This window comes from Miniopterus schreibersii, assembly GCF_964146895.1.
Source record: "Miniopterus schreibersii genome assembly, chromosome: 11".
Classification (NCBI taxonomy): domain Eukaryota; kingdom Metazoa; phylum Chordata; class Mammalia; order Chiroptera; family Miniopteridae; genus Miniopterus; species Miniopterus schreibersii.
In genome coordinates, this window is record NC_138111.1 from 29,515,466 (window position 1) to 29,659,644 (window position 144,179).

At 42.2% G+C, this 144,179-nt stretch overlaps 1 long non-coding RNA gene across 1 annotated transcript; it reads right to left on the reverse strand.

Moving 5' to 3' along the window:
* Window positions 1–27,446: 27,446 nt before the first annotated feature.
* LOC308563619 lies at window positions 27,447–119,413 on the reverse strand. The gene is made up of 4 exons (XR_013999799.1): window positions 119,285–119,413; window positions 77,281–77,383; window positions 63,520–63,675; window positions 27,447–27,943 (listed from the first exon to the last, which is right to left on the reverse strand). It is a non-coding gene; the product is annotated as an uncharacterized lncRNA (long non-coding RNA).
* Between the last annotated feature and the right edge of the window lie 24,766 nt (window positions 119,414–144,179).

Here is a 144,179-nt window from a genome sequence, read left to right on the forward strand (position 1 = left end):
AAGTGCTCGGGCCAGAAGCCACCATTAGGATGATTATGCCCCAAGTCCTCATTTGTATGTGATTATAATTTGATAAGACTCTATTAACTTAATGAGATGTAAAAGTTACCACGCAGTTTTTTAAAAATATGCTAGAAAAATTGTTTTCAGATATCACCTCACAATATCTATACTGGCAACTGTATGTTACTATCTCCATTTAATAGACAGGGAGGCTGGGGCTCGGGAAGGCAAATGACCTTCCCAAGGACACAGGGAGAAAGGGCAAAGGCAGAACTCCTAGCCAGCCAGGTCCGGAGGCCTGCAACCCCACACTTGCCATCTGCCTGGTGCCAACTGTCAAATCAACCAGTCATCAGTGGTCAGGGTGGCATGGCCCTAGACAGCCTCTGGCCAGAGATAACACTCTGAGTTCTCAGTTCTCGTCTTCTAGTAGGAATGAATTAAAACAAGAGACAACTAACAGCAGCAAAAGCAGGTGAGAATTTATTTGTAGAAAAGGAATACACTCAGATAGAGCCTGTGCAGGCAACTCGGCCAGCTGAAACCAAACCAAGTGCCCCACTTAGTTGGGGTTTGGGGTATTTATACCCTTAAGCTGGAGTGAGTCTCCCACTCCCTTATTTCTAAAAAAAAAAAAAAAATTTAAAAAATCTTGAAGCTATAAGTCTCCCTCATCCAGGGGTTATGCCACTGATCAGACCACATCCTGGAGGAGCTCTAGATCCTCTCTCCTCCCATAGGGGTCTGATACTTCCATCGTCTAGTTTTGGTTTGTCACCTCTCACATGTATCCTTTCCAATCCCCAACTGCCTTTCCCAGCTCATATCTTTCTATCTGCCTACTCTAACAAATTTACAATGACTCTGGGCTCACTTAGAGAGTTGTTGCATGCTGATGACTGTAAGACAGGGATTCCAAAGAAATATAGCTGTAATTACCTCAAATTTAGAGCATATTGCTCTGTGGCCACGTGTCATAGAATTGCCAAGCTTCCCTGGCTAAACCACCTTAATGCTTTTTTGGAGGATGTTAGCAGCACTTCATTTTGCTTTTTCTTAATTTCATGAAATTAAGAAATTCACGTGCTTCCATCAAGCATTAGTTATATGGGCCTGGTGATTAAAAGGGGGTAGTGTCACATACAAGAATAAAAAATTAATATGATGGTAGTAAGGATCTATAGCTTTAAAAAATATAGTACTGATACAGTGATAAATATCTTCTATGCCATTCTTTTCATTCACTTGGTCACTGGCACTCTAACACCTTTTCCATCCCTTGATAATCTGAAGATCATTCCTGCGCCAAAGGTCTTTACATTTATCCCTTCCTTTGCCTTCAAACCTAGTCTACCAGTTTTTGCTTGGCTTCTCTTTGCCTTTGGGTCTTGAGTCAAATATTAGCATCTCAGAAAAGCCTGCTCTCATCCTCTCACAAGGCTCCACAGTTATTCTCTATCATATCCCTCGCTTCTTTCTTTCATATTTGTTTCAATCAGAAATTACTCTATTATTCATTACTGAATCTCCAACACCCAGAATAGAGTCTAGACAATGGTGATAGCTCAGTAAAAGTTGATTAGGTGACTAATGAGTGAACTAGCGATCTTGTGATAGAAACAGTAACAATGGTGAGAAAGCCCTCTTTAGCTACAGTTCCATCGAGAGATTTAGCAGTGAAAATGGGGAGCCAGTCATACTTTTACTCAGTTCCAAAGCCCTGGTCAGTCAATTCTGACTTCAGAGGCAAAAGGGACCTGAGACTTAGCCTCTGGGTTTTGCATCCCAGCTCAGAAAACCACCTATTGTCAGCATAACTGGGGCTATCCGGGCCCTCCTCCCTCAGCTCCTTTGACGTGTGTTCTGGGCCCTGCAAAGGTTGCTATTTACTGGGTTTTGTCGAGCCAACACAAAGTAAATATTTTCAGTTCCCGAATGCTGGTGAGAGCAGGGGAGAGATCAAATGACAGTGCCTGGGAATCAGCTCAGCCTCGCGGAGCAGCAGGCTGGGTTCTGTGCACACCGGGAGCCCATGGATTAGGAACACACGCAAGGGCGGAGTTCCTGCAGCAGCTCTGCGACCCGCCGGAACAGTTCATGCAGCTCTAGGAAGAAATCAACAGCAGCAAAGCAAGCGCCAGGTGCTGTCAGGGCCACGCATTCTCCAAGGCTCATCAGTGTCCCCATCCACACAGAGATGTGGTGCATTACAAAAGTGCAGAACAGGAGGAGGGGTGGGGAGAGACGCCCGGCAGATCAGCAAGAGGAGCAGAAAAGATCTGCTGGATGATCATTAAAGAAAGCAAAGCCTTGGTAGTCCTGAGCTCAAATGTGTGAAAACCATGCTTATCTGTAAATAAAAATCACTGAAAACGGTTCCTGTTGTTTGTTTTCTCCTGCAAAAGAATAAGATCCTGGCAGCTGATCAAATGCTTGAAGAGTGATCTGAAATAAAGCCACACTGAGGCCCAGAGTCACATTGCTGTTCTTGTGCAGGGTGGGTGCCAGCTAAGCCCTCCTAGATGCTCTTTTCCTCCTGGCCAGTGGAGGAGAGTATTGGGGCTTGCCCAAACAGATCCCAACAAGGCACTTTTATTTCGTTTTTAGTGTGATTAATCTAATTTGTTTTAGGTTCTGGGAAACTGGCTATACTATGAGGTAGCTTCCTGGAAACTTATGAAAACTTACATCCAAAAATTCTTGAGCAAATTAGACATTAAGGGGCCAATTGTATATGTTTCAAATCAACAAGCTGCTGCATAGGTGAAGTGGATCTATCTAAAAAAGGTTTATAGTTTTAGGGAAAATTAGGTTTTGAGAAAGTAGCATATGTTCTTTTCAATCTTTCTTCCTCAGGCTCACTTTTAAAGGATCATTGAAATCCCCCATTAAGAAAGGTACTAAATCTATCATCAGGAAGGGATCTCAGAGCACACCCATCTGCTGCTGTTTCAGCGTTTTAAAAGGATTCACTAAGGGTGGAGATGCTTTTCTCTTCGAAGCTGGAAGACTGCTCTCTGTGTAAAGTGCTGGTAGATGGGATTGTCCTGGGGGTAGGGAATAGCCCCAGGAACATCTCAACCTGCCTGTGTGGAAGAGAACAGCTGAAAACAGAGCTTAGGCTCTCATTTTTCCAAATGAGAAAACTGACTTGTAGGTCAATTAAGTAATTTTCCTAAAGAAACATAGCCAATGGACTAATGAGAAAGCCAGCTTGAGAAGTTTCATCTCCTGGTTTCCGGCCCACAGCCGTCTCCGTCCTGTTGTGCCTGCAGAGTCTATTTAGACGTTCCCAAGAGGCGCAACTCTAGGAGCTACCTCACGAGGCCTCTTTCCATATGGACACAGGCCCATCAGGGTAGTTTTAGAGCATGGGTTTTTCAATCCAGGATTTCATGTCCAATCCCTGCCCTCCCAAATCTAGAAATTGGTTTTTAAAAATATTTATTTCTGTCTTCTAAGGGTGCATTATAAACCAAAACTAAACCTTTAAAACAAGCCAGAGTCAAGCCCGGCCCGGCGTGGCTCAGCGATTGAGCGTCGACCTAGGATCCTGGTCGGGGCACATGGTTTATAGCTACAATAAGGTTTATAGCTAAATCAACTCCATGCCATAATTCTCTAGGATAATATCATCAGCAGGATCTCCTTGAAATAGGTGTGCAGGAGGCAACCTATCGATAACGACTCTCTCATCATCGATGTTTCTCTCTCTCTCTCTCCCTCTCCCTGAAATCAGTAAAGATATATTAAAACAAGTCACAGCCCAAAGCCCTCTACATGCCCTAGACCTCTAATAACATTGACTAGAGGTGGAAATCACCTGGGCTTTTCAGAGGCTTAAAAACTATGGCAGGTGGGGAAGAGACGTCCCAGGAGAAGATTATTCAGCAGGTGCCTATTAGGTTCAACTTCATAGCTGTTCTCCCCAAATGATTTTATTTTTTAAAGAGTTAAATTTTATGTCATAGTCTTACTAGGAATATCATAGATATAGCTGTTCTTTCTCAAAAGAGCTTCTTTTATTTTATAAATAAACAAAAGTTTAACCTTTCTTTTCTGTCTTTGAAATAAGCCAAAATAGAATTCTCTTGAAAATTGAGCTTTGTTTTAAAGTAAGAAAAAATCCTATCACCTGTCCATACTACAAATGGAAGAAATGATTAAAAATTACTTGACAGTATTGAATGTGAAATGTAGTGCATATGCCAAGAGACAGCATTTGTCATAAACAAAGCATTGTGGTAGCTTTTCCTTAGGGGACCTGGCATTAAATACAGTCACATATCCTCAAAATCCATTAGTGTATTCATATAAATTAATGTCACTTTCTACGGACTCCAGTTTCTGGTCAACCTTTTAGAAAGCTACTAAAATATTTGGAAAAATTATTTGAATGGAAAATTGGATATTATTGGTCAATTTGTAATATCTGAGTTAAAGACATGGGAACCTTAAAATAAAGAAAAACACACCTACCACGAGAAATTTGTGCTTAGCGCGACCATGAGATTCAAGTTTGAAGAACACGTCTTCCTTGAGACTGTTATATCCATTAAGAAACTATTAATGAATATTATATCCATTAAGGTTCAAAGCCATCCAGTTCTGTGGCCCTCAGGTGGTATATGCTCAATCCAGCCATAGACCAGCTGGCAGAACTTGATTCCAAAAAGCAGTTCATTTCAACCACCTTCAAGATTAAGTGAGGAGATCAGATCAGGTCTAATTTACCTGAAACATCTGTTCTAGAATTCTACCATGCACTTGAGTTGCTAAATTCATCAACTTGTCAACATTAGCTCATTCAGTTAAGCAAGCAGGTGAGTTTTAACCTCTCCCATAAGGGCCTTGACTGAAACAAGATCCACATTGTGCTCGCATGCATACTAACTTCAGTTTAGACAATGTTTAATTGACCAGTTCTTACTCATAATATGCATGTTCTGACTTTCTGGAAAACAAAAGCATTAGTCAAGATACCATCATTTAGAATTTTAGGGAAAACTCTAATCTCTAATCTGAGAGTTGTTAGAAATGAGGAAATGATAATAATTGCATTCTAAAGAGTTTATTTGCAAGAAAATACTTATGAGTGTATGTGTTGATGGAGTTTCACTTTACCTCACTAGAATATAAGCTTCATGAGGGCAAAAATGTTTGTCCCTCCCCACCCCCCCAGCTCTTTTCTCAGAACCTAGATCTGTGCCCGATGAATGGATGAATGAGTACTCAAGAGTAAAGTTTCCAATCCAGGTGGTTGACTAGGGAATTTTAATCCCACTGTTGGTACAACCTGCTGGGGAATTCAGCAAAGCTGAAAGATTTTCTTCTGAAAATCTTGGTGGGTAGAGTACAGAGCAAGGCGTGCATCCCTTTGGCTGCCATTTTTATTTCCAAGACATGTTTCTAGCAGCTTTGCTTTCTTTTTCTTACTCCTAAACAGTGGGAATAGAGCAAGTTTATGGCACGTACTTTCCAGGGAAGAAGAATGTGTCATGTGTCCTTGAATCTTTCAGGGCCACCTACATCAGACAGAGTAGCCGGGCAACTGACATATCTTGGTTCATTTGATTTAGAAACCTGTTCCCAGCAAATATTGTCTGTGGCTGGAGAGTCCACACATTTTTTAGAACTTGTTTCCTTTGCTCAGTCCCCAAATAGGAAGAAGCAAGGGTAAAATGTCACATGATGGGTTTCACTGGGTCTGATGTGATTGGCCAGGACAGACTCACTCTTGCGCGTTCCATCTGCAGCCCCAGGAGGAGTACCCAGTGAATGGGCTCCCCTAGCCAACGCTGGCCTCTGCTGGTGTAGGAACAGGAAACCAGGAGGCCATCGGCAGATGCTCCCCTCAATCCAACCAAGGTGGCAGGGCAGAAAGGGGTCCCATCATATGCTCGCCTGAGAGTGCCTTGGCTCACAGCGCCCCATAAGTGAAGGTGCACCCTTTATCATCTCTTGTGATAGTATGAGCACACTCAGGTAGAGCGCCATAACTGATTTACTGCATTTTCCCACTAAATAACTGAGGGAGAGGAACAGACCAAGGACTATTTGACTGTGGACCCCACTGCCTTAGTACAGAGCCTGGCATATTAACAGATGCTGACCAATGCTTTTGAATGCCAGAGGGACCAGAGTCTCGCTTTTCTTGGAATTTTCTCAGTTTTGGCAGTGAAATTTCATTGTCTCAGGAAAGCCCTCTATCCAGGGCAAACTGGGATGGTTGGTCACTCTGTTCGGAATGCTCACCAACTTGCCGAATTCTGGATTCAGTTCAGTTCACCTCTTACAAATCTGTGTAGGATCAGTCTCATCAAACTGGGGGCACAGGGTTTGCAAAGAGCAAACAAACAAAAAGTTTTCTGCTAAAAAATCAATATATTTTTCAGACTATTTGAAAAATTCTTTGTTTCTTTTTTCAAATACCTGTCAGAATAATCGGTTAGCATGAAAAACTAAAAGGTTGTGAGTAGAAAAGAACAGAACCGAGTAAGAAGCATGACAAATCATTTCAGTTACAGGGCGCACATATTGCTTCTTCCCCTCAAATTATTTGCCAAGTGACTTACTACAGGCATGCCGGTCAATACAAAGGGATTGGGGTGTTAGGCTGGAATTTTTCGATATAAAAAAATAATTAGAAAGGAAATAAATGCCAGGAAAAAAAGGATTATCCAAAATGTTCTCATACGTCCTTTAAAAGACAAGAATAAAAGAGATGTGGCAAAAGAAATATCTCCCCATTTTGTAATTCGGTTTCAAATACATTTTGCACTTTCAGAATTTCCCCAAATGAAACGTCACAGAGAAGAATGCACATTTTACAGTCCTAAACATATTTAATATACTGTTTTTACAACAGCTGTTGCTTTCACAGAACTTTAACCCTGCTGTGTAAATGCATCACCAGGAAAATACCCAGGTTGTCATGGAGACAACCTTATTAGCACCGGGCCCTTTGCTCCGCTGAACTGGTGTCAGCTTTCAGCCTCCCTGCATTCCAGTCTGGCATCAACCCCAGGCTGCAGATCAGGCTTCATTAGAGCCCCTGATGAAGAACAGCACAGGAATCCGGGGCAATTACTAGAACTGTATGACCACTTTCCATCAACACACCTGATGGGAAAACTGTAAATTAATTCCAGAGGGAATGAGGTATTAATCAACATTTTCTGGCATCTTCCTTGAAGAACCCCTGATAGACCCAGCTGTCTTTTTCTAGCTAATTTTAGGCCCATCCATTGTCTTAGCGTGGAAAGATAACATTACAACTGACATTTGGAAGATTATTTAAAGTATCATGTGACAAGTGTCACATGTAAGGCTAAATTTTCGTGTTGCTAAAGGAGTTGGTGAAATTTCTCTCTCCCCTTGAAGAAAATATAGAATCATGGTTGCAATGAGTCAGGCATGCTGATAATTAATAATAGCATTTCCTAAAAATTTTTTTAACATTTGACTTTAAACAAAATTGAGTTCAAAGGGGTCACACACAAAAATATTAAATCAAAAAAATTGATGGTCGTATGTTTCTTTTTGTAAAGCATTGCGAAAGAGAAAAAAAATGAAGTCCTAGCCTTGGCTAACCACTTCAGAGAGCAAATTAAAACAAAATTTTTCTAAAACAGCTAGGTTTTATAATCTTGCAGGCTTGCATGTGCATGTACACACACACACACACACACACACACACACTTTATCCCTGAAAAGTTCTTAAATTTCATTACAAGAAAATTTTCAAATGGTTTATATTATAAAACTTTTGCATATTTGTGATTTAGCCAAACAAAGCACCTCATTGACCATAAAGAAAACTTACCAAAATTGTTCTCAGTGAACTGACCCAAGATTTAAAGACACAAAATTAATTCAGTACTTTAAACAAGCCATCATCAGGTGGCCTGTGCGATGGCACCCTGACATCAGGGACAGAGTTGGCATAGGCAAAGCTAAGCTCATGAGGAATCATCCTTTGAGCTCTGACTAAATGGGGCTTGTATTTGTTTAGGCCACAAACACGTATGCATAAATAAACCAGAGATGTCTGACAATTGCCGTGTTTAATAAACTGATTAAAGACTAAGGAAACAATGGAGTCAACTTTTCTTTCTTTGCCTTTCCTCCAAAGATCAGCTGGAGTCCACGTTCTTGTAGGAAACCTTCACTCAGGAGTCCATTTGGAAGTGTTCTCTCCCTTCTGCTTACTTCCTAGAGTCCTTATTTTTTTGTTCACTCAACAACAGTTTTCTGAGCACATACTATGTCCTGGTCACTGTGCATGGAGTATAGTGGTGAACCAATACATGTGATATTGCCCTTGTGGAGTTCATGTGTTTCTGAGCTGTTCATTCAACACCATAATATTTTCTCATCTTGTAATATATTTGCTTCTCTATTTCTGTATTTATAAACACCTCAAGGGCAGAAGTTGTCCAACAAAAGTTGTTTTTAACAAATATTTTTTTTAGAGAGAGAGAGGAAGGGAGAGAGACATCAGTTTGTTGTTCCACTTATTTATGCATTTATTGGTTGATTCTTATATGTGCTCTAACCAGGGATTGAACCTGCAATCTTGGCATATTGGGATGATCCTCTAACCAACTGAGCTACCTGGCCAAGGCCTAATAATGTTTTTGTTTTTTTAAATGAAATTGTCATCAGAATTTACAGGGCATTCAAGAAATTGACATTCCATTTTGATCCATTTTTTCAGACTTATTAAGAAAAACTGAATGTCAAAGAAGAAAAGTGTGACAAATAAGGTACTTTAAATAGTAGGTCATAGGTGTTACCCCACATAAGAAGCTTTAAAAATCAGTGGCAGTGTAATAATTGTGAAATATTAAGCAATGTGTTCTTTTTCCTCTGTTCAAATAGCTAAGTTATGGCACCCTGTCCATTGCCTCCAGGGAGAGATGTGACAGGGCTAAAGCAGAGAAAAACTGTTTTCCTGGTATTAGCTTTCAAAATCTTTATCCCTTGGGGAAAAATAGAGGGCTTCCACAAAGAGAAAATGTTTGGGGAAAACATGACTGTGAGCAGAGCTTCCTGCCTCACCCGGGACTTCTAAGATTTCCCTGGGCTTAAGGTGGAGGAGGTGATGAGAGCAGAGAGGAAGGCAGAGCTGGGAGAGAACAAGCTGAATTTAATAGGGCCTGAGTGGAGAGGAACAGGACAACCTCAACAAAAGGCCACAATGAGAGGTTGGCTTTAAGTGTCTAGGGGCTGGGTGGCATTCAGAGACCAAGTATCTGAACTCTGACCCAGGGACCACTTAGCAGAAGTAGCACCCACTGGGCCCCCACATTTTCTTTTTCTCTGTCCAACATACTAATTGGAATAGGCTTAGTTTTGCTGCAATAACAAGCAGCTCCAAACTCGTTGGAGCTTTATGTTTTACTTAAACTGCTTCTCTGCTGTGCCCTGTGGACCATATGCCCCATCGTCACCCTGATCCTCTCTATGAGAACACAGGGGGATACACCCATCAACACCTGGGCCCAGAGCAAAGGGAAATGGATTGTGGCAAAGCCTGAAATGACTTGTAAAGCTTCTGTCCACATGTGACACATATAACTTTTGCTCACATTTCATTGGGCAACACAAATAAATCACATAGTAAGCCTGATTTTAATGCAGTGCCCAGGGGAGGGAAATGTATGTCAGTAACCACAATACAACCTACCACACCCACTTTGTGTAGCAAGCAAGCCCTCTCCAGTATAACGAGAGGCTGTGGGCCCCGGACACCCAGTGGGTGTGCCTGTGTGGGTGAGTTTGTGTGAAGGAGGTGGGATGGTGGTATGTGCACCTGTGTCTGCAGGTGAACAGAACCAGCCTGAGATACAGCCAGAGCCAGATCAAGACCTACTTGCTCCTGATACCAACGTGCAATGGCAACCTCATTGGGAACAAGCAGATGTGTTTCATGTAGTGAAAATAAATTGTTTTCATTTTCCTATTCACTCGATTTAATTGGTTGAAATAAACCAGAAAAAAATATTAGTGTTTTTATCTGAAAAGTGACAGCAGTCAAAATTACCTAAAATGATCAAAACTGACACATTGCCTGGAATTAATGATTAATTTTCACAATGCCTGGTAAATGAATGCATTTACTAGGACCAAAAGTTGGAGAAACATCTAAACAGGCTTATTATTTTGTCATAAAGAGTTTTCTTCTGGTGTTAGTGTTTTATCTTTGTTTTTCGACTTACCTCAGCAAGATTGAGAAATACAAACTTGTGACTTTTGGTGTAGAGGCTCACGTTGCTAACTCTCAACAATACTTTTGGCCATTGTTTTCCAGGTTTGTATATTTAGGATAGAATAATAATAGACAGAGGTAATTACCCTTCAGCTGGATAAACTTTGGGGTCGACCAGTTGAATCTAGGAAGTCACCTTCAGTAGCTGACCTAGCATAGCCTTCCTTATTTGTTACCCAGCCCTGTTGATTATTTCTGTAAAACATCCATCATCCCGATCCTTTTGTATTTTTCTTATTGATTTCTAGGAGCTCTTATTATATTAAAAATATTGATCTCATCATTCCCAAGGCAGGTTACAAGAGCAGCATAGTGGATTTCTGTTGTACACAGTGACTGTTAAATAAAACCTTATGCTTAAATCTTAAGGTGGTTGTTCTGAGAGCTGACTGCATCAGGCTGCCCTGTTTTGAGCATCTCCAGGTATCTGCTTGAAATGCATTCCTCTCCTGAAACCTTGCTCTACAAAGCACTCGTGCTTTTCAACCAAGCTGTCTCTCTTCCTCTAGAAAGTGTTTTTCAACAACCTTCTCCACACTGCCCTGTTTCTGCAGCACAGTCAGGTTGCAGCCCTCCACTGTGGCACTTGGTCACAGACCCCCTTGCATTATTCAGGTGCTATATGTATTTATGTCTCCACTCCAGGGCCTGGGTCTCAGGCTCCCTCCTTGTCCTCTGCAAAACCCAGCACACTTGGTAGCTACAGATGTGTGTTTCCAAAGAGACAATAAAGTCCTTGAGGACCAAGTCATAGGTTTGCTTTCCCTCCTCCATATTTGCCGCACACAGTGCCGGGGCCAATGCTCAGTACTTGTCAATGGATTGGGCAGAGGTTGTGAGAAATGGCAAGGGACAGACCAATGCACAGTGTCATCCATTTGTCCCTCAAGGAAAGGAATGAGAACATTCTCCGTCTTGCTCATGTTCTGCACAGTAGACCAGCATTGAGAGGCCTTATTAGGATACCTCAGAAAAGTTAAGTGTCACAATGATAGCAAAGAGCTGCAGCAATCTTTATTGAAGTTCTGTTACTTGCAACCAAGGGTTTTGAGTAATACTGGGATGATTATTTAGTAATGACCTAATAAGGGCAGAGTACAAGTGACACATAATTTAAAAAAATCAGGATAGACCATGCTGTACCTATTATTCTGTTGACTTCTTTCTTCTCTTAATAAAATATGATGAAAAGATTCTCATGCCTTTAGGATTTTTCTATATTTTATTACTTGTGTCATTAATTTTATTGGATTATGATTATTGAACATTCAAGTTGTTTCCAAATTTTCAATATTTTAAACAATACTATAATGAGCAGTCTTATTTACATACCTTTGAGCAACAGTCATGATAATCTGATAGGTACAAATTCTCAAAAGTAGAGCTGGGGATCAAAAGGTATGCTCAGTGTCAGATATTGATAAATTGTCTTCCAGAGAGGTATATCAGTTTACAATCCCCTTCCACACCTCAGTAATGCACTGGGGCTCTTTTTTCCACACCCTAATCAGCACAACTTCCTTACCAAGGTCTCCAAAGCTAGACTGCCATGTTTCAGTCTTGGATCCTCTCTCCACTGGCCAGGAATGTGACCCAGCCGTACGACCTCAGGGACATCACTCAGCCTCACCAGCCCCCCGTTCCCTTATCTGTGAAGTGGGGATGAAATACTCATCTCTTCCTCTTCACCGAGTCCCATAATTGAATAATTCTTATCTTAAAGTAGTGAGTGAACTTCCTGGCAGTCAGATGAATCTGATAATTTAAAAGGAGATCAGCAAATTACTTGGATTAGAGGCCCAGCTACCCAGGATGCTGAGGAAGAAAGCCTTACATATATGCCTCACAGGGATGGGGGTGTAGATGAGCACTAACATCTGTTGAGCACCTACTATGTGCCTATTATGGACATTATTCGTCTGTTGGCCACCTGAATCCCTTCTCTGACCTTGGGGAATCTCCTACCTTGTGCATCTTAATGTCTGAGACGTCTCCCACTCTACAATTTGAATGCCAGATAATCATTTTTTCAGCTGCATTGCCAGCAATGCAAGCTCCAGCACCTAGGGCTTGGTGACAATGACAGTAGTGTCCCTACCCAACCTGCTGTCCTTTGCGGTGTTGAGTCTCCTTTGCCGAGACAAGTCTGAGCTGTGTTCTCCATGACTTCTATCCCAGGAGATTTTTTAATGTAAACCTCAGACATTGTGTTATTTCACCTGTAAATACCTCAGTGTATTAGCCTCTGCTACAGCTACTTTAAGAATCATAACTTCCATAACAACATCACACCTAGCAAAATCCACAGTAATTCCTTACTGTCATCTGATACCCAGCCAGCCATATTATATTTTTTCCGATTGTCTTTTTACAGTGGGATTTCTTGACTTGGGATCCAAATAAAACCCACCAGTTGCCTTTGGCTCTGTGTCTCTTACGTCTGTCTCTTTTATTCAACAGCATCCTTTCATTTGTTTTCCATACCATTGATTTGTTGGCAAAACAGTTATTTTTTCCTATAGAATCCAATATCCTTATAATAACTTCCTTTTCTTTTTCAATCAGCCCAAATGGACTTCAGTTGATTGTAACTAAAAATTAAGATGGAAACACAAGCTTTGCAGGGTGTTCCGGTTTTACTGATGAGGAAACTGAAGTTCACGGGGGTTAAACTCAGCTTCTATATGTAATCAGCAATCTTTCTCCCAGTTCCTCTCCAGCTCTAGCATTCCAATACCTCATGCTTCTTTCCTCGACCCCAAGTCCATTTCAGCCGGCAGGGCACCCCGGGAACCCAGACACAGTGGCTCTCACCGCCAGCGGTGATCTCTGCTCCGCTCCACAAGTGTTGGCTTTATTAAAGTGCATTACATTTCCTGCCGAATGCAGGTGTGGATGTGAGTCAACATAAATGTCTTTTACGTATGTATCTTTCTCCTAAATGCACTGGGCTGCTGCTTATCAAAGTGCAGCCCGGGCCCAGCATCATCCGCGTCAGCATCACCCAGGAATTTATTACAAGCTCCATCCCAGACTTTCTGAATCAGAAACACTGGAGCTGGGGCCCTGCCATCTGTGGTTTTAATAAGGCTTCTAGGGGATTCTGACACCTGCTCAAGTGTGAGAAGCGCCGCACCCAGCCTTCCCACCTGTGTATCCCCTTGACATCACATTAACATTAAAAAGTCTGAAATGGTGGCTCTTGTCCCGACCTGCTCACATAGCACATCTAATACTGCATGTAGAATGCCCTTTCTTCACTGACTGCACATTTTTTAATCTACCAGTAAGTTCTGCAGTGGACTCTTTGGTATTTAGGGAAATGTTATTATTTTTTAAAATTCATCATTTAATCTCTCATTCTTTATGTTAACACCACAGTATTGAATGTTACCTTGTCAGAGTAGTGTTTGTTAGAGCCAAAACTGGACAGTGTGCTTCCAGGCAAATGGCTTCGAATCTAGAGAAGCTTCCAGAAGCCGAGGGGCTTCTAAAGGGCCTGGTTGGGCCACTGGGCTCCCTGTCCCTGGCATGCTCTCTGGTTCCATTTTTCTCCCAGGCCAATGGGAGGACTGAAGACGGTCCAGAAGCTTGAAGAGACATTAAGGGTAGGATGGGATATGTTTGCTGAGCAGGAAGAAAGCTTAAAACTTTGCAAAACCTTTAAAACTCATTCGTGAAAATGTTTGTGTTCTGTTTTCATGCTCTGCGGTAAGCCCCTCTTGCCCTGTCTTGTTCTATCTCTATTTCCTTATCCTGAGCCATCTGGCTAAAATTCCTGTCACTGGATTAGTGCCACGTCCCTAGCAATGGATAAGAGCAGGCCCTGGCCCCCCATCCCCATGGGCCTCCCATGCACGTTCCTGGCGGAGCAGCATCTGCCCCTCAGCCGTCCCCCAGGTGCCATCGCTGCCCACAGGCCTCCCGGCTTCTGACGCACCTGGGTCACAGGCTGTCGCTGGCCTGTCCTCAGTGCCGTGCTTGCTCCCTGCTCAGCCTGAATCCTGCATTCACGTTTTAAGCCCCATTGGGAGACAAAGAAGATCTGTAGGACTGTTCTTTGCAAGGCACCATCTGTTTTTCCTCTCCTGTCCCAACTTTTTTCTCTCTCCTAATTTTCTAGGACAGAGTAATACTTCAAGAATTATTTAACGCTTTCCTTCTCAAACTTAGTCATAGATTCTCCCTTCTCCTCTGCAAATTTCTGGGCCATACTGACTTTCCCACCAGTGAGAAACAGGCTGGTCTTACCAGAGTATGTGAAATCACAGCTGTGCTGTATAGGAGCACACACACACACACACACACGCACGCACGCACGCACGCACACATGCACACCCACTCGCAGAAGGTCTTTAGGTTTGTTTCTCCATTCCGCAATGTTTTCCCTTCAGAAAGTTAATGAAATATCCCCACGGCAACTAAAACCACCAACACTGATTTTTACATAGTTACAAATTGGAAATTTCTGGAAAGAGTTTGCCCTACAATGTTTGGGCTTAATATTTATAGTTTGTGTCAGATCATGTCTTATCCAAGACATCACTCCCCTTCATTAAGTGAAAAGTAAATACATCTCTAGTGTTACAAAAACAAGCTATTTACCCAAGCCAGTTATCTGAACCCAAACCCTCTTTTTTGGAGCCTGAAGGGGGAGGCTGGCCTGAGACCACAGTCTTTTCAAAGCGAACAGGCAGCGATTCGTGTGCCAAGGTGCCGGGCCTGAGACAACAATAGAGGAAAACTCTTTTATGCCCCACCTTTGCTGGCCTCTCCACTTCTTTTAAGACTGCTATGGGCTCTGAACATGATACGAGAAGGCGTCCCTGGATCGCTTACTTCTCTTGGCATGGGAACATTTCAGGGGTCATTCTCCGCCTTCCATCTCCTTCCCCTTGGCTCTTTCTCACCAGGCTCCAGAATGAAAAAGGAAAACACTCCAATCTCGCATATTAAAGCATAACTAATTATTATTAGATCAGTTTTCGCTCTTTCCCAGCCCAACTGTCAAAGGCAAAGGTCTTAATTTGCCAGCTCCAGTGGGCCTGCAGCTCGGGGAGAAAGGAGGAGAGATTCCAGGGATGGACTGACTTCAACTGGCTCAAAAGCTCAGTAAGTGAAACACCTTTTAGGACCTTGAAAGGCTCGGACTGCAGTCTTCTCGCTGGAATTGCCCCTCAAAGGCTATAAATGTTGTTGATGTTCTCTGAATCAAGGAGAAATGCCTGGGGGAAAGCTGGAGTCGCTCTGATTCATCGATGGGGCTACATAAAAGCCAGGCACTGAGAGTGTAGAGCCACCAAATTTCAAGTCTGGAAGAGACAGACCGCTGTGACCTGTGCCACAACTCAAATCATGAGTGAGAAGACCGGGTTTGCAATGACGCAAGGCCACACCCCTCCCAGCGGCCTTCTCTTCCCTTGGCATCTGGTGACTGGGTCCACATGTCACCATCACAGGGCAACGAACAGGCCATGGCCCAATGGAAAGTGCAAGAATAAAATCAAGAGGTCCCGCATTCTACTCCTGTGCTTTGGTGCTAAGAAAAAACTCAAGATTACCCAAATCATGTATACATTCTTCCAAGAGGCGTGTGAAATCTCAGGACCAGAGCAGATGCACAGACACGGGTTCAGATCCTGTGATCTGTGATGGGATGGCCTAGGGCTGAGTCCCATTCTGCCTTTCACAAATCTTAACCTTGGGCAGCCTCATTACCGCTAAAAGCTGCTTCCTTCTAGTAAAATGGAGATGATAGCACCTCACTCATGGAATTTCTATGAGAATTTGAAGTGTTTTAAGTCGTTGTTAGCACATAATAGGCCCTCATAAATCTTAGATGACGTTATTATTACATGGCAGTTAATAGTAGTTGTGGTATTGGAGACATCATTCAGGGTGCTGCAATTTCTAGAGAACTGTTAGGTACTTAAAGCATACAATTAAAAAGGAAATTAGTAATTCTATATCATCACGGGGCCCTCACTGTTGAGCCTCACCTCATCAAACTCTATTTACTACTGCAAGTGGTTTTCGTTTTCTACCCTATTTCTTCATAAAAGCTCGTGAGTGACAATCATACCCCGAGTCAACCCTGCTCCCTTTAGCCTGGACACCTTGGGGGGCGGTGTCAGCACCCCGACACAGGACGCAGAGAGGGCTCCCTCCACACAGGGAACCCGCTGTGCCAAGCTCGGGCTTTTCTGCCCCCCTGTGAAGCGGGGTTACCTGCGTTTCAGCGCCTGTCTGTCCGCTTGTTACAGGCGGGATTCCCGTGCCTGCCTGGAGCATGGCTCCAGGACGGGAATGTTCTGTAGAGGGACAGTGGGGGCTTCTTTGCAAGGATCAAAGGCTTAGGAGCAGAGGGGAAGGTAGAGAGGAAATGGGCAGGGGTTAAAAATGACAAGGAGAAATGAAAAAGAAAATAGAATTTTCCTCCTTGCCAAATCAGAGAGGCATTTTGCCTGTGACCCTATGCGTTTTGAAGGGTTTTGTTGATTCATATATTTTTTGCAGGGGAGCAGAGAAGGCAGCTATTCACGCATGGACTGTGGGTTCTGGAAAGGCAAGGACCAAGGCCGGTTAAGGTAGGGGCATCAGAAAAGTGTCAGGGTGAGAAATGTCAAGAGTAAAAGGCCCCCTGATTCTTAATGACGCCAGGGGAAGTGGTAGGTCTCGCAGGGCAAAGACATGAGGCATGGGGGGGGGGGGGATTTACTAGCTTCAGAAGGAAGCCACTAAATTAATGTTATATTTTGTATTTTTACTGATAAATTCTCTGCCGCTGGTGCTTGTAAGGTAACGGGGTGAACTAAGAACAGAGCTCTGTTTTGAGAAGTAGCTACTTTCTAAAGCTAACAGGTCTTAGAGAAGTTAGGATAGAAGCTTGTACATCTGTTCACATCAAATGCATATAGTTATATTATAGAAGCACGTACATGTATGTATTTTTATAATCCTTGAAAAATAATCAGATTATGGCTTTAGGGAATGGAATATTTTTGGTTATATAACTTCACTCTCCTCATTCTTATCCCAAAACTGTGAGTGCAAAGTTTTCTTCAGTGGGGGCTCGGGCAGGGTTCATGTGAGGAAAGAGAGATTTGAGATCTCTGAAATTCATATCTAATGTCCTGACTGCTAGTTCTCAAGTTCAGGACTCACACAAAATGGACCACCAGGGCTGCTATCTGCAGCATGAAGAAGGGCCGAAGCTATGCTGCAAACAACCTAAACCTTTAATCAATAAAACTGTGAGTATTTTTGACCCATGGGTGGGAATCCACGTATGTGGAGGGCTGACCTAAATTAAACCTGGGCTTTCTATTGCATGGCTGGAGGTGCCCAAAGCCCCTAGATGTTTAACATTCAACTGTATCTCTTGCTCATGCTGGTCCACGATGCAACTCGGGCAGCTGTTTTCCATGTGAGACTTAGTGTTGCTCCTCTCTGCCCCCCAAGTCAGGGAAAGACACACAGAGAGTTCATTGCTTTATCTGGATGTGAAAATGCCCCTCTGCTCACATGGCATTGGCTTGAGCCAGTCACATGGCCATGCCTAATTTCAAGGGAGGAATTAAAGTTTCCAGAAGGAGAGAACAGCAGTAATGCTAGCACAATGTCCCCCAGTCATTCTGAAAATGAAAAAACAAATAGCACCACTGTCCTATCTAAATAATGTCATAATTTGCAGACATTAGGCATTCTTTGTGGATGGTCCACCTGACTCTTCAGCTTCTGTAAGAACCTTATATTTCATTACACATCATATGTTAACTACCCTGACAACAAATGGCTCCTTCCTTAGACAGTCAAATAAGACACCTCAATTAAACTCACATTTTACCCACTTTTGCTAGACTTTGCCATAGCTTAATTAGAAACTTAGAGTTTTATAAACATATAAATTAGCCACTTGGCCTCAGAATTCTGATGCTATGTCTTCACACACATCCTCACTGCCATCAGGTACAGGAGGGTGGCCATAGCTCCATTGACTTAAGTTTGTGAGAATAATGGTTCTGAGGTTATTCGTTTTCTTCTAAGAATTTCACCAAAATTTTATGATGCTGCAACATAAGAAGTGAACCCAAGGATGTGAAAAACAGCCACCTGGAAGTCTCATCCCATCTGCCTCCGTGCCTTTAAAGGGCAATGCAACACAATAAGAATACAGTTCACAATGAAGCTCTCAAACAACACTTAAGTTCCACAATTATTTAAAACGTAAGCACATATAACAGCAGCGAAATAGTATTAGGCACCTAGGAGATAATAAAAGAAGTGCATGACTTAAAAGGAAAATTATAAAACTAAGCTGAAAAGCATCAAAGCGTCTAAATAAATTCAGTGTTTTTAACAGCAAAACCCTGGAAATAACCCAAATATCTAATGAAAAGAGAATGAATGAGATATACCATAGACATGGGTAAGAAGGCTCAATATCATAAATACCAGTTCTCAAATACACTATCAGGCCAGAACAAAGGCCTCTTGGGACATGAAAAGTTGATTCTAATAAGTATATAGAAACGCAAAGGACTAAGAATAGCCAAGACTCAGATGGAGGAAACAGTGAGGGGAGACTGCGCCACCAGAATCCAGGCTCACTGAAAAGGTATAATTAATAAATCAACATGGCACTGGTGCAGATCTAGGCTAATGTGCCAGTGAAAGCAGAAGAGAGATCCTGGGAGCAGACGGAGGCGTAAGTGGGAACTTACATACGGCAGGCAGCACCGCAGATTCCCGGAAAGGAGGAATAAAGGAGCGCCTGGTGCAGAGTTCATCGGTTATCCGTGTGGAAAACAAAATGAAATTAGATCCCTACCTCACGTAATATAGAAAACCAGCGTCAGGTGGACTAAAAGGTTCAATGTGAAAAGCAGAACTTGAAAACTTTTAGAAGAAAACATTTTTTAAAAACTGTTGTTTTTTAAAATTTCATTGTGGGAAAGAATTTCTTAAGCAAGATGAAGACAGCCAATGCATAAAGAGGAAATCCAAATGGCTAATGAACATGTAAAAGGATATTCAATTCCATCAGCAATAAAGGAAATACCAAGTGAAACTAAAATGTGCCACTTTCTACTCACCAAATGGACAAAACCACCAAAGGAAGGGGGTTACAGAGTGAGGTGGTACAATCGCTTTAGCAAACAACGTGCTGTTATCTGGTAAACATGAAGGTGCACATGCCTGATGACCCAGCGGTTCCACACCCGCGCCAGGAGACACGACTAAGAAGTGCACAGACTTACTGTTTTTAATAACAGAAATGTAGAAATGGTCACAGGGAAATGAATGAATGATTAAATAAATAAATAAATAGATGGATATCTATCTATGTATCTATAAAGAACACATACTGCCCTAGCCGGTTTGGCTCGGTGCTTAGAGTGTCCGCCCTCAGACTGAAGGTCCGGGGTTTGATTCCAGCCAAGGGCAGGCACCTCGGTTGCAGGCTCGAACCCCAGCCCTGGTCGGGGCCCGTGCAGGAGGCAACCAGACGATGTGTGTCCCTCTCCCCCACCCCTCTTCTCCTTCCACTCTCTCTGAAAAACAATGGAACAAGTCTCCTCAGGTGAGGATAAAAAGAACACACACAATATCACTCAATCTATATAAATTCAGAATAAACAAAACTAATGATCTTGTTCAGGGATATGTGCACACACAGTAAAACCTACAAAGCAAGCCAAGAGAATGATTCACATCTAATTTAGGAGAATGACCAGCTCCTGGGGGACAGATGGGGGTCCAGCCCGGGAAGGGCACACAGGGGGCTTCAGGGAAATCGATATTATTCTATTTCTTAAGCCTAGTGGTTAATATATGGGTTTGGTTTTGCTATTTTATATCTTTCATGCTGTATGAATATTATTTTTGTAACGCCTGCATGAAATATTTCATAGTATCACTGTCAATTTCCAGCTATTGTTTTGTATAGGATCGTAGTAAGTTGGTTGAATAATAATAACTTTTAGAGCTTGTAAGAGACTTTTAGAACTAGAGAGACAGTAAGATTTGTTGTTACCATCAGGGAATCTCCCAAATAAATGGATTATTCACATAGAGGACTGGGTTGAGGACACCACTTCTGAGATTACAAAACTGTTCTTCATCTCTTTTTAAAAATATGTATTTGTTCTATTATTTTTTTAAAGATGCATACTCCCTAGCATGACACTCAGGAGTCACTCAATAAATATTTGTTGAATAAATGAGCAAATAGATGAAAATAAGCAAATTCTTCCATGTTTTATAGTTATTTTTGTTCATAGTGTCAGTTACTACCCACCCCCGGCCCACACATAGGTCTGCTATAAAATCCTGCTACCTGTGTGCTGAATGTTGCCTAGATCCTGAGTCCAGGGAAGCCTGGATGGTTGGGTGGAATGGAAAATTTTCTGTCCCCTGATGACTCAAGGTCTAGTCAGTGTCTGCTGTCTTGACGTGGTGTCCAGTGTACCTGAAGTGAACTTAGCCTCAGGACACAGCACCAGACACGCCCAGCATTTTTCCACCTGCTGAGCACATTACCTTTGTGCAGACCAAAGGCTGCCCAGAGACATGGAAGATGTAGCCTTATGGACCAGAAGACACCATCTCTTACAGGGATGCTGAGGTCAGAGCGGTAAGCCTCGTCACACTGGGCAAGGAGACCCAGTCTGTGAAGTGCTGGCCTAGCGGAGGATGTGGGCTGGGGGCTGGGCTTCCGTTTTAAGGTAGCCATACCGGTCATGTGCATAATAAAATGAAATAAGCCTCCACAGAGAGAAGAGCAGATGAGCAGAAAGAAAACAAGTTGAAAAAATATGAAAGAGAAGTTTTTAAGTGACCTCTTGTCTTTCGTAAAACTAGAAGAAACCCTGAAACGATAACATAAATAAATGATAACAATAGAAAATTAATTCTAGAAGCAATATTTACATAGCATTTACTCTGTGCCAGCACTTTGAACATAATCCACTGCATTCTTGCCTACAAGATAGATACTCCCATTTTACAGCTGAAAAAACTGGGGCATAGATATTTTAGCTAATTTGCTCAAGCCAAGCATGGTACAATGACCTGAATCCTGGCAGTATGGCTCCAGAGGCCGCGATCTTGATCTTCATATTCTCTTGCCTCTCAAAAGGGTCTTCAGGGTGGGCTTGGTTACCTGCAGACAGACATTCCCTGGCTAAGTGAATGAAACAAGCCCTTTTGGAAAAGCTAGTCTGGTGCCCCGCTCTGCAAGCCAACCCACTGTGAGGAGCTGGATAGGCTGTCTGCTTGGGCCCAGGTTCTGGAACCCTCCCGATTGTCTGAGGACTTGAACTTTCATGACCAATAGCCCAGTCCCCTAGAGACGACCGCTTTGCCTAGTCCCAGTTCACTCCCATCTTTACTACTTCACTGTCCACTCTTTTGAAGAAATGGCTCAGAAAGTCAAGCTCTGAAGTTTTCCCAAACTCAAGTTCTTTAAAATACTATTTTTGAATGATGTTAAGTGTTCTGAAGAACAAACAAATAAACAAACAAAAACCTTTTAAAAAACTGAGCAAAAATGTCATGCCAAGAGGCTTGTCTACCTATGCCCAGCATCTAGACCAGGGACTGGCAAATTACAGCCCTTGGCCCAAATACAGCCTGCCACCTGTTTTTGTAAATAAAATTTTATTGGCGCACTGCCATGCCCATTCATTTACATATGGCTGCTTTTGTGCAAGGACAGCAGAGTTGAATATTTACAACAGTGTCTATATGATCTGTGAAGTCTAAACTATTTACTCTCTACCCCTTTAAAGAAAAATTTTGCCGACTCCTGACCTAGATGAATGGAAAAACAGTCAGTCACAGTATGTTTCTCAAGAAATGCTTAAAAGTTGGGCAGCTCCAAAACCTCCCCTATCTTGATACAATGGCTGGCATTCTCTCCTGACGATAGCAGGTTAATACGTAATTTTGGGCCCAGAATGATTGCTCATGAGTTTCCCTACCGTAGATGCATTGTTCCCTTTACGAAAAGCAATCCACTAAAAAAAAATATGTGCTGTGCCATGCTCTTAGCAGGCGTGCCTTATTATCAAAATGATTTTTTTCTGCAAAAGTTATTCAGATTTCCTTCTGATCGTTAGCATTTACTTAATTTGATAGAAATTAAGTGACTCTAGTCAAAAACAGAAAGAGAAAAATAATAGCATTTTGTTATTGTTATTTGTGCTTTTCAGAGGAGGAAACTAAGGCTCTGAGAGGCTAAATAAAATGCCTTAAAATTATAGAGGTATTAAAGGCTGTGAGAAGTCCTTGAATAAAGAAATCTAACTAAGCTTTTTTAACCCATTATTCCCTCAACAGATCTTTCTTTCTTTCTTTCTTTCTTTCTTTCTTTCTTTCTTTCTTTCTTTCTTTCTTTCTTTCTTTTCTTTCTTCCTTCCTTCCTTCCTTCCTTCCTTCCTTCCTTCCTTCCTTCCTTCCTTCCTTCCTTCCTTCCTCTTTCTTTCTCTCTCTCTCTCTCTCTCTGTGTCTTTCTTTCTTTCTTTCTTTCTTTCTTTCTTTCTTTCTTTCTTTCTTTCTTTCTTTCTTTCTTTCTTTCTTTCTCTCTCTCTCTCTCTCTCTGTCTCTCTCTCTCTCTTTCCCTCTCTCTCTCTCTTCCTCCCCCCCCCCTTTCTTTCAGTTCCTTCTAAGGTCCCAGGAGTCAGTTCTCTGAGGAATGCGCTGGGAGAATGTGTCCCTATAGTGGGGACATCATGAGTTTCACAGAGCGAGACGTGTCCGTGATGGGAGACACACTCAACCTTGCGGAGCTCCGGAGGTTTGGTGGGGAAGCCTCAATGTGGGCATTGCAGAGCTCAGATAACCAGCTCACCACAGGGAAGAATTTTAAACAACCCGGCTTTCAGTTCCCTCTTCTGTTACAGGATTCGAGGGTTATGGAGACAGTTCCATGAGACCATCTATTACAATCTAAATTGAATGACATATTATAGGCACTCCAAAAGGGGAGGATAATGTTATATTTTGTGGGTGCAGGTAGAAAAAGTACGGAGCAAAAATAAATCAGAAGCTCTGCTAAAAAGCAGAGGAAGGCTTCTGTGCCTGATTTTTCCATCCTGTCTGCCCTGCCCCACTCGAGCTAAGCCCACCGTTGCACCTACAGCAGACGAGCTCCAAGTGGAAACGGGGTACAAGAAAGCAGGACATAGCATCAAATAACTGCATTAAAGCACAAACAAGTGCTAGAGCGCTTCATTGTTCGCTCCCAGTCATCTCAGTCCCAGCTTTCGCCCTCCTAACTCTAAGGACGAACCATCAGTTGCTGAACTGCTTCTTGTTGGGGTTGAGAAGGTGGAGTTGGGGAAGGGGGAAGATCATCCTTCCATTTTGGAGAAAGTCCTAGGAGGACACACACCTGGGGGAGGAAGCTGCCCGCCAACCTAGAGGCTGGGACCCCACCCTCCAGTCCACCAGTGGGAAGGCCTGAGACACTCAGGGTGGAAAGGACTAGCCTCTCACTGCAGGCCAATCTCTAAGCCTCTTCTACTGGGCTTATAAACCGGATCCCTGCGGGTTTTGCCCCTGACCCCGAGTCTGCTAGGATTCTGGAAAGACAGCTCTTGTGCGATGGAATAATAAGCCCATGATGTGAGACAGGGGTCCGCAAGCTTTCTCTGTGAAGGGCTGGAGAGGAAACAGCCCCAGCCTTGTGGCTGTATGGTCTCTGTCCCAGCTGCTCAGCTCTGCCCCAGCTGCTCAGCTCTGCCCTTACAGCGAGAAAGCAGCGACAGACAGCATGTAAACGTGGTTGAGCTCCAAGAAAACTTCATTTATGGATGCCAAAATTTGAATTTTATGTAATTTTCCTGTGTTACAAAACATTTTCTTCTTCCCCCCACCCCTCACCCCCAACCATTTAAAACTGTAAAGCCCGTGTCCATGGGTTATGCAATAGTATGGTGAAGGCCTTGGGTGGAGGGTGGGGGGGCGTCAATGGGGAAAAAGGGGGACATCTGTAATACTTTCAATAATAAAGATTTAAAACAAACAAACAAACTATAAAGGACATTCATAGCTCATGCACCATACAAAAACACATGGTGGGTAGGATTTGGTCCATGGCTATCATTTGTTGAGCTCTGATCTAGAAGATCCTGGAGGGTTCTGAATGAGGGACTTTGGACAAGCCTCTTAGCTTCTGAGAACACAAGTAGGAGCACTACCAACCAGCAATGGGAAAAATAAGATAATGTCTGTGAAATTGCTCTAATAACTGTAAGGTGTTGTTTTATAAATTAACGTTAATATTACCAAGGTAAGTCTTTAAGCAAAAATGTTGATTCCAACATTAAAAGACGTGTAAATTGTCCAGGGATCATTCAAAGGAGGAGAATTTCAACCTCTGTGGGGAAAACACAGCTCAAATGATCTTTTCCAAGTGTTTTGTATTTTGAACAAAAAAACCACAACCAAAATGTGACTTGTGGTTTTGGATGTTGGAGGGTTTTTTGCCACCAGTTATATTATTTTAAAAGTCATAAAAATCAACCACAAAATATCTAATTTCTCAAATTATTATTTATTACCATTTAATTAACTGCACGGTTGGTTGAAGATTTTCTTCCAGTTTCTCCCTTTTCTGTGGTTTTTCCCTTTGCTGACAACACCTGAAATGGGCAATAGCCACCGATGTCAATGAAAACAGAAGCAAATGCAGGGCTTTCAGGACCTGAATTATCTCCCAGCCTCAGGATGACAAATGTTCTGGGGCCTGCAGGTAGGAGAAAAGCTGAAAGAGGGTTCTCCAGCTGGAACATTCTGAGACTTGTGTTCCCCTAGCTTTCTTCCAGAGGGTGGGGAGAGCCTGTGGTGTGCTCCAAAGAATGGAGCTTTCCAAGTGTCCACTGAGGAGAGGCCTCTGGCCCAGACACAGGAGCCTTGTTTCCAAAGGTAGGTTCCCAGGGAGCACTCAGGGACCATGGCTTCACAAGGACAGTGACAACCCTGATGAAAGGAGAAAGCCAGGGAGGAAGGGGAGGCTAAGGAAATGTGGTATGTTTCATTTTTATTTTATAAAAATAAGAAATGTAGAAGTTGACATCATGGATGTGGCAGTCAGCAAGGTAGGCATATTCTGCTGTAAGAAACAACCCCCAAATCACAGTGATTTCATGGACAGTGTTCATTTCTCACCCAGGCAAAGTGCACTGTAGGTCTGCCGGCTCTCCGGGATAACGCACCTTGATGCGGAGACACAGTGATCCAGGCTTCTTCAGTTCCATGTCTCCTGACTCATCTCCTGGCTCTCTGACCCCTCAGAAGGGGAAGAGGTAGCTAGGAAGTCACACAGGGCCTCACTGGCCTCACCTTGGCACTCGTACTTACGGTCCAGTGGCCAGGACAGATCATATGGCCCCACCTATCTGCAAACAGGCTGAATAATGAGCATTCCTGAACCATAGATGTAAAGTCACCCTTTTATATAGAAATCAAATTCTTTTTTAAAATTTAATTAATTTTTTAATATATTTTTATTAATATCAGAGAGAGGAAGGGAGAGGGAGAGATAGAAACATCAGTGATGAGACAGTCGTCATTAATCAGCTGCCTCCTGCACGCCCCCGACTGGGGACCGAGCCCGCAACCTGGGCATGTGCCCTGACTGAGACTCGAACTGCAATCTCCTGGATCCTAGGTCGATGCCCAACCTCTGAGCCACGCTGGCCAGGCTCAAATTCTCCTTTGTGTGATCTCATTCTGTGCCTGGCACAAAGGTTTCACAAACTCCTCCAATTTCCCCCCAGCAGAGAGCTCAGTAAGCCAAATGTTGCTCCATCCCAATGGCCTTTAACTCCACTTTATGTTGCTTTTTCTCCCACGTTGTTATGATGATCATGGCCAGCATGACTATTGCTAAGGGCTTAACCCTACTTGATTAAATGCCCACTGTGTTCTTGGCTCACCTCACTTTTTTAGTTGCAAAAATACAAAATATTCTACAGTATTTTTTTCTTCCTATGTTTGCCTCCCAACAAAGCACATCAAGGTACCCTTTTCCCTAATCTGCATACTTAACTCCTTTTTTTCCTACTCACTAAACTTGATATTTTCCCTCCCCCTATTAACTCCTTCACCACCCCTTCCTGAAATTCCCCGCTGCCCACTCAGCATGGGACCACCTAGCTTGTCTTCACCTCAGCAGTCCGGACCTCAGTTTCTTCATCTGTAAAATGGAAGGTTAGAATGAGCTATGTCCTTCCAATTCTGATGGCCTCACAATGCACAGAATGCTGATGTCTCTCATGGCATCCTCCTCACCAAGATTTTACCCTTTTAAATCATAGATATGCTAATAACGCTATTATAACCTGAAGTGTTAAACAGAAAAAAATAAACTCTATGGATTGAACTTTAAATAGGAAATTTCTCCTTCAATTTAGAAATTCTCCTTTCTTAAATTTTCTCAAACAGATTTTCATGAACCAAGTGATTTGGAATCATTTTTAATTTACTTAACTCATTGTACAGTTTACTCTTGAATTTATTCAGTGTTGTAAATCATAAATAGTGAAATTATCAAGTTCTCCTAAAAAAAATAATAAAGCTGATTCCTATGTATTTTCCTTTCATGATGTTTCCAAGGACACAGTTGCTTGGAACCAGAACTTAATAGAATGATTGAGTTCACCTTGAAGTTAATGGCCATCAACATTGATGAGATGCTCAGATAGAAACTTAATCATTCGCCTGTAAATAGGTGAGTTTCTTGTTTGTTTTCACTGCATATAATAAAAGGAATATAAGTAGAATGTTCTATTATCATTAATAATATCATATAAAGATATTTTTTCTGGAAATGGGACCAATCATAACTCTATACCCTTAACAGAATGTTTTGTGTTAGTCATTCCTTTTCAAGATTAAACATTAAAGGGAAAAAATGGATTCTTCCTCAGCTGCTATGGTTATTTACTAAGCACCATCAATTTTATGCCATTTAGCCAAATATAATGTTTAGACTAACAGCAATAAATGCAATGGCTTTCCTCCCTCAAGTAAGGATGCATCCATGGTCCAACTGTCCCTTTACCAGGAGCTCACAAAATTTCTTTGTGAGCTTTAGTTATAATGAAGACCATTATTAATGATATAGTAATGATATAAAATGATATAATGATGTGTTATTTTGAGGTGTTATAAATGAATTATATCACCTCTATTTCAGTATTTTGTGTAACCCACAGTTAGGCATTCAATTAATGGTGGGTGTCAATAGCATATTTTGTCAATTTGAAATGCACGTCTCTTTGCATCTTAGTTATCTTTGAAATCAGGATGTGCGCTGCAGCTGATGACATCTCACAGTCACTGTAGGCAAGGAGACTGCTGGTCATCGCTGCCTTTGCCTGCCCACGTATTTTTCCTGGAAACTTGATGGATAGTCTTGATAGTGCAACTATATCATGAGCCCAATGTTTCGGTAAAGCAATGCTTGGGAAAGGAATCTGAGTTCAGGTTGTAGTCCACATGTCTTCCATTGACACGCATAGGGCAGCTGAGGAATTCAAGCACCAAATCTTGCTGAGGGACTATCAAAGAGTTGAAAGAAAGTCCTGAAGACAGCAGTGGAGTCTCTTTATGAAGTACTGCATCACCTATGCTCTCTTGATGGCCCAGAGGATGATCCTGTGTAGAAAAACATGGACATTGGCAGCCTGAGGTAAAAAAAATTTATTCAGATGAGCACATTCTGTATGTTAAGAGAATTTCAGAAGTAAACAAATCTGTTTCTATTTTTCTTATGTAAGCAGAAGAATGATAAGATTATTTCTATCTAAATGCTTCATAAAAAGCTCAATAAGCATTAAATAAATCCTAGTGATCTGAAAATGTTGTGTTATATCCGAATAAGTAGCATATTTTCCTTCTAAGGATATCCTTGCATGGCCTTGTTAGGACAATGAAGTCCCTTTGCTGCATCAGATTCTGCAGATGGTCAGAAAAAGAAACTCAGGGTTTCCCTTTGCTGATGACACTCTTCCTGCTCCTGTTTAAGCAATAATAAATCTCCTTAAGACATTCCCAAACCCAGCTGGGCGTGGCTCAATGGTTGAGCATCAACATAGGATCCAGGAGATTACAGTGTGATCCCAGGTTCGGGGCATGCAGGAGGCAGTTGTTCAATGACGACTCTCTCACCATTGATGTTTCAGTCTCTCGCCCCCCCTTTCCTCTGTCTCAAATCAATAAAGATAATATATACGCACACACATATACATATATATATGTATATATATTATCTTTTTAAAAAAAGACATTCCCAAGCATCTATTTTGAATTTTTGGGTGGTGCCCAGTTTCAGTTGGAGATAAAATTCATGCAAGTTCTGGGCTCCTGTATTCAAATCGCTGTTCTTTGTCAAGACAAGGTGCTGTGAATGAGGGAGAGGTGATGTCAATAGAAATGGCTTGGGCAAGATGTCAGAAAATGTCAATCACAAGTAGGAAATGATCATAATAATAGTAATAAAAATAGGTTAACATTCACTCAACATTGACTAGATGCTAACTGGTATTCTAAGTATTTTATACGAATTAACTCATCTGTTCTCCAAACCATATTGTGTTAGATACTAATTTTTATGATCATTTTTCAGAGGAGGAAACTGAGATGCAAGAAGGTGAAGTAACTTGCCCAAGTTCACAAAACTAGAAAGAGACAGGTCCGAGATTTACATTCATTTGGGCTGGATCCACCAAGCACGTACATGCTGGGATATTCTGGAATGATTATGGCTTGAAACTATAATTATTTAATTTGGGGGAAGAGCCTTAGCTATTCCCGGAGGGACCATCCAAACATAACCAGCATACTGGTTATTGAAACGATGACGCACAGTAGGGCAGGCAGAGAACCGGCCTGCGACAGGCGCTTCGCCGCGGGCTGAGCCCCCACAGCACCAAGGTCAGGGGTCTGGGCGGCGGCTCGGGAGCGCAGGTGTTCCTGAACCTCCAAACCCGGTGCAGACTGCGGGAGTCTGACTCAGATCGTGTCCCCATAAAGCTCACCCCAGACTGAAATTCCTGCCGGGTCCACATGGAGAGCGGTGCCTCTCCCCCTCCGGGCCAGCCCAGAACGCCTAACCGAGGTCTGGGGCAGGGCCAATCGCAGTCCTTTGGGGGGCGGGGGGGGGGGGGGCACAGAATTAGGAATTCAGGCGGGCAAAGAGACCGTGCACCCCCTGCAAAATCCCCGGGGTGCGATGATGTCCCTGCGCCCCCTCCGGAATGGACAGAGTTTCAGCAACAGCCCCACGAACGCTTGTAAATCTTCGCATCTTTTTGAGGGTCAAGTTTTAAAATATCATTTCCAAGGGTCGCTGTCCCGCGGCTCTGACCACTGAAGGCTCCAGCAGAGAGAATGCAGGCGACGCCGGCCCGGGGCCACCGAGGGCTGGGCTGCGGCTTCACAACCTGCCCTGCGAAGCCATGACGTCACCGGTGCCCCAGACCCCAGACCACCCACGCGGGCCGCCTATTCTCTCCCACGTCCTCCGAGGGACCTGCCTTTGCAAAGGACTCGAGGTCCAAACGCAGGACGGAGCTTGAATTGTTACACAGAAGTGCTGCCTGCGCCAGTGGGGAGCATTTGGACGTGTGGCCCTGGTGATTTTTCTCCCCATTTGAAGGCTGAAATTCTCCTTAACTAGGGTGGAAGGGCTGAAAGACGGAGGGGGGCGAGGCAGGTTCCCAAAATGGGCCAGAAAATCTGTAATAGCACATTAGCAAGACAGAAAATATACATATAAAAAAAATGGGAACGCTGAAAATATTGGGGTGAGAAGTAATTAGATCATCAACGATGTTAGATTGACATGTAGGTGACTTTTTTCCTCCTAGACTCTTAGTTATTAGAAGGAAATTGAAGGGAGGGAGGAAATGTCCACATTGCTGAGACCTAAAGAAGTGTATTTTTTAAAACAATTTGAAGGAAACTGAGGCATTTGGGGCTGTTGAATATTTTTGACTAATCTTGAGTTGCGAGGGGGAAAGCTCATTTGGGGCCACAGAGAGTGGTGGGCCCTGAAGGCCTCCGGCTGCTGAACGGATCTGCCTGCATAGCAAGGAGCTCTGATGTTGAGACCCTGATAATGTGGGAAGTGACCGGGGTGCAGGGGCCCTGCCGGCTATTTTCCTTTGGGATAACAAGAGGGCAAAGTATAGGGGCAGGCAGGGAGGCAATAGATCCTAAATTGATAGCACTCCAGACATTAAGATACTGCTACAGGGAAAGGAAAATGAGCGTGTAAACTAAAACCCCAGCTTTGTGACATCTTCAGAGAAACAAGTCATGTTAAGGCTGAGGGTCTTAATCTTTGCTGAGTCACCAACCCTTTCCACAGTCTGGTGAAGCCTATAGAAAAATCTCAGAATGATGTTTTGAAATGAATTAAGAAAAATACAGAGGATTACCAAGGCCGTCAATTATATAAAAATGCATTTATAAAACATGTCTGAAATGTTAATTTACATAATAATATGTGTGTGTTTTTATTGAGTCTTTCAATAGCAAGATTCAATGGTTGGTTTAGTAACTGCTGTGATTTTGGAGTGACGGTAGGTACACACAAGAGTACCATCTACCACAATTATAGGTGATGTGCAGGCATCTGAAACTTCCCTGGGTGACAACAAAGTCCTTACAGTTGTGGTTGGTTGTGTACATTCATCACTGAGGAAGCTGCTAAGTTTCAGCTAGGTGTTGAAAACAGAGATTTTTTTTCACCCAAGTTCATGGGTGCCCTTGTTAAGAGCCCCTATCCTAAGGAAGACGTCACCAGGCACCCAAGGGGGGCTGCGTGACAGACTCAGGCATTGGAAACGAGTCATTTCTGACTAGTGAGGTGTCTGACCTCAGATTTGTTCCTCAAATCTTTTCATAAAGAAAAAAATTGGCAAAACCATTTCTCTAAGAGTTCCTTCAGACACTGGGGCACAAGGAACCATTTCGAGACCTCACTGAAGACCGTAAAACAAATTCATAGATACCCCAAGGTATCTTTGATGGACTGATTAGATTGGTTGTGAACCCATCCGAGTGTTCTTCCAGGGAGGCTCAGAAATCCGTGGGGTGAGGAAGGCTTCATTGGTTGGGTCTTGTATTAGTAAGAATAGGTGACAGGGAAAACTGTGAGCAGGCTTATTGGTTGCCTTCCCAGCATCCATCTCTACCGTTTCCTTTCCTAACAGTACCCAGAGCCTCATGTTGCATCCTCCCCTCCTCCCTCAACCCATATGATTTCTGTTTTGAGGGGAAGCTTCAGGAGTAGGGCATGACCAGCTTAAGCCAAACCTTGTGTTCTCCTCTTTTGGCCACAGTCACTGATTCAGGACTGGGCATGCCACCCAAGCTGATGCAATCCAGGTGACTTTCAGGACTCTTGTGGTGAAGGATGGGACAGAAGGAGTCTCTTTCCCCAGGAATTGGTAGGGTGGAGATCTGGTCCTTTTTCTACCAAAAGGAAGGCCAACCTGGGATGAAGCCAACACACAGAGTAGGGCATAGCCAAGGGAGTCCCAGAGAAATGAGCCAGAGACCCTGGATGAAGCAAATCCAGAAGCCTGGCCCATATTAGGAGACTCAGTGAAGTCCCCTCTTGTTTAAACCAGTGTGAGTTAGGCTTTCTGTTACACGTAGCCCAAAACATCCTAAATGATAAAGCAGACTTCCTAATTATACAGTCACAAAGCACCATGTTCTCCAAGGAATCCCTAGAGTTTCCCAAAGTTTCACTGAAATATCTACTCTTCCATGTTGCATCTTTATGGGGCTGAAATAGGATGTGTGTCTCAGAGTTCAAACTCCCAGAGTGAATTCTCAGCTCAATCACTAACTTATCCTGAGACAAAGAGCAGGACATGTTATTCCTCTGAGCTTTAATGTCCTCATCTGTAAAATGAGGCCACAGATGTAAATGGTTAGAGTAATTGATCCCAAAAGCCTTTTCTACCTAACACAGATATATGAATTTTACGAAGAGGAAGACGTTCTAATAGTCCCCACAGTTTGACTAATGGCTTGGCAAAGTGGTTGCCCTCTCGGATGCATTCATAGTTGTGTTACTATTACAGAACTGAGGATTTTATGTAGCCATGAATGTTAGTAGCCCAGAGAATATGTTATATTTTGAGATTTTTTAGTCATTCACTTAGTAATTTCTGTATACCAGGAATTGCAGCAGGCAGCAAGATATAGAAATAAAAGACACAGTCTTTGTCTTTAAGAGGCTCCCAATTTAGCAAGGAAGACAGCTGGACCTCTGAGTAGTTACACAGATTGTACACTGAACAACTCCAAGGGTTCCCCTTCATGCCAGTATTTAATAACATTAAGGCTTAAAGTATGGATCCACTGCAGGATTTCAAGTAGGGGAGTTACAGGATTATATCTGGATCCTAGATCATTCTCAGAATAATGAGAAGACTAAAACAGAAAACACACAGGTGTCATCTACGCACACACATATGCATATGCACATACATACACGCAAATATAAAACTCATATCAGAAATGTTATGAAAATTTTATCTATGTTTCCCTAATATTTTTCTTCTGCTTTACTTACTTTTTAATATACACATCTGCAGTCTACCTAGGATTTATGCTTGTTTATGGTATTAAGTAGCTTGGCTTTGCTTCCAAATGTTTACCAATTGTCACAATACCATTAATTGAATAGTTTATTCTTTCACTTCTCTGAAATGTCATCTTTGTCATATTAAATTCCCATGGCCATCAGGGATGGCGTCTGAACACTATCTTTGCAAGCGGTCTATTTTGTGCCACACTTCTCAAAACACTATAACCTTATAATATTTATTCATATCTGATAACTGAAATGTTCTGATATTTTCTTTTCCAAAATTGTTTTAACTAGTTTCATAAATGTATCCTCCCAGATTAACTTTACAATCAATTTGCCAAGTTAAAAAAGCAAGATATCTCTGGAAATGTTTTTTTCAATCACATTCACTAGATAAGCTAATTTGGGCAGAATTTAGCACTTTTATTATTATAAATTCTTCATTAAATCTGAGATAATGAATGCTATCCCTCACTTTTTAAAAGAAAATAGTAATTTTTAAAAGTATGTTTAGGAAAAGGACAGAAGTAACTTAAGTATTTGGTTCCTCCACCCACAAATGTTTAAAATGATCCTTTATCATGAAGATTCAGTGTGAAAAGTCCCAGTACCTGGTGAAATAACAAGCACAGAGCAATGATAATTCCATTACCACCATGACACATTTCCTCACAGAGCCTGCCAGGAGTCAGCAAGACATCGAAAATAGTCTCATTCACTTTTTAAAAATTTTTATTAAATGTATTGGGGTGACACTGGCTAATAAGACTATATACATTTCAAGTATATAATTCTACAATACATCATCTGTATATATTGCATTGTGTGCTCACCACCCAAAGTCAAGTCTCCTTCCAGCACCATCTATCTGACCCCCTTTTCCCTCTTCTACCTGCGCTGCCTCCTTCCCCTCTGGAACTACCATACTCTTACCTATGTCTATGAGTTTTGCTTGGTTGATTGTTTTGTTGTTGATGTTTGTTTGTTGCTTTCTGTTTCACATCCCACATATGAGTGAAATCATATGGTTGCCTACTACTCAGCCATAAGAAAAGATGAAACACTACCATTTGTGACATGCACGAATCTTGAGAATATCATTCACTTTTTTAAAAATATATCTTTATTGATTTCAGAGAGAGGAAGGGAGAGGGGGAGAGAGGCAGAAACATCAGCGACGAGAGAGTCATTGATCGGCTGCCTCCTGCACACCTCCGACAGGGGATGGAACCCGCAACCCGGGAATGAGCCCTGACAGGGAATCGATCCGTGATCTCCTGGATCCTAGGTCAGTGCTCAACTGCTGAGCCACGTTTTGAAGTTAACAGCTCTCCGGCAAAACAAAGCCGCCTTACTAAACTTTTATGTGGAAGTTATTATTTTTTCTTTTTTTCTTTTCAAGGGCAGCTTCTCCTAGAACACCCAAAAACATAGTGTCCTCTATGAATTGGAAAATATTAGTAGCCTGGGGACAGACTCACCCCAGGCTGTTTTAAGGAATCTCATTGAAGTTTTAATGCTAATGCCTCTCTATTAGATGCCATTCCCTGTCTAACAAGTCACAGGGAGAGCAACAGCTCTCTTTAGGACTTCCAAGTGTACTGCTGGATGTAACGGTATCTGCTGGACGGACGTTAGGAGAAGCGCACTGCAGCCCATGGCCGAATTCCATGGCAACAGCTGGTGAATCGCAGGTGTTGTCAGGAAATCCTCCAGCCCCGCTTAAATGTTCCGGAGAGTTCTTTATTATTTTAAGCACAGCGTTTGGAGAGTGTTTAATTTGCTTGAATTCAAAACATTCCTCATGGGCAAAGTGCAATGTAAACAAAGTTCCAGGAGAAAGTCATGTCAACCTAATTTTTTATTTGCAAACAGGGTGGTTAAAAACAAAGTACTTAACTGTTTTTCTGACAGCGATGTTGCCACGTAGGCATTTAGGAAGGTAATGAGGGGAAAATGCTCTCTTATTTAGGCCAACCGTGATGTGAGTTATTTGACATTAGCTGGGGGAGGTGGAGACTTCCAGATAAATTTAGTGCATCTGCCTTTGCAGGGGTAGTGTGAGGAGGGTCGAGATATACAAGAGACTTTAATATCTAACAGTGGAATCGGTTGCAACCTTCAGGGGGCAGTGTTTTGAAGGTACTCACATCTACCTTGTTAGCTTCAGTCCCACTCTCTTATGTGGCCCATGGTTTAGAAACATAAAAACAACAACAAAAAATACCCCATCACTCAGAAGCTCAGAACCCCTGGGTCTATAATTCCACCTCACCTAAGAACACACCTGAGATCCTGTTCGTTGTAGTTGTGCCTTAGCAGGGCTTTCCCATTCAGATACCTGATATAATCTGGGTCCCACTGTCCCACATGAGTTCTTTCATTGGTTCTTTTATTTTTCGTCTATTTTAGTGAACTCTTGCCGAATTCCAGGGCCTGCGCTAAAACGAAGACACACAGTGGGAATAGGACACTGGCTTTATCCTTGAGGGACTGTGGGTAGGTGAAGAGCAGACGAGTTATAGCAGTTACAGCACAGGGAATGAGTGCTCCCAGAAGACATGGCTGGGAAGGGTGGTTCAGGTGACAGGCTTCTCCATTAGCCATGTCTCTGGCCCCCACTGCACCTCCAGGAGGAGCTCCAGCCCCACAGCCTCAGGGATCAAGCTATGTCATCTGTCTGACCAACGCAATTGGTCAGGAGAGAAACCTGTTATCCCAGCTGGCAAAACTGAAGCTGGTAGGGAAGACTGTCCTTCCCGCTCTGCTCACCATTTAGGCCATCAATGCCATCATGGCAGAAGAGAATGTTGCCAGCTCCCAGAGATGACCCAGGTGAGGCAGCGACACAGCTTCCTGACAGCATCTCAGCCGGGGCCAGCCCAGCCCGAGGCCAGCTCCACTCCTTTCTATAGTATAAATAGTTGATTCAATAAACCCCTCCTCTTTTTATTTCATTTGGCTTGAGCTAATTTGAATTGGGACTCTGTCCCTTGTCACCAAAAGAATGCTGTTTACTTCATGTACCAAAATAGGGATGTGTACAGGGGCTCTGAGAGCACATGGGTAGGTGGATATGCCAAGCCCAGGCTAGTGATACCCTAATAGGAGATGTAACTAATGACAACAGGAGCCCTGAGCTAGTCAGCTCAATTATTTCATTCCCCTTTATCAAACAAACAACTCCCTTTCTTTTCCTTTCTTCTACAAACGTGGGTTTCAGATAAAAAAGTTGACGGAACCCTGTGGAGGGTGGAAGGCCAGGGTCGTGGGATGGGTACCCAATATTGTTCTCTTTGGTGATGGCAGTGAGCTAAGGAGCAGAAGTTTAAAAAGAGGATGCCTCAGATCTCAAGGCGATGTAGGTTTTGTATAGCTGGGATCCATTGGGACCTCCATGGACAGCAGGGGCAACTACAGGCCTGAGCTTGTGCTACCTTAAGCAGATTGGGGCAGTGGAGCAGGGCGAGGCGATCTCCCCGGTCCTGCTGGGGTCTCCTGCTCAGCCAAGGCCTTCCCTCCCAAGGACCATGCGGCCTCTACTTGCCCCAACTTCCTTCACATACGACTTTATTGTTCTTCTAGGGAAGACGGGAGGCTCTTTCTGAATGTTACAGAGCCCAGCAGCTGGACCATGCAAGGAGGACATTTCACCAGAGGGAACCAGAGATGTAAAGACATAGGATTTCGATACAGCACCTTGTGCCCAGAGAACTCCAAGTGTTGCAGCCACAGGGCTGAACTGTATAAATCACCAGCAACACTTGTGTACATGACCTGAAAGGATGTATCAGGGGAAAGTGTTTTGCAGTTGTAAAGTGCTCCACAGATGCTATTTTCTATTATGATGTATATCACAGGGTTGTTGTGAGACCCAAATGAGATCACACACCCATAAAGTGGCCTGGAAAAGCATTGTGCTCGGGCTAATTAACAGAGTTTGGGTACAGCCGGGTTATGTTTCAGACCACGAAGGAACAGTAAAAATTGACTAATGGCAAATTTCTCCCGAATCCACAGTTTTAAATATCTTTATAAACTGAGTGTTTTAATTAAAATACTTCCTATCACCTCTTTACAGATAAATGAATGATTTCATTGTCTATTAAAAATAATTTCCTGCTAACAATCAATTAGACCATCAGGCTTCAGGCTTCAAGCCCAAGAGTCATTTTTGTTGATTTACCACATCACCAAAAACACTGTGGCATCTAAAATACATACATATGTATGTATATGTGTATGTGTGCGCACATATTTTTTTTATTTTCAAATCTGTGTCCCTTATCTCCTAAAGTACTGCAACGTTGCCTTAGCTGCTCCCTCTGGCTCAAGCCTCTCACCTCTGATCTCAAATCCATCATTCCTATAGATGCTCAGAAACTCAATAGCGTTTTGTGTCATTCCATCTGGTTTGGCTGTCATGTGGCTTCTTTCATTGTGAAAAGGCATAAAATAGAAATAAAATTATAGTTACAAGAAAGGAAAACTCTCGTTTATTCCAGGTGGTTTGACTGTTGACCTAGACACCCAAGAGAACTGGGTAAAACATCCCTAGTTCTAAAAGGAAAATTTGGTAACATTGCTCACTATTCAAAAAATACCAAAAGGATAGTTGTTTTACTACCTACCTGCAGAAACCAATCGAAACATATCATGGAAACAAAAGTCATCCATTTGCGGGGGGAGGTGTAGAGATGCTGAGTATTGTTGCTTGGGGCGTCAGAGAATTATGACCGTGCCCACAGCCTCACAAAGTCTCCCACAAAAACAGTTCCACAGCTTCGCTAACCACAAAGACCCCTGACCAAGCTCCAAGGTCAAGGTGGGATAAAGACACCTTGCTCATAGTGATATTTCTCCAAAAGCAAACTAAAAATAAAAATAGTGCGCAGGGATGCTTCCTTGCCTCCTTCAAAGAAATACCATTTTCCTTCTCACTCAAAAGAGAATGTTTGCTTCTTAGAACATCTTTGTTACACGCATAGACCCTGGTTCTGTACACATCTATCCCTCAGGGTGGTTTTCCCTGGACCAAAGGACAGTGTGCCCTCAAGAAGTAGCTAAGTCTCTAGCTCCTGTCAGGTAACAATGCTTGCAGTTTTTAATAAAAGATTATTTCCTATTTCTACCCACCAGGTTCACAAAATTCTTAAGTACCTGCATCCCTTAATATTGCTGGAGGGGCTTCTTTGAAGTACAAGGCCCCAGCTGTCTGCACTTACTTGGTGCGAAGTTTGTTTAAGCTGAGGCCTGAAGAGAAAGCAAAAGTTCACCCAGGAGCAGGGTAAGAGGGGATGGATGGTGGTCCTGGCAGAGAAAATAGCCCAGTGGGATGAGGCAGTGTTAGGAGAGAGAGCTCACTAACAGGCCAGTATAGCTGGAGCATGGAGACTGGGACAGAGAGGCAGGAGGTTGGCTGTTGATTGAAAGTGACAAGAGAATAGATTTAAAATATAAGTAGTAGGTCCAGATGACAAACTTCAAGAAAACACTAGATTGTCACTTCCCTTCATTAGACTCGTTTCCTGTATTGTAAGTTATTGATGCACAGGAAGAAGTCAACGGGGAAAATGCTCTTTTTCTGTCCAGTTTCTAATCCGAATTAGGCCTTCTTTGTCAAAAAGGAACACGGGTAATAATGGTGACAGCTATTGAGAGATCAAGAAAAATCCCATCTACCACAAACCCTATTCTTCAAATCCTAGAATTCATAGCCTCTGCCTTTATCACAAATCTAGAAAAGCAGCCATGGCCAGTAAGATTGGCATAGGTTAGTGACTGCTTAGCCCTTCTGGGGGGATGTGGTGGGGCTCAGGGGCTTCCCCCTGAAGAATGCAAACTTTTCACTCCAAGCTCTTGTCCTCACCGAAGCTCACCAACTACAGCCATTGCGAGAGTCAGAATGCCTAGGTTCCAGGTAGGCGTATGCACTAAGGCCTTTGATACAGTCATCAATTATGTTAAATAAAAATTTTAATTTAAGGAGATTAATCACAGCCACATATAAACATTTAAAAAAAACACACACAACAATCTAAATGCCAGACAGCAGACAGGTTTTAAAAAAAAATATCTCTAGTGCAGCCAAAAAACTAAAAAGCTAAAAATCTCATTTTCGAATAATAATTAACAATATGGAGCAATTCTCAAAGTACTGTATCAAGAGAAAACCTGATTATCAAACAGAATACTAATGACAATTTTCATTTTATGATATCTGTGCTGTGAAGATATAAATCTTGGAAGATAATACTTTAAAATATTAACATGCATTTTCTCTGAAAGGTATGGCTTTGGGTTTGCTTTTCTTGCCATTCTTTCTCTGTTTTTCCAAGTGTTTTAAAAAATATATAATATTGTTACAGTCAGAAAAAAAGACAGAAATATTCAGAAGAGCCTGTGTTTTCCATGGCAAGCCTGTCCCTAACTGGGTGAGCCTCTGAGTCACATGGCCATCTTTGTGCAAATAAACAAGGTCTGATTTTTCTGAGTGTTCCAGAAAAATTAAAATGTTTCTGTGAGATTTATCTGTCCATGTCCTCGCCTGAGCAAGGAAACACAGACACAAATACCCATGTTTTTCCTGTTGTGCTGCCCTAGGATGTTTGGGAGCTTGGCTGCAAGTCCAGAATTCCAGTGGCCGCCTCCAAAACTGGGAGCCTCTTGCGTCTGTGAAACGCAAGCTGCCGCTCCCGCGAGAGAGGACACCCCTGGGCTCCCCGCCCCATCGTGGAGAAAATGGCCCTGTGTGCACAGGCCTCACCGCTGGGCCAAAAGGAGAACCGCCTGGAAAAACAGCAAGATGCTTGCAATAGTCTGCTCGGTGTCTCAGAAAATAAAATCCATCTTTCTTTACCAGATGAGAGCCGATGTTCCTTGCGCTGAGACTGGAAAGCTGGCTAGATTTCCAGAACTATTTTTCATGGACATGATGGAGAATTTGATGAGAAAAAGAGAAATATGAGTGGAGGAGATTAGATTTCTGCAGGATTTTTACTTCCTGTGGCTTCTTCCAGATGTTCGTGAGACCTATTGAATCAGAATCCCCGGGGAAGGGGTCCTGGCATCTCTATGTTAATAAGGGTTCCAGATGATTCCAATGGGTAGCCAAGGTTGAGAAGGATGGCTGTAGCGACTTGCGTACAAAAATGTAGGGGGACTGGCATAGAAAAACAGCAGTTAAAACACCCACTGCATTCACAGTAGAGATATTTAAATGCAGCCTTGAAAATTATTTTTTTTAAAAGGCTGTCTTCTTTGCTAGAAAAGGTTCCATGCCATTACTTCACTTGAGTCACAGATTCCTCTCGCAGTCTGAGTGGAAACAACAGGGCAACCCAAGGGCACACTCAGGCAGGGCCATAGGATGCCACATAAATCAGCTCGGGGCAAGCTGGACCAAGCCGGGGTGAGCACTGCAGAGGCAAAGCCACCGGGTGGGGACCAAACGCTTGCTGCCTATTAAGTGCACGTGTTGACTTTGTGTGGGGAGCTGGAGAGTCCGGTCACCACAAACCCAAGGGTCAACAGCCACTTGGCAGCTCCTTTGCACCGAGCAAGTGCTGAATTAAATAAAATCAGTGTTTAAACAGCTCGGCATCCTTCTCGAAGTTACTCTTCAACGTATGTCCTGATTTGTAAAGGGGGCTTAAGCCCACTACTCAGGCGTAATGTTAGTCGCTCCCTTTTTACTGAGATTTCTTCCGGTTTGTGGGTGAATCATATGGTCACCTAACATCGAGGTGAAGGTTGTGGTACGTAGGTGAGGGAGCAGGGGGAGGGAGAATGGTTAGTAACCCCCTAAATGATCATGAAAAATTAACTTGTGCTCGACACAGCCAGCAACCCTCACTCTTAGCAAGCAGCAAAAATCACCACTTAGGAGACTTCCCTCCCTCCTTTCTCCCTCCCTCCTCCATTCACTGTATACATGTTTAACTCTTTCAGTTTCTTTAATATCCATCGTTGACTGAGCTGCACAGGGCAGTAAGTGTATGTCAATTTTCACTTTGCAGCATGCACACTTTATTCCCAAATTACCCCAGTAACCCAAATAAGAAAGGAGAAAATGCACAAAGAATTACTGTGGCCATCTGGAATGCATAATGTGGAAAGATCTGCAATACATTACATGGTCTGGAAAGTGGCTGGTCGAATTCCAGAGCTAAGACAGACTTCAAAGTCTGGCTGTACATCAGTGAAACTGCTGATCGGCTCCGATATTTAAAGTGGGTGTAGATGAATGAATTTATTACCGTTTTTATCTTCTGGGCTCAGATGAGGAAATGGGATCATAGTCAGGTTCTCCTTTAATTTCATGCTGAATTTTTTTCTTAGATTTTATTTTTCACCTCTTGGATGCTGTATTAGGTCTTGATTTTTCTGTTTGGATTGCAACATCCCTTCCTTATCTGTGCTATGGTCCTGAGAACAGACTCGTTTGTATGAATAACTTCACTTTGCAGAGACTGGTGGCCTGATCATGAGATGTTATGCATGCACAAAGGATCTCAACTTATATATATATATGACTTCATAGTCTTTTTTCTGTCTCTCTCTCCAATGGAGCAAGTCAATAGTTAAGATCTGAACTCAACTATATGGAATTTATTTCTGAAATTGAATTTGGGTGATATCTAGTTGTATTTCCTGATCAGAAATATTTTATGAGTAAAACCTGGACTTAATAAATATTTGGAAACACTTGGTTTGAGGACTGCTGTCAGAAACTCCCCTTAGGAAGGATGAAAGAGCATCTCTTTCATCAATGGCCTTGAAATCCCTTTGAGAAACAAGCATCTTCTCATCTCTGCCAACTGGGTTGCTTTTATCTTCATACAAATGTATCATGACCCTTCAAAGAACCTCAACAAATAGAATCCTAAGCCAACTCCATAGCAAATGCCTGCACTCCTCCACCTTCAAGAGCTCATAGGGTTCCATTTCTAAACTCTAAACACAATCTCATTAGCAATGAAAAAGTATTGCTTTGGATCTCTTTTGGGAATGGGAAGGAAATAATTATTTTTCACACACACATAAAGGAAAGAAGCACACCAGGAACTCAAGGTTAATCATCTCTTGATAATCTACAATGACTTCTTTTCTTCTTTACTATGGCAAATATGCATTTGAACTTTCTTGGATTTCTACAGTAATTAGATTATTAAAACATAGCTGAAGTTCCCACTAAAATATTCAAAACTAGCCTGGGATAAGATGGTAGAGAAAGGTAGAGTTTCACTTTCAGGTTCCCTCTTAATTTCCTGGCCCACTTTTCATTTTCAGTATTCTTTCTCCACCTCCTTCCCCAGCAACCAAAGAACAAGATATTAATTCTTTAATGAGTTATCCCCCTCAAGAATCTTTCTCACTTTAAAAGAGGGTTTGAGATACAGACTCTGTTTAACTCAAAGAAATGACTCTCACAGTAGGCCATGAAAAAAGAAAACTGTGGGGGTATAGCGGCCTCTGACACCCCTCCAGTTATATCATGACAGTGCTCACCAATACTCAAAGGATGGTGTTTAAACTAGAGTAATTTCTGCAGGTCAGTGAGTTTTGTTTTGTTGTGGTTTGTTTAGGTTTGGGGGTGTGTTTTTTTTGTTTTTTAAAAATATATCCTTATTGATTTCAGAGAGAGGAAGTGAGAGGGAGAGAGATAGAAACACTAACGATGAGAGTCATCAATTGGCTGCCTCTTGTATGTCCCCTCCTGGGGGTCGAGCCCACAGCCCAGGCATGTGCCCTGACCAGGAATCCAACCATGATCTCCTGGATCCTAGGTTGATGCTCAACCACTGAGCCATGGTGGCCAGGCTCAGTGAGTTATTGGATAGATGGTGATGGAAGGAAACTTGACTTGGAGTGGTGAACACACAATACAATATACAGATGATGTATTATATAGTTGTATCCCTGAACTATTTAATTTTATTAACCCCAATAGATTCGATTAATTAATTAATTAATTAATTAATTAATTAATTAATACAAACCACATCCATTCTGTTTCTGGTAATTAAATCCTACTATTTAGTGTCTGCCCCTCTGGGTACCCATCAAATCTGCTGAAATCAGGGAACCAAAATAAATAAAATAAAAGGAGAAAATAATTCAGTATTTTTTCCACCCATATGTTATATTCTAAAATCAGTTCTAAGATAAGACATTTTTCCATAATAGCTAGCAGTTGCTCTTTATTGATTTCCTAAGACTACCATAACAAAGTACTTAGAATTGGGTAGCTTAAAACAACAGAACTTAGTTTTATCACTGTTCTGGAAGCTTGAAGTCTGAATTCATTGTGTGATCAGGGCCATGTTCCCTCCAAAGCTTCCAGGGGAGGAAACTTCCTTGCCTCTTCCACCCCTGGGCTTTCCTTGGCTTATGGTAGTGTAATTCTAATCTGCCTCTGTCATCACACACCTGCCTTCCTTCATGCTCAGGCCTCTGTATCTATAGATATTAAGTCACTTGCCAAAGAAGTACAATTGGGAATTTGAATTCAGGTCTGCATCCAGACTCAGAAGTCTTCCCACCACACCGGAGGTCCCCCAGGAGAAGCTCCTGGAGGGCCCGTGAAAACACAGTCCAGAGCTTCTGAATCAGGAGGACTTGGGTGTGGCTGATTATTTCCATTTCTAACAAGGTTCCAGGTGATGCCGATGCTGTTGGTGGAGGACCACACTTGGACAACCACTACACACTGGCTATATATTAGAAGTCACCTGAGGAGCTTTCAGAAGCCACTGGTCTGGAATGGGGGTTGGCCCCTGGCAGTTCTAGAAGCTCATTGGATGACTCTAAAGTGCAGCCAGATTTGGAGACTGCTTCTGCTGCTCAGCTACCTGACAGCTGGACTCTGGTGAACACTGACCTCTAGCTCTACTTGGACAGAAGAAAGAGAAAATAACTGTTTAATATCCTAGCATAATCACTGTGTCCCAACTGCAACTATTTAGCTTTTCCACACAAGTGCCGCCTCAGTCATATCCACATTGTCTTTCAACTGTTCTCTTAAGAGAAAGAGGCCTCTAAAAATAGGTATTTGGACTCTTTGGGGGTGATAAGGGATCTAGAAAGAAAGAATATCTGTTTTTCCTGGAACCCATGCAGACATGTTGATCCCTCATCTAATTAGACACTTTTTCCCATCTAAATTCACAAAGTACCTTCATCTGTTCTCTGTAATTGACACCTCTCTTCATCATATCTTGATGTTTGATCCCCTTTTCATAGGTCCTAGGACTTATTTAGCAGAACAGATACCTAACATAATGTGCTTTTAGGGCTCCATCCTGAAATATGCACCCAGTTTTCACCCCCCAAAAATCCTCCCTAATTTACTGACTCTGAGGCCTAAAATTCTTCTGGAAAAGCATCCATCCCTCCCAGCTCAAATAGTCATTGCAACCCCCTGTAACACACGGAACAAAGCTTTAGCTTGATAGGCAGACCCTCAATTACATAATCCCTACCTGGCCTTCCCACCACTTTCTTTTCTCTTTCTCATATCCTCTACAGGGCGCTACTGGGGATTGCTCCTCTCTCCTATTCCACACCTACTTGTCCCCTTCTTTTACTAAACGGTATTCAAGTTGTTCCCCTTGCCTGGAATAGCTTTAACCCAGTATGCATTTTTAAATTTTGCATATTTAAGCCCTCATTATCTTTCAGTTATACTCAGATTACCCTCCCCAGACTCTCAATTAAAATTAACTTTTCTCACCAATCAATTACTCACAGCATTTAGTTCTAACCTAACTTCTTCTATCTTGCTGGAGTAATTTATGCTTACCTACCATCGCCATTTTTTACCACTCTGTGAAATCCTAGGAAATGGGACCTCAATTTATCCATTTTAGCATCATCCCATAAATTCTAGCTCAAAGCTTGCACATAATAAATACTCATAATAACTCTAGTACAATACTGAATAAAAGTCAGCCTAGGCTTTGATCTCTCTTCCTAATATGAACTATGCTAAGGAATTGACATTTTATTAGCCATTTACACATTATTATAAATGTGTTTCCAACTCTTTCATGAAATGTATTGTAAATATCACAAAACATGAGGATATGATGACAAGGGTGGGAGGGCAGAATTGAGGTGATAAAGGGTTCCATTGATCAAATTTCTCGTGCACTTTCTTAGGAGACATGAACTTTGCTGAGGTGTATGGCAATTCTGCTGCATGTGCATTTGTGACCAAGGTGGATTCAGAACTAAAAGCTTGCATAAGAAATACTTTTTTAAAAAATAACTACATTTTGGTGTCCCTCATTAGCCCCCTGAATCTTCCTCCTTCTCTTTGGCAAATTCTTAACCAGCTCACTCTCCACTAGCAAGTAGCTCCTTCCCACTTGAGGAGTTCTTCGTTTCACTCTCAATGGTTCTTGATTTCTGCACATTTTTTGTCTTGTGGCTAAAGCACTGTTGATAGGAAGGGAGCCTTCCTGTGGATGTGCAGCCAATCTTTAAGACAAGTTTCACATGACGTCATGCCCTGCAGTAACTTAAAAATTCAAAATGTTCCCTATGGTCCTAATTATCTGGTGGCATAATTCACACGCATCTATTTTCAAAGCCACCATGTTCTGAGGCTATGGAGAGTCACATTACCACGCTGAGTGGTCTGGTGGAAGCACCAGGGGCTTCCAGAATGACAATGCCACATGATGACAAAAGACACAATCTGCTTTCCATCCAGGCAGCTCTGAGAGAAGTGCTATAAAAAGGGCCTGCCAGCTGATGACCCTTTCAAAGGCTTAAATCCCTGTGTTTTATCTCATTCCAAGTGAATTACTTTCAGAGCTGAGCACATTCAAGTTTAGACATGGAAGGGAGTTACGGAGATCATCTGCACCAGACCCATGTCATCAGATGATCTTCTAGAATTCATAGCTCAGTGGGAAAGGGATAGTGCTTGTAGCCAGTCATAGCTTTAGGACCTGGGAGCCTCAGTGGTCTTATGTGTGGGGTGGGGGTTGACTGGGACCCCACAGAGCTGTGATAAACGTAACCAGGTGAGTAGCGTACCTAGCACAGGCCAAGCTTAAGGTAAGTGCTCAAATTATTCTTCCTAGTTCATCTTACTGCGACTCTTCTACTGGCCATGTAGGAATTCCACAGCTTTATTCAGTTGTACACCAAACAACTTTACTCTCCTGGTAAGAGAGGTTTTCCTTTTGTCCAGCCCTAATCTCCCTGCTTTATGTATTTAAGTTCACATAGGCAAATAGGGTAGCTCATCTTTTCCTTTTCTTCTACTCCTAAAACAAATGACCGCCTCAACATACTTGGTTGGCCTTTGAAAAATAGGGAAAGTCATTTCTGTCCTGCCCCATAGCTTTGTGGTGAGATAAAATTATAGAAAGTATATGCAAATACTTTGGAACTTTGGAAAAGTCAAGCCAACATAATATCCCCCAGCATCCCTACCTTAGTTGAATCCTTTATGGCCTCGTATCTGGATATAGCAAATACACCTCATTGGCCCCTCACACATACTGTGTTTCCTTTCAACCCATGAGCCCACCACACAAATATCAAGTCCCACTGTTATTAATTATCTCCCCTATTTCTCAGGCTTCTTGTCATAGCTTAGAAGGGAAAAACAAAACAAAATAAAAGAAAGGAAAAAGGAGAGGAGAGGAGAGGAGAGGAGAGGAGAGGAGAGGAGAGGAGAGGAGAGGAGAGGAGAGGAGAGGAGAGGAGAGGAGAGGAGAGGAGAGGAGAGGAGAGGAGAGGAGAGGAGAGGAGAGGAGAGGAGAGGAGAGGAGAGGAGAGGAGAGGAGAGGAGAGGAGGAAAAAAAGAAAAGAAAAGAAAAAAAGAAAAGAAAAGAAAAGAAAAGAAAAGAAAAGAAAAGAAAAGAAAAGAAAAGAAAAGAGAAAATTCCAATGTAATATACCAGCAGGAGATTTTTTTTAACAGCTGCCAGTACTATAGATGCAATCTGCTTTCCATCCGGGCAGCTCTGAGATCATAGAATCATGGTAATTTTCTATATCCGCACTGTCCAATGATGTGGCCACTAGCCTTATGTGACTCAGATGGCTGAAGAACTGCATTCTAAATTTAATTTTTAAATTATTATTTTTAATTAATTTGATTTTAATTAATTTTAAAAAGCTAGTGGCTACCATTCTGGGCAGCACAGATATAGACCAATGTTTCTCAGGCTTTAATGTACATTTGACTCATGAGGATGTTGTCAAAATGCAGGTACTGATTTAGTAAGTCTGGGGTGGGATGTGAGATTCTGCATGTCTGACACATGATTTTGATACCACTGGACCAGGCACTACTCTTTGAGTAACAAGGATCTATCTTAGATGACACAAGAGTTTGTTTTTGTTGTTGTTGCTGTCTTCAGAAAAAGTAAAGATAGCAACCTAAAAAACAATAGAAAATGAATATGAATAAGTAATTTTTAAAAGAGGAACCCCCAAAACTGTTAAGCATATGAAGAAGTTCAAATTCATTACTGATCAGTAAAGGCCAAATAAAACAGCAATGTTATATTGTGTGACAACTCTAAGACTGGCAACTGTTAGAAGGCTAGGTGTCACCAAGTGTTGGTGGGGATTGTGTCCTGCTGAAGGATTGATAGGTCTTCTAGCACTTTCCATTGCTCTGTTTGGTTTGATCTTAAGTGCATTATCTTAAGAAGTTGCTCATGATATAATCTGATGTGATTGAATCAATAATTTATAGGCACAGAGTCCTGCCTGCCTCCTAAAGCTGCAGTGCCCGGGATCTCTCCACCAGTATGTTCGCCTCTGTTGGATGGCATCAAAGGGTCTTACACTTTAACGTTTGTTTGAAAAAGAAAAACAAAAGCCTTTGATATTGAAATCTAGTTTGTTCGTTGTTAGTTATTAATTTTCATTTTATCAAACACAGACTGGTGTACGACTAAGGTAGACTGTCTCAGAGCCTTTCAACCTCTAAGAACTAAGCAAATATTTTGACCCCATCGAGAAGTTGCTTCATTCCCAGAAAAGAGAGTTTCTGTATTTCATCTTCCAGAAGGAAAGCTCTGGCCTGGAAACATTCCCTTATATGCCCAACCAAGCTTCTCATTTTAAATCTCTTCCTACTCAATTGTTAAAAAGCCAGACTTTGAATCTGGTGTATAGATCTCCTGAGGTCTTTGTACTTTGTAAAAAACATGGTGTAAGACCTTTATTTATTTATCCAATCAATTATAGTCAAGTGACCACTGGAGCCAGGCACAGACCTAGATGCTAGGAGGGATGCAGTGATGGAAAAGGCCCTCAAATTACCTTCAATGAGCTCAGAATTTATTGTAGGGAAGGATACCCAACCCATCATGATATCCCATAACATTCACTCAAAGACAGAAATGTGCTAAGAGCTACAAGGACATTAGGGTAGGGAGAAACTATTCTGGAGAGGAAAGAAATGAAGTAGCATTAGGAGTGGCATTTGAAGTGAGCATTAAAGGAAAATGGGAGCTTGTAGAGCAGAGAATGAGAGGAAGGGCATCACAAGCAGAAGGAATGGCATGATCGAAGGCTCAGAAGCACACTGCCTTGAAAGGCCAGTAACTGGATGAGGCTCAGACATGGCACTCAGGGAGGAGGGCAGGGAAAGATTTTGTTAGTGGAAGCAGTGGGAAGTCTTTGCAGTTTGCTGCTGCTGATATTATTTTCTTGTTGCTCTTGTTTTTGATGTTTTGTCTGAAGAATAGGTAGGAATAAAAAGTTTCTGAAGCTAGGAAGACCAATGAGTGAACTGCTACAACAGTCCCGCCAAGGAAACAATGAAGGGCCGAAAGAGATCTGTGGGGCCTGGGAGGAAAAAGATATACGAGATGTTTCAGAGGTAGAATTGAGAGGACTTGGTGTCTCTGAGAGATGGGGGGAAGGAAGCAGCAAGCACTGCATGCCTCCCATGTCTGGGACAAGGGCCCTGGAAATGTGGCAGCTCCCTGAACCAACAGAGCCCATCCTAGCATGGCAGGGCAGGAAGGGCAACGAGATCAGGGAAGACAGGATTGGGGAGGGAGAGTGTGCCTCCTTGGGGAGAGGAAACAGCTACCCCGAGTTTCTGGGTGGTGACCCATGGACTAGAACTTTATTGCAACAGACAGGTGAATACTGATTGTGCCCTTTGATGATGACTTAGTGATGATTTAGCACTTGGCTGCAAGGCTAGGATCTGAGGACTTGCCTTAGCTCTCACCTGCCATAGCTGTGCAACTTCAGGAGACTCACCACTTAATTCCTGTATTTCAGAATATTCATCTTTGAACTAAAGCTGTTGTAATAGATAACCTCCAAGACATGGTTCTCAAATACTGCTCTGAGGAGGTGCTGGTTTATAATGAAAGGCCCACAGCAAAATGAGAAGGATTAGTATAGTATTGTATAGATAAATATTAAGTAGACATACGATAACTAGATAACTAGATAAGGAGGAAAGATGAATAGATAAATGGAAGGAAGGAAGAAAGGAAGGAAGGAAGGAAGGAAGGAAGGAAGGAAGGAAGGAAGGAAGGAAGGAAGGAAGGAAGGAAGGAAGGAATAATGGATGGATGGATGGGTGGATGAATGGATGGATGGATGGAAAGAGAAAAAGACCTGTAAAGTGGAAACTGCAATGTTCATTTCCCGAAAAGGATTTTCCTTCAATCTAAGAATATATCCTTACTTCATTTTTGGTGTTAAGATGTTCATTCTTTTGTAAAACAGTGGTGAGAATAGATAGTAGTTGTTTTAAATTTTCATAAAATACTTTAAACTTTCCAGAATCCTTTAGTTCACAAAATTTTTTTTCATTTTAAAAATGTTCTTAACCTGTGAAGTTGAACACCCTGGGAGCCAATTTCCTAGCATTTCTCCCAATTATAGGGCATTACTTTCCTTTTTGCAGACCCTGATCCTGTACCTCATGTTCACTCTACCCCTGCAAGCAGTTGTCTCATGAGCACCACTGGCCACTGATGAGTGAAATGTGATCCCATCCCAGCCCCAAAATTAGGGGATTTGCTTCTGGAGAACCTTCAAAGGGAATTCACATTTCTTTTTCTGTCTCTTCTCCTTTATTCTTTCTCACACACCAAAAACAAAAAAGAAAAGGAAAGGAAAAGAAAGGCAAGAAAATCAGTGGGCGGACAGAAATTTGTTCTCTAGATGATAGTTCTGTTCATCCTGGGATCCTTTAAACCCCACTTCCCCAGCGACCCCCCCCCCAGCCTCTCACTGGAGCCAACTGAGGTCTCCTATTACATGTCCAAAGAACTGTCAACAAGGGCACATATTTTCTTCCAAAGAACAGTTTGCAGTGGATGGTATAGAGATTGGTTATGCTAAAGCTTCAGCAGATGATCAGATAATACAGATTCAGTTGATATATGACAGGGTCTCAGCTTTGGGGCAATTATGGGATTCCTCAACTAAAACCTGTGAAGAAACAGCCATTCGCCCCCCACAAGATTATATATTGGCCCTAACCTGATTGTGTACCTACTAGTCATAATAGACATAAAAGTTAATAATAGCTATTATTTTTCAGGCATTTACTATAGACCAAACACCCTTACACCAAACTCTAATGTACGAATTACTCCTCTCTCAATTTACAGATGACAAAGCTGAGATTTGGGGAAATTAGTTCCTTGCCCAGATTATACAGTTTGGAGGTGGGATCTGAATCCAGATGTCTAATCACAAGCTTTAATTATTGGGTAATTTGGAGTAAGTCCCCTCTCCCCCATCATCTTGATGATGATCCCAAGGTCTGAAACCAGGGCCAATGCATGAAGAGACAATGGTGTAAAGAGATGGTCCCACTCACAATCTGACAGAGGAGTTAGACTTGTAAACAATTAATTAGACCACAGTTGCCATACATGTTGCATGTCACCTCAGAGAAGTCTTCTATCAGGGGTTATATTTGAGGACCAGTTGGTACGGGCTCAGGACAGAATCAATGTTCCTTAAAACAATTGTGCTAATATCATTTCACAAGGAAGATGGTTAACACCATGTTCAAAGGCAAAATTCAGGCTTTCTTTTTATGATACAGGCCATTAGTCTTCAATAGAAAATTAAGTCATCTTTTTCCATGCGAGCTTGTTTCTGAGGTAGTTAGTGAGGAAACCACCCCAAGCTCTCAGTGTTGGTGATTGAACTGCCTCTGGGTACCATCATCAACCTCAATAATTAAATCAGGACCCACCTTGCACCTTCAAAGATGACACAGCATGGTTAAGGATGGAGTCTCCTTTGGAAGGAGCTAAGGGGACTGAAAAAGGGCAGGGTGAGAAGAATTGGTGACAGAAAGGGTTCTGGGCTGAAAGCCCATGGTTTCTGACCAGTGCAAGCAGCAGGACAGAGGAGCACAGATTAAGACAAAGCTGGACAAGACAAACTGGGAAGAGAACCCACTGTGGTACAAAAAGTCTGGCTGTGAAGGTAAAGATTCTTCTAGACGGAGGTGAATGAAGTTGAAGGAGGATCCCTTGGCAAAGATGAAAGAGCTGAGTGTGTTTAAATGCTGCTGGGAGCAGCAAGGGAAATGTTGGAGACTCAGGGGAGGGGAGAGAGAGCTGGTAGCATAGGGAGGTGGGAAGGACTAATCAGGAGCACAGTAGAGTGTTGGCCATGGCAGAAGGGGAGGTGGACAACATGCAGACGGGTTGTAATGTGCCTCTGGAAAACTGAGGGGTGCTCGGCTGGTGCCTGTTCTTCTCTCTGTGAAGGAGTTGAGGGCATCTGTAAGGGGTAAGATTTTAGGGGTATCAAAAGTTTGAATAACCACTACAGAGAATGGGAGAGTTGGGGCACACACAGAGCAGTATTGAGCCCCAACTAAGTGTAGTGGAAACAATATGGCCTAAAGCTTTGCAGCCTGATGTCCTGTGTCACAGCCCCCAGCCGCACCACCGCCCACCCCCAGTGGGGCCAGTGGCACAAGAAAGAGAGGTCGGGGTACGACCAGATCAACCCTAGGGGTTAAAAACTTAGGGAGGGAAGTAAAGTCATAGGGCATCTTATGTTATAAGAATATAGTCCTGCAACCTCTTGGGCTTCTGCAAACTTCTGAAATTCTGTAAGAACATTGGATTCAATCATGGGGACCCAATGCCTTCATGTGGCCTCGGGGACACTAATTGACCCTAAACCAGTGTTTCCTCCAGTATCCCCCTGTGCTCTGGTTGATCTGTCCCTGATTGGACTCACAGTCTTTTTAACCTTCCCCATCGCTAGGAATTACCTAGTGACACAATGTTACCTTGGCCTTTATTTGAGGGTCTTGGGAGTGAGAAATACAGGTCTCCATGACCTGGAGAGGACTGGGTTTGAGTTAAATTCCTGGAATTCTCCAGAGAGACTTGGGTCTGGGAACTGTGGAACATCAAGCATTGCTGCTGCTGTTCTTTGTTTTCATAGAAGGAAGAGGAATTTGCGTTTTAATTTTTAAATTATAGAGTAATACATAAACGTGATTTATTTGATAAAATTAGAGTAAAAAAAATTTTAAAGTAGCCCTTTACCAACATCCCTCACCCAATTCCTCTTGGTGATTCGTCATTGAGATCGTATTCTGTGTAGATACATATATAGAGTGTCCCAAAAAAATGTATACATGCACTTTGAATAATTATAATAACAGTGTTTATTAAAATACATTTCATTTTCAAAATTGAGCTATCAGTTTTTAAAGTGTATATACATGTTTTGGGACACTTCTATATTCATGTTTTTTATAAATGTATCCAACAATACGTATTTTTCTGTGATCAATTTTTCCATGTTAGGGAATATAAATTTCTTTTCTAAAAATTTTGTTATGAAAAAATTTTGAAAACACAGAAAATAGAGGGTCAACTATAAAGACAACCTATATCTTGCCACCTGGATTTATATAACTATTAATATTCTCTACATTTCAGCAGATCTTTTTAAGAAATAAAACTTTGTAGGTAGAGTTGAATCGCCATTTCTAGCCCATCCCTATCCTATACCCTTTCTTAGTTTCCCAGAGAAGCCACAATCCTGAGAAATTGTTGGATACTTTTTTACAAGTTTTTTTAAACCATATGTATGGATTTCCATAAACTAATTATAGTATTATTCTGAGAGTTTTGAAAATGCAGAAATGGTCCCATGCTGTATATGCCTTGCTGTGACTTACTTTTCTTGCTCAGCATTAATTTTCTAAACATTTCTGGATGTATCCATATTGCTACATGACAGCTGACTAACTTATTTTCATTGCTGGCTTTCTTATTCTGAATATATGACAACTGCTTTATGCATTCTCCTTTTGGTGGATATATAAGTTGCTTACAGTTTTTGTTGTAACAAACTCTGTTGCAATGAGCACAGTACCAGTTCTCTTGAGCAGAGGTGTGAGAGTTTCCCTAGGTGTTTCTTTGGACACATGTCTGTCACTTGTAGGGCTCATCAGAACTTGTACAAAGATTGAATATTAGTTCATTGTTGATTTTAATTTAGAAGTAATGTGAGGATATGTGCAGTTAAAGAGCATAAAATATCTGTCTGGAATTGGTAATGTCAGTGTCTTTGCAAGAAACTGGAAGTGAGGATATAATATCATCCCTTGAGATTAGGGACACGCACTGGATCACAGCAGGGATGTTCACAGACCCTTGAGCAAATGACTTTCAAGCAAGGCAAAACTGCTCTGCACCTGAATGAAACATTAATGTCCTGAAGAAAGAATATGGCAGTCAAGAAGGGAACTGCCTTCTGGGGAAATAGAAAATCAGGAGCCCCAGAGAAAACTTCACAATGCTAGCCCAATCATTGCACCAAGGAAGGGAAGACTGGACTACAGATATTTCTAAAACGATGCTGCAGAGATAATTAGGTACAGTAAACCTAATTCACCCTTGATATTTCACCCTTGATATTTCTTTTTCCTCCCTTGATTATGAACCAAGGATTGGCTGGTAGGACTTTGAGTTGAATGCCATCCTTTCTTCAACGTAAGTAATAAACCGGCTTTTTGATATTATGACTCATTCTCAGGCATATTGTTCTCATGAGTCCACCACTTTGACTGGGTCCCTCCTCAGAATGCTGATAGCAGCAGGTACAGAAGTGAGACCCTGAGCTCCAGACCTGACCCAGGGTAAACATCGAGAATGAATGCCACCTGGGTGGGTTCCCGTCACCACACCTTGGCTCAAGAGAAGTAACTTCAATTGAGACTATATGCACATGGTTTCTACAATTTGCATGTTCTAGGCTCTGGGAACCCTGAAGAACATCAATATCATGGGGTTGTTGTTTTTTCAAATAGAAGTCATGGTAAATTCAACCCCAACATTTCTAAGAGCCCACGTGTCAGCTAAGTGGGTAAATCTAAGCCCATGTGCCTTCGCCTAGAAGAAGTGGATGCACCTAAGGGAAATCAAAGTGGCTTCACCCTTTCATTGAGGGAGAGAGTGTGGCCAATTAGAAAACTCTAAAATGTGTATTATATTTGTCCATGATACCTTTATGCAGTTTTTCATGTGCCACACATTTGTATCACCTTAACGCCAAGCTGTGATTATGAGAAATAGCATAAGCTTGATGTTTCAGGTGATTCGTCTGTGGTGTAAGTGGTGTGCAAACATCGGAGAGGAGAGCGCTTCCCTGAATGTAAGGAAAAGCCTCATCGTTGGTTTCTGAAGTGAAGCTATTCAATGGCCCATCTTGCGGAATGTGCAGTAGGGTGGTGATTAGAGCAAAGAGAGAGGAACTGTGGTTATTTTCTACCCTCTATGTTCCCAAAAAATAATAATAGTTGTGATAATTACCGGTTTGTTCCAGTAAGAATTAAATATATGAAAGTCACCGGCAATTTCGGCTGTTGTTTCTGACATTTTGGCATCACATGAAAAAAGTTCCAGATTTTTAATGAAGGTCAGATTCCTTCATAACAGGAAAACATCTGTCATAAACACTGAACAAATATTTATAGGGCTAAGCTGGCAGCCCGTGGCCTCCTCTCTCCCCCTTCCTAATTGGATCTGAAAGAACAAGGACAGACAAACGCAACAAGGAAACAGCAAACAAGGTGTCACCGAAGGCTGACAGGAGCACAATGCGTCGTCAACTCCGACTCCTGGAGTCAGGCACTGAACGCGCGCTGTGGCAGGGCCCGGTTGTTGGAGGTTCTCTACTGACTCTTGGGTATATGCTATCCAGTGGCAGCCTCTTTTCTCTTTTTCTTTTCATTGCAGATGCTCCCTTTTATCCAAAAAGGATACCCGAGAGCCAGATGTGTCATGTTATCCTGATAAACTCCTCCGCACCTCTATTCTGTCCCAGTTCATTCACTATAGCATTTTAATTTTACCCCAGATTGAAATAACATTTATACCCGAACAGGAATATCTAGATCAGAATGCCAAAAAAGGAGACTAGAAAGATTTGATATATTTCTTTTTTTAAAAAAAGACGGTAGGAATCTCAGAGCCTGAATGAAAGGAAGTACAGTCTGTCTTCCAGCCTCTGCTCCTCAGCCCCACCATCAGCACCATCGCACAAAATGCAGCTCCGGGTGTGGGTCACTGTTTTCCACTCGCTCTCAGTTCTCTGCACGTCAGTGGATAGGAGCTGGGGCTTTGCCATATTCTGCCACAGTAACTTACAGGAACTCTAAATAAATTATAAGTTCTACCTGCTTTGGCTTTGAGCTTTGTGAATCCATAAAAAGGGCAGAGTGTAGGCATCACCATGCTTGACTTAGGATTCCTGTCAAAGCTCACGCTCAGAAAAACTGTCAGGTGAGAATGCTTGATGTGCATGCCCTCCCAACCTTCTGATTTGGCATCTCTTACCCCAAATGTGGGAAGAATATGAGATAGTGTGAGTTTTGGAGACTGGCAGACATAGGGTCCAATTCCAGATCTGACACTTATTGTGTAACCTGTGCTCATTTAATAAACCTCACTAGTGCAGGTTTTCCATATCTTTGCAATGGAGTTTCTGTGGTAGTTGGGTCAATGTTGTAAAAGCACTTACCACTGTGTTTTAAGCCCAACAAGGACCCAATAAGAATAATATTTCCTTTTCTGCAATTCCATTCCCTTTTTTCCCTTTTGCCTTTACATTTTAATCCAAATTTGTAAATAACTCAGAGGTCAAAGCCAAAATTAAAAAGGAAATAAGAAAATAGTTTGAACTGAATGAAAATGAAAATATATGTCAAATTTGTAGGATGCAACTAACTTGGTATGTACATACCGAGTTTGACAGGAATCCTAAGTGTGTTTGTTAGAGGATGAAAGAAGATAAAGAGATTAGCCAAAGACCATGTATGCATAACCAATAGAAGCAGATAACAGTGAGGTGATGGCCAGAGGGAAGGGGGGTAAATGGGAACTGGGTGGAAGTGGGCAAAGATTTGGGGTGGGGGAATAGGGACATCTGTAATAGTGTCAACAGTAAAAATAAAGTTAAAAAATAAAATAAAATGTGTTTGTTAGAAAAGAAGAACATTCTCAAATAACCCGAGTTTCCACTTTAAGTCTCTAGAGAAAGAAAAACAAATTAAACCCAAAATAAACAGGAGAAAAGAAATAATGAAAGTCAAAGTACAAATGAATGAAATAGAAAAGAGAAAAACAATTGAGAAAAATCAATGAAACTAAATCCTGGTTCTTTGAAATCAATAAAATTGAAAAACTCCTAGCCAACCTGATCAGGAAAAACGTGAGAAAAAACAAATTACCAATATTAAGAATAAGGGAGTTGATATCATTACAAATTCTATAGATACTGAAATAATTTTATGCTAATAAATTTATTGATTTATATGAAATGGACAAATTCCTTGAAGGACACAATTACCCAAGTTCATTTAAGATGAAACAGATAACCTGAAGGCCATATATCTACTAAAGAAATTTAATTTGTAGTTAACAACCTTCTAACAAATAAAATTCCAGGCTCAGATAGCTTCACTAGCAAATTCTACCAAACATTTAAGAAAGAAATAATACCAAGTCAAGACAAATTATTCCAGAAAATTAAAAAGAATACTTCACAACTCATTCAATGAAGTCAACATTATAATTATACTAAAACCCAACAAAGACAAGAAAACTATAGATCAATGTCCCTCATGACTACAGATGCAAATATTCTTAGCAAATTTTAGCAAACTGAATCCAACAATATATAAAAAATGATAATAAATTATGACAGAAATGCAAGATTGGTTTAACACTATAAAATCAATCTATTAACCATACAATTATCTCAATTCAGAAAAAGTATTTGACAAAATTTAACATCAAATTTGGATAAAAGTCTCAACAAACTAGAAATGTAAAGGAAAATCCTTAATCTGGGAAAACAAATCTACAAAAACCTACAGCTAATGTAATACTTAATGATGAAAGATAGCATACTTTCCCATGAAAAAAGCAAAACTGCTCACTCTTACCACTTCTATTTAACATTGTCCTGTAAGTTCTAGCCAGTGCAACAAGGTCAGAAAATGAAAAAAGACATCCCAACTGGAAGGAAAGAAGTAAAACTGTCCTTACGCAAAGATGACATAAATATCCATATAGACAATTTTATGGAATCTACTAAAAAAAACTACTAAAATTAATAAATGAGTTTACCAAGATTATAGCATATAAGATCAATGTATATAAATCAGTTGTATTTTTAAACACTAAATAATAATAACAATAAATATTTATTTAACAATAAATAATCAGAAATTGAATTTTTAAAAACACTCCATTTATAATATCAAAAAATATGAAATACTTAGAGATAAATCTGACAAAAGACATGAAAGACTTGTAGACTGAAAACTATAAAATATTGCTGAGAAAAATTAAAGACCTAAATAAATGGAGAGATATATCTGGTTCACACGTTGGAAGATTCAATATTTTTAAAATGTCAATTCTGAAACTGATTTATAGATTTAGTGCAATCCCAATCAATATCCTAGCAGGCTTTTTACAGACATTGGCAGGCTGAGTCTAAAATTCATGCAGAGATGCAAAGGACCTTAAAGAATCAAAATAATTTTAAGAAAAAAGTTGGAATAATCATACTGCCTGACTTGAAGACTTATTATAAAGCTATAATAATAAGATAATGGGGTATTGGTGTCAGAACACAAACATATTAATGGAACAAAACAGAGAGTTCAGAAGTAGACCCAAACATATATGATCAACTGACTTTTGACACAAGTACAAAGGCAATTCAGTTGAGAAAGAATAGTCTTTTTTTAAACAAATGATGCTAGGAGAATTAGATAGTCAGATGCAAACAAACAAACAAAAAATGAACTCAAAACAGATTATGGACCTAGATGAAAAACTTAAAACTATAAAACTTCCGTAAGAAAACATGGAAGAAAACCTTTTTGACTTTGTATTTAGGCAAAGATTACTTAAATACCACACCAAAAGTACAATCCATAAAAAAAAAATTGATATATGGAGCTTCATCAAAGCGAAGAACTTTTACTCTTTGAAAGACATTATTAAGAAAATAAAGAGAAAAACAAGATGGCGGCGTAGGTAACAGCTGCGCCCGCCGCCTCCCCAACCACATCAAAATCACAACTAAAATACAGAACCACCGTCACTCAGAGCCTCCTGAGATCTGGCTGCACAGGAGCCCCACAACCAGGGACCTGAAGGAGCACCGAGACCCATAGGAGGGGCCGAGACGCGGGCGGGTCGGGGCTGAATCAAAGAGACGTGGCCTCAGGCCCACACCCGGTGCCGCGGGGTAAACCCGGGAGGGAATCTCGGCGGTGGGGGTTTCCCAGAGGAGGGCGGGGTGCCAGCCCCACAGCAGGCCCCCAGCCCAGGGCTCCAGGGCCGGGAAGAGACGTCCCCACAACTCAGGGCTGTGAAACCAGCGGGGACTGTCCCTGAGGGTCGCGGAGGCTGCGGGAGCCCCAGCAGCTCCTCTTAAAGGGCCCGGCACGGACTCACTCGGACGCTCCCTCTGAGCCCAGCGCCGGGCAGCAGCCTGAAAGGACCCGGGACACTCGGGGAGGAACTAACCTGCCTGAGATCCGGGCGAGAGGTGGAGGGGCGGCTTCCTCCCAGGCAGAAGGGCTGGCGGGGGCCATGGCTCCTGTGTCGAGTCCTCCCCGCTCACAGCCGGCAGGCAGGCGCCATGTTTGAATCCCCAGCACCTGACCCACACCTCTGGCCCCGCCCCGTGATTCCCGGAGGCCCCGCCCCTCCCCACCTGCAGCTCATCCGGGCCATTTCCAGGGGCTTTTCTATGCAAGTGGCCTCTCGAGCCTCATGCTTAGGACTTTCCTAAAATCTCTCAGACAAGCAGCAGCGGGCCCCATACAGCTTGATAAGTGGCCCCAGGCCTGGCACTAGCGGCAGCTGCATTGGCTCATAGCTTGGCCTCTCCTGGGCACCTCCAAGCCCAGCACAAGTAGCAGCCAACTACGGTTTGCTGAGTAGCTCATGCTGGGTGGCCCAGGGCAAGGCACTGGCAGAGGCTGACTTTGCACCTCCCAGGAGGCCCCAGACAGTGCACCTGGTGGTCATACTCGACCACGCTGGATTACAACCCTACCACACCCACGAGTGACACACTCAAGGGGTGCACTTGGTGAACACCAAAGCTCCACTGAAGTAAATCCTGCTCCATAGGGGTGTCTCCAGCACAGCAGTTCTTTGGCTGTAGTTGCTGCTGGTCTTCACAGCTGATTGGCCTGGGGGTCAATTCTTCCCAGTGACACCAACAGCAACCAAGGCTCAACTACAACAGGACAGTGCACACAGCCCACACAGGGGAGCACCTAGAAGGCCCAGCTCAGGTGACTGGGGAGGCTGAGCCACTGGACATTACAGGACATCTACTACACAAAGCCACTCTACCAATTCCAGGAGACATAGCAGTTCTACCTAATACATAGAGACAAACACCAGGAAGCAGCCAGAATGTGGAGGCAAAGAAACATGTCACAAAGGAAAGAACAGAAGAAATCTCTAGAAGAGGAACTAAATGAAATAGATCCAAGCAAGCTAACAGATACAGAGTTCAGAATAATGGTTATAAGGATGCTCAAGGATATTAGTAAGGGCATGACGAAAATAATTGAGAAAATCGATGACATAATAAAGGACCAATTTGAAATAAAGGCTACATGAATCAACAGTAGAGTAGAGGACGCTGAGAATAAAATCAGCAATTTGCAACATGAAGAAGCAAAAAACACCCAACCAGAAGAGCAAAAAGAAAAAAGAATCCAGAAATGTGAAGATAGTATAAGGAGTCTCTGGGACAACTTCAAATGGCCCAACATTTATATTATTGGGGTGCCAGAGGAGAGGAAAGAGAGCAAGAAATTGAAAACCTATTTGAAAAAATAATAACAGAAAATGTCCCCTACCTGGGGAAAGAAATAGACTTACAAGTCCAGGAAGCACAGAGGGTCCCAAACAAGAGGAACCCAAAGAGGCCCACAGCAAGACACATCATCATTAAAATGCCAAAGGTTAAAGACAAAGAGAGAATCTTAAAAGCAGCAAGAGAAAACCAGTTAGTTACCTACAAGGGAGCACCCATTCGACTGTCAGCTGATTTCTCAACAGAAACCTTTCAGGCCAGAAGGGAGTGGCAAGAAATATTCAAAGTGACAGAAAACATGGAACTACAACCAAGATTGCTCTACCCAGCAAAGCTATCATTTAGAACTGAAGGTCAGATAAAGAGCTTCTCAGACAAGGAAAAGCTAAAGGAGTTCATCACCCCCAGACCAGCACTACAGGAAAAGTTGAAGGGTCTTTTTTAACAAGAAGCTAATGAACAAAAGAATCTGATGAAAACTAAATAGATCCAGAGACATTGACGCATGTAACAGATGATCATATTTCAGAGGAAAGAGCGAAGGGGGGTGGAGGGTGGGAAGAGATTAACCAAAGAAGTTATATGCATATAAGCTAACCCATGGACACAGACAATGACGGGGTGAAGGCCTGGGGAGGGGGTGGGAGCAAGGTGGAGGGGGTCATTTGTGGGGAAAGTATTGTTGTAATACTTTCAACAATAAAGATAAATTTAAAAAAAAAGAAAGAAAAGAAAAAGACAAGCTGTAGACTGAAAGGAACTATTTGCATATCATACATCTGATTAAGGAATTATACACAGAATATAAGAAGACTACTGAAAACCTAATAATAAGATAACAAAGAACCCAAGTTTTTAAAAAAAGAGCACGTTTTGAGCACATACTTCACCAAAGACATAGGAATTGTAAGTAAACACAAAAAGATGGCCAGCCTCATTAGTCACTAGGAAAACTCAAGGGGTATAACACAATGAGATACCCCAACACACCTATTAAAGTGCACAAAATTAATAAGACTGACCTAGCAAATGTGGGCAAGGATGGGTAGCAACTAGAATTGTAATACGCTGCCACTGAGAATCCAAAAATAGTTCAGAAAATAGTTTGGCAGTTTAAAAGTTAAAAATATACCTAACAAAATATCCAGCCATTCCACTCTTTGGTGCTTATCGTGAGAAAACACAAAGATTTATACACAAATGTTCATAGGGGACTCATTTGTAATAGTAAAGAAACAAACAAGTAAAGAAACAAACAAAACATCTGGGAACAATCCCAATGGCCATCAACAGCAAATGGATAAACAGGTTGTGGTATATCTATATAATGAATGCTATTCAGAAATAAAAATTAATAAGCTAGCGATACACACAATGACAGGATGAATCTAAAAATATAATGCTGAGTGAAAGAAACTAGAGAAAAAAAGAATAAATATTTTATGATTCCATTAATACAAAATTGACAAAAAGCACTGACAGAAAGTGACAGAAAGCACTTCAGTGGTTGCCTGGGGACATGGAGTGAAGGGGAGAGGTGAAGAGAACCATAAAGGGTCAGGAGAAAACTTTTAGAAGCGATGGATATGTTCATTATGTTGATTTTGGTGCTGGCGTCACAGCTTTATATGTAAAACCTTATCGATTTGTACACTTTAAATATATGAAGTTTTTTGTAGGTCAACCCTAACTCAATAAAGCAATTAAAAATGTATTGGTTAAAAAATGTAATCCAGATATTATCAGTAAAATGAATATCCTTCCATTTAAAAGCCATTTAGAAGTGTGCCGTGAGGAATAAGTGCCTTGGTGAGTTAACCAACGGACACTGATTTTATTCTGACCCCCGAGGCTTATTCTTGTTTCTTTCTGTTTAGCAGCATTTGGTAGTTACCCTATCCTCCCACCAGTTATTTCTCTGGTTTGGGGAGAGGAGTAAAGGACCTCATGTGATCCCACGGATTCTTCATTGATCCCAGAATCCCTTATCTATCCTTTCATCACCACTGGTCAAGTAAACAATAATCATTTTAAAAGCTGCCTCTCATTAAGCTGCATCTACTATGTGCTAGATAGTCGACATGTAATAGCACAAATGCTCACAGCAATCCTATGAGGTATATTGTTTCCCCATTTTTCAGGTGCATTGACTTACCTAAAATTAATGTTACTAGTAAACAATAGGGACAGGATCAGGACCCAGACCTGTCCACCTAGCCAGATAAATTTCTTGTGGTGACAGATAAATCAGTGCTCTGGTGGAAACACAAATGTCATCCCAAACAAGGAAGGGGTGGAGTTGCCTGGATTTGTCTCCTTCAGGCTTTAGGAATGGTCTTTAAAAAACATTTAGCCCCGTTCTCAATGTGTTTTACCCAACACTTTTCCCCTTGATTTTCAAATCCATGTGTTATTTCAGGAATAATAGAAACCGTATGTCTCTGACATATTTACACTTAAATCATCAAGATGTTGTTTTGTCAGAACTTTTTGATGTCTTCTGAGATATTTTTTTAAATGGGACCCTTCTAGAAGCAGAAGTCCCCATCACAAATAAACAAATTAAAACAAGAAAAAAGACTGAATTGGGACTCAGTTTCAGCCTGGCCCTGTGGGATGGATTTGAGACTTGGCAAACTGCATCATTCTTTCCTTGCCACAGAAGGGACTGAGAATAGAATTTGGTGACTGATGGTCATTTTGGAATTGCTTAATTCTGTTTCTAGCTTTAGATAAACCATGAAAACTTGAGCTCAGTGAGAAGCCCTTTACTGATCAGGTGACACTGAAAAATCTGTTGGAATCTTGGAAAGCCAGATGCAAAGAGAGAAGCCAAATCAGTGTACCAGTCTATAAAATTTAACGAAGCTTAAACCTTAAAGTGAAAGACCCCTGAGAAAAGGATGTCTTTGGGGAAGACATCATCACAGGTATTCAGACAAGCTGCCCATGTTTTCTCTAACAGTTGTCTCCAAGCCCCCACAAGCTAGAACCTTCCTTGTTGTTGGAAATAAGCTTACCCTTGATTCATAAAGCCTGGCTCCCTGGAGTTCTCCTAAAGACAAAGATAGCTCCTCAATCATGCCTTGGTGTTTCCCAAAGTCCATTCTACAGTGTTAAGTCCATTGGAGAGAAGCCAAGTATTTTTGAGAGTAAAAGCACTGTTTTCAAGAGCATCTCACTCAGCATCACCAGGACGGTGCTGATGATAAACGGACAGAAACAGGCCCTGGTTGCAGATCGCAGCCCTGCTACTTACCAGCTGCGTGACTTTGGGCAAGGTCTCTAACCTCTCCACAGCTCAACTTCTTCATCAGTAGAAGAGACAGGAGAGTGACACTCCCATGGGTTGGTGTGTGAATTAGTGATACAAGAGGTTGAGGTTCACAATAAATCGGAGTTGTTATTCTGACACCTGAAAGAATGGGGAGAACAATCTTCAACTGTTGATTCAAGAGAACAGCACGTTCTGCTTCAAGGTATTGCTAATACATTTCATAAAACATTTCATAAAAATATACAATCATTGAATGTGAGAGATGACATCATCAACCCTGCGCAGTCAGTCGCCTTATGTGGACTATTGAGTTTTCAGCCCACTAACAAGTATCTGTTTTCACCTAAAGCACTGTGTTTCTTATCAAAAGTGTATGAGGATATCCATATTTGTGTATTTTGAAAAGTTATGTGCTCTTAAGAATTTTAGAGCTGGAATATGGTCCAATTTGATAGATGAGGAGGAAAATGAAGTCAGCAATGTCAAGGGACTTGTCCAAGGTCACAATGCTATTTATTAGCATTTCGAGATGAGCTCCCAAGCCAGTGTTCTTGCCACATCATCCCAGTTTCCACTCTGCAGTATCTTTTCTGTTCTTCTCTGTCTTTCTTATAACCACATTACTGTATTTAAAACATAATCCAGAATCAATTTGCTCTTTTTGAAAAAAACAAAAACACCTTGTCAACTCGACAGTTGTACCTGGCCCTCCCAGTCTAGGCTCGTGGCCAGAACGTGACGGAAAGCCCGTCCTCGGGGAGCACTCAAGCTTGCGGTGCCGGCGGAATGTTAGGGAACACCGCAGTCGGCCAACACGTGGGGAGGCCTGCTTGTGATTACCAGAAAACTCGGGGGACCGGATGGGTTTGGGAAACATTTTTGTAGGGTTTTGCTAACAGAAAAATGAAAGGGAATCTGGTATATGTTAATTGACAGATTATTCCAGAAGAGTGTTCAAAAATATAAAATATAAATTGGCAAATTCAAGCATGTCTGAAACAGGGAACTTTGCTGAGACGCTCATGTGTGTTGAGTGAGATGATGACATTTGCATTCAAGCCAAGCTCCAGAGAGTTTCAAGTCACAGTTTCCACTTTCCACCCCATTCCCGCCCCGTTCTCATGCACTCTCCTAGTGTGGGTTTCCTAGGCTGGGTCTGGGCTGCGGGGGTGGTGTGGTCCTGTTCACCTTCGTTAAATTTACCTGCACTTGTGCCATTCTCCATGTCACCAGGCGGCGTGGACAGAACCTCTGAGAATCCCTACTCTGTGCAGTGGGAGAACTCACAGCAAAATAAGAAAAGTCTGGTCCAGCCTGTAGCCAGGATTCCCAGATGTTTCCAAGGGAGGAAATGGTCACCCACATGCTCCACAGAGGGGAGAAGTGGCTTCTCTTTGAGTGAAGGGGAAAATATGACAGCGGTGCCCTTGGAGTAATCCTGCTGCTTGGAGCTGAGAGGGCGCACATGAAACCATGGCAGCTAGGAGACCCCCCTGCCTACTCCACCCAAGGCACGCCTTGGCCATGCCATAGTTTTCCACACAGCTTAGCCCGGGATGCAGCCCAGCTGTGCCCAGCTGTGGGAGCCAGGCAAAGAGTGGCAAGGTGTGGGAGGTCCATGAGAACAATGCCTACCACCAATGTCAACTGGAAATGCTATGAGGAAACTGTCCCTTTTTTCTCTGACTCTTGGCCAATAGTTGCACATACCTAGATTTTAGGGCCTGTAATTATTTAACCTTTATTTTACAGCTCAGGGATGGCAGATGCCTTGGTGCCCCACTTATAACCCATTGGCATTCACAGGACAATGGCTTGGTTTTTTTACCGTAGCCACCTATGACCCTGGGAGGGTCTTCTCTGGCCACATTAACATGTTCTGCTCCATGGGGGGGACTTAACTGGCCCAGGCGCAGCCCACACTCAGTGACATATGGACAAATAACCCAGATGGACATTCTAGCAAAATGTTTGGTGACATCTACTAAAGCTGAATGTATGCAAACATTATAACCCAGCAAATCCACTCCCAGATATGGCTGACAAATTGGTAGAAAGTCAAATTAAAAAGTCAGCCAATTAAAACTTTGTAGAAATCTTCAAAACATTTTGAGCAGATATGTATACTATATCTTCACCAAAACACATGTACTGGAATGTACATAGCAACCATCTTTGTAATAGTCCCAAATTGAAAATAATCCAAATATTTATCAACAATAGAATAGAATAGATGAATTGCAGGATGTTTCTACTGAGGAATACTACACAGTGAGAACAAAAGAGCTACACACGGCATGAACCGATCTCACACATCTTACGGTGAGCAAAAGCAGCCGGCACTACAGAGTTCAGAGGTATGATTCTTTTATATAAAGTTGAAAATATACAGCTAAAGGCAGAACTGATCTGTGGTGACAGAAGTCAGGACAGGGGCTTCTTTGGAGAGGTAGCATGGTACCTGGGAGGAGGAACAGGAGCTTTTGGGGAAGGCTGGTTATGTTTTATGTCCTGGTCTGGGTGTCAGTTACATGTTGCTGTACATTCATGACTTGTACTTTCCTGTACGTATCTTATACTTCACTATGGATACTTTCTAGAAATTATCCTCTAGCCTGCCTTCTATTAGTTCATTAGGGGGGATCCTCTACATCTCTCCAACAATTAGTCATTTACTCTGTTTCTGCTTAAACTCCTCTCAAGTCACAGACAGGCAAGTACAGAACTCTTTCATCACAGAATAAGGAGATGAGGTGGAGTGAATTCTTCTAAGAGTGATGTTACCGAACAACCTATCTTCTAAATTTACCCACGTGTGTGTGTGTGTGTGTGTGTGTGTGTGTGTGTGTGTGTGTGTGTCTGAATGGAGTATTAACGTTACCTGGAAACAAAATATACTTTTCTGAACAGTGAATGTCCATAAGAAGCACAAATCCCATAGTGTTTCTTAATAATTCTTTAAATTGCTGCTCTGAAGAGAATTAAAAATCAGACAAATATGCCAGGCCGGATGGCTCAACAGTTGAGCATCAACCTATATGATCCAGGGGATCTCGGTTTGATTCCCTGTCAGGGCACATGCCCGAGTTGTGGGCTTAATCCCCAGTAGGGGGCATGCAGGAGGCAGCCAATCAGTGATTCTCTCCTCATCGATGTTTCTATCTCTCTCTTTCCCTTTCCCTTCCTCTCTGTAATCAATAAAGGTATATTTTTAAAAATCAGGCTAATGTAATTTTGCAGATATCTCCAAAAACTATTGAAACCTTATCAACCAATGCAAAGTCCTATGATTATATAAATAATTAAAAATTGTAACAAATAAACATTAGTGCTATTGGGGAAGTAAATCAAAGAATTCTCTATTTCTAGAATGTTAATGAATTAACAAATGGCCTTTAAGAGATTTCAAAACTCACAATAAACTGAAAAATTCACAAATGAATAGCTAAAATCCAAAATAATTCAAAAATATTATAGAAAAGGTAAATATAAATGTTGAAAGGGAACCTGTCGATCTTGGGAAAGTGGGAACCACTGCCATCTTCCTTCCTAACTCATTATAATCACTTTAGCTTGTGTAAGACACTAGAAATGGGGCCACTGTTTGTGGAGAGAGACGGACAAAGAGAGAGAAGAAGGGAGACAGAGAAAATATGATAAAGGAATATTTACTATTTTTTCTAGCTTTAGTGAGATATAATTAGCATGTGGCCCCTCAGTCCTAGCTCCATTGAAGGATCAGCTGAGAAATAAAAGGAGACCAAAAAATCTATTTAGCACTTGGCAAGAAAACTACAGAAAAGGAAGTCTTCTGATTAGTGTTGAGCTCGCCTCTTTCTAGGCTAAGCCTACCCTCTATTATCTTTTATGGGTGCCCTCATTGCCATGTCAAATTAAGAGCTGACAGTGGGTCTCCTCTCCTGCCACTTTGGCCCAGCCTTGCTCTCATTCAGCCAGGTTAAACCGTCTTCCTTAATTACTAGCGGGAGCTCAGTCTTGCGCAAGGAGAGTTTGGGTGATAAATTCAAACAAGGGACCTTTGTTTGGTGCATGAAGTTGGACATCACGGTCACCTTAATTATGCAATGATGTCACCCAAGGCCGAGGGGAAGTTCTAAGGGCTTAATCACTGGGAGGCCTGGGAAGCCCGGGAGTAATGAGTAATGGGCATTGTTGCATGGATGCAACGCACCTCCTCTCCTGGGCAGAGCCAGCTGCAAATGGATGCAGGGGCAGGGAGTCGGTGGGCCCTGCTTTCCATTAGGGAAGCAGTATAGTGCAGGGGACCAGAGCGTGGCCTTCGGGACCAGGCTCTGTTGAGTCCTGGCTTGGGCATGACCTTGCTGTGTGCCCTTGGAAGACTTTCCTCACGTTGCCCCAGACATGGGGTAATGCTATCTAACTTGTAGGATCATAAGAAGCAAATGAGGCCATGTGCTTTAGTTCCTATTATAGTTCCCAGACAGAATAAGTTCTTGGTATTTTGGCCACAAGAGGAGGGGAATCCCCTTTGTCGTTAAGAATAGCTCCGTTACTCCCAAGAAGAGCAGGGCAGGGAGCTTCTGTTAGTGCCCAGGCATGTCACCTGGGTTTGCGACCCTTCTCTATTCACCTTTCTGAGCCTCAACTTCCCCCTTTGTAAGGGGACCTAAGGTTGTGAGGCTTGACTGAGACTGTGGATGGCGGAGAACCCCACACAGTGCCTTCATTTATTTCTAAGTGGGGATGAAAAACAAATGTTTGGGGAGCACAGCAAAGGAGACCCATGGTTTCTTCCCAGCCCTGCGAAAGTCTTATTATAACCAGCTTCCAGACAGCCGGGCCGAGCTAGCCTTCTGTCACGGAGAAGTGGTGCTTCCCGCTCATTTTGTTTCCTCTGGCCCGCCGATGGGCTGCTTGGTGAAGAATCACTCTGGCCTCCTGCTCTCGTCCCACTCCCCGCTCACCTCGGCCTCCGCTGACCCGCGCCGGCTGCGAGCAGGACGCAGGAGACGCAGGTAGGCCTTCCCCTCTCCTTCCTCGGGAGCTTCTGCTCCCTGCCCACCACTGGTCACCCTGGTCACCCACCAGAAAAATCCCCAATCTGCAGTCCCCTTTGCATCCTTACTGCCCCTGCTCCAAGTTTTCAGTGTTTCCCATGAGCAGGAAGGAACCTTCCTTCCTCCCTTTGGGGACAAGTGAGAACGCCCACAGTGCTCTCTTGTGAGGCTACCAAGGCCCCCTGCTTTCATTACTGATGGGAACAGAGGGTCCACTGGTGGGACTTTCTGCACACACACTCACACACACAGGAGACCGGATTTTACGCTCATTGCACGCCCCCGATGGGTAAGAGCCCCCAGCCTGTCATGGAAGTTTCTGGGGATGCTGGCAGACGGGCTTTGAACAGTAAGGGAAAGGGCTTGGTATGCGGGCAGCTGCGAGCCATGCTGCAGTGACGACTTGGAGGCTTCATTGGATCCAGAGCCAGCCCCGGTGGTGCGTGCTTCTGGGAAATATCTCTGCCACGGAGACAAGGCCACCCATGAGAACGATTGCCTTCTTGCTGATCCACATCCTATTTATAGTGTCGGTCCTGCAAAACAAATGTTTTTAACCATCCATCTGTAAACGCTGCTGGCACGTAGGCACTACTCCTGTTTGGTCTTAGCACACACCACCACAAGTCCCCATCTGGGTACAGTATTTCTAAGGGGATCAAGGAGGAGGCACACTGACCTGCAAAAAAAAACACACCAGAAACCTCTACCAAACAGGTGGCGGAATCCATACCTATGGAAAGCAGTCAAGGCCAACTGTGGTGGTTTGCAAAGAAAGGGCATGGCGTCTGCCCTCCCAGACCACCGGGAGGACCCTCCCTGCTGTGCTGGCTGGCGGAGACTTGTCTCCCACTAAGGCTGGAGTGGATGGGATGAGACAGAACACGCCCACGGTTGTGCCAGTTCTTCTTACTCAAGAGCCACACGCTTTATCATGTCAAATGACGAAAATATTTTGTCTTCTACCTAGCTTGGGGGCTTCCAGTTCTGGCAAGGATTACACGGATGCCAAAGCCAGCCGTCTCCCCAGGAATGTGAGCAAACTGGCTGAGGACTGAGCCCTCAAGATCCAACAAGCTACTGCATTTTGAATACAAGAAGTCACTTCTCACATTCTCTTGTTCTTGGGCCTCTACTGGGCTACAGCCCCCACCCCTTGTGAATCTGATACTGAACATAGATTTTACCAGAGTTCTGCCTCAGACATGAGTTTGCTCAACCCTCTTAGAGAACATCTGTAAGTTGTTTGTAAATTTGCATCTCCAGCTAAAGGGTCAAGAGGAAACATGACGCTCACTTTCCTCCTCTTTCCCCACCTCAGCCTCACCCTCAATAGAGGCACACTGACCAGTCCTGCCCCGTTAGGCCTCTGGGATACATAAATATTTTCTGAAAACGAAGATTATTGTGAGGACTTATAATTTTAACATTTATTCTGCTGATTTAATTTTCAAACAATGTTGAATAATAGTGGTACCCTCTCTTATCCTTGAATTATTGGAAATAGTTTTAGCTCTTTACCAGTTCAAATGTGCGTTCACAGTCTTTGGCATATTTACTCTGTTCACTTCTGCCTAAGCTGAGGTAGAGTTTTTATGAAGAACATCTTCCAAATTTTATCACATGTTTCTTTAGAACCCATTGATACCATCATTAGGTTTATCTCCTTTCATTGATTCTAGAATTCTGTTTCCAGATTTCCTGATGGTGCACCATTCTTTCAATTATTAACCCAACTGGGTTATTCTGTAATATTTACTCTTTTCCATATATTCCTGGGTTTTATTTGCTAATTTCTTATTTTAAATTTGTCATTTTACTCATGTTTGTTGTTCTATAATTGTTGTTTCAGTTCCATCTTTCTCAAATTTTGAAATTAAGATTAGGATAAACTTAAAATGAATTGGAGCCCGGCCGGGCGTGGCTTAGCGGTTGAGTGTCAGCCTAGGATCCAGGCGATTGGGGTTCAATTCCCAGTCAGGGCACATGCCCGGTTGTGGGCTTGATCAATGACTCTCTCATCGTTGATGTTTCTCTCTCTCTCCCTCTCCTTTCCTCTCTCTAAAATCAATAAAGATATATTTGAAAAATTTTTTTTTAATTAAATAAAATGAATTGGAGAATTTTCTGTAATTTTTTATATATCAGAAAATTTTTAACAACATGGGGATTGTCTGTTCTTTGCATGTAAAATGGATGTTATGAAATGGATGCTATGAAAATCAACAGAAGTAGATTATTTGTATGTTTATTTTTCTACCATTATTGAGACAATTTTATTGCATTATATTTTGTTAGAAAATCATTATTTTCCAGTATTTTTCAAATGTATTACTCTGGAGTTGCACAAAATATCCACCTATAGTGTTTTTCCTTTTTAGTATCTGTCATCATACCTCATTATTCATTCTTTTATTCGTTTACTTATTTTGGAAATGCCAGATGACACAGTTTTTATGGTTTTAATTAACACAAAACGTGCACATGAGCAGTCTATTCATTTCTTCCCTGTGCAACTGGCATTGGGACCGCTGACTGAAGGCCAGCTTTGCATTCCTGGAGAAGACATAGCAATCTCAGTATAGTAAAATTTGTTGCACATCAGCAGCACTTTCAGCTCCATGACCTTGTGGCCCAGAAAGTTCTGGAAGCCACTGGGCAGCATGTGCTTTGTGTTCTTGTTGCTCCCATAACCAACGCTGGACATCAAATTCTGGCCCTTGAATCTTCTGGGCACCCTGCTGTCAATGTCTCTGGGTTTCCACCAGTTATGCTCAGTTTTGACATATTGGCCCGACTGGTGCTGGATGAACCTCTCCCTCCAGCATCATTCAGTCCAGGAGAGTGGGAGGCCCTCAGGGCAGGAATCATTTCTTTCTCTGGCCAGAGAGCCAGCAGAGGCTCTATGACTTGCAGCAGGGGCTCAGTGACATGCTGAAGGAGTGGGTAAAGGCCCAAGGCTCAGTGCTGGGAGAGGCTGCTCCATGCCCTGGGTCCTTTTGATCCTGGGAGCTCACTAAAGGATGAGGCAGGAGGGGATACATTTGAGTCTTAAGCAAAGAGTTTGGGGGTGCTCCAAGAGGCAATCTCACCACTGTAGAGAGGGAACCAGGGGCCAGCTTCTCTTCAAGTGAAGTGGCATTCTCAGGGCTCCCAAGAGCCCCTTCATTTTAAAAAATAAAATCTCCATCATTTGCTGCCTTTAGACCAGTACTCTTCAAATTGTAATGTACACACAAATCACCTAGGGAACTTGATAAAATGCAGATTTTCCTAAGCCGGGTGGGCACCTAAGATTCTTCATTCCAATGAGTTCCCAGGCCATGCTGCTGTTGCTGGCCCACAGCTCACACTACAAATAGTGAGACCTTAAGGAACACACATCACACGCCTGATCTTTCTACACTAGAGGGGCTTTCATCCAGTAGCAACTTGAGTCCCCACTTACAGTGGCCTGCAGACAGGGTGGAAGGATGCTAAATGTGTGAAGGTGAGAGGATGGGCTTATTTACCAACAGTTCCAACAAACACATCCCCTCTTCCAAGTTCACCAGGTTTCCGCAAAGATACTCTTGACACTCTTCATATCTGAGAAGTTCATTCTGGGCATGTAAGGGGTTAAAGGGACTAGAGACAGTGAGAGAAAGCTCCCTTTTCATGGCACTTCTAACAAGCTGAACCCGATCCAAACCTTGTTCAATGAGCACTTATTTTATACAAATAAGATCACAGGCGCATACTCATCTCTAATTAAACCAGAAAGGAAGCATTTGTTCTAATTGGACTGCATAGCTCAGGAATTAATTGTGAGATTGTTTAGAATTGCAATCTTGTGACCTGCTCACCAAAAGGTGGGGAAACCCCTATTTTAGGAGCTCTGCTCTATGTAATTTTTTCTGCACTTTTTTTTTTCTTTTTAATTCCTGGAAACCTTAGTGCAAGTTGAACCCATGATTTACAAACAAAAGCAAAAACTTCTAAGGGCAGCTTACTGTGCGGTTTCATAAAAGCCTTGGCAAAGGTGAGGATAACTCAATTTAGCACAATATTCTAATGTGCCCCTGAGAAAACACCCTCATAATTAGGGATTTGCACTATTTCTATGGGGGGAATCATGTGTCACATTATTTATCAATATCAAAAGAGTCACTTTTGTATTCGGCCGTCTGGAGTGCCTGGAAAGAAGATATTCTCACCAAATGCTAATCTCAGGCCACATTCAGCCAAAGGTGCAAAGGGTTTTCATTGGCACATCTTGTGTGTTTGGGTGGCATTAATTACCACCAAGTTTGCAAAGTATTATTTGCCAGGGCTTGGTGCAATCAGTGCGTGAGCTGCCCTGCTCGGCGTGGGCCCTCCCTTCTGCATCTTGGTACAGCTTGCTGACAAGCGCCTGTTTTTTACCTGCTGCAGAGAGAACAAGCTGGCTCTTCGCCTTACAAAAGCTAATAAATTAAAGGATACAGCTATGTCATCCTTCACTGCACACCCTGAAACCCTCGGGACCAGGGGCAGATGTCTTCAGAGGATTGAGCAGGCTGGGACCGGGGTGCTCTTTCCCACCTGGGGAGGCCCCAGACCATTTGGTGCAGCTCTGCTCAGCTAGGTGTGCTTTGGTTACTAATACTCTGCCAGGGGCTACAGGAAACCCAGTTCACTGCCAAGAACTAGCTTGAGCTTGTGATGCTGACACTTGGGAAAGTCTTGCTTTGACTTGTATATAGAAATAGTACATGTCAAGTTGAATGTGAGTGATGGAGAAAAGGGGGGGGGCAGTGTTTGACATGGTCTTCCCATGAAATGCTGCATTTCATGTCAGTAACATTTTAAGAGAACATATTCATGAGCAGGTCCAATTTCTGCTGGGTGTTTTCCCACCTCACAGCCTTCATCCTACCGAATGCACAAGTCTGCACAGTTGCTTGTTACTTAATGCAAAACCAAGCTATCCTTGAGTAGGTTGCAGGGATGGAAAATGAAGACAGCTTTGCCAGAATTACATAACCTGAAGCAACCCAAATCAGACAGTAGAGGATAGATAAATGGAGCTGAACTAAAACAAGGAGAGTTACTTTTCTTTGAGAATGGATTTAAATGAAGACCAAGAGGGACTCACTGACTGATGAGTGTGCCCAGCAGATTCATGTGTCAGCTATGAAACAACCTCCACACTGCCAGCGTGGTGCCAGGGCATGGGGAAGATAAATGGGGAATGGAAGGCATAATTCTCCCCACAGGGAGGGAGCAAACCTGACACCTGTGAAATTCTGAGTAGATTGCAAGGGAACTTCTCACTAGACTGTAAGGTCTTTAAAGGTTAGCTTAGGTCTCTGAGTTCCCATCAGCTAACATGGGAGCCCACCCTAGGCTCAGCAGATCTTTGTGGAATGGATGGATGAGCAACAGGAGACAGAACATAACTGAGGGGAAGCACAGATAACCACCGCTATACAGTTTAGAAGGGGACAGACTGACATGGGATTGAATACGTGGGGAAGGATCCTGAAGAGCGAGTTCAGCCTCACCTCAAAGAATGACCCAGAATATCCCATGGCTCCTAAGTCCCCTGATTCCTATTTCTGGCCTTTTCCCACTCTACTAAGTTTCCTGAGTTCATAAACTGTATCTGGTTTCATTCACTGCCGAGAAAGTTTAATTTACAGACTCCTAATTCCACTGCTCATACTGGGTAACAGCCTTAGCATCATGTGATTAATATATGTGAAAACAAAAAGACAACAAAAATAAAAAGAAATGCTAGTTTGTGGTTCATTTTGCTTGTTGCACATGAAGTGTTTTATGAGCCCCAATTTTTTAATTGTATATTTTTTCACATATCCAATAGCACGCATACATAAGAGTATTTAAATATTTTAAGATTCATGTGTTTAACTAAAATATACTTCGAATACATGTTGTATCAGTCAGGATTGGTTAAACTATGCAGTGGTAACAAATGAGTTCTGAAATCTCAATGGTTTTGCACACCAAAAGTTTATTTCCCACTCTGCTATATGTTCAGGTATATAGCAGGGAGAGGGGTTTTACTCTGCAGGAACCAGGCTCTATCATTTACAACACCTCCAGACCCTATAGGAGGGGGAGACACAGCTGAAAAGGCTCATGTTTCAGCTCTAAGACACTATAGTCCAGAAATGACACGAACAACTTTTGCCTACAGCCCATTAGTCCTGTGACCTGCCTAACCACAAGGGAACCAGAACACATGGGAGAGCAGATAGAATGTGTGTTGAGTGCCATTCTTTCTAGAATATTCTCTGTAAGGAAATTTCAGGACCACCACAGTGTGAAGTCATTGCCCTAATGACAGGTAACCTCCCAAAAGAAGACGTTTTTCTTTCCCTGGAGTCTTGGAGAGAACCTGAAGTGGTGAGTAGCAGGATATGAGTTATAGAATACCTTAGATGGGTTGCCACTGGCATCCTGGATCCCACAGCAAATGTCATTTTCAAAAACAAAATAAAGAGGAAATGGCAGCCACCACTGGTTAAAAACTTACCAAGGATGTCATCAACCTCTTACAGTAAAGCCCAAACTACTGCTAAGAGGCTTCTTTGATCTTCTAGGCCACCAACATACCTCTTAGTTGGATGATACCAAAGGGCCACAAAGAGTCTAGACTAGGAGCCACAGCCTACAGGGGAAACACTAATCAAGGTCTGCCAGGGAGATGCTGAGGGTAGAGTAACTCTTTGGCACAAACTTCACATTCACAACATCTCCAATTTTGTCTTGGTTGTCATTTCTAACTAGGAATTCTAGAAATATAGCAAGTAGATTGAACATTTAAAATATATCATTCATTTTTGTAAGACCTTTTTGGTGGTTCTTCCTTTTTTTAAGTAGTGAGAACTTTCAAATTGAAAATTCAAAACCTCAAAACTCCCTGGACCCCTGAGAGGCCTTACCAAGGATAGATAATTCAGTGAGCTAGTTGAAAAAACCAATTGTGAATGCATGTGGGTGTTAGCCCTCTAAAGACTAGCTGCCCTAACCCGATTCCACCCCAGGGTCATGAGCAAACCACCCCGGTAGGGTGACCAACCACAAGGAGAAAGGCAAGAAGACCCACTTGTGGTGGGGACCTTCCAATGCAGGTTCTCAGCCTAGCCCGTGTGGATTGTACCTGGCCTCCAGTTGCTACAGTTGCCAAAACCTTGAAATGTAATTGAGACAAGTTGGTCGGATTCTTCAGGTTGAGAGGACCCAGGATTAAGCCAGTGTGGAGGCTCTATTGCCTTTCAGCATTGGAAGGGTGGTCCCAGGGATGGGGGTTTTGGCCTGAGGCCCACTAAAACCCATCACCTGAACAAATATCTTCCTGTCACATTGAAGTTACTAAAGAGAACAGCTGAGGTTCAACAAAGCATCTGCTAATAAATTGTCTCCACAGTGTCAGCTCTCCCACTGGGGGCCCATCCTGCACACTGACATTATTTTTCTTAAGTTGAACAAAAGGAAACCCAGGATGGCATTGATCCAGGCTAACTGGCTAAGTCGGCACAGTTGGCTCCACAAGTGTAAAGACACCTCACTGATCATTAGCTCCAAATAACCTCAAAACCGGGCTCTGTAAATCCATCTCCTCTGCAGACAGATACAAACCACGGGCCAAGTCCTCTGTGTCCCAGACCACTGCTCTCTGTGGTGGGAAGCTGTGATGGAAAGAGGCTCCCAGCCGGTTGACAAAGCAGAGGGAGAGAAAGGCCTGGCCTGGGGGCAGGGTGGAGAGGCTGGCTGAGAAACGGGGGTGTTTGTTCTTGATGCCTCCAGCCCAGGGCTGCCTGGGAACTCGGGGAGGCTCAGGAGCCCAGGCCCCAGGTGCATGGCATGCCTGTTGCTGCTGAACCTGGGCCAACATTAGCAAAGGCTGAGGTGAAGTTGGGTTGTGCGGGAAACTGCTTGCTTTTTTCTGCCAGTGGCAACTTGTGTTTGGAACTGCATTTTGCATTAAAATATGGAAAATGGTGTTGGGTCTGTTGTACAAGGCAGCTGGCAGGGCCAGATTTAGGTCATCTGTTTTCTGAGCTAAGAAAATGCTTATTTGGGCTTTCAAAAAGTTTTTTCCTACTTTTTAAAGTGTGTCAATCAAAAGTATTTAATGAGTGTCTGATGGTACATGGCCATAGGCTCACTTCTTGGTAACAGAGCAGCTTCACAGACACAGGCTCGTGGGCTTTTATTATCTGGCACAGACAAAACCAGTATGCTGAGTATCCAGAAAATCTCAAAGTTCAAGAAAGTCGTAGAGGGTGAACTTGGGATGGACAATTCTTCTCACCTTGATCGAGTTCATTCATGGCAATGTACCAGTGATGTCCACTTCTTTCTTTACTTTCGGCTTTACAAATAGTCACATGCCTAGGAAATTCTTCAAGGAATGTTCTGGCTGTGCTCTTATATTCAGGAGTGCACTAGAGAACCTTGATTTTAGAAACGCAGGGATTTGTCTGTTGTTTGAAAATGATTTCCATTTGAATATCTCATGTGTTTGGGCCTCTCTGGCTCACATCACCTTTAGAAGGAGCAACCTGAAATATGTAATAAAGGAAGCAACACCAGGTTGGAATTTATCCAAGCAGATGACCAGGTCAGTCCAGAGTCAGACTCTTCTACAAATCCTCTCACCTCTATGGTATCACTCTCTGGGCTACAGACAAACCACGTGACCTAAGTTACTTACTGCTGGACAGCAAATGGACTCTTCCCAGTTTCCCAGTGGCTTCTTTGGGCCCTTCTTTCTCTTGCAACATTGTTCCGTTCTGATTGACTTCTGTAGATTACGTCTATGAAAGTAAAAGGTTGGGGTCATTCCTTAAAGATGGATCAGAGTGCGGGAAATAATGATTCTAACTTACCTGCTTGAATTGGGATTCTCCAAAGCAGTGACCACAGAAGGAGGTTAGAAAGAATAAACCGTGATTAGAAGACATGTGGATGTCCCTCTACAGGCCTTTGCAGTTTCCTAAGCATCCGCATGTTCTCCACAGGAAAGCACATAAGCCAACAGCATAGTTCCTGCCAAAGAGGCCTTCAGATTCCCTATTTATATGAAAAGAAGCAGAATTCTAAGCAAAAAGAAAAAGAAGAATTTTTGTTGATAAAGATCTAATCAGAGAAGAAAAACCTCTGGCTGAGAAGGTATAAGAATCCGCTTTCCAATAATAAGCCCCTGGTGGGGACGCACGATGAGTTCAGATTTTCTTTTAACAAATACACTACAGTAAGCCAGGCAATGTGGCACTGCTCTTGTAGTACCTACAGAGTAGTGGCAATAAATGAGTTTGAGCAAAAGGACATACTATTAAAAGAATTACAAATGGCTACTATGAAAAAGATAAATAAAGGGCTGACTTCGAGAAGAACAAGCTATCAGAAAAGGCCCATTGGAGGATGCCATGTTCAAGCTGAGGCCTAGAGTGTAAGGAGGAGAGGGACGAGTGCTCCCAAGCAGAACAGCATAGCAGGAGACCCAGAGGCAGGGGAAAGTTAGCATATTTGAGAAACTAAGAGAAGGCCAGTGTGGCTGAACCCGATAGACTGAGGGTGAGAGTGGGATGAAGTACAGTTAGAGATAAGCAGGGGCTGGATCATGGGCACTTTCTGGCCACGGTGAGGATTTGGATTTTAATTCATGTGCAATAAGAAGGGATAATTGTGATATGACTTGTTTGCATAATTAGAAGATTATCCTGGATGCTTTGTGGAGAATGGATTGGAGTTGAGGTAAAGAAGAAAAAAATAATAATTCAGGAAGTGTTAGAATAGTCTATATGAACTGTTGGAATAGTCGACATAAGTGATAATAGTGGACTGGGTGAAGGTAGTAACATGGGGATAGAGTGGGGTAGACCAGTTAGATGAATAAAAGTTCTGTTTTAGACATGTTAGTTTAGATATATCTGCAAGACATCCAAGGAGTGATAGTAAGAGGCAGTAAGATACATGAGTCTGGAGTTTATAAATACAAATTTGGAAGTCACTGGCATAAAACAGTATTTATATACCTGGGAATGAGTGAGGTTAGCTGGTGTGAGAGCAGAGAGAGAAGAGGGACAAGGAGTGAGCATTAGGAACTGCAAACATGTCCATATTAAGTAGCTTATGTGTAGCCAGTAGAGGAAATAGCTTTAAGTCTTAGCTCTGTCACTGAGTCTATGTCCTTGAGCCAAGAAACTGGATTATGTGGACTCAAAGGTCCCTTAATGTTTACTACTCTATAATTTTACCAAAAGGCATTTCCCCAGCCCTGCAATCAGAGGAATGTTGAGTGAGTTCAGGACTGACTTTAAAGAAGTCAGCTAAGAGGACACCACATCTTTACCCCCAAGTTTCTGCAGACAAAATGCTGGACTAAGTAAATGATGGGCCTGATATTCCTGTGGATAGAACCCTCACACCATAGCAAAGAAAACTAAATGACCAATGACGGATATTTGTCAACTTACAGGTAAAATTCAAGTGTGTCTTTTGGGTGAGGAAATAACTGGGAAAAGATTAGGAGAGTCAGGGGATTTCCTGTTGAGCCATAGAGAACTAAGTACACGCGTGGCTTTTCAATCTATGAGAGCGAATATTTTTTATTCTGCCTTTTGCCAAAGTAAAAGCAGGACGGAATATCTGGTCCTTTTGATCACCTAAAGCAAACGCTTCTCAAATTCAATGGTAGAGAACCTATCTCTGTGGCATTCCTTTATGAAATCTTCAAGGAAATGAATGTCATAGGAAGTTCATTGCAGAGGACATTGAACTTTATGTGGGTTCTTCTAGGTCCTGAGTTACTCTCTCCTGCAGGGTATCTACTTTGGGAAGCTATAGTCAAGAAACAAATAGGGGGCTGCTGTCAGTAACACAATTTGTAAAGGAGTTATATGTATAGTTAGTATACCAGCTTAAATTTGCTGTGTAGCAAATCACCTCAAACTTAGTGGCTTAAAATCTCAAACACTTAAAATTTGTCACAATTTTATTGGTCAGCTAAGCAGCTCTGGTTGGTGCTGGTTTGGATGACCTCCGCCATCAGCTAGATGAGTTTCACATTGTCTAGCAAGAGAGCCCAGGGAATATTGATGGTGTTAATATATGACATGACAGAAATAAAAATGATTAATAATACTCACAATGGGGAAGGTGTAGAAAATAGGCACTTTCCAGCATTGTTTTTGGGAGTGAATGCTGTGTGATATTTGGAGAAGCATATTTGACATTGTGGGTCAAAACAGAATTTCAGATTCAGCAAGTTCACTTCTTTCATTTTTTTACTTTTTAAAAAATAACTTTAATTTTTCAATTACAGTTGACATACAATATTTCAGCAAGTCCACTTCTTGGACTTCCACCTAAGGACACAGTCAGAAAATTATATGAATGGGTATATGTGTGTGTGTGTGTGTGTGTGTGTGTGTGTGTGTGTGTGTATATATATATATATATATATATATATATAAAATCTGGAAGACCACTGTACCAATGTGTTTCATAGTACAAAAGGGAAAAACTTGATATATTAGTGCATATAATATAATATCAGTATACTGTATATAATTATATAATATTAATATCAGCATATAATAGAATATAATTTATGTTACATATTTATAATGGAATATAAATATATATAATGTATACTTAAAACATATTTTTTGGAATTTGGATTATTGTTCAAAGGCTCACGAAAAACCATTGGATATTTTAAGCAAGATGAGCTATAACCTGACTTATGTTTTAAAGTAATATCCTATGCTTCTATGTAAGGTAGAAAGAAGGGAAATAGTGGCTGGAAGCAGACACACCAAACAAGAGGCTCAGTCTAGGTGAGAGAAGATCAAGTCTGGGAATAGGTCATTAGCTCTGAAGATGGGAAGACATGGAAAAATTCAGGATATATATTCTGGATCTAGACTAGAAGGACTTGGTGGTAGATTAGATGGTGAAAAGTAAGGTAAAGAGAGGAATGAATCACAGATGAGTCCCAGATTTGGATCTGCTCAGTTGGGTAGAGCAGTGTCATCAACAGAGTTGTGGCAAAAGGAGAGAGATGGGCAAATCCATGGCTCCTTGTGTTTTTAATGACTGTTAGAATAGAGATATCAAGAAAGCATCTGGACAAATGAGTCCTCTGGAATGGAGATGCACACATGAGAATAATTAGCATAAGAACAGTATGTAGATCATGGGACAGGGTGATCACCTAGGCCCCCAGAGGGAAGGGGTTCCAGGATATAGCTCTGGGGATGCCCTAAAGTTGAGACATGAAAAAGGGAAGAAGTCAGCAAGAAACTGAGAATCTCCCAGTGAAGTAGAAAGAAAACCAAGAGACCATGAAGACACAGAAGCCCCAAAAACCTTGAAATAGGTAGTCTTCATCTGTCACTGTCTCTGTCCTCCTCAGAGGAAGGACCTCCTCTACTCTATGCCAGAGGCAGAGGAAATGTTCAAAATACCTTATTGCTCAAGGGAAAAGACTTTCAGGATGTTGCATTGCAGGGAGAGCTGAGCCAAAGCACCATTTTGCTGCTTCCTGAGAAGTAGAAGCTGGCCCATAGGTAAGCCACTGAAAACATGCAGACAGTGAAGAGGTTTGACAGTCAGGTGTATCAGCTCATCTGTTAGCAGCATAGCATAAGGCCCAGCTATGCTGCAGTAACAAATAAGTCCTGGGATCTCAGTAGCATAATACAATAAAGTCTCCTTTCTTGGTCATAAAGAAGTCTGAGGGTATTCCAGTGGCCATCCTCTACCTGTAGCCCTTCGGAATATGTGGTCTCCAAGATCACCAAGGTAGGGGAAGGACAGGATGAAGGAAATAAACAGCATTATGGCCAGTGGAGATACACAATACCCCCAATTCAATTGGCTAGAATAAGTCTAACTGAAAAGGATGCTGGAAAGTTCAGGGGTAGGGCCTTTGGACTAATCAGTGAGTAGTCACTATGGACCACAGTGGGCCACACAGAATTAAAGCGATGAAATCCATCTTTGAACCATTCCTACGTGGAGACCTGTGCCCTCTCATTCTCACCTCTTCTCTGCTAACTCAAGCTCCTGCCCAGTCTCCTTTCCTCAGGACTTGGCACTCTCACTCAAGAATTAATAGTGCCAGCCCAGCCGGGCACGACTCAGCAGTTGAGTGTCAACCTAGGATCCAGGTGATCGGGGTTCGATTCCAGGTCAGGGCACATGCCCGGGTTGCAGGCTCAATCCCCAGTCAGGGGCATGCAGGAGGCAGCCGATCAATGACTCGCTCATCACTGATGTTTCTATATCTCTCCCTCTCCTTTCCTCTCTCTGAAATCAATAAAGATATATTAAAAAAAAAAAAGAATTAATAGTGCCTGAAGGAGAGAGACACTGCTTCCTTGGGAATCTGCTTTTATCCATTAAAATGCAAAGCAAGTCTGTTTAATGATAGTATTCCTGGCCCAGTAGCAGGGAGAGGTGCCACCATGCCAATTATACATCTGTCTAATTTGTATAATGCTAATGGCTTCCTTTCATTGGACACTTTGCCACTATTGTTTTTATTATCATTACTATTATTTTGGAAAGCACAATAGTCAAGTAAAATCTTAAGTCTGAGGCTTAGTGATCTTGAACAAGATGCTTAACCTCTCACTTACTCCATCTGCACAACAATTTAAAATGAGGATAGTGGCATCACCTCCCTTGTCACCCTAGAGGATCAGACATTACAGATGTTATAAAACTCAAATTGTAGTTCTAAAGAACCAGGGTGGCATCCCCAGTTGGACACCCACTGGACACCCTTTCAGGAGAGGAAGAGGGAAGCTGGTGAAGGAGAAAAAGGAAGTGAAGTAATTCTGACAGAGGCCTTTGAAGCAGGACTTGAGGCCCTTGTTCCATGTCTGGAGTGCAGCTGTGTCCAGAGCCTGAGACTGTCATACCCGCAGTATCAGAAACCACGAAGCTACCAGAAGCTCTGCACCACACAGTGCTCTCCATGGAGTAATTCTCTGCTGCCTCCCAATGCTGGTTTCCTTCCCAGGACCCCCAGTAACCCTCTGAATCCACGCATAGAGACGGGCATGCTTCTATCCAAGGAAGAAACTGGCAGCACGCTAAAAATATTGACACAGCAGTGGTGTAATTAAATCTTTAGTGGAAAAACAGCTGAGAGGTGGAGCCTTCCCCAGTGCCCTTCTCTGAGCAGCCAGCTCGCTGGGAGTCTGAGCTCCTGCCATCTCCTGGTACCAACACTTGAGCTAATACCATCACTCTTGCCATGACGGCACTCTCAAAGTGCTGAAATGTTATTTGAAAACATAGCCCAGAACCTGAAACCAGACACCTTCCATGGAGAAACGCCTCTGGTAGAAATTCTGGGTGTGACACAAGGCAAAGCAGAAACCTGGATGAATTGATCCACGGTGTGGTGAGAGGGGAAAACAGTAGGAGCTGGGACAACGGTTTCAGATGAGCTCTGGGAAATGGGAAACTCACTTTCTTGTTTCCTCTAGTCCCCCATAGGCTGGCCCCAGATCTTTCCTGTGTGGACCCTTCTCTACAGATACTTTGAGTAGAAAAATCTGAGTTCCTAGATGAGGCGGCCATGAGTGGCATGCTAAGGCACAGGAAGGAAAACCAGCAGATATGAACATCGTGCATTCATTTGACACATGCTCACATCTTTGTAAACAATCCCCTTATGAAACGCTCCTAAATTACCCAAATTGAGTGTCATGTGTTTCCTCCCAGACTCATACAAGATTCTTTTGTGGACTGCCCCAAGAAACCAGGTGTGCAACTCATTGTCCCATGAGAAAACTCATTCCAAGGAGCAAGTCAGATTGCCAGAAAATTGTCAACTCCCAATATTGCCCCAGCTGGAAGAGGGGCTCTCACCCTCCTGTGTTGAGTAGATGGGGTGAACTGCCCCAAACACCAGCCCTGAGGTTGCACCAGTTTCATGGAACCAGATGGGAGGGCTACATGGTATCCAGCACTGCAGGCAGCAATCATGCATGGTCAAGGGAAAGGGGTGGAGCCCTTCAGTTGTCATGTTCATGTACAAGCTCAACCGAGGGATTATAATGCAGACATGGCTTAAGTATATGTGTGCCTATGTACATAGAAATAGTAACTCATTTATCACATATTTATTAAGTGACTCCTGTGTACTAGGCATTGTGCTTGAAGGACCTTACACATACACACATACACACACATCTTGGTTATGATATATATATGTATATATGTGTGTGTATATGTGTGTATGTGTATACTTTTAATATATGTGATATATACATATCATTCAGCAATTAAAATTTAAGGTACAATTGAGACAAAGCTCAACTCCCTCCAGAAACTGAGACTCAGGGAAGTGAAGTGGCTTACCTGTGAAGGCACATTGGAAAGCCACGGTGGAAATCACTACCTCTCGTGCCAGACTCTCAGGACAGCTATCTGACTGGTTGGCTCTCCCTCTTCAGTGCATAAGCCATTTGATATTTTCTGGTTGACCATAAACATGGCTGCAAAAGCACTAATAGGTATGTGTATGCCCATGAGTAAATGGCCCTGCAGTCCAAGCAATGAATTCATCCCACTCATGATTAACATGAAAATATTACAAAAGGAATAGGACCCAGGGGATTTTGTCATGCCTGGTATGGGACTAATCACACTGACAGAGGTGCAATGAGAGTCTCTGTGATACAGAACACCATTTTTAGCAGGCTGAGAGAGCAGACCAAGATGGCCAGGGCCAATGAACACACATATAAAGGAGAAACATGAGAGAAGAAAATCTGCTGTAATATTCAGTTCAATTTCAGCACAGTCTGTAGGGAATCTCTGTAGTTTCATCTGTGGCAAATGGCTCAGAAAGATGTCACAAGACCTACAAGAAGAAGTCATGGAATGTGCGCTGGTGATGTACACACTTCAGGGTCTGGCTCCCATCTCTTTCTTCCTTGGCTCTTGTGTCTATTTTATATCTTTTGTCAAATCTTAGGAGATCTGGATGATTCCTATTTGCCCCCAATCCTGATTCTGTGCCTCTATCATGAACTTCAACTGATGGTAAGCTCTCCGGGCCCCTGTGGACATCTGCATAGATGCCAGGAGAGTGAAACCACCATGTATTGTCCTTTCTTCTCACCCCATCTCATTCAGCCCCAAACATGGATCACCACAGTGTTCTCCCAAACCCTGATGCTCTGAACATACCAGAAAGAATTAAGCCATGAAATACTACCCCTCTTGGACTCTCTTGCCCAGTCTCATGGTTTGTGCAGTTTGGGCAGAACACACAGCACCGAGATGGCCGCCAGAACATTTGTGAATCCTGTTAGTGCTCCATGGAGGCTCCCCGTGTTCAAGCCAAAAAATGACTCATGGATGATCAGTTTCATGGTGCTAAACCCCAATCCCATGACAGCATCATACCTCACTGGCTCTGACATTCTCCTTTGTAACTAAATCTTTAATGAATTAGGCTTCTTTTACAGCCACTCTCACGAAGCAATATTGACTGCACCGGGTAATTTGCCAATCAAGGCCATTAATTTATAATCTGGATATTGCACTGGAATCAAGAGACAAAATAGCCATATTCATATTATGGATATGACATGCTCATGTAGTTAGAAACCTTAGGAAGGTCTGATTGGCTATTCATTTGTTTTTACCATATTAGATTCTTTCTATAAGCAGGAAATTGTCTAATGGCTTCCAACCAGCCTTTGATAGATGCCATCCGTGTTTGTATTCACGTTAAAGATCCAAAAACAAATTAAATCAGTATTTGAGGAGGAAACTTATCATGAATTCTGTGTATCATTCTACAGTTCTGTAGTATCCAGTTAATGCCAGTCCAACAACACTGAATTAAGAAAAGACTAATTATTATAATCAAGTTATAATTGCTTAGATTTACTAGTCCCTGTTCCAAGTACTGCACACCTACTATTTTGTTTAATCTTAACAATGATCTTATAAAATAGAACTACTATTATCCCCATTCTATTAATGAGGCAACTGGAACTTTAAGAGTTGAGGCAAATGTTCAAGGTCACAAGTGTAGCAAAGTCCAGATTCAGGTCAGGTCTCTGTATTACCAGAACCCTGTTCTTAATCTCTAACCAAAATTGGAGGAGAGGGAAATGAGATCTGATTACTCATATCCCATATTTTTTTGACTTCTGTTTGTTTTCCCACTTTTCATCCTTCTGCAATGTCTGGAAGGCAGAAGCATACAACTGAAGTCTCAAAGCAATTCAACATTTGCTGGAGTCAGATGCAATTGACCTCAAAAGAACTGGGCAGGTTTTGTTTGGAGCTCTATTTGTTAAATCATAGTTTATCTCTGAAGAGAAAGATGATGATGCCAAAAAGAAAAAAAGAAAGATAACACCTAATATTCATCCCAACATAAGCAATGATGAAATCTCTGGAATTACATAAGGGCTTCCCACATGAGTGGTTTATTTACACTTCGGGAAAGGTGGTGTTGGTGGTGGTATGTGTGCGTGTGAAAAAGAGGGAGAGAGAGAAACAGAGACCGGGAGGCAGAGAGCTTCATTGTTTGTATTTTTGAGAGTTGAGTCTATATAGGCAGACATTTTATTCCAGGCAAATTCACAGTGAGATAAACTAGAGCTAGTTTTTCAGTGATGCGTGTATGTGTGGGTGTGTGTTTGGGGATAGAATCAGGGTGAAGTGAAATATTCCATTATGAGGCGGTTAGTCTAAATCTCTCATATTTCCTCCAGTTTAACATTTTCAGAAGGGTTGTAAACCCTCCCTTGCCAAGTGGAAAATGAACCTGCTCAGGCATTTGTTCATTAATGTATGAGCTCATTCATTTATCCTTCCATTAAGTATTCACTTATATTACTCGCTTTGAAAGAATCTGAAAATATACATACGAGTTAAGTTGCAACATAATATATGTTTTCAATTTCATAGGAGAAAATAGTAATATAATGTAATATAATACTTTAATATGTTATATATCACATCATATTATACACTATGCCTGCAATACATACACACTATTTTTTAACCTTATACACAAATATTAATAGTGAAATTATAGGTGATTTTCATTTTGTCTTTGCAAGTTTGGTTCTTCCAAATTTTTTACAATAAAAATATATATTACTTATGAGATTAGAAAACAGAACAATAACTTTTTTTAAGGATGTAGCCTTTAAGTAAATCACCCTACTTCCTCATTTAACAAATGGAAAACCCAGTTTCCAATCTGCTATCAGCTATGCTAAAGAGGCATTCAGCCTATGTAAACTTGTTAAAAAATCTTCTTTCTACTCAATGTTCTATATCTCCACTACTCTGAGTCCCCCCCCCGCACCCCACCTCCACACACACTCACACTGAAGAATGTGGAGAATGTATCACCCTTAGTGGCTCACTTTGACAGCTATGACTCCTCAACACCCACTGTGGAAATGTGCTGTCTGGGAGCCAGAGGAGCCCTGATCTACACACACCCATCCAAGCACCCAGCACCCCTTTATGTAAATGAGAACAGCAGCCCAGCCTGCTTTGCTGAAAGTCAGTCTAACTCTCAGTGTAATACAGAATGTAATTATCCTTTCATTGAAAATGAAGTTCTAGCCCTGGCCAGTTTTGCTTAGTGGTTAGAGCATCGGCCTGTGGACTGAAGGGTCTTGGGTTCGATTCCAGCCAAGGGCACATACCTAGGTTGCAGGCTCCATCCCCTTCCCCAGTTGGGGGGTGCAGAAGGCAACTAATCGATGTGTCTCTCTCACATACCTCTCCTCCCTCCCCTTCCACTCTCTTTGAAAAGCAATGGGGAGGAAAAAAAGAAAAAGAATTTCTACTCAAAATCTGAAACTACAAGGCAATTGGTGCTGGTTTCTAGAGGATTGGGGTCATCAGCTGTAGCTGGAATGAGAGAAAGAGTGAGGACGATATTACTAATGAGTCAGTGTCTTTTCCAAAGGGGAACACTGAACAAAATCTCTCCATGTGATTCTGAATGTCACAGAGGGAGAGTGGCTGTGTGTCTGTGGGATGAGTGAGCTGTCTTCTGCACAGAATGAGCACCAAAACACCAGCCACCCTAAACTTAGGGCAGGGTTGAGATCCTTGTGCCAGCTTCTAGGACTAGCAGGCTGTCCCTAGGGTACACCATTAGGTTGATTCCTCTTGTTAAAATAGTTGGGAAATTTAAGACTCTTGTTACTAATCCTCAATAACATTTCAATATCTTGCAAGCATCAAAAGCAACACATGTCTACTATGGCAACTACTATGAGCCTAGAACAAAGCAACATGCAAGTATAAGAAATGATGTTGACCTCCCCAAGGATTTAACAGGACAAGTAAGCCTGAAGAATGTGAAGTATCAGGAAATACCAGAAGCACTTGTATATGTGTATATATGGTAATGAGTAGATTGGTCCCACAACACTGGAGCATGAGAGACGTGGCACTTTCTTATTATTCCAGAGCAGATAAATCTGGCTCCAAGTTCCTATACATGTGACTAGCAGGACATCTGATTCCAGTATTTGTGGGCTCCCTTCTCTCCCCCATCACATTAGAATGGATTCCCTGGTTATCCTGGCCTTTAGTCTATGAGAGATGGGGTTCCCTCACTCCCTTCTGCTTCTAAGCCTGCCTTTGAGTGGGCTCCTTCTTCATGAGTCAGTCATGAGCACACATGGGATAGGCCAAAAAATATAACACTTCTCAAGGTGTGGAGCTCAGCACCAGGCTGGGCAATGGGAGACTCTCCCTTCCCCTCTCAAGGCCTCAATATTGATATCACACCCCAGGCAGCCACTAGACAGTCCCTCCGAGGACCAGCTCCCTCCTGTGTATATGGGTTTTTGACTTGCCCAAATGAAACAAGGCATAAAATTATATGTGAAAACAAGACAAAAATTAGTATCTCAATAGATTGTTCCCAGATACTTGTGTATATGCAGTATGGGATGACAAGTCCTTGCAAAGCACAGTCTTATGTAAGAAGACAAATGATTTCCCTACACAGGGCCAAATGGAACTGAATGAAATGAACCAATAGCTTTCTACAGAATCACCCTAAACTACCCTAGTCCTATTACATGTTTGGCTGGAAAGCCCATACCGGCCTGGACAACACACCAGAAAGATCTTTGAACTTCCCCTTGGCTAATGGGAAATGCCTCTTGATCATGGAGACCTCACTGGAGGCCAGAGCACACATCTTCAGCCTGAAGCCACTCCTCCATCTCTCTCTTTCCACCCTGTTTACTTCAAAAATCTGTTTTTGTTGAATCTTTCTTTTGAAGGTAGGGATAGAGTAACATTGTGTTCCTGGGCCATTCCAAAAAGTCCCTCCAACACTTAACTCTCTGGGATTCTTTTCTTCCAAGTCCTTGGCTTCTTGTATTCCTTTATCCAGGGCATGATCTATCTGGCAGGTCTTTTGTGTACCTCCTCCTGGGAGATGGGGAGGCGGGGGTGAGTCTAGCTTCAGATAGACCTGGAACTGAGCATGAATTCCAGTTCTAATTCTTACCAGCTATGAGACTTTAAGCAATTTCTTAGTCTCTAAGAAATCATTTCCTCAGCTGTGTAATGTTAATCCTTCCCTCCGAGCATGTTGGTGAGCATTGAATGAGGTGCTGGGTGAATACACATTTCCCCTTCCCTGACTGTGCAAAGGGATATTATATGAAATGTTCTCTCAGGTTTGAGTGGAGGGGCATGACCAGAGAATTTGCTGCATCTCACTCATTCTTATATGCAAACTGCTGGGGCCAGAGAAAAGACTATATTTGGGGGAACTGTTCAACTTTCTATGAAAAATAGAATCTCTTCTCTCCTGCCTCTGAATTCCTCTCAGTCAAGCTCAGTATTTTAGAAATATAGTTTTATTATGACATACTTCTGGTTACTTTAAATTCTTGAGCTTAGATAAGATGCAATTTTTAGGAAGTTACCACCACCTGCAAGAAATGATTTGGCCACGTGGACAGTATCCTGCCATCACTTAGAGGGAAATTATTAGTTTTCCTGAAATATATGGTGGTCAGCCAAGGAAGAGTTCTTCCCCACAAAAAAGACAGGTCAAATTCTCCTAACTCTGGGAAAAGAGAGAAGTCTTCAAGGATATCATACCATTGGTACTGCTTCCTCTGTCCTCTTGAGAGCAGAATAAGAGTAGTAATCTCAGTTATTGGGGTCTGAATCTTGGAGATGCCACCATAAATGGTGGATTTCATAGGCTCTTCCCATCAAGAGGCAGAGTCTGTTTCCCTATCTTTCATTCTGGGCTGTCCTTGTGCCTTGCTTTGACCAATCGGATATTGAAGAATTGATGTATGAGCCCGGCTGGGCGTGGCCCAGTGGTTGAGCATTGACCTGGGATCCAGGCGATCGGGGTTCGATTCCCGGTCAGGGCACATGCCCAGGTTGTGGGCTCGATCTATGACTCCCTCATCATTGATGTTTCTATCTCTCTCTCTCCCTCTCCTTTCCTCTCTCTGAAATCAGTAAAGATATATTTAAAAAAAAAAAAAAAAAAAAAGAATTGATGTATGAAATCTGCAGCAGTGGCTTAAAGAGGCCTTGTAGCTTCTGCTCTTGCCATCTTGGAATGCTACCTTGAGGCAGCCATGTAAGGAAGCTGATCTATCTTCCAGGAGAATGAGAGGCCATGTGGAGGAGAACCCAGGTATCCAAGCTAAAAGCCAGCACCACCTGCCAATCCTATGAGTAAGCTCATCTTAGATCCACTGGCCCAGCTGACCCCCAAGATGAATGTAGCTATGTGAGTGACCCCAGGGGCAATCAGCAGAGGAACTGCATAGCCAACCACAGTATCTTAAAGAATATTTTATTGTCACCTTAAATCACTTAGTTTGGGGTGGTTAGTTAAACAGAAAGGGCTAACACAAATAATGACTAAAAAGAATATTTTCCATAAGAACCCAGTTCTTCAACCTTGATCCCCATGTATTAAGAATTAAGGTCAAAGCAAGTCTTGGGCCTAAGTAGATTAGGCCTCCACCCACAGGATGAATTTGGAGTCAGAATTGAAGCCTACTCCTGATTGATATGACTATCCTGGCTTCAAACCTTAAATGCCCACTCTCAACTTTAAGTTCAGTATGTGTTTCTCCAGAAAGTTCCTATTGAAATGAAAGTATGTCAACAAGACATTAATTTATTAATGGTAATTTATACCTTAGTTAAAATAGCTTTTATTTAAGTAACAAATTTTTGAGCACAGGGTTAGCAAAGAATACAAAGATTAAAACAATAATAATAAAAGAAATAATAGTTCTGATGACAATGGCAGTGTGAGGTCTATTAGGGAAGAGCTATGTAGGCTATTTGTACCTTTGTCAGGGCACCGGGAGAGCTATGGTAGTTTGCAGATAAAAGAAACAACTTTTGATTGGGGAAATCATAGAAAAAGTGACATTTGAATAAGGATATTTAAGGAAGGGTAAGATTTAGAAGGATATATATATAACCCACATATGGTATATACCTGAAGGAAATTAAATCAGGATCTCAAAAAGATGTCTGCACCCTCATGCTCATTGCAGCATTACTCACAATAGCCAAGACACAGAAAACCCTAAGTGTCTGTCAAATGGATGAATGGATAAAGAAGATGTGGTGTATATAATACAATGAAATATTATTCAGCCATGAGAAAGTAGGAAATCCTGCTATTTGCAACATGGAGGGCATTGTTAAGTGAAATAAGTCAGACAGAGAAAGACAAATACTATGTGATATCACTTATATGTGGAATGTAAAAAAGCCAAAGTCATAGAAACAGAGTAGAACAGTGGTTACCGGGGGTTGGAGGGTGGGGGAAACACGAAGATTTTGGTCAAGGGTGCAGACTTCCAGTTATATGAGAAATAAATTCTGGAAATCTAATGTACAACTAGGTGATTATAGTTAATGATACTGTACATACTTGAAAGCTGCTGAGAGAACGGATCTTAAATCTTCTCACTAAAAATAAGAAAGTAATTATATAACGTGATGAAGTTGTTAGCTAACTCCATTACATATATTAATATACATATATTATATAATAGTCCCGTGTGTGTATATATACACTTACGTAAAGCAAAGAGCAGAGATAAGAAGGCTTAAACATTTTCACTGACAGGGAAAGGCATGTGGTTCATTTCTGAGGAGTCAGGCCCCCTATGGAGCCAAGTAGGGTGTCCCAGGCCCTCTAGTCGGCATCATGAGAACCTTAAGGGAAGGGATGACTTCGGAAGAAGTGGCGTGTGAAGGAGGGTTACACAGAAGACCAGCATACAGCACCCTCCCACTCAATCAAGTGTTTCTTTAAGCCAAATGGTTCTCAACTGGGGGTGATTTTGCCCCCGAGGGGAGACATTTGGCAACTCTTGGAGATATTTTGGGTTGTCACCACTGGAAGGATGCCACAGGCAGAGGCCAGGGATGCTGCTGAATATCCTATCCTACAGGACAGCCCCCACACCAAAGAGCTCTCTCAGTCGGCTCCTGTGTCCCTTTGACATATGCCCATTATTATGCTGTTACAGTTTGGTTTGGTTTGAGCACATCCTTACTTCCTGGCACTGCACTGCTCTCCAGGCTAAACTGGTATATATCCTTCCCCAGTCCTAGGACCAAGCATTCATCTAAGAAGACCTGCTTCTTCCTGGTGTAAATGGCATTAGAAAGGACTGGGCACTAGGTACACTTGCTGCCGCTAGGGCTATATTTACTTTTTATTTTAAAAAATCCTTAGAATATAGTATGTCTTGAGATGTTAATAATAATAGTGATCATAGTATGTGTATATGATCTATAAATAAATAAATGTAAATATATTGGGAACATATGGCCCACTTTTTTAACCCACGAATAATGAAAAAAAAATGCTTGGTGACTACTGCTCTAGAACACTGTCACTAATGAGACTGAGCTCCAGCAAATCCTCGTCTGTGCTATTCACCATTATGATTCCTATTCCCAAGACAGAACCTATTGCTCCAGAGCTGGGCTTCTACTTCTCAGCCGAGGGTGGTAAGACATGGTTTCCGCAGGTCCACCCTATGAGTCAGGGGCAGGGCCCAAGAGGGAGTTGGTGCTGTGAACTAAGTAGCCTCCCCAGGAGACACCCACTAAAAAGGGACATGAGGGCGAAGTGGTCAGAGGGAGGGGCAAGAGGAAGCAAGGGTCTTGGTGGGTAGAGCTGAGCTCAGTCTTACATGGAGCAGGGCACTCTCAGATTCTCCCCTGGCCACATGTGTGGTTCCACCATCACCCTGGGCAGCCAACTCCTGGTAACATGATGTTCTCCTTTCACCAGGGACACCAAGGGAGACACTGGGGACTGGCCAGTGCCCCTCTGGCATGAGAACAAGAAAAAAATTCTAAACACCTAAAGCACTCTCTATGCTGGCAAGAGTAGCTTGTGTACATATAAACACAGGAACACAGAACATGACAGAAATGTCAGGAGGACTGATGGGACGAGTCCATTCACTCGCTGCCCTCATTCCCAGTGCTCTCCAGGAGTTCTGGGCGCCATCTCATTCATCTTCTAAGCAGTCAGTTGGAGAAAGGTAAATGCTGGGCCTGTTTCTCCTTTTTCCAAAAAAAAAATACTTTTTAAGGAAACAAAGTGCCTTCGTCTTCCAGAGAACGTTTTGGTCAGGATATTGGCAGTGATTTGGGTGGAGGTCATGTTAATGGACTGGGTGGGAGAGATCCAGATGATTTTGTTCTGGGTGGGGCAGGAGATCAGCCTTCTGCCTGGGAACTGGCCTTGACTTTTTCACTTTTGTAATAGCAGAAACAGCATTACTTATAATATCCGGAAAATGTAAGGTGTCACCACCTGAGATATCACCCTAGGTCTGTGAAGAGATGCTCATAAGTGCTTGACCTTCGGGGACCTGACCTGGAGTGGCCAGACAGGAGCTAGAACCTGAGTTCCCTCCTTTTCGCTCCCTTCCACTGGCCTCATTAAGCCCTCATCTCCAAGGCTGGCTTCTAAACAGCTGGAATTCCAGCTGAGAAGACTCCCTGAGGCAGCTGCCCCAGCCCCCAGCCTCCCCTGTCTTCCTCTGATGCTGACCTCACAAAACACTCCTTCCCCACAGCCTGGCCAGGGACACAAATGCATTTCTGTCAGTGAATCCACAAGACTTCAGTGTGGGGTTAAAAGCATAGAAAATCACAGTATCAGTTATCAGTGTCGTAGCTCTAATGTTACCCTAGTCAAATCACTGTTGATTAAAACCAGCCCTGTTAATAAACCACAAGCTTTATTTCCCCTCAAATGTCTATAACCACTTTCTGCAACCCCTATTAAAAGGCAAAACCCAAAGAAAAACACAGCTTTCGAGCCCGAGTGCCTCTTATTCCCCAGAGAAGACGTGAACTAGGAAGAAATAGATGTTGTTTTTCTTGCCACTCCCCCACTACATGGAGTCAAGCCTTTTCCATAGCTAAGGGAGGAATCAATAAAATGCAGGCGGGCATTATCAGGGGTCTGCTACGTTAGATCAGCTGCAAACAGTCCTCCGCCTCCTAAAACGAACGCATTTGCCAGCAATTCCCTGCGTCTGACTCACATCCTTATTACCTCCTTCTCTTCTTGCTTGCTTTCCCCTTAAGGGACTGATTTTTCCTCCCATCTAAGCCAAAAAGAATTTCTCTGGATTAAGCAGACTGATGAAAGCATTTTTAATATTTGAGTTCAGGTTTGCAAGCTCCATAAAACCGACGTTTCCCGTTGCCTGCTTTGTCTTCCCCACCCCACCCCACCCCCCTTGTCAACAGTTTTTCTCCTTCATTTGCTCTGCAGAAACCAGCCAAGGACCTTCTCCAGGTGGGGGTCTCTGGCCCCCCGGCAGCTTTCCCCACAGGACCACCTGCTCTCCTGAGCCTTCACTCTGCGGGTCCCAGATGCAGAATAGAACACCTTTCAAAAATCTTTCAGAAAGTGGGGGATGGGGGACTTATATGACATCCTTCATGTTGATGCCATATGTCTTTCAAGTAAAGACTGGTTTGACAACGTGCTGAGCAGCTCAGAGGAGAACATGTTTCAAGCCTGGAGGGGAAAGTTTTGACAATTCATTCCAGGGAAAACTGGAACCTTCCCCACCCACCCGCCTTTGACTAAGAAGAGGTGGAAAGGAGGGAAGCAGTGTCTTCCCAAGGCTGGAAGAGAGTGGTCTTTGTTCTTTGTTCTTCCCACATTTGTATCACTGTTACAACACTCCTTTTCCTTGCTCCTCAAGTGAATGGTGGCTTTCCCAACGTTACCTTAAATTCCAGGAACCTTGAAATTACCACATGCAAATAGGCCTTTGCTGGAGCCAAGCTTATAACTTTGTGCCAGGAGCTGCTCAAATCCAGTTCAATTAAATGTTCTTAGGAGACAAGGGACATAATTTTTTTAAAAAAATTTCTGATCAGGCCACCCTGCTTCTGTCCTGAGCTTGGGGCCTGAGATCTGATTGCTCTATTGGGCAGTTACTTACACCATACCAGGTAACTATTTAGCCTTATTGTCATAACAAAAGTCCCCCTGGCTTCCAGGCAAAGCATCATTTTGAAACAGTAAAAACCATGTGCCACCAAATGCCTCACTTTGACATTTTCCATCCCTTTTCATATCCAATTGCATCACCATCCGCCAGAAAATTGTTTTCAGATGGTGACAATGCACTAAATGACACACTAAATGACAGATGGGTGTGTACACATGTACATGCGTATTTTATGGTCAGTTCTACACTGTTCTTTGTAAGGGGGCACAGTAAATGTCACCTCAAGGTACAACAATGTGAAGGGAATGGCGACACAGAACAACCAACCATTGTGATGAATCATGCAAAAAATTGTCCCTCTAATGGAGGAGAGATGAACCTAAACGATGAGTAGATTTTAAAGTGTGAATCTACTATTTTCTCAGTGGGGATACCCTAAAAATTTTAGTATTTATAACATTAATGACAGCTAATATTTTCATTTTAAACATGATGTTTTTTACTAACAAGAACGACTGAAATATTATCTCATAGTGTTTCTCCAGAAGAATAGGAAAGCTAATATACTTTGTTCCAGGAACTGCGTTCTCAAAAGTTATAGTATTTAATCTTAAAAATAGTCTCATGAGGTACCTATTATAAGTCAAATGAGACTCAAAGAGATTGTCTCACTTTCCCAAGATCATTTATCATCATCACTATGATTGTCATTCTTGTTATTGTACCTACTTTTTATTGAGCACCAACTTAAGGCTAGTGGCTATTTGAAATACTTTATAAGCATCATTTCTAATCCTAGAAATAACACTGTAGGTATTTTGAATATCATCACTTCATGAGTAAACTAAAACTCAGAAATTCATCAACTTGTTGCAGCAACACAGTTAATAAGTGGAAAACTTGAGATTCACATCCATGTCAATGACTTCTGAGGCTCATGGTGTGTTGATTTTTCAATATTTCCACAAATTGTTCAATACTCCTCCCACCAAAAGCTGGCCATTGATATTTCTCCACTTCAAAGTATGTTGTACTTAGTGACTCACTTCTACTGAGGAGAATATGGTGGAAGGAAGAATGTGACTTCCAAAATTAAGTCAAGGCATTGTGGCTTCCTGCTTGCTCTTCCTCTCTTCTCAGTTCTCTCTGCGGGAAGCCAGCTGCCATGTCATGAGGACACTCAAGCAGCCCCAAAGAGAGGGTCCATGTGGCAAGGAACTAAGGCCTCCTAGAACAGCCATGCAATGGAGCCACCTTGGAAACAGGTCTTTCAGCCCCAGCAGGCCTTCAGATGACTGCAGCCCAAGCTGACATCTTGACCGCAACTTCATGAGAGACTCTGAGCCAAACTCAACCATGCCTAAATTCTGATCCACAAAAACTGTAAGATATTAACTATTTGTTGTTTTAACCTGCTAAATTATGAGGTAATTTGTTAAGCAGCAATGGACAACAAATACATATTACCTAAATCATATTATCTCAAAAGCAGCTCCATTTGTGCTGAATGGTATATAAAATTAAGCAGAACAAGAAAATAAAAGAACTTTTCCATAATTTTCTAGACTTCACATATTTAAAAATATTTACCAAGTGCCCTGAAACTCGTGACTGGTCACCATGCCTGTACAGAGAATCACAAAGAGCTGAAGTTGACTGTCTGTGATTGAATCCAATTTCCCATGGTCCAAACCAAACCCAAAGCAGTGCTGGCTTCTTGAGTTGGAGTTTCAACCTTCTAAAGTTCTAAACAATGAAGTGGACTGTCTCATTCTTCTAGTTCTGTGAATTTATGACAAGACCCTTTTATTGAGCTGATGCCATTTGACTGAGAAGCTTGGAATCTGACCACCAAAATACCTCAAAGTCATTTTTGATTGGTACAAGATTTCCCCAGGATGAAATAAATGACCCCAGCATGTCTCTCAAATTCCAGTGAAGCCTGAGGAAATCCGGGCATATTCAGACATCTCATACTCTAGACTGAGTGTCTCAGTGTTTGTTACCTTTGCTCCTCTGGGGCCAAGCTCTTGATAAAGGCACTGAAGTAGCCTGAGAAATGTACCCTCTGCGAGTGAACTTGCTACCATAGACACAGTATCCAACATGGAGCAGACAAAAAGTTCAAAGAGCCTGGCCAAGTTCCCAAACTTTATCAGGATTTCTGAGACATCCAAACTCATTCTTCCAGTCACTGCTTTTCCAGTGCTTAGAAGTTCTTGCATGGAAGATTAAAAATGTGAAGATTTTGCCTCTTTATACAACTGCAAATAAAATATTCCCAAGAGAAGGTCTCCTTGATGAATAAACACATGACTTTCATTTGCTTGGCTCTGCAAAAGTGCTTTTAAAGTAATCCAGGCAAACTCTCTATGGACCACGACTTGCAGGCTGCCCTCGCCCCAGTCCTAGCATGAGGATAACACACGCCACAGTTTTTCCCTTCCTCTTTTTAATCAAATGCTTTACAGCATGCTATTACTCCTGGGGCTGTGTTTCTCCAGATGGTTTTCCAGCACCACTGTGGATCCACTCAGAAGGAAATAGAACAGTGTTTCCCAGTTTAGTACCTTAAATCAATTTCTTTTCCCCAGGCCTCTGTGCATGCTGACCTCACTTTTCACTAAACTCCAAAAGGACCAAGTCTGTATCACACCAGACTGGATCATGTGTGTCTGAAATTATGCAAAAATAAAGTAGCCTCTCTTCTTCTTGGAGGGAGGGGTTGAATAAACTAAGACCAAAACAATGCCTTGAACTTCTTTAGTACTAGTTTCACAGTGGCCATTCAACAGGTTAACTCAATCCATAGTATACATTCATGTAAGTTTTTTTTATCCAGTTTGTATCCATCTTAGCTTGAAAGTCCTATGGTGGCACAACTAACATAGCTACGTGCTCATTTTTCATGCACTCCACACCCTCCACACCAGCAGCTCCAGGCTAGTGGCCAGTCCAAGTTCATGTCTGCGTCCTCTTCAGGATGACCACTGGGGAATGTAGAGTTAAGATTGTATTACACTGTGTTTTCCATGAAACACTTACATGTTGGGGGCTCCTCAGAGAGAATCTAGAAGAAGCTGGCTGAGATACAGTCATCAATCTGATTCTGAAACCCTTCAAGAGTAAAATTGACATCCAAATATTTCACATCCCTTGAGAGCCTGGTAGAAAGGACCTGCATAAAACCTGCATTATCTTATAAATGATGGGGAGTGCTTGGAGCAGAAACCTTCTCCCTCACTCAAGCAGCTGTTGCTCACCTTTCAGCATCTGTCTAGAGCCAGATCCCATGGTGAGGGATGCTTGGTGCACGGCCTCAGTGAAGAATAGCACCCAGGTGGGACTCACAGCCCCTCTGCCCAGCTGAAGCCTATACTTGGAAGCAGAGAAACAGCAAGAGGTCTGCAGTTCAATTAAACTAATATTATTCGGCACTCACTATGTGCCACTCATAGTGTAGAGCATTGGTACTTCGAGATGAGACCATGGCCTAAAGGAGGTCACAGTCTGTGTAGGACTAAGAGGAGAAGGGTGGGAGTGACTGAGAAAGATGGAGATGGAGAAAAACAGAGGTCCAAAGGAACAGCAGGGGCTGGAGTCCTCCTTGTCCAAGCTCAATGTGGCCAAATCCTGCTCACAATCAATACAGACAAACCAGGTTTGGAACTCAGGACACAATCAGGAAAGCTTCCAATTTCATAGGTACTGCTGGGGGTTTCTCCTTCACAACATTTATTGCAAGTGAAATCAGTGCATTACTTGGTAATCATTTACCTCGTGTTTTTCTTGCTCATACCTTGCTCACCATTGTATCCTCTTTGCTTAACATAGTTCCAGGTACATCATTTGGTGCTTAAGAAAATATTTGCTAAAGGAAAGCTTTTGGGAAAACTGGAGGAGGAAAGAGACCATGTCTTTGTCAAATATAAGAATAGCATGCCCTAAAGAAGCCACCCAGTCCCCTCCCCCAACATGCAGATGCCAAGGATGTGGCATCTCACAAATCAGACTTACTCTGCAAGCCCTTTCTTCAAGCCTGAAATTTCTCAGGAAGATTACTACTATAGGCAGTAAAACAGGAATCTGCCTTGAAACAAGCATACTCTAGTAAGTATTATTTATTTCCCCAGGATGCATTCCCCATTTAGTTCTCTTGCATTTTTACTCCTAAGACTTTATTGTCAAAGTGCTTTCTATCCATAAATAATCTGTGTCCATTTCAAAGGCTCCAGCTATCCATGACCACTTGAGAATTATAATAATATCCAGCTCTTGACTCCGGCACCACCAACTTCTGCGTGCTCTCCTTGTGATGCAGCTAATTGAGAACAGTGTGGAATTTCTCTGGATTAGGTTGTGAGCCTGGATTGCATGGGAGTAAGCTAATGTGCAACTGGCCTTTTAGGAGTGGGAGGGCCTGAAATAAGCGTGTGTCAGGTTTTGAAAGTACAGAATAAGCTGACACATGAAGCTACATTTAGTTGCAGATGTGCTCCTTGGAGGCAAGTCATGTAAATTACCCATCTTTGTTGAGACAGTGCCTCACTCAGCACTTGGCATAGAGGAGGCCCTCGGTAAATGTTTGATGAACTGAGATGAGCATGTACAAAGACTACAAAGATTCTAGAGACATTTGTCTACACGGCCACACAACTGGTAGAGATGAAAAATTAATAAGTTTCCCAACAAATATCTTTCTGTTCCAAAGAGTATAGAGTTCCTTATCACACACACACACACACACACTCTCTCTCTCTCTCTCTCTCATACACACACTCACAAATATACACACATACACACTCCCATATGTGTAAGCACATACACACTCAGCATGGGAGTGCCAGACAAATTAAGTATATTCAAGCCCAGGTAAGAAAAGGTGAGAAGAGTAAGTCCTACTGATTAGAGAAACTAAGAGAACACTAAAGAAAGGCACCAGCCTTTGACTCGTGGACCCCTTTTCTAAACTCTCCTTTCTCTGCATGACCAGCCCAAGCCTATTTCCTCCACAAAGACTCCCTTGACCATTCTCACCCTTAGGTATTGTTCCTTTCTTAGAACCACAGCAAATGTATAGTATGGTTAAGGGTCAAACAACTGAACTCTAGACTAGTAAAGCCAGTTGGTGAACCAATGAGACGGGGTGGGCAAAAGTAGGCCTACAGTTGTTTGTATGGAAATAACACAATAATTAATGAATACTAGCACAAGAATAAACTGTGTTTTGCATACTCACAACTGTAAACCTACCTTTGCCCACCACTATAGATGTGATGAGAAAGAGAAAAATTAAGGTCTTCACCTCCGACACCAGGATTTCCTTTAAGAAGCAACTGTAAATGTTAAGTTAAACATTTTGATAAGCACTGAGGCCAAAGGTAAGACTTGTAAGCATCCCTGGACCTGAGCTCAGACATTAGAGGAGAACACTCTGGATAATGAAAGAAGGTGAACTGGAGCCCCCAGACAACCTGTAGGAGGCCGGTTATGAGGCATAACAAGAGAGAGACAGAAGAGGAGGGAATGAGTTTTTGTCCGTGGGAGGCTGGGCACTAAATGATGCAGTCTTCCCTGTGACCACTCCACCCAATGATTTGTTTTTTCCAGAAAATCAAACTCATGAAACTTCAGCGTAAGCAATGAGGACATTTCTCATTATGGAACCAAAGAAGCTGTTTCCTGTTGGGAACAAAATGATGGCATCAAACTCAGCACGTGAACAAAGCCAAGAGAAAGTTAGGAGAATGTAGCACCCCTCACTCCACACACACACCCATTACACGCACACACACTCCACATACACACCAACACACACCTCCACATACACCTACATTTGACAGAAATCTGGGGAGAGCCTTATGCTTCCACCAGCCAAAGAGTGGATAGGGAGACATTCAAAGCAATTAGGACACAAAGTGTTACCTGGACTACCAAAGAGGAAGGACATAGGGGGAGAGACAAGCTAATAGGAAAACAAAGGTAACTAAAAGCCACCCCAGGGTATCTGAAGTGAGTGGAAAGGTCAACAGAAGGGTTAACTGGGGTGGTGATACCATGTGGTCATCTCAAGAACGGGAGGGGATCTTGAGTCCAGCATGAGCTTGTGAGTCCCGCATAGAGATTCTTTGTCCTGCCTGCTCTCCTGTCCAGCATGGCAGTTGCCCCTAATGCCACCAGCGGTACAGAACCCAGCGGTGTGGTAAGGGAACTTGGTGTTAAGGATTTTCATCAAGTGCGTGTACTGTACACTTCCCTTCTTTGGGAATACGGCCCACTTTTATTCATGGTTTTTATTCCCAATGTACCTAGCACACGGGATAAGCTCATACACTTCTAATTATTTTGATTAGTTGTAGAATAGCTACTTCTGATCAAATGTCAACTAACTTTCTTCTTTCTCCATCACCCCCCTACAGAATATCACATCCATTCATATCATTAATGGGATTTTTTTCTTGTAAATATTGTAAATCAAACCTCAGAAGACCAAGGTGGACAGATAAGAGACCAGGAGCCCCATTTTCCAATAAATCTGTTCAAGAAGTAAGCACTGGAACCCTGGACATTTAAAACATCACAGAACATTATTCAGCCTTAAAAAAAGAAGTAAATCCTGCCATTTACAGCAACATGCATGAACCTGAAGAACATGCTGAGTGAAATAAGCCAGACACAGAAAAACAAATACTGCATGATTTCACTTATATATGGAATCTAAAATAGTCAAACTCGTGGAAGCAAAGAGTGGAAAGGTGACTGCCAGGTGCCTGGGGAGAGGGAACAGGGGAGATGTCAGTACAGAGTCTTAGCTCTGAAGTTCTAATGTCCAGCATTGGGACTATTGTTAACAATATTGTACTGTATACTTGAGATTTGCTAAGAGGGTAGATCATAAGTGTTCTCCCCACGAAAAAAAAATGGTGATGAATATGCTCATTAGCTTGATTGTGGTGATTATTTGTGTATATATATATATATCGCATTGTGTGCTTTAAATATATACAAGTTTTATTTGTCAGTTATACCCCAATAAAGATAGAGGGAATCACTCACATACACACACACACAATCACATAAAACTTAAAACTGTGACAGCAAAGCTCACTGAATAATAAGCAGAGAACCCTCTTGGGGAGCATGACATTTTCATGTTAGATCATTCACACGACGCACAGCAGGAGTTTGAAATGGAAAAATATTAAACCAGCAGGTCAGTCAGTCCTTCAATACTTGTCGCCAGCATTTCCTTCAGTTCCAGGAACACTGGAGGCTCGGGTGTTTTTCTTTTCAGAAGGTTAGAGAATATGAGCAACATCTGTGGTGTGTGTTGATACTTGTCGAACCAAAGCTCAGAAATGTCGGCCTAAAGCAAGTAAGACTTGGAAAGGATACTGGTTGCTGGACAACCTCAGATTCCAGCTCATCTGAGATTTAGCAAAGGGATGAAACAAGGTCCCTGGCCTTCCACCCCTCCTAATTTTCAGAGGATGAAGAAGGCATCTAATATAATACTACACCCTTGGGGATCCAGGCACAGAAAAAAAAAAATTTTTTTATATTTACTGGGGAGAAGGGTGAAACTTACGAGAACAGTTAATGGAATAAAGCATTTTGTGAGAACTGTAGGCTGTTGCAATTGCTAGAGTGTCTTTATTTCCGCACCATGGAACCACGTTTGAGGAGAAGGGCTCAGATTCAAAGGAGGGGAGCAGAACTTCATCTGGAGACAGGCATGGGGTTTTCACTCTCCTTGAAGAAAGGACAGTAGAGGGGGAAATGGTAGCCCTGGAAAGACTTCACTGTACAAAATGGAGAGGCTGCTAGAAGGACACATAGCTAGGAGGGTAAGGAAAGCAACAAGAAGAGTCATTGCTCTCTGAGTATGTTCCCCAAAAGTGTTCAGATACCATACTGTGTGGTTGGTGTTGGAACCCTGATAAAAAACCAGATGGATGGAAAGTGGCATCTTGTTTTGTGACCCTGATTACCGGTGACACTGAGTACCTTTCAAAATGTTACTTTTTACTTCAATTTACGTATGGTTCCCACTCAGGGCTGACTGGGCATGGTCTCAGAGGTCTGAGTTTAAATCCTGTCCCTGGTATTTCCTGACTGTACCAGGTCTCTGAATCTCTCTGCCCACAGCTTCCTCAGCTGTAAACAGAATAAAGATGCCTGGTCTGTTTGCCTCAGTGACAAAAATTGATTGGCTGCTTCCTGGACATTCTTCCAGAGCCAACTTGTTAAGACCTATGCAACTATATCAGGCAGAGAGTGATCGGAGGAGCAGAATCACCAGGAGTGATAGAAAACAAGGGCTTCATTATTTGAACTTGACCATACACAATTATGGGGAACTATTAAATAGTCCATGTAAGACTCTTGTTGTGTATGGCACTAGCTCTAAAATCAGCAGGGAAAGCATCTCGAAAAGAAAAATGAAGGTGAAGTGGAAGAGAGTAAGGACAAACTGGAACCCCCTGACAATGATCTGAAACCAACGAGGATAGGCTGAAATCCACATTGATCTCTCCAAAAAATCAAATTAAATAATGTGACTCTGGCACCTTTTGCCACTTGGCCTAGAAGTTGAAGAACTGAACGATAATCTGGGCAGATGAGCAGCCACATGTGTGAACTGCAGCAGGACCAAAGCTCAGCACCAAGCTTCTAGGGGTGAGAGCACCGCTACGTGTCACCTCTGCCTCCCACGTCTGTAGCTCTCCCCCGCCTGGAGCTATGCAGGTGGAGAATTCTGGGAAATGTAGTTCCATTTCAACCAAACACACTATTAATCCATAACAGCAGCTCCAGGAAATAATGACAAATGTCAACTGTGCTAGTTGCAGGCCCGTTACTGAAATATTTGATATGTGCACATCATGGTCATTCCATTTGACAAACTGCTCCTTTGTGCAGTTGTCCATGAAGAGTAAGATCGAAGGAGAGCAGTGGTCAATTTTCTATAAATGTAAGATTTTATAAGCGAAGAAACTGGTAAGAGAGGCCGAAATAAAATCTGGGGATCTGTCTGCTGCCTTGGGAGAGAGACAGGAGAAAGCTCATCTTAGTTCCTCCGTGCTCCATAGGTCTCAGCCGGTACAAACCTCATGGGTTTCCGCAATTGCCAAGTGAAGTGCATCTTTGTCTCTCGAAACCATCCTCTTTTACAGGAAAAGAATTAAAAAGTGAGGACCACATAAGTACTAACTAATTATGAGCTGGAATGTGTCAGCCAGAAATAAGTTATAAGCTGGCCAGAGCCTGCAAACTCTAGTTAGATGTTTAATAAAGTTCAGGCATGCAGCCGCGAGCACTCCTGGACGCTTGCCACCTTTTATTATGGTGGCGCCTGGCAACGGGCTTGTAGTTAAGAATCTGTCAGCCTTTCCATTAGAAACTCCATCTTTTCAGGACTCTCTAAATCTCTTTTCTTAAAATCACATAAATTAGAAACTTGTATGTAGCTTGTCCAAAATGAGAATATTTTGTGGTGGTTGTCATTGTTTTGTTTTGTCTTTCAGATTTGAAGAACCTCAATCTGGTTCTGTCCTTTACTGTACGTACAAAAAAAATTTTTTTAAAGCAGTAGAAGAAAACCAGAAAAGACAAAATTAATAGATAGGTCATTGTTTTGGTTCCAATTTTTCCTGTAGAAATGACCTGCTCTTTCCTTTCCCTTTTGGAGGCCATTCTGAAAAAGGAAAATACACTATAGCAAAGTGTTTTGTGTAAAGATAAAATCTGTCTTTAGATATGTCCAAAGATAAGAAATGTAGCTTTCCATTTCTTAGCTTAGTATTAGATTGTTAGCCTGGCAACACAAAAGAAATTAGGGAACATTTTTATTCTTCAACATATATTCTTAAGAAGCAATCTCCATTGGAAAAATCTCATAGCCAAATCAGAAATACTGGATTAAACTGGAGAACTTGCAGTCATTCCTCAGTTCTGATTGTAAGATACATTACGAATTTAATAGCAGCTATTCGGAAGGAAAGAAAGGAGGGAGGGGAAAGGGGGAAGGGAAGGGAAGGGAAGGGAAGGGAAGGGAAGGGAAGGGAAGGGAAGGGAAGGGAAGGGAAGGGAAGGGAAGGGAAGGGAAGGGAAGGGAAGGGAAGGGAAGGGAAGGGAAGGGAAGGGAAGGGAAGGGAAGGGAAGGGAAGGGAAGGGAAGGGAAGGGAAGGGAAGGGAAGGGAAGGGAAGGGATTACCTACATAAATATAATCACTGGTGTTAAGATGCATCTTAATTTAAGGAATATATATATGCTGTATATATATTTGAGGGAAAGAGGAAGTATCTTACAATAAGAAAATAGGGCATATCACTCATTATCGTTTACAAAACACTTTCAAGCAAATTTTGCCAAATCATTCTTCCCTCCCTAGATAAAATACCAGGCAGATTCCATAACTTTTCTAGTTATCTTTCGGGTTTCAATAAGCCAGTTAAATATAAGATCAAACTACCAAAATCTCATCTAATTTAAAATACCTCCCTGCCTCAGCTTGGGCTTGAACCAGCTTGGAAGTCTGCAGAAGTGAAAAAAATGTGATGAGTGCTCTGAGATTTTTTTTTAAGATGCCAAGGGGAACCTTAGCCAGTTTGGATCAGTGGTTAGAACGTCAGACCGAGGACTTAAGGGACCCGGGTTCCATTCCAGCCAAGAGGCATGTACCTCGGTTGTAAGCTCGATCCCCAGCCCTGGTCGGGGAACGCATGGGAGGCAACTAATTGGGGGTGTGTGTGTGTGTGTGTGTGTGTGTGTGTGTGTGTGTGTGTGTGTGTTCCACTCTCTCTGAAAAACAATGGAAAAAATATCCTCAAGTGAGGATTAAAAATAATAATAATAATAATAATAATAATGGCAAAAGGGTAGAGGCAGAGAGGAAAGATGAACTTTTACTTGGCCACCCTCTATACATTTTTTAAATATGTTTTTATTGATTTTAAAGAGAGAGGAAGGAAGAGGGAGAGAGAGAGGAATATGGATATGAGTGAGAAACATTAATCAGTTGCCTTGAGACCGAACAAGCAACCCAGGCATGTGCCCTGAGGGGTAATCAAACCGGAGACCTTCCGGTGCACTAGAGGATGCTCAACCAAGTGAGTCACACCAGCCAGGGCAGTTTTCTTTCTTTTTTTAATTTTTTTACCTTGCTCTTTCTCTTCTCCTCCCCTCCCCCTGCTGCCTCTGGCTGCTCCAAGTATGGAATGAGATACAGATTAGGAGAGAAAGGTCCTATTATTAGACTGATCTTGCAGCAGTTCACCCAGGACAGTCCTGGCTTACCTTGGGAGTTCCAATCATGCCTGTTGTCTAGGCTATTGCTAATGAAATGTTCATTACTAACAGCTCTATGAAATTCACCAGGAGGGGTGTGGTAGACCTCCACTCTCTACTTCCAGCTCCTGCCATGGTTTTGTCTGGTAGCATGGGAGAATCAGGGCAAGAAGACAGAGTCTCCCATTTAACATATGGTTAAATCTGAGTGATGACCATAGTGAGGGCCCTTTCCCTATATCTGACCTTTTTCAGATGCAAAGTGACAACATTTCTTTTATCTGGACAGCATGTAGAGATAGCCTACTAGTATAGCCTTCAACATGCTGAAAGCTATGAGTCTCTCAAGTAGAAGAATTAGTGAGAAAGATGAGAAATTGTAAGCTGCTCACTTGTGAAGTATGTGTGAGAAACATAGGCTGAGAAACTCTGCCATGTGAAGAGTAGTGTGAAAGCTTTTGCTGCAAAGGTTTTCCATATAGGATAAATCCACAACTTTTTATTCTTTGATAAGTAAATACATTCTAGATAACAAAAGCCAGATTTCTCACTGTCAAAGAAAGAAGTTAAAGGAAAGGAAGAGAATAGAATGCATTGGATTGAAATCAAAGGTATGAACTCATGAACTGATAAATATATATATATATGCTGATAGATATCAAAATATAAATATATTTGTGTATATATGCTTCCTAGTCTGCCTGCTCAGAAAATCTAGGAATAACGACAACCTAGTAGCAATCTGAGCCCACCCAGAAGCCAAATCTTCGTTTCTATGTACCATTTTCCAATCAAAGGAATCAGGGATTCTTGGAAAACAGGTTTATTCTAGGGCTCGTCCAGGAAAAATACAAGATGAGGTGTTGAGATCTTGTGGTGCCAGAAAATAAGGAAGTGTTTGAGAAAGGATAGGACTAGGACCCAACCTAGAGGGTTTCCTCATGGTCAAACATACAATAATTTGATCAAAAAAACAGTACTGGATTATAACCCACAGAATAAAATAATTTTCTATGAGTGAGTGCATAATGATATAAATGAACAATTGAATCAATAAATAAATGGGAAAAAAGGACAGCTCTTCTTTACAGAAGATCCCCAACTAATAAATGTAGAAGAAATAAGGGAAATAAAAAATCATCATTAGGCAAATATCACAATAATAATTATTGCATATAAGATGTAATCAATGGATGCTAAAACCACTGGGCAAAATTTAAGGAGAATCAGGATATCAGCATAGTTTCAAAATATTTTGCCTAAGATATTTATTATATAGGGGAAATTGTAACTTGACAGTGGAGAAACCCAACAGACACTTTAACCAAGTGATTGAGGTTAATATCATGAACAACAAAATATATTAACATCATGAACACCCTGATATGATACACTAAGAAGGACACAACATCACTTCTGGTGGTATTCTTTTCAAAAATGCACAATCTAAATGTAATCATGAGAAAACATCAGACAAACTCAAATTGAAAGTTATTTTACTCCCACTTTTCATTTATGAAAGTACCTTGGTTACTTGACGTGATGGTCAGTTTTATGTGTCAACCTGGCTAGGCTATAGTCCCCAGGTATTTGTCCAAACACTAATCTAAGTGTTGCTGTGAAGGTATTTTGCAAATGTGATTAAAGTCCACACTCAGTTAACTTTAACTAAGGGAGATTATCCTAGATCATCTTGGTGACCCAAATCCAAATCAGTTTAAAGACTTTAAAAGTAACACTGAGACTTTCCAGAAGAAGAAAAAAATCTGCCTGTGGACTTAGCCTTAGCCCTTGCCAAGAGTCTTTGCTTGCCAGACCCCAAAACTGACCAAACCAATTCTCTGCAAGATGTCCCTTATTATATATCTCCTACTAGTACTGTTTCTCTGGTGGAACCCTGACTGATGGAGATTATAGACTCTACAGTTATCCTCCCTGGGACGTCTGTGATCTGGAATTAGATCCTGTAGAGTGCCCAATGTCCAAATACTGACTCTTCCCACTGAGATCTCTCACTAGGAACCCCCATTTGCAATTCTCTAATTTCTGAGAAACTTTTCCTGACTTGCCTTAGGGTAGCTATAAATGTATCATCTGAACAGGGTCATTAATTTTTTAGAGTGAAAGGGGGCACCATTCACTGGATCAGGCACCAGCCTCTGAGCATAACCCAGGCAGCTCTGTGCAGAGCAGATGAGGAATCAGCCTCTTATTCCTCCCTCAGCCCCTGACATCCATTCTTCAATTATGGCTTCCTCGGGGCTGGCACCTTCAACAAGCTCCTCAACTGGCCCAGGGAAGCATATACCTTTGTGCCCCCAGTGAAAATGCAGATCCCTCCCTGGTCAGTCTTGTCTCCTTTCTCAGCCATTGGGACAGCGTCAGCCATAGGCTATAAATATCTTTTTCAGGCATAAATATAGTAATAGTCCCAAATTGCAAAGGGTATGAGTAAAACTTTCTAGGTGGTTCTCTTGAATTCTCTAAACTTGGGGGACTTTCTGCCTCCACCATGAATGGGAGAAATGCCCAGCCTGTCAACAACACCCTCACCAGAGAAGTCCCCGTTGGGCTCTTCAATTCTATAGCCTTCCTTTATATACTCAAAAGCTGCCTGCACAACCCCAGAAAGTTCATTTGGTCCCAGTTGTTTTTGGCTTTGGGGGCCTTTGAGGAAACTGAATCAAAAGAAAAGTTTCCTTTGACACCCCCACAGCCTCTACCCACTTAAGTCTACCACAATCAGTGAGGCAGGCAGGATAGCTCCTAGGGTCTTATTTAAAAGTGAGAAAATGTATGTCTTACACAAAATCAAACAGCTGATAAATGACAAAGCCAAGAAGAGAAACCAGATCTTCCAACACGTAGTCTAACAAACTTCTTACATACCACATTTTCTCACTAACAAAACAATTGAAACACCCAATTTTATGAGTACAGAGGGTGGGGTCCATCAGCTTTAAACAAAATGCACAAGAAATGCTTCCTGTATTCAAGTTTGATTAAGTCTATATTAGACTTATGGTACATGTCTCTCCCAGACCAATAATTTTCCTATTGTTCAGAACCTTTCCCAGCTAATTATCCTACAAAACAGTGTACCTATCAGACCTGCAATGTCATCTATGAATCAAAGAAAAACAAACAGAAAACAATCTCCTGCTCTCACCCTCAATCCAAATAATTAAAACACACATTCTAATGTGCTCCATTTCAACACTGTGAATTAATTAGTCTGGATCAGCTTCAATGTTCTAAGAGCATTCTAGACCAAGGGTAGGAAAGCAAGGGTATCATTTAGTCATCCACACCCCAACACAGGCCGGACTCATGAGAAACTGCCAAAAATGTTCTCTCCTACAGCATGAAGCAGGGCCCTCCTTCCAAGCAGAGACTGGAGGAAGTTTCCTTCTAATTCAAGGTAAGCTTCCCTCTTGGCTTGGAAAAAAACTGAACTCTGACATGGTCTGTTAGCCTTGCTTGTGATTACACAATGAGGCAGAATCAATAAGTAGGTATGTGGGGTAAGCACAGCTATTCTCCTCTTTGCAAAATCAGAGCAGTGGAAGTCTACAAATTCTAGGGAATGACCTGTCAGCTTCCTGGCTGAGGTGAGTACCCACCCACAGCCTTCTAAGGAGGAAGGTGAACACACCCAGGGTGAGTGTAGAGAGAGGGAAGATCACCATGTCATGAATGAGTGCTCTCCCTTCAGAATGGCCCATGCTCCTCATCTGTTTCTCTCAACATCCTTCCCTTTGGCAAGAGTTGTCCCCTGTACTTCCTTGAAGCCCTCCCATTTCTGTGCATTTTCCATGCTTGGAGTACTTGCCTAACTCTAATTCAGATTCTCCTCTCCTCTCCTCTGTTGCGCATTCTCAACAGGCTCCAACTCAGGGGCAGGGGGGGAAAAATTGGATCCTGGGGGGGTTGGGAAAATCTTTTCAAAAATATTTTAATGTTTAAAGCACAGCTATACATACAGTATATAAACAGAGAGACAGTATATCTACAGCATTAAAATTGTCATGGAGGAGGCAATTAGGGGAAAAGTCTAAAAAGGTCTTCTTAGGGGAGCGATAAGGGAAAAGGGATGAGAAACACTGGTCTACACTGAAGAAGAAGCATCTGGCCTGGCCTCCGCCTCATTCTTCTCACCCTCACCCACCCTACACATCCCCTCCGGGGGATGCTTCCCTAAGCACCAGTCAAGCTTAACTCCTCAGTCTTACATCTTGCTGCCCCAGAACCTCATCGTCATCTCCAATCAAACTTGGGAACTTTTGATTCTTTCCATACTTTGGGTCATGTCGTCTCTTCTGCCCATCCCCTCATGAACCACCTCTGCCTTTGAAAACACTATAAATTCTTCAATGCTCAGCTGAAGTACCAACTCCTTTATTAAATCTTTCCAGGACCACCCCCAACAAAGCTTGTTCTTTCCTTTCTCTGACACTGATGATATTCAGCCTAGCACACAGTATGGCATAATCAATTACCATCCCTAAAAATATCTGAATAAAAGAACCTCTTTATTGTTGAAGATCTAGAGCTTAAGTACTCTAATCAAATGTCTGATTTTATTGTTCATAGGGACTTTATCAAAACATTGGAGATAAGGCAAGCTATTACTGGAATCAATATGACTAAAAACATAGTTTACAACTCTTTTTCACCATCTTCCCTAACTACGCATACTAATTGGCATTTGATCTTCAATCTGAGACATGCAAGAAAACTGGACATTGCTTGTATTCATTTTTCATTGCTGCTATAACAAATTATCATAAATTTGGTGGGTTAAAACACAAAATTTTATTTCTCTCACAGTTTTGTAGATTAGAAGTTCAACATGGTCTCACTGGGCAGAAATCAGAACTATGGTCACTTCTGGACCCTCTAGGAAAGAATCCATTTCCTTACCTTTTCTAGTTTCTAGAGACTGCCCATAAATCTGGGTTCATGGCCCCTTCCTCTTCCTTCAAGGCCAGAAAAAGTGAGAATCCTTCTCACATAGCACCCCTCTGACCTCTCCATTGTCACATCTCCTTCTTGGACCCTCTTCTCCTGATGCCATCTTCCACATTTAAGGTTCCTTGTGATGCTGGGTTTGTCCAAATAATCTCCCTATTTTAAGGTCAGCTGATTAGCAACCTTCATTCTATCTGCAGCCTAATTTCCCTTGGCCATGTAACCTAACATATTCAGATTCTGGCAATTAGGATCTGGACATTTTTGTGGGGCCATTATTTTCCCTTCCACACTGCTCCACCAATAAAAAGAAAAATAAATAAAAGTGAGAAGTTATAGACAGAGCTGAAGCAGCTAAAGGGAAGGAAACTGCATCCTTTACAATCACATATGGAGAAAGCATAGAGCTCTGATTAACAACAGAGTATATTTGACTCCATTCTCTTAAATCAATGAGCCTTTTGAATAGAAGACTTGATCAATCAGAGTTCTGAGTTCAGGCTCCATCTACTAATTGTGTTAACTTTAGCCTAACTAGCATATACCCATTCTGGGGCTCAGATTTCTCACTTGTCAAATGGAAATGATACCATCACAGGGAGATTGTGTGGAATAACTTGGACAACACATATCATTTTATAAGGTAGTAACATTAATAATAACAACAAGGATATATGGTAGACTTGATACCAAGTGCTATGGCAAGAGCTTTAACATCCTCTCTTTAATTTTCACAACCCAATGAGGTAGTATTTATTATTTTACCTACTTACAGAAAAGAAAACATGGGCTCAGAAAGACCAAGTAATTTTCCCAGCTGGTGTATAATATAGCCAAGATTGGAACCGTCTTATATCACTCCCAAAACCTCTACTATTAACCTCTATGACATAGGATGTAAATCTAAGTTACAAAAACTAGTTTGAGAGTAATTCATTCTCTTACTGATAAAAGACTAAAGCCTTGAAATGAGCATGTTCCCATCTGACACAACTATTGGAACCCCACTGTTATAACCTACCACACTGCTAGGGAGAGCTTTGCTTGTAAACTACCTCCAAGGCTCTGTACAGAAAAAGGTAACATTATGCTTGAGTATTTATTTGCTTCTGAAAGGGCCGTGGACGGAGACTCTAAGGGTTCTATCCCAAAGAGCTCTTGGCTCAATCACACTTCCTTCTCCTATGTAGTTTTCTACCAAGAACTGACACATGGCTTCTATTCTAGACTGAAATCTGCATTGCACACTCCCAGGAAAGTCTACCATATTATTTTCCAGAGCACTCTTCAAACAACAAACAAGCCAAAAATTGTTTCTGTTTTTCCACTTTAAGAAAATTTTAAAAAGTTTTCCCTATGTGCACAATGTCTATATGGTGTCTCTAGTAAATTATTTTCACATGTCGTCTACCAGACTCTGAATCTGCAGAAAGCACACCCCTCCTCATGCCTGGGATGACCTCTCACCCAAGAGGTCAGTACCTAAAAGGCAGTATGAGCCAACTGTGTTGTGTGCTCCATTACCCATGAGATTATGAGTAATTGTGGGTAATTGCTACAGCAAATGAGTTATAGTTAATTACTAGTGTGGTCTTAATCCCAGCAACAAGTGAAAGCAAAAACGTTCATTGGCATTTCACTCTGTACTATAATGAATACAGCTTGCAGTTTTAGTTGATGCCAAAACATTCACTATTATGAACAGAGTCTGAAATCCCAAGGGAATCAGATAACTGAGTGTTTAAGCATGTAGGATTTTTCTTTCCCCACTTTTAATTTGCTGCCAGGTATTTTTAAGGGCAACTCAACTTCCTTTTTAGCCTAGGCAACCGCATGGGCTTTTGCTAAAGTTTGCAAATGTTAAGAGTCACCTGATTCTAGAACCTGCTAAAAATACTGTATTATAAGAATTTAAGGCATCATTTGTAAGGATAAAATGAAATAATAGAGTCTGAAGTTCTTTAGAAAGATGAAAGCACAATACAATTATAAGGTATCATTACCCCCTTATAACTGTGATCTAAATGCCCCATATAAAATATAATAAACATTGCATATAATGTCAGTGATAATCAGTACATACCTGGGTAAGTGTAAAATGTAGCCTTTCTTAAACTAGTAATCCAAGAGTATTTCCTTTCATTACCTAAACCTGTATTTTAGTTGTTCAGATTTGGGGATGCTTCCATTCTCATAGGAAGGAGTTCCCTTTAAGGCTGATAACACAATGGAGATAGGAGCTGAAAATATTACAAAGCCAACACTAGAATCTGGGTCTTCTGATAAGTAGCTTAATGTCCCTGGGCAAAGCATGTAATCATTTGAGTCACAGCTTTCATATCCTGTAAAATAGGCTGGATAACTTACATCTAAAAATATTGTAGGGATAGAGCAAAACTAAAAGGAAAAAGCACTTTAGAATGTTAAATGTATATGAAATCAAGGCATATGAACAATAGAACACACTATTTATAACAACATTAATAGTTTCCTCATGAAATGAGGACATTTTAGCTTTTTTCCCCGTCAAAACTGCTTTAACACCACGTTTCTGCATTTAAAGGTTTGGGCAAGGGAGAAAATTTTGTTTGAGCTGCAAAACCAAATGGGAGAAAGGAGATTGGCACTAATTTTCCTCTGATTGAGCCCAGAGGAAGAATGGTATAGGGACTTGCACATTTCCAAATTTTGTCAAATTTGGTCTGCAGCCAGCACTGCCTCACTTTATCTAGATGTCTCCCTGCATTCTGAAGTGAGTGCTGTTCTCCAGGGAGACGAGGGCCTCAGTTAAACAAGGAACTTCCAGGAAGAGTCTCTCCACTTTAATCTTTTTCAAAAGGAAGTTTGGACTATGGTCCAGGGCCTCAAGGACCAGATGAACTTGAGGAGATGGGGATTGTAAATGCAGCTGATAATCCATCCCTGCCAGCATTTCCTATCCATCCAGAATGCAGACATTGGGGAACTCTCCTTTTACTCATGTACATAAATTTACAAAGTATACACTCACTCAGGAACTAATACTTATGAAGCGCCTGCTTGTGAAGAACACTCTCTGGGTTCTGGAGACTCAACAGTGAGCAAGACATTTATCTTTTCTTCTAGCAGAACACAAACCATAGGGAATGAGTCCATAAACAAGAAAATGTCAGGCTATAATGAATCCTTTCCCAATCATTAGAGTAAGACTATGGCGGGCATAACTGGGTGATAAGTGAAGTCCTTCCTGAGATGACATGGTAAACTGAATCTCAACGACAGGAAGACTCAGGAAGACTAATGTCCCATCTCAGAGCTTTCTCTCTGCTCCCCTTCCTTCCCTTCCTCTGCTGTGGATCTAGGGCTCCCATAGGGAAGCCGCTGGAATTCTGTGTACCCAAGAGATAGTGGTAAGAAGCCAAAATCAGTTTATATATGTCCTACAATAACTGTGGCAGTAAGGAATTGAGCCAGGTTCATTTTTATTTTATATATATATATACGTGTGTGTGTTTTAATATGTATATATTTTACAAGAATAATATATATCATATAATTTTATATAAATAAAATATATATCATATTTATATAAGTGAAATAATATATGTAGAAAATACAGTATTATCAGCCCTTGAGTGATTCACACAGACCAGTGTGATCATATCATTCTCCAATTCAATAACCCTTCATTGAATTCACACTTTCCACACTGGACACTGCAAACACATGAGCTGCTAACGTCTTGGTGGGGAGTGAGGGAGAGCACACACATTGTTGTAAAGATCAGAAATTTTCCCAGTAAAAATCCCAGGTTTCCAGAATCCTTTGAAAAAAATCAGAAGTTCTGGCACCTTAAGGTTCCTATTTCAGCATGGCATCACCAACAGGAATTGAACATCAGCTGTCCACAAATTTCCATCAACAGTAATTTCATTAAATGTCAGTTTCACATAATTTTCTAATTTTTATTCTGGTTTCTTCTTTGACACTTGGGAGGTTTAGAAGTGTATTTTTAAATTTATTGACCTATAATGTGTCCCAAAGTTATCTCTTTGTTACAGATTTCTAACTTAATTGTATTCTGTTTGCATAATGTGATCTAAACAACATTCCTGATTTTTTAATCAGAATTACTTTGTGTCTAAAAACCAGGTTAGTTTACATAAGTCCTCCAGATGTTCTCTACTGGTTGGGGAAGTATCCCATATATGTCTATTAGATCTGGTTAATCTATACACTTACGCAGTGTTTGTCTGCCTTGTCTACATATATTTGAAGGAGTAGTCCAAAAATCTCCCACTATGACAGTTGACTTGTCCATTTCTATAATTTCATCAAATTTGAAGCTTTTTCTGTAGGCATTCTATAATCATCTCCAGAATGTCTTTATCTAATATTAACCTGGATAATTTTAGCTAATATTAACCAGTTGTTCTGAAAACTCCACCTTCTTTCCTTTTTATGTGCACTTGTAAGTTGTCTGTATCTGAGTTGATGTTCGTTTGTAGGTTGGTTTGTTCACCCAGTGAAATAGTCTTTTTCTTTTGACTATAAATCTTAGTCTACTCTTATCCATTTTGATTGATGGTGTATCTGAACTGACCTTTACTACCTGGTTCTGTATTTTCTCTTTCTTCAAGTTTTTCGTTTTTGCCTCTCGTCTTGCCTCCGTTTGGCTTGATGGTGTTACTTCCCCCCCTCCATTCTACGTTTCCTTCTTCTAATTTGAAAGTCATACCTGTATATCTAACCTGCCAGTGACACCCTAGAAATGATCAATGTGCGTATTTGACTTCTAAAAGTAGAGTTTAATTAATATTTTTACCTCCTTTTGAAAAATATATGAACCTTAGAGCACTTAAATGTTAATCACACACCTTCTGACTTACATTTATGTATTTGAGGATTTTATTGTAATGTTGATTTTACATACCCATAAACTAGATTTTTCATTGTTTAATGTGGTATTTGCTTATATATACCCACAGGTATACCATATTATTTATTCACTATTCATTCTTGAATCTCAAGTGCTCCTCTGCGCTCATTTTTCTTCTTCTAGAATAAATATAATCTATTAATGAATAACTATTGGTAGTAAACTCCTTCAAGTTTTGAGGGGCTTTTTTTGGTTTGTTTTGATTTGGGTTCTTTTGCTTGTTTTTGTCTAAAATGTCTTTTGATTTCATTCTTAAATGATAGTTTCACTGGATTTTCAATTTTATATTTAAATGTCTATATCAACAATTATTTTTTTTCTTTGGTACACTGCAGAAGATTATTACATTTTCTTCTGGGTTCTACTGTTGCTATTAAGAAGTCAGCTGTCGATCTGGTTAAAACATCTTTGTGGACGACCTTTCTTTTCTCTCTGGTTGCTTTTTCTCTTACAGATTGCTTTCAAAGTCATCTCTTTGTCTTTGGTGGTCTGCAGTTTCACTAGGATGCTTCTCAGATGGAATTTCATTTTAATTCCAGTTGAGATACCTTCTGTTTCCTAAATCTAAAGACTGCAGTTCATCAATTGAGAAAATTTCTCAGCTATTATCTCTTTGAGTATTGTCTTTCCCTAATTCTATTTTATCTTTCTGAGATTTCAGTTATATACTTATTGGGCCTTCTTACTATATCCTCTTAACTTTTTTTGGTATTTTCTATCTTTAGTTTTCTTGGCTGCTTTCTAGTTTCTGGGGACTTCTTCAGACCTGTCTTCCAGTTTAGTAATTTTCTTGTTGGCTGTTTTCAATTTGCTATTTACAAACTCCGTATTTTATTTTAATTATTTTATTTTTATTTCTGGAAATTTTATTGGGTTTTGCTATAAAAATCTACGTCATCTATATTGATAGTTTCTTATTCCATTACCATCCTTTCAATAGCCTCATCTATTTATTTAAATGTATGAAATATATTTATTTTATAGTCTACATCTGATGATTCTTCAGGTCTTACAATTCTGATTCTATTTTGTTTTTCTGCTGACTCTTATGTTATCCAAATTTCTTGCACATTTAGTGATTTTTGCAACTGTTTTATTGTGAGCTCATGTTCCTTAGACTTTTTCTATGAAAATTCTCTGAAATCTGTTTTGAAAGTACACTTCTGAAGAAAGAATCTGTTTGCTTCCACCAGTTGCCTGGAGGCACTTATCAACCCAGGACCACTTTTTACTAAATTTTTGTCTTGGAATTTTGTTACACTACTCAGATAGAGTGAATTACAGCCTCCAAACTCATGTAAGCTCAGGCTTGTGGTTAAAAATTCTCAGGTGAGTATATTCTTTTATTTTATTTTATTTTATTTTATTTTATTTTATTTTATTTTATATTTTTTATAGCATTTAGAACAAAGTTGAAGACAGTCAAGTCCCCTTTGTGGGGCTGGACTTTCTAGTTTACCCATTGTGTCACCTTTTAGGGTCCTGTTTTTAAAAGGGGTTCTCCAATCAGATTTCTGGCCCTTTCTGGGCCTTAGGCCTAGTCTCTGGACTTCCATGCTGTATCCTAAGTGCATAGCCCGGCTGGCATGTCTCAGCGGTTGAGCATCAACCGATGATCCAGATCAAGGTTTGATTCCCAGTCAGGGCACATGCCCGGGTTTCGGACTTAATCCCCAGCAGGGGCATGCAGGAAGCAGCCAATCAGTGATTCTCTCATCATTGATGTTTCTATCTCTCCCTCTCCCTTCCTCTCTCTGAGATCAGTAAAAATAAAAAATAAATAAAAAATTTAAAATTAAGTGCGTAGATTACCAAGTATTGGCAGATGCACATGGGGGGAAAATGTACTTTCTCATCATTTCTTGCTTTTGTTATTTTCTCCACTTTTAGCTCAGTTGTGCTTTTTAAATGTTTTATTTCAAAATATATTTTACTCCTCATTTTAAGTGTCCTGCACCTGAAGGGGTACATATAGAGAGAGAGCATCTATGGTGTTTTTGGCTAACACCATTATTTACCATCCTTCTTTCCGCATCAGATGGTAAACACTCCAGCTACTGTGTTCTGTCGAATTTGTCATTCCTGGTGCACAGTCATCATTTAATAAATGTTTGTTGTCTGAAATAAATCTGTTCTGTATTATTTGAATAAAATCCTGAAAACACTTATAGAAACAACACAATTCCCCCTCTTGGCTTCCCACTTTCACTCTTTTTCTCACACATAGAAATATGTCTCCTTGATTATCAGGTACTCTTAGTTTATAATATGTTAATTCAAAATACCCTCCGGCTTCATAAAGCAAGTAACCACATTTTTACCTGAAAACTCAATTAACAAGCACCAGCCCAACATCAGCTGTTTGAAATAAGATGATTATATAAAGTGCAGGAAGACTTCACTTGGCAGTGCATTTTTCTATATTTAGACTTGTTATAGAATTAATTATTCAGTGGTGTCAAAATTTTTTACCTAAGCAACCCTTACATCAGAGATGAGTAAATACATAAATGGGGCATAGAGACGTAGCTAGAGTTCTTTTCATCTTAAACAAGTGATTAAAATATTGCTTTATACTCCAAATTAAGTTGATGCTTGTTTTTAGCAACAATATTGTAAATTACTTACCAGTAAACTATATACCACCACCATCACCATCCATTTCAGAGTCAAGGTATCTATCAGAAAGATGTACTACATAATTAGACTTTGCCTAATTCTTATGTGGGTGTGTATCCCGTTTCTAGAAGCACCATAATACAATGTTAAAGGGGAGGAAGATGTAAAAACTTACCAAAACTAGACTGCTATAGAAAGAAAACCTAACTTTTTCATCAGCCCAGACCTTCCATCCATAACCTCACATACGGCTCCAATTCAGGAGCAGTGTGCTTAATCGCCTATGAGGCATTGCTTGGAATGCCAGTGAGCACAAAGGGCAAGGTCAGGACCATGTGAAGCAAGGATAGGTCTTGTCCAACAGGGTGGGGCTGCCACTTACCTCCAGTCAAGTGTTTCCATGTGGAAGTGCAGGTCGGCTTTGCAGAGCTCCCAAACCAAGAATCCAGATTTGTATGTGAATTTTTCTTAATTTCAAGTTTGTCTTAATCAGGTAGAGCGGGGAACTTTACATGATTCCTGAAATTACAAAATAGAACATGGGAAATGATTTTTATATTCTTGGGAATGAAGAAAAATCCCAAGTTACAGAAAACTCAGAAGACAAAAAAACAAAAGTTGGCTATATAAAATTTTTATCTGCATAACAAAAACACCATAAACAAAGCAAAAATCACATGCAAAAACTAGCAAATATTTACAGGTAAAATGGCAGTTTTCTTAGTATGCCAACTGCTATTGGAAATGAGATAGATTCCAGTAAAAAAATATTGGCAACAAGAGGAAGAGATGGTTCACAGTAAGGGAAATGCAAATGGTTCTAATGCATATGAGAAGATGAACATCACTCATAATAAGAAAAATGCTAATTAAATTACCATGAGATGCCATATTTTACTGACTAATCTGGCAACGATCAAAGAGCTTAAAATTGAATTGTTAGCAAAGAAATGGAAAACAGACCTCTCTTACACTGTTGGGGGATTATAAATTGATAAGTCTACAGGAGGGCATTCGGCAGAATCTATCAATATACAAATATGCTTACCTTTGTCTCAGCAAACCATGTTGTATTCAGATATACAGACTGTGTCAATAACATATTTACAAGGATATGTACTATGGTACTCTTAGTGCACACTCTTTGTCCTATGTACAAAGAAGAGGCTTTAAAACAACTACTGAACCTTCTTGTTCATACCAGAATATGTATGGGCTCAATTTGGGAGTCTAGTGTGATGGGCAGGAAAACATCATACATAAAAAGCGTGGGACCAGGAATCAGATCCCCCATTGTTTAAATAAGATATACCACTTGCTAGCCATGTACCATTTGGGCCAATTATTTAGCACCATGGAACTCAGTTTGGTCATCTGAAAACTGGTAGTGATAATAGTGACTACTTCATAGGATTGTGAAAAGGATTAAATGAATGTAATTCATGGGAAGCGTTTAAAACATGTCCTAATGTGGCAAACCATAATTTCCAAAAATGGCTATAGTGAAGGCGACTTCCATCCCATGTGCCCTTCTGCAATTTGACCCTGTTCCCCTCCATCAAGAGGAAGTCCGCTTCTCCACCCCCTTGAATCGGGCAGACCCTGGATCTGCTCTGACCAAGAGAATACAGAGAAAGTGATGCTGTGCCAGTTCTGGCTATAGCCTTTAAGTGGCCTAGTTTTTACTTCTGCCTCACAGAACCTTTACAACAGAGCAAAATGAGTATTATTATCTAGATTTTATTGTCTAGGAAACTGAGGTTTAGAGAAATTTGAGTAATATCTCCCTTCCCCTTCTCTCCCATCCTACCCAAAACAATCATCTCCACCAAAAACAATGAAAGGTCGGAGTGAGGTTGACATCCCTTCTTTGAGACCATCTAGGCATTTCACCCAGTCAGTGTCATTCTGGAAGGATTTCAATTACAAGACCCTCCTTCCTGACCATGAGTGTCCCAACAGATTTGCTTTCCCAGATCCTCTAACTTTATGCCAAGTCATAGGGGCAACATCGATGAGGGTGAGTCACCTGAAAGCAGCATCTTAAGACAGTTATGTGCTCTCAAATTCCCACAATTTCCCTGGCTCTTTCTTGAGGCCTGGCTGGGCAGTTCTTATTTCTTCCTTCAATTTTGAATGCCACCCAGTATCCTTCCAACAAATGTCCTTTCTTTTACCAAACTGGATTTCTGTTGTATATAAGCAAACAACCACCACTGATAAGTTCACACCAAAGAGAACAATGAAAGAAGTATGGTTGTCACACTGAGATGGGCAGGAGAAAGTAAGGTTTCCATCTGTGATGGGGGAGGGTCAGGAATCAGTCCATACGAGCACAGATGAACCTGATCAGGCCAGTCACTGTGGCCACTAAGACAGTACACCTACAAGAGCTGAACCCGCAGGAACTGGCCAGTGGCTGCCCAAAAGGAGGAATGTCAAGACCAGAGGCCTGGAATGTTGCTTCTGAATGCACAGGATGAATTAAACATACAGAATACAAGCTCGAACCTTGGACTTCCCACCTCCAGGCCTGGAAGAGATGCATGGCTTTTCTTTGAGTGCTGAAAGTATTTCTCATGGGCTTAGAGTTGAGCTGGTGGAAAACCAAACCCAAGTGATTGATACTGTTGTCCGCTGAATCCAAACACCAGTTAAATCCACAACCTTGCACAACCTTGCATGCTCTTTTATGTGAATTCTCGCAACTGACACAGTGACATCTAGGGGGAATGAAGAAGCTGGAGAGGCCCAAACCTGATGTCATCTAATTCTCATAAGAAAACAATGAAGTGGACCACATTTAACAGACAAGTAAATATTTTGTAGACAAGAAAAATTGACAAGTTTCACACTGTAAGTGGCAGAGCCAGAATTCAAACCAAGAAATTCTGACCCAAAGCACACGATCTAAACCAGAGTTGAGCAAACTTTGTGTGAAGATCTTTGCGGGCCACACAGCAGCCTTGCCAGCGGACCAAACTCCGCCAGTGTGGGCCAAAGCAACAGTATATAATTCATAAACAAATGGGTGCAAGTGCTAGCCAATAAAACTTTATTTATGGGCCCCAAAATTTGAATTTGATGTGATTTTCACAGGTCACTAAATATTCTTCTTTTGATTTCTGAAATAATTCGCTTGTGAGCCATACAAAAGCGAAAATTGCTGTAGGTGCCATCTCCTGCTCTTAGCTGTGTGATGTTGTGTCCGCAGAATTGAAACTGATCTTTGGAAATGGGTCCGTAACTCCTTGAAAATGTATCCATAAAAGGCTCTTTCTAGGTAAATATAGCATATGCTTATGCTCTGACTTACAGCAATAGGTCATCATACTGCCAGGGATGGCAGAGCACATTTTGAAAGTGTCTATGTAGGTATTCATTTAAAAAAAAAAAACACCCATGTGGACATGAGGCCAGCTGAAATGGAGCATTCTGTAAGGAACTGAAATACAAAGAACCAGGCATGTTTACTTTGCATCCCATAAATGATTTATGAGAACTTTAATATGGCTACTGAGTATACTTTAGGTTTGTTAGACATTTTATTTTTTGACGAGGGAAAAATTTGTAAATTGAAGACCCCAATGTGTTAGCTTGTATTCCAGAGTCAAAGGTATGCGTAAGCACTTGGAAGAAGTTCTCCGGCCACTCTGCTCCCTGCTGCCACTCTGACCAATGTACATTTCTCCATGGTCACTAAAGCTCAGACATTAATAATATAAAGAAAGACTCAGTGTCTACTACAAATGCCACATCCGCCTTCAAGAAAGGCAGGGAAGGCAGAATGGGGTGGAGGTGGGAGTCAGAAGCAACTTTAGACTTGGTCACAGAAGTAAAATACTTTCAACTCAAGTGCAAGCAGAATCTTATTACCGTCTTCCTATAAGTGGCCAAGAGTGTTGAACTTTTTAGAAAGTCTGCATTCAGATGGATGATACAGGGACAATAGTTTTAAAAGCCCTTATCTTCAGGAAACTCATTAAATGGAGGAAGGTAGACTAAAATATGTACATAAAGTATAAACAATGATGCTTTAACTCAAAACTAGGAAGAAAATACTCTGTTAGCACAGTAAGAAAAAAGGCATGGGCTAGCAGGAAGTTCATTTTGCAGTTCAGAAAGCCCAGTCTTGTCTTTGTTTGTTTGTTGCATTTGAGACATTTACTTAAAGGCCAAAGCAACTTGAAGGCCCTTCCTGCCTTCCCTCCTCCAGCCTCAGAATCTGAAGATCACGCACCTGTCCGGCCCTTAAAGGGGAGATAGAAAATTACAAGCAACTTCATCAAGAGCCAGAAATAAAAGGAAGTGAAGATTGGGGGAGGACAGGGAGCAGTACCTAAACTAGATCCTGAAGCTAAGTCAGTCTTTCTGTCTGTTTTTGTATGCCCATGAGCTAAGAACAGTTTTCACATTTTTTGAATAGTTGAAAAAAATTAAAAGAAATTTGAATTTAAATTTCAGTATCCATAAATAAGGTTGATTGGTACATAGACACGGCCATTCGTTTACATATTGTTTCTGGTTGCTTCCACTTTGAGTAGCTCCACAGAGCCTGTAGAGACTACAAAGCCTAACATGTTGTGGCCCTTCACAGAAAAGGTTTGCCAAGCTGTGGCTGAGGGATAAAAAGGCAAGAGACTGAGGAGGAGAGGAAAGAGGGTGGGATCCAGTCCAGGTGGCACTGTCCTTTCCAACTGTGGGAATACACGTGTGGGGCACTGGGGGAGCGTGGAATGAATGCCTTGTGCCCTCAAAGAAATCAAGACAAAATGCATAAACTAAGAAATTCACTTGTGAGTTCTCTAAGGGTCACATCATATTGGTTTAATCCAAATTAAAGAACAGACCGAACATTTTTTGGAATTCCAGACATGTGCCAGAACAGCTGACAGGATGCCTCCTTTATTACACATTAAACCTTCCTGGAAAAGTGCAGTTAGTCTATATGTGCGTTTAGGAGGAGGAGATGGGTATGTAGACAAATGCAAATACATTTTAAACATCTGCAGTTGGGGGTGGGACTGATGTGGAAGATTGAGGCTTCGCTCTTGATTATATATACATCTGTAGTTCTTAAGTATTACAATAAGCACTTTTAGTAATTAAATAGAGCAATAAAAATGGAAGAACTCCATTAAAGAATTACAACCATGAGTTTTGTGGGTTCCAAGATGATGGAAATCACATTTGACTATGCAAGGAAAGGGAAGTGGAAGAGGCAAGTCAGGAAATTCTTCAGGAGGACGTGACATTTGCAATAACCCTTTGATGATCAATAAGATTTGACAGGGTGAAGAGGGCATCGTCTGCCAAAGAAGGGAACAAAGGCACAAGGGTAGGAGCGCTCTGGCCATGGTGGAGAAGGGTCTGCCAGATGTTCCTCAGGCTTATTAATTTTGGAAATGTATTTGCAAGGCTGATTCAGCTCTTTGAACACAAACATACTTCATAACACAATCAGCTGAAATGGAATGCTTAGCTACTTATTAGCACAGATTGCAGCTTATAAGAAAAATAACAGAAGAAGAGAAAGAACATTTTTACTACACTAATATAAAGAAATACTGATGATGTTGGACTATCTTGAAGAATTCCAGCCACACTTGCTTAATGCTTCACAGCACAATAGCAAAAAGTGGATCAATCCAGCTCTGGCCAGGCAGCTCAGTTAGTTAGAGCATCGTCCTGATACGCCAAGGTTGCAAGTTCAATCCCTGGTCAGGGCACATACAAGAATCAACCAGTGAATGTATAAATAAATAGAACAACAAAATCATTGTTTCTCTCTCCCTCTCTCTAAAATCAATTTTTTTAAATGGATCAATCCAGCCACCTCAGTTTCCAAATTAATTAGCAGCTGAGCATTGCTTTATGCAAATGAACGTGAGCAAATCCAGCTTCCAGGTTTAACAATGGTTATTTTGCTTTCCTATCAGTACAATCTACTGGCAATTCTCACTTGATAATAAAATGTTGCTTCTTGGACCCCGCTCCAAACCTACTGAACTAGCACCTCTGCAGGAGGACACTGGCAGTCTACGTTTTTAGCAGGCTTCCGGGTGATATTTACGGATGACAGATTGAGACCCACCTTTGTAGAATGTGCATAACATAGTTTCATGGCATCTACTATTAATGATTTTACTACAGACAAGTTGGAGCAATTGGAGACATCGTTTCTAACTTGACCTTTCCAATCAGTCACTTCAAATTAAAGAATTTAAGGTCACATCCTTTCTGGCTCATCTATGCTCCATTAGGGACACTTGGACTTGGACTCGTTTCTATTCTTCCTCAAACCTTCTTCTCACAGTTTCTGAGAGAGTGAAGTAGAAGAACTCATATAAACCTTCAGCACTGATACCTAGGACATGTCAATAAATGCTGGTTGCCTCCCTCTGCTCAGTTCATCTCAAATCTCTTAGGTAGTTTGTCAGAAGAATTCCCAAAAGAAAGGTGAGAAATGATTGCAGGTCCTTCAAGAAGGCTCCCAGCCTTGTCAGTGGCTGGAGGCAATGTGCTCTCAGTGGTGCTGATTTTAGTGGCTCCTTGGCCATTTCCAAGCAGTCAGCCTTGAGCTTCTCTCCGGAGCACTGGTGCTCCATCTTGGCTCATCTGGGGCCCTTGATGCCAATGCAACCTGACCCTGAGGGCAGCGTGCAAGCAAAGCAAAGTCCCAGTGGCTGAAGCAGGGCATGCAAGGGGGTACCTTGCGCTGCTCTTCCATTCCCTCACCCTCCCAGGCCAGATCTCCTCCTGGGGCCCCACTTTGCAAACTACCCATCCACTCTAAGTCTTGGAGTCTCTTGGAGTCTGAGAGATGGAAGAAATGTGGTGAGAACATTACACAATTGGCAAGAAAGGACTCTTGGTCACTGGAAAGAGCAAAGCCCTGCAATGGAAGCAAAGTTTTCCTGAAACATGGCTTTCACCCTAAAATGAATATTTAAAATAAAACGAACCTACCCACAGTAGGGACAGCTTTGAGGAAAGTTCCCACTAACCCTACTGCCCTAATACAACTGCCGCTAGCTACTTAGGACATACGGAAAGGCGGTAAATGGAAAGGGAACAGGTATAAAATCATATCAAGTTGAATAAAGGTCCCGAGCATAATAATACACCAAAGTGACGTTATAGGAAGAAAGAGGGTTGTCTTAGAGATGTTTCCCTGTGGAATGTGGAGAACCTGGGGCTTTCTCCCAAACCACAGGACCTGAGGGTCTGACGCTGTCCCTCCGGGTGGGGAAGGGCAGAGGGGTAGGAAAAGCTAAAGGACAGAGAGAAGGAGAAGAGGGAGGGGCACAGTCCAGAGAGAAGGGAGCTCCGAGATGCCCATCACAGGGGTGCTCTACTTGGGTCACCAGCCTGAACTTAGTGCCCATCTGTCATCAGTTAATTGCAAGAGTTTCTTTCCAGTGAAGAACTACATTTATATACCCTCCCATATTTGCAACACATTACCCCCCTCACTGCCATTGAGCAGCTCCCTTATCCTTTAGGATAAACCTCCAAATGCCGAGATGGCCCAGGAGACTCATATTGGCCTCTCCAGACGTGTCCTGCAGCGCCCAACCCCCCCCCCAAATCAGCACTTCCTCCTTTGCCTCCTACAACCGCACCCTTTGCTCCAGTCATACATCATTCCCTTCTTCATTAATTCATTCGACAAGTACTTATTGAGTACTTCCACTTGTCATGTAAATATACTATGTACTAAATACCCAGGAGTCATCAAATGTCTCCCTTCCACGCGCTGTCACTCCCCTCCCCCTGCCCGGACGCGCCTCTCCCCTCTTCCCACCAGTTCCTGCTCCCCCTTCTGATTCAAGGAGGCTTTTCTTCACCGTCTTCCCCTCCCTGAGCAAGTTAGCTCCTCCTCGTGCTCCCGCAGCTCACGCTCCCTGTCCCAGTCTTTACCGCACTCGGTGTCATTGCTGAGCCATCTGCCTGTCTTCTCGGCTAGAATAGTACCAGTGGGAGAACAGCAGCTGCCTGTGGCCCAGCCTTTGCAGGGGCTGTTACCTGGGGGAATTACACCCTACAGAAAATGGGTGGTTCTTTTCTCAGTCCTTAGGAGGGAAGTTCATTCATGACCTGCTGTGGCCATCTTGGGCGTTTGAGTTTAGCTCTCTCAGGAAACCCCTCGGGAAGAGCCAGCTATCCATCCAAGTACAGTGTTGGCACACAGTATCTCTCAATAAATGTTCCCTCAATTCATCTAAAAGATTAAGATTTCCAGGCTTGGGGGTAAAGGAAAGAAGTCACTGTGTCCTCAGAACCATTTGAATAGATTGGTATAACAATACTGCTTGCCCTGCTTAGAAGAATTAAACTTGCAAGGAAAACCAGGGCTAACTTTAAGATGCCAGAGAGCCAAGTGGTCCAGGAGTCTTTCCACACCAAAGGTGTACTATTCCTGTAGGTTCCAGGACGTGGGATGACTTCTCACCTTGCCTTCCTTCACTGCCAGCATCCCCTCCTGGGTGCTTTTATTACTTTCCCTTGCAGATGCCTCTGTTTCTAATTAGAGCCAGGGGCCTGACCCCCGAGAGCTGATAACAATTTTGCCCCTAGACATACCTTATTGGCTAACTGGAGAAGGCAGGTTAATGGTGTCTGCACGGAAGGTGTATTATTAGAAGTGAGTCTGTGAGGCAAACTCCCCGTGACTCTGATCTTCGGAATGCTGACTCCTGAGGTCAGTAATTGGGTGCCGCAGAATTCACCAAAGCAGCAGGCCTAAGCCTGTCTTCAGACCTCTTTGAAATGCAGTTCCTGAGGTCAGAGAAATAATTGCTTCATTTGAAGGGGGTAGAAAGAGATGAGGGGAGAAGGAACAACCTTCATTATTTCTCCAGTTTATCAATGCACCATGTTCTCAATATCCCGGTCTAATTAAAATAACACAGGCTGCTTGAGAAACTCAATCATTTCCACGGTGATTCTTGTCAGTTTGCTCTTCCTGCCAGCTCGGAGAGGCCTAATGGCAGATAAGCTGGGAGTCTGGACCCCCTTTGCTTAGTCATTAATTCAGCAACCAGGGTGCCATGATGCTCATTAACATTCTTTGCCCCCAATATATTTAAATCCTTCATTAACGGGGAGGATATTTTAATGTCAGTGCTTTGCAACTTTCCAAAGAAAAATGCCAATGTAATCAACTTGAACTCCTGACCAGCACTCCTAATGCAAATCTGCCCTCTCCACTGGCCGGGCTATCTCTGGGCTCCATTCACATTCCAGACACACTGGCCGTGATAACCTGGGTGTGTGGTATTGGCTCTCAGGAAAGTGACTGAACACAGAATCATTCAGAGGACCCCTCTGAAGTTCAGCCACTGTACTGTGACCCTGGTCATCTGAGAAAAGCTCCAGTCAAGATCCTGAGATCCACTGTTATATTCACAAAGAAGGCAAGAAGCAATGAGGAGGAAAGCGGGGGGGGCGGTGCTTTTCTTTTGGCTAATTCTGCATAACTTCCATGGGCATCACAAATAAAGAGAAAAAGAAAAAATGAGAACAAAAGAGATATGAAAATGATAAACTAAAATGCACACACTAGGCAAGAAAGAAGTAGGGGGAAGTTATTTTTTTAAAAGACTCTACTCCACCATGGCAGGATCACTACCAAGATCCCTGGCCATGTGAGGCACACATGGCAGGAGCCCCTGGTGTGTATTCAGTCCTGGCTGGTGTCCATCACAATGGACTCACTGTATACATGAGGGGGAAGCCACGGGCCTGCTCACCTCAGGGACCTGGGGTGGGGAACTTTAATTCTCATGGAACTTTGTGGTCCCAATACCCACGTAAGCCGCCACAGCTGACTTGGCACATGATTCATGACACTTTCAGTTCTATTTCCCAGACTGCTACCCTCAGAGCCAGAACTGAGTGCTACCTGGGACTCAGGGTCCTTCCAGGATCTGGCCTAGAATCTGCCAGCCCAGCCACTGAAAGGGCGCCTTTGACGTGTGTGTTGGTGAACCACTGCCCTGGCGAGGAGGGCATACAATCTCCATGGATTTAGAAGCAGTCAGCTTATGTAAGTGGTGGGGACTGACATAAAAATAACATGAAAGGTGGGAGGAAAGAGGATACAAACCAACCCCACTTGAAATAAGAAAACATTTTAGAATAAATCACCATTTCTCTCCCTGTACCCTAAGATGTCAACATTATAAATGCTATCAAAATAATTTTAAAGATCATTTAAAATATCCCTCTTCTGTTCATCTTAATTGTAAGGTAGATGAAAGTATTCTTTTTGCTTCTCAGGCCACAGTATGAAAGTATTAGAAAGGAATATGTCAGAGCTCAGAGGCTGGAATTTTAAAAATGAAATTCAGATGTGTCTAATAAATCTGACTGAGAGATGCAAGGAGACCCTTCAAGCCGTGTGGGCAAAACATGCCTGGAATTTGGGCTGTGACCTCACCTGGCCACTTGCTTCATTAAATCTGCTGCTCTGGGGCACATGGGTCTGGGGTCAGCCAGGATGTTTTCATCCCACTTACACTGTGATATTGTTTGCTCGCCTGAGGGGCTGCCCAGCGTCTGCCTCCTGCTCAAGTGTCATGACTCAGCCAAACTCAAGAGGCAGGAAACTGAGCTGGATGGATCACTGGTTTGATCTCAAGTGACAAATCCCTTGTTGTGACTTCGTTCAGAGGCAGGAGACTGTTGGGGGTGGGGAAAGAGGCAGAATCAGGAAAAGGGCAGGAGATGTGTTCACCACAATCGCCTACTGCCCCCCCATGCCACCTGCATGTCTGCACACCTGCCCTCCTCCTGATGCCACCTTCATGTCTGCCTATCTATCCGGAGAAAACATGTGCCCAGGAGTGAGCACAGGGAAGAAATACCAGAAACTCGGAGCCCACATAATTCTAGATTCTATGTCTAGGTTGACCCCTTGAGGATTCCTTAGGTTAGACAAATGACTTAGTGTTTCTGTGCCTTGGTTTTCACACCTGTAAAATGGGGATAATTATACTCATGTGTCACAATTGCCAAGAAGAGTGAATACAATAACATATGTAAAATGCCTAGCACAGACAACCGATTCTTTACATATCAGACCCTATTGCTTTCCTTTCCCGTAGTTTCCATTACAGAATTGTTGATGTAATGGGGCAGGTAAGGGAAGACCTGGGAGACATGATTCTATTCTCTTAACAAGGGCATAACATAGACAAGATAAAAGATGACAAGATCAAGAATCTTTAGCCTGAGAATCACTGGCAGCAAGAAGAGATGTTTATGGTGAGAATGGAGAGTCACGTGACACTAGCCTTGTACTTCAAAAATCATTAAATAATTTCTCACAACCCAATTGCCCAGCTGACTGACTAAGGTTATCACAATCTATGACCAAGAAGCCTGACTAGCCCTAGAAAGTACCTTATGGATGATCTTGTTTGATAGGTGAATTTGCTTACTAATCTAGCTCACAAGCCCATACTACTAGGGTCCCGGGAGTCCCATATCCTGCGTCCTAGCTTGCGACCATATCACAAAGTCCAGCTCTCCTGCCTTCTTTCTAGAGTGCAGAATTGCCATTAGGTGAGAGAGAGAGAGGAAGAGAGAGGGTGCTAGCTCACCCTCCTCCTATGGCCCAGCTCTCCGTTCCCTGACAAATAGCACTTTCTCTGCAGGAGGACTGACAGTGAGGGTCTCCAGTCCCTTACTGCTCCCTCGAGGCCCAGTGATCAGTACACCTCGTGATCAGTAATCACACTAGTCCAACTGCAGTATGTCAGGGGGTGGCCATTTCACGTGCGCCAATGTGTAGACCAGTTTGTTGTTATAGATCTCCTCCTGCACAAAGTAAAGGATACACTCACTCCACAATCCCAGAAACTTCGGGAAATGCTCTCCATCGAGGTCTGAATCTCCCGGATAATCACTCCACAAAGAACACGTGCAGTTTCATAAGAATGCACAACAGCTTGCAGCACGTACACACACATGAATTCTCTCAAAGAAACCCAACTGAAACATGCAATATATGTTGCCACAAACAAAAATAAAACCTCATTGTGGTTACTCCCCAGTTGTTCCCAACAGGAGGTGGGGGGTGCTTGCTCATAGTTTAGTCAGTCAGTCATCCAATCAGTAGTTCAACAAGTAGTCATTTTTGACAGGCACTGTTCTAGGAACCAGGTACACTGCCTGCCCTCATGGAGTTTTAAATTCATAGGCCATTGTGATCCTTTCCCAGAATTAAATACATATGCACATTTGAAGAAGAAAAAGCAAGCTTGTCTCAAAGGCTTGAATTCAAGTCTTTCTTCTGGTAAAACAGAACATTTCTAACCTTTGAAGTAACTGTTTTCCCATTTCTGTCCATTTAGGCTTAAAAAAAAACGGGGGACTACATACTAGATACATATTACCTTAGCCAACACTTAATCATTCTTATAACACGGCTTGCTCTTCTAGATACTCACAGACCACCCACTTAATGATCCCTGGAACTCTTAGCCAGGGCTGGCTTTTGTGGGATCTACCTTCTAAACCATTTTGAAAATAAAAATGTTTGCCATTTCAAATCTGCCAGTACCTCTCCCAGTCTGCAAAGAGTAAATCCACATCTGTATATTAAAATGTTCCTTGAGTAACCATCATTTACATTATGGCATTTTCTGGCATCCTAGGGTCACGGCCCCCCTTTACCAGTGAAAGTTCCTAAGGATGTAGGTGCTAACATTTTGTTGCGCCTTTATTTAGTGACAGTCTCTGTGCTGAGATCAGCACACTCACTGTCCTTTACTTCCCAGAGAGAACCCTGTGAAGTAATGACTTCACAGATGGAGGCACTGAGGCTCACTGATCAACCCTCCACCCAGCTAGTCAATGGCAGGGCCCGAAGTTGGCCTCACGATTGCAAGTTGAGAGCTGAAGTCCCAGGAGAGAGCCTCTCCCAGGCTGAGGGGCAGGAGAAAAGGAGGAGTTACTGTCTAGATTTTGGGTTTCCTGGGTAACCTTCACACCCCAGCCTCAGCCTGGTGTGTGGCACACTGATTTCCTCAGCCAAGTATTGTTCAAACAGTGACTCCCCGAGTTCCATTGGCTGAAGTGGAATTGGCGGTTGAGTTGGTTTTCTTCCTTTTATATAATTTAAATAGAATATAGAAGACCTTTTCCACATAAAACTCCACCAGCTTATGGGACACTGGCAGTGTAAAATTAGAGCATCTTAATTAGAAGCCACGAAATAAATATGCCATGTGGCCACATACCTGTTTTCTTCTTATATATAAATATAATTTAAGTTTCAATGTCTGGTTTTAATTGTATATTTTTCCTTACAGAAATTTAATTAATTACTATGATATTGACAAATAAAGCTTTTTTTCTCAGCTCTAGATTGATTTGATAAACTAAAAGGGGAGTCAAAGAGCAAACCCCTGGGTCTAAGTTGGGAGGAAGTGTGACGAGAGCAGTAAGGGGCAGCTGGGATGGGCATCCCTAATCCATAGCTGTGTTGTCTCCTGGGGTAGGAATGTCTGAGACGGGCTCTTCAATCACATGTCTGTTATCTTACCTGGGGTGGCTAAAGAGCAGGGACCTGGCTGAACATCGCTCTCTCCAGGCTGCCTCTTCCCATGGCTAGATTGGTTTCCTCAGTGCTGTGGTCTCAGGATATTAGGCTTTTTCTAAGATGAATGGCTTCTAAAAGGGTATAAGCAGAAGCCATCAGTTCTCTTAAGGCCTTGGTTCCTTTCAGAGCATTCTCCTTGTCAAAGTAAGCCTGAAGGCCAGCCTGTTTCGAGGAAAGAGAAAGACTTCACCCTTTGATGGGTGGAACAGCATTTGTGTACACAAAGGAAAGGATGGTGGCCATCTCAGGAAAATATCTACCATACTCAGTGTGGACACACTTAAATATCTTAACACTGATACAGCAGCATGTGTGCATAGTGGCTGGACCAAGCTTGTGCCTCTCTTTAGGTGACGTGCAATTTTACATTTGTCTGTGCTTTATTTGAACAGTCTTCAAGATGGTAGGAATCGTGACTGTGTTTGCTCTAGTGTCAGGCCTAATGTCTGTCACATTGCAGCATTTGATTAGTATGTATTGAATGAGTGAATGAATGAATGAATGAATGATTATCCCCTTTAAAAAAACAACAGCCAAAATATTCCTGAACAGCTTTAGTGACTGAATTATTCAACTTTTGTGTGGTGAAAGCTTGGTAAAGGGTTTAAAGGGAGGGAGAGGGATCAGAATGTTCAGTGTCAGAGTTGTCCCTGGCAGGAGAATTAGTTTTCCTTAAAGGCACTAGAATGCATATTTTGGCACCAATACCAGGTGTCTGTGGGAGGCAGTGGGGAGAAAACTGAACCAAGAAAGCTTTAATACAATAGGTTTCTCCTTCCTGCCCGTTTTATGAATGTTCTTAGTACCCGGCATAGATTCCCTACAACTGATAAAATCATCAATAAGAAGAGCCACCCACCAGGAGGAATTGACCTCCCAGGAAGGCTCTCCTTAGGCAAGAAGTGCCTTCTTCCAGCTTGGAATGCTTAGCGTGAGGTAAAGGTTTCACTTGGGAGGCAGCCTGGGGTAAAGGAAAGAACAGGAGTCAGGAAAACTGGGTTCCCTTCCAGCTTTGCCACACTCCATAGGAACAGCCCCCAGTAAGATGCTTCTTGCACTCACCCGCCCTCCGACATCTGCTGGGGCTCAGCTGGCTCAGATACCAACCCCTCCTGATCAGCTTAACTAAGTCACGTTGTTCCTTGCTACCAGATGTGACGGTCCCACCCTTCCAGCCTCTTTGTCCCCACCAGTCATGCCCATCTCCCATCGATTCCGCCTTGATCATCTCAAACGCATCACTGTTAAATGTGTGTAAGATATCTTTACTGAATTGGCTGTGACCACTGTTGTTTTCCACCTGTTTCCCTCCCTCGCAGGTCCCCTCGTGTTGAATGGCAGCAGGATGTCTGTGGGTAGTTTATGGTGCACTGATAAGGGGAGTTAAGTTGGGGATATGTTTAGTTTGAGGTTAGTAGAATAGATTTATATGGCTCACTTCAAGGTAAACCTGTATTGGTTAAAAGCAAACAGTGAGGGTTAGGAACCATTTGGATGACACTCAAAATATTTTTTAAGCAGTAATGTATTAAAGAGAAAAGATAAGTTGTGAAAAAAGTAATGATTTGATAATTTGATTAATAATTCAAATCATGTGGACACACTGGAAACAATTTCTTAATGATTTGACATAAAGTATTGACACCAATAAATTTAGTGTAAAACTCAAACATTACAAAGAGGGCACTGAGAGCTAACCTTATGGCATCAGTTCAAACATACAACTATAAAAGCACATACGATAAGTATGAGACTATTGGAACTCCAGCATGGTATAACTGACAATATTAAGGATTGACTTTTTTGTAAATTTACTTCAGGTATGATAATGGTATTGCGGTTATGGCACAGTAAATAAGTCCTTATCTTTTAGGAATGCACAGTGAAATATTTACAGAAGAAATAATGTGTGGGCTTCACCTTGAAATAATTAAGAACGGAGGATGGATAGGCATGTAGATTGAATGAGATTGGCCATGGGCTGATGATTATTGGCTCTGAGTGACATAGGAATTAATTTTATTATTCTGACTACTTTTGCTTTTGTTAAAAATGAAAAGTTAAAAAAAAATAGAGTAAGGCAGGACCATGGGGAAGAACGCTACAGAAAATAGAGATGGCCTCTGAATTCTCCCTCCAGCAGCTTAATATAGATACTCTGCTTGGCCTTGGCCTTTCCAGTCAGTCATCGAGGAGTATCTGCTTCACACATAGCCTTGAATAAAGGCATCTGGAAGCCAGAGTACAGCAAGGGATGGGAAATGAAGCCAAGTTGTGTGGATAAACCCAGACCACCCCCAACTTGTGGATATGAATGTCTAAAACCCAGGAGCCATGAGACACAGAGAAAGAGGGGGAGAGATGCACACACACAAAAGTAGAGTTAGGGTAAGTCCCCTAGATGCCTGCACATGGACACCTACTAAAAGGAGAAAGAACTTCCCATGCCACACCAGGGTGTGGGCCCTGGGAGAATAGATAAGTTGGTCTTATCAACTGAATGTTTGTGTCCCTGTGCTCCCCCAAAATTTATATGTTGAAGCTCTACTCCCCAATGTGATGGTATGTGGAGAAGGGGACTTTAGGGGGCAATTAGGGTTGTTAAGCCATACAGCCTATGGATTTATGAGCTGGCTAAGACAGTTGGTCGGGGAAGAGGTCATTTTACCATGGTCAGCCTCACGAGCCCAGTGGAGTTTGACTCCACAGATCATCTGTGAGTTCTCTGGAGGAGGAAAGAATGTGAAAAAGTAAAAAGCTAATATTTGTTACATGCTCACTGAGATTGCTGCTTTATGAATGTGGCTGGGTATTTCATAAATATAATAATATATGTTTTTCCTCTTATATTTTTACTTTCTGTGCCTGTTGCTTCAGGGAATGGGAAATGGAAGCAATCTAAAAATCTTTCTCACCATCATCTTCTGGGAATGAAGCCATAGGAAGACCCTGGGAGACTCAAGAGCACAGGATCTCAGCCAGAAGCAGGAGCTACAGCAGAGCTCCTCGTCCAGGGTCCAGAGGAGAGGGGAGGAAAGAGGGAAGATCCCTGGGCCTCTGATGACGATGCCACAAGGAAGTTGGCAGGACCCAGGGAGAAATGGCTACATGTTCTTCAAGGCAGAGCAGACCCCAGCCCTAACCCTAACCCTAACCCTAACCCTAACCCTAACCCTAACCCTAACCCTAACCCTAACCCTAACCAACCCCACCCAACTTTGGCATTACCGGGATCCCCTGGGCGGGATCTGAAAGAGGAAGACCAAGGTTAGCATGTCTGTTCATCCAGGTGAAGGAAATCTCAGACTTAAAATCTATAGAAAATGATAAATTATGGAAGGGAAGAGAGTTCTCCAATACCTGAGCCAGAGGCTGATTCATAATGTAAAACAGACAGGTTATCTCGTGCATTTTAATCTTCCAACAAGCTTGTGAAGTCTAGTCTCTCAGTTGTGTTACTTATCCTTTCAACCAGTCATTCTACCCACAGGTGCTGACGCCCACGGGCTCCCAGGCATTCTGCTGGGTGCTGGCAGAGCGGGGAACGAAACTGAAAAAGCATCTACCCTCATGGAACTTACAGCCCAGTGGGGGTGACAAAACATAAACAACCAAACAAATAAAGGTGCAAGGTCGGTACAAATTGTGATAAGCGCTGCTCAGAAAATAAACTGGAGGACGTGATGGAGAATTCCTGTCCCGTGAGCAGGATGAAGTGGGAAGGCCTCTCCAAGGAGATATTTGAGAGCTAAGACCTAAAGCTGGGGAATAACCTACCCATGCAGAGTTGGGAGATAAAACAGAAGGAACCAAAGAACTTACATGCATATATGCACAACCCAAGGACAAGGACAATGGTGGGGAGAGAGACTGGGGAGGGGGATGGGACGGGGTAGAGTGGGTCACTGGGGAGAAAAATGGACATCTGTAATATTTAAAAAAAAAATAAACAAAACAAAACAAAAAAGATAAAACAGAAGGGAGAGGGACAGCCAGGGCTTGAGAACATGTTGGAGGAAGGAAAGGAAGGCAGTGTGGCTGGCCTGAAAAGAGCGAGGGGGGAGGCTGGAGGGAGAAGTGCGATGATTTAGAATCTTGCAGAGCAAGATATGGAGTTTGAATTTTATTCTTAAAGCAATGGGAAGCCATGGATTCATTCTAAGTAGTGGATTTGCCTACAACTAGTGTACGGATTAAATGAGTTAATATATAATGTGCTTGAACAGTGGCTGGCGTAGACAGCACTACAAAAGGATCTTATCCTTATTACTAATGTTGAGTTGGAGAAGGGCCAAGATGGAAGCAAATAAACCAGTTAGGGGGCTAGTTCTGTAGTCCTTATTGGGGCCCGAATCAGGGTGGTAGCTGTGAAATTGGAGAGAAGTGGCATGTATGTAACAAAATTAAGTCAAAGATACAATCAATAGGCTTTTCTGATGACAAAGAGAGAAAGGCATGAAGGACTCCTAGGTTTCTGTCATGAACAGAAACTAATCAGGGAGGAAAGTCAAGAGCTCCATTACATTCTATTGAGTTTGAGATGCCTATCAGATATCTAAGTAAAGACGTCAAATATGCGATCATCCTCATTGCACAATGAGGAAACTGAGGCTCCTTAACAGGGAGGAAGCAGAGATTTAGAGGGATTAAGTCACCTGCTCAAAGTCAAACAGCTGTTAAGAGGGAGTGTTGAGCCTGGAACTCAGGCTAAGACCCCTTCAGAGATCCCATTCCCTCAAAGTTAAACACCCTTAGAAGGGGTGTCAGGCTCCTTGTTGGCATAACAGAGTCAACTATGGCATCTACAGGATACCTGCAGGGGGCTAGAATCCCAGAGATTCTAGGCCAGCACTTGAGCCAGCAACAGAGGCTATGAAACACACCCTAGTTCTCTGAGTCTTGGTGGGCAGCTACTTTGCCTGGGCAAGAAGGAAAAGCCAGGCAAGAATGGTACACATTAAAGGGAAGTACCATTAACTTGCTGGGCCTTAGTTCCTGATCTACAAAATAGGAACAGAAATTTAATACACATAGTTTCAGGTCTGTTACAAAGGATTATTTATAAAAAGAGGGACAGAGAGTGGAAGCACATACTTTATAAACCTTTGAGGGCCGGTGGGAGAAAGAAATGGGGAGTTATTGTTTCATGGACACAGTTTCAGTTTGAGATGATGAAAAATTCTGATGATGGTTGTACAAAGAGAATAAACTTAATGTCACTGAATCGTACACTTAAAAATGGTTAACATTGTAAATTTTGTGTTATGTATATTTTACCACAATAAAAAATTTAACTGGACATTTGCTTTTATTAATGGAATAGAAGTTAGCTTAACATACTTTTATGGTGTTTATCTCATAAGGAACTAAGCAGTGAGTCCGTGTCGTTTGTTATCTACACACACTTTGGATGTGAGGGAGGACTAGTTTTAACTTGGATAGGAAAGGTGTTGGAACCAAGAAATAAGCTATAAATAAAACCAAGACAGTTGTCTTTTTTTTTTTTTACTTGAATTAGTGGCTTCATTTCAAATTGCTTCTTATTTTATCTGAACAGGATCACATTCTGTAAGCAAGCATCTGTCTGCATTAGTTTATGATCCCCTCGGGGCCATGATATGCCTTTGCCTGTCTCTTCAGTGTACTCTCGGTGGCTCACATATGAAAATACAATTACATTATTGGAAAAGTTGACTAGAGAAATCCAATGCAACTAGAGAGAGAAAGAACTAGAGTACCTACCACCCAAAACCTTTGGTACCACTAGAAATTCAAAAGCAAAAGGCTATACACAAATAGAAGTCAGATAAATTAAATGTAGGGTTCCAGACTTTCAAAGCCAGTCAGCTTTCTTCTGGCTCAGAAAGCTTTCTTTTTCCTTTTCTTAATTTTTTTTTAAAATTATAATTCTGATAAAATACATATAACATAAAATTTACCATCTAATCCTTCTAAGTGTACAGTTCAGTAGTATTAAGTACATGCACATTGTTTGCATCCAATCTCCAGAAGTTTTTCATCTTGCAAAACTGAAATTCTATACCCTTCAAACAACTCCCCATTCCCCTCACCCCCTAGGGACCATCATTCTACTTTATGAATTCAACAACTCTGGGTACTTCACATAAGTGAAATCCTACAGTATTTGTCTTTTCATGACTGGTTTATTTTACTTAGCATGATGTTCCTAAGGTTCATCCATGCTGTAGCAAGTGTCAGAATATCCTTCCTTTTTAAGGCTGAATAATATCGCATTGCATGGATAGACCATGTTTTGCTTACCTACCCATCTGCTGAGGGACACTTGGGTTATTTCCACCTCTTAGCTATTGTGAGTAATGCGACTACGATCATGGCTTTACAAATATCTCGAGAGCTTGTTTTCAATTCTTTTGGGTATATACCCAGAAGTGTAATTGCTAGATCAATATGACAATTCTACATTGCTTAAGTCACCCCAGACAGTAAAGTTTGGGGATGAGGTGCTTGTTGGTACTTATAGCTCCTATCAAATCATTGATACTCAGTGGAGACTGAGGGAAAGCCATGTTACCCACTCAATACATTTGACTGTGTATTATAGCAAAGCTTGCATCTCTCTGTGTATATACTTAAATCTACCTCCTTTCTTATTTAGGTTGCGTGTTGTTGTTTTTTCTTGGAAATCCTACTCGCTTCTCTTTTTAATCCAGTTTCCCAAACATGATCAACAGAAATTAATCATTTATTAGACTAATTTTCCATTATTTATTGAGTGTCTGTCACAGGCACATGTTAAGTGATTTACATACTTTATTTTGTTTAATCTTCTCCGGGAGGGATTGCTTTCATTTTACAGGTGAGAAAAGCAAAGGCTCATAGAGAGTAAGGAATTTTACCAGCATCACACAGTAGGTAAGTACCTGAAATAGCACTTAACAAGCCTTTACCTGGCCTCACATGATAAATTCTACCCACACTACTAGAAATGCAGGTAGTTTCAGAGGTAATAGAAATATCTAGATCTTACAGAACACTTCCTGATTGCTCTGTGATCAAAGGCCTTGTCTCAAAGTGAGGCCTACAATTCAGTAGCATCAGTCAGCATCACCAGGGAGCTTGTTAGGGATGTAGATCCTCAGTCCCCAACCGGGACCTGCCCATCAGAGTCTCTGCGGCGGGACCTTTGGGCATGCCTGCTCACCAGCTCTTTAGGGGATTCTCACGATCTCTAAATTTTGAGAACTGCAGGTCTACAGGGAGCACAGACTCACCTTCCATGTGACCTTGAGGATGATGCTCACATGTATTCTCTCAATCTTCATGCCACGGGAAATATTCTATTTGTCAGAAGGGACAGAGCCTCAGAGAATTCAGGCAAACCTGCAACTCAAACCCAAGTCCATTAGCCTCCAAATCTCACTTTCTTTCCTCTGCCCTCATGCCTTTGCTTGCCATGAATGCAAACACACAGCAAAGGGGGGGTGTTTCATGAACTGGGGGGCTCCCTGTACCCTGTGAATTGCATTTCCAGTCTCCTAGGTGCCAGCACCCTCCATCATGTTCTTGGCGACCACAGACGCTTCAGCCTTTCCTTGGAGATTCTGGGATACACAATTAAAAACGGAAAAGACAGTAGCTTGTTCACTTAAAGGTCAACTTTTTACTTATGATTATTTGTTTTTTAAACAAAAAGAATACAACTTACAGACAAATCAGCCCTGCATCTGAGTCTTCACAGCTCTGTCAGTTGCCTGCAGGCTCTGGCAGATGCCAGTCTGTTAGTGACATTGGACGATGGCCCATGTGCTTCCCAATCCTCCCGCACCCAGGCAGCCCCTGATCCTGCGGGCCTATTCAGTTTGTGCAGTGGAGGGGACACAGTTCCCGGGGTTAAGAGCTGGCAGTGGGGCATGCAGAAGCCCAGCCACCCCCTCCAGGGACAGTCATTCAGAGCTCATGTGGGTCTGTTTTGTGCAATGGGTGAGGCTTCCCACTATGGGTTCCGGTGACTTGGAATGCCAAGGGCCTAAACTTAATTAACTTCCCCGGGGCCGGGATGCTTCCATCTCAGCCCTCATCCTGCTTCGTGGGGTGGCGGGACGAAAGTGCTCCCCACACAAACAGGAGGCCGGGGACCTTAGTGGGAGCGCCGGCAAATACAGCAGGGCCAGTGGCATCCTCATTAAACTCTGATTAGCGAGGAGACTTGATCCAGGCCAAATCGGAGCTGAATGAGATTTCTTTCTTTTTCTGCTGCCAGTTGATCAGATGTAGGCAATTAAGAACCCCCACACCTCCAGCCCGAGTATTTTTTTTGAAGCTGGGAGCTCATACCAGTCAAGCCATAAAGACACTATTGTCCTAAGAACAATTTCCCCACTAATCTCACTTCTGGCAATTTACTTTTTCTTCCCAAGCAGAGTTAGAAACTTAAAAAAAAATCCTTGAAAGAGTACGAGGGAGGAATACTCCATGGTATCTAATCCCATCGCAAAGTGGGAGTTTTCTTGTTCCATTCAGCTTTTCTTTGAATGAGCCCTGGATAAATAAACTTCTACTGCATCAGCCACATTGACGCGGAGACCGTGAGGGTCCAATTATGCATTTGGGGGCGTGTGCGTTCTGGTTTGCAAATCCAACACAAAGAGGGCAGCACAAGCGCTCCCTTGTAATCAGTTCTCACTACAAATTTACAAACCTGCGAGGTGAGATGGGCTTTTGTTAAGTGTTTAAAAGCAATTATTACCTTTCTTTAATTTTCTGGTGGTAATTAGGCTCCTGAATCTAGTCCAACCTGGTCTGTGCCTGGAAGGCCTGCGTAATGCTCCCTGTGTCTGTGGGGCGAGGTGAGGGGATCTTTGGAGCCAGCCTCACAGGGACTCCTGAGAATTCCAGAACTTTTCCAGCCAGAAGGCCAAGAAGTCTGACAGGCAGACACTGAGAAGCTGTGTCCTTTTTACCTTTAGAGAAAGAAGATAAAATACAACAGAAAAGGCGAGAGGAGTAAAGGGGGGCTGAAAAACAGAAAGCCAGAAACTCGGTTTGTAGGGGGGAAAAGGCAACAGAAATTTGAGAGAGAAAGACAGTGAAGATTATCTAAACTGAAGTAAAAAAGGAGAGTCAGCTCACTGTTGTTACTGTGTTCAAATTTTTATATTCACAGGATTCCTGTTAATGAGCCCAGCGCCTCTAGGCACACATGCCTCAGTGCATTGGGGCTCTTGCAATGAATGAAGAAGCTAAGAGTCTCTGAAAAGAAAAACCAAAGGGGAAAGAAAGCAAGAGAATCCAAAAGCCCTGGAAAATAGCTTACCTAAAAGCTACACCTTCCACCAAGCCCCGAAGGTCAACCAACTTGGCAGGCAAGAGAGACCCAAGAAAGAACTTCCAACAGCTCTAGCCTGCCCAGACCCTACATGGAGGCTGGACTAGAAAGTCCACTCATCTCATGTTCTGTGACAGCTCAGAGCACAGCGCCATTCCTGAGAGCCAAAGCCATCTCCTGGAAGGCCAGAGGTGACATGCTCTGGGTCTCTTAAAAGGGCCAACATTCTACTGAGAATTAGACTGATGGTGCCTCTCTGGGGATGAGGGCAGGGTCGATTGCAGGGAGCTGGCCAGAGAACTAGATGAAGTCAGAAGTAATCTGTGTTACTATGACACAGCCAGAGTAGAGAGGAAGCAAGACGCATAACCTCACCAGTGTCCAGGCAAACTCAGGACAGAGGGGCAGTCCCAAGGCTATGAGCAAACAAGAGGTGGGAATTGTGAGCTGCTCTATGGATGAAAACTGTGTCTTTTCTCATCAGGTGCATTATCCTCTCTCCAGCTGGAGGTAAAGATCCTCTCCCTTTCACAATGTAGGGCTTTGAGTCACTGAGGCCAGGGTTCAGGTCCTGGCCAGGTTCCTACCAGCTATTCGATGCTGGTTAAAATTCCTTCCTCTCTATGAGCCCTAGTTTCTCTCACCTGTGAAGCGAAGGGAATCCCTCCTGGAGAGAATTAAATAAAATAAGTATGTAATTAACATGTGCCTGTGACAGACACTCCATAAATAATGGAAAATTCGTCTAATAAATGATTAATTTCTGTTGATTACCTTTGGGAAACTGGGTTTAAAAGAGTAGCAAGTACTATTTCCAAGAAAAATAGCAATCTATTTGAGAAAATAGATTTAAACATATAGAGAGAGAAGGGTGAAAGCATTGCTGTAATACACAGTCAAATATATTGAGTGGTTAGCATGGCTTCCGCTCAGTCTCCACTGAGTATCAATGATTTGATAAGAGCTGTAAATACCAACAAGCAGCTCATCCAAAAACCTCACCGTCTGGGGTGACACAAGTAATGCAGCTAGGAGCCCGCATGTGATAAGAGGCAAAGGAGTTGAACAAAGAAGTGCCGGAGCATTGAGGAAGGAGAGATTAGTTCCAGATAGGAGGATTAGGAGAGGCTTTAGGTTGGAGCTGGCTTTAGACCAAGACTTGAAGATAGGTAGAAAGAAGAAAGGGCACTGGGAGGAGGGAACTGAGTGAATGCAGGCGAGGTGAGGTGTGCCTGGGAAACAGTGAGTGGTGCCGCCTGCTGGGAGCCAGGCTGCGTTGATGGGTTAGATGACAGGGGAGCTCATTTGCTGTGACGGGTTGGGCCTTTATTTTGTCGGCGGTATATAGGATGGAATTGTTTGACTAGTGTTGCTCCATGAGCACATGTGTGGATGGGAAGTGGGGAGAGACCAAAGGCCAGACCAGCAGAGGCTTCTGCAGTGACAGAAAGGACAACGGCCTAAAGCACGGCGGCAGGGATGCCCAGGAGGGTGTGACTGCAGACACCTAGGGAACTGTCCTGGAGGGGACTGGCAATGTGTTGAATGTGAGGGGCAACGGAGAGGAGAGTCATAAAGAACACTGGAATCTGAAGCTGAATCATCAGAAGAGCCATAACCACTGAGAGAGGAAGGGCATTGTGAAGGTCGACATAGTGATTTTAGGGACCTCCTAAAGTATGAAATGACAGCATTTCAGCCAGTCACTTGTCAGGTGCTGCTGTTACATGTATGGCTTGAACCTCACATCAGAAATTAAGCCATAGCTCTAGCCAGTTGGCTCAGTGGTTGGACCATTGGCCTGTGCACCAAAGGTTCGCGGGTTCTATTCCCCGGTCAAGGACACGTACGTGGGTTGTGGGTTCAACCCCCAGCTCTGGTCGGGGCACATGTGGGAGGCAACCAATCAATGTGTATACACATGGATGTCTCTCTCTCTCTCTCTCTCTCTCTCTCTCTCTCTCTTTCTCTCTCTCTCTCCCTCCCTCCCTTTCACTCTCTCCGAAAAGAACAAAAACAAAAAGAAAAAGAAACTAAGCCATAAACCTACCTTGAGAACTGGGTTATTTGGGGTCAAGAAAAACAGAAATATGCCCAGGTCTCCTACACAAGGGGAATTAAATGCAGGGAATTAACAACAAGATGAGGGAAGTACTGAGAAGCCAAACAAGAGATGTTAAGGCAACCCAGAACTCAGAACAGCAGGATGCTGCTACCTCCCTGACCAGAGCCCAAAATCTTAAGCCATCTCACAGGAGCTTTCGGGGAGCTGGACACAGAGCAATAGGCCATTCAGCAGGAAATGGAGTCACAGAGGGACCCTGTGCACCACAAAGTAGGCCCCTCCCATTCTTCTCC